The sequence below is a fragment of the Notolepis coatsorum genome (genome assembly GCF_963971535.1).
Source record: "Notolepis coatsorum genome assembly, chromosome: 2".
NCBI lineage: Eukaryota > Metazoa > Chordata > Actinopteri > Aulopiformes > Paralepididae > Notolepis > Notolepis coatsorum.
The window spans coordinates 194,885,069-195,029,247 of record NC_140166.1 but is presented as its reverse complement, the minus strand read 5'-3'; the positions used below and the strand labels follow the sequence as shown (position 1 = coordinate 195,029,247).

General features: G+C 43.8%; 3 protein-coding genes across 3 annotated transcripts in view; all 3 read right to left on the bottom strand.

Annotated features, from left to right (window-relative positions):
* Window positions 1–32,542: 32,542 nt before the first annotated feature.
* Window positions 32,543–104,417, bottom strand: sin3b (SIN3 transcription regulator family member B). Its single transcript, XM_084307800.1, has 19 exons — window positions 103,981–104,417; window positions 102,712–102,818; window positions 102,098–102,251; window positions 101,495–101,860; window positions 100,012–100,167; window positions 96,855–96,983; window positions 96,659–96,748; window positions 96,379–96,497; window positions 82,596–82,809; window positions 80,777–80,893; window positions 79,740–79,978; window positions 69,843–70,026; window positions 68,687–69,614; window positions 52,932–53,101; window positions 51,841–52,014; window positions 49,065–49,157; window positions 48,501–48,595; window positions 34,848–35,046; window positions 32,543–34,144 (listed from the first exon to the last, which is right to left on the bottom strand). The coding sequence occupies exons 1-19, from the start codon at window positions 104,092–104,094 to the stop codon at window positions 33,908–33,910; spliced, it is 3,885 nt and encodes a 1,294-aa protein (XP_084163926.1). The 5' UTR covers window positions 104,095–104,417; the 3' UTR covers window positions 32,543–33,907.
* A 4,129-nt stretch (window positions 104,418–108,546) lies between these two features.
* Window positions 108,547–132,170, bottom strand: haus5 (HAUS augmin-like complex, subunit 5). Its single transcript, XM_084307626.1, has 19 exons — window positions 131,852–132,170; window positions 131,320–131,382; window positions 130,738–130,770; window positions 130,258–130,282; window positions 129,910–130,042; window positions 128,463–128,622; window positions 121,266–121,356; window positions 120,822–120,913; window positions 120,665–120,719; window positions 120,425–120,552; window positions 119,040–119,118; window positions 117,926–118,071; window positions 116,320–116,482; window positions 114,944–115,024; window positions 114,567–114,712; window positions 114,246–114,342; window positions 111,811–111,949; window positions 111,505–111,637; window positions 108,547–108,896 (listed from the first exon to the last, which is right to left on the bottom strand). The coding sequence occupies exons 1-19, from the start codon at window positions 131,947–131,949 to the stop codon at window positions 108,791–108,793; spliced, it is 1,968 nt and encodes a 655-aa protein (XP_084163752.1). The 5' UTR covers window positions 131,950–132,170; the 3' UTR covers window positions 108,547–108,790.
* Window positions 132,171–136,709: 4,539 nt separating this feature from the next.
* Window positions 136,710–144,179, bottom strand: part of LOC311223141 (fizzy-related protein homolog) — an 11,457-nt gene continuing 3,987 nt past the window's right edge. Inside the window, exons 6-14 of the mRNA XM_084307890.1 lie at window positions 142,059–142,141; window positions 141,328–141,511; window positions 140,718–140,783; window positions 140,456–140,558; window positions 139,077–139,261; window positions 138,132–138,365; window positions 137,826–137,930; window positions 137,564–137,656; window positions 136,710–137,460 (exon numbers count right to left, since the gene is read on the bottom strand). Of these exons, the coding sequence (XP_084164016.1) occupies window positions 137,419–137,460; window positions 137,564–137,656; window positions 137,826–137,930; window positions 138,132–138,365; window positions 139,077–139,261; window positions 140,456–140,558; window positions 140,718–140,783; window positions 141,328–141,511; window positions 142,059–142,141 (1,095 nt within the window). The 3' untranslated portion in view covers window positions 136,710–137,418. The remainder of the gene's footprint in view (window positions 137,461–137,563; window positions 137,657–137,825; window positions 137,931–138,131; window positions 138,366–139,076; window positions 139,262–140,455; window positions 140,559–140,717; window positions 140,784–141,327; window positions 141,512–142,058; window positions 142,142–144,179) is intronic.

Sequence of the window (144,179 nt, the reverse complement as noted above, 5' to 3'; positions counted from 1 at the left end):
TGCCCACTTTGACAACCTAGGATGGCTTAGAGTAGACGACAGAGTACAGCAACTTGCAATGGGCCTGGTCTACAAGATACACTATACGACTAAGGTACCCATGTACATGTCAAAATACTTCCCAAAGGTCAGTGAATACCACAACCACTACACCAGAGGAAGCTCAACAAATCATGTTAAACCCAGATTCGGCTCAAACAAGGGACTAAACACGTTTCGTAATTATGCCACATCAATGTGGAACCGACGCCCTACCCAAAGCTGTAAAGGAATGGGAATCCCTAACCACATTCAAAACCGCTCTTAAAGAGCACCTACGGGAGGCTGCAATTCGAAACTGGCCACCGTAAATGCCCAAATCCCCCACCACCTCCTAATAGACAGTCTCCTCCCCACCGCATGTATATATTCCCTCCCCGCCGTATGTATATTTCTCTCCCACCCACCCCCTCCAAATGTACAGTCTCTCCACCCCATCATATGTATATACTCTGTCAGGATCTAGGGGTAACAGTACTGTATATTTGAATACCGTTTATGTCACACATGTATCAGTACTAAATACCTATATGTCCCTATACCATAAATGTCATGTATGTTGTGTATGTCATAAATGTCTATATGAATTGAAAATGGGGGACCCTGATGTAAACAAGACAAACGTCTTTCTCAGGTCTGCATCCCCTTAACAATTGTGTGTATTGAGCCGTACTGTATTGTACCCATTCTGCAATCTGTTAAATAAAGTTTTCATTCATTCATTCATTCATTCATTCATTCATTCATTCATTCATTCATTCATTCATTCATTCATTCATTCAAGGAGATGGGTCTTTCCTGGGACGAAGCGCAGGCCAAAGCACGAGACAGGATTCAGTGGCAGTGTATGATTGCGGCCTTATGCCCCAACCGGGACGAAGAGGATAAGTAAGTAAGTAATACATATGAGGGGGAGGAGACTACATTGGGAGGGGGCGGGGCGAAATATCAAATTTTTTCAAATCCCAATGTTGACAGCTATGGTAGTACTGTATTGTACCCATTCTGCAATCTGTTAATAACGTTTTCAATCAATCAATCAATCAATGCACTAGCCTAACCGTTAGCGTTAGCTAGCTTGCGTCACTTTTAGGTTGAGCTAACACTAGTCATTAAGTATGACAGATTAAAATCCTCCTGTCCTACTAACCTAGTGAACTAGTGGTGTAATGCTTAGCGACGTTAGCTACATTTAAAAATAAATGTCACCTAGTCACCTGTTAATTAAAGGCAACACCAGTTCGGAGAATACACACTAGGACAGTCACGTGGTTCTCAACCTGTGGTACGCATACCACTAGTGGTACTTGGTGGTACTGCTGGTGGTACTTGAAAAGATTTATGCAGTCAGGCCACTGACAATATAAGCCTTCAGAAACGTTTTTTGTTGTCCTTTTAATGAAGGACTCTCCAAATCAGATAACACGGACGATTGCTTCTACTGTGCGAGCTGCCTGCCATTGCTGTTTGAATGAAGATTTGCTAAGTTCTGTGTCGTCTAAGGCTGACCCCTATTAGTAGAATAGTCGACTAATCGATCGAAAGGAGCCGTAGTTGACTGCCAACCTCTTAGTCGAATGCAAAAAAAAATTTAAATTTTTTTTATCATTATTTCCAAAAGAAAAGAGGCCTAGAAGCGTGGCTAACACTAATGGCACGCATACCAGAGGCTAACTGCCTAAGAAAACAGGCACAGAGGCACTGAAAGAGGATTTCACCCATCTAATGAACACACTAGACTAGACAAATATCAAGATGTATTCATCAGTGGACCAATTGCATGCTTTTGCAGAGGACAAGAAGCCTTTCGTCGACTCCTTCAGACATTAAGCACCCCCACAGCCCAAATGGAATGATATATATATATATATTAAACTTTTTTTTTTCAACTTTTTTTTGTCAGTAATAGTCGACTATCGGCAAATTTCGGCCAATCAAAGTCGACTATCCAAATCCTTAGTAGGGACAGCCCTTGTCGTCAAATGTTGTGCTTAGTGAACAACGTGAAGCTGCCTGGAGATATAGCTCTAAGGTGGAAGAGCTGATCAGCAGAGGGAAGCAGTAATCTAACAACTGAGAATTTCAAACAGTAGGCTATCTTTCCTTCTTTCAGATTTTTTATAGGCCTACACTGTTTCTCCATCAAGAAAGCTTTTTTCATAATTTGGATGGCATTTTACTAACTTCAGTGTCAACCAAGAATGATATGCAATTCGAAATTGGCCCCTGTAAAAAAAAGAAATGGTGGAGCTGAAAAAAAAAGCTAGAATTAAAAAACAAAAACAACAAGTGACTTGCTGCAAAACATGCTGGTGATGTAGAGTAGGACCGTTTAATTGGGGGAGAGACAGAGAGAGTGACAGACAAACAGACAGACAGACAGACAGACAGACACAGAGACAGACACAGAGACAGAAAGACAGAGAGAGAGAGAGAGAGAGAGAGAGAGAGAGAGAGAGAGAGAGAGAGAGAGAGAGAGAGAGAGAGAGAGAGAGAGAGAGAGAGAGAGAGAGAGAGAGAGAGAGAGAGAGAGAGAGAGAGACACACAGAGAGAGAGAGACACAGCGAACAGGCTCTTGGAATGGGTGTCTGGGAGGAAGTGGGGGGTCTTTCGATGTTGATTAAACGGCAAGCAACTAATGTCATGAGTGCAAAATTAAAGGACAATAAATCGAATCTAACTGAAATTGTGTAGCACAGACCTTTCTATGGATCAAAACCTCAATATTATTATGGTGTAGTTAATTCATGTATCCTTAATCCCTAGGCTAAAAAAAAAGAAAACGTATGCCAATGACAGGAAGTAACAGTGTGTGTGTGTGTGTGTGTGTGTGTGTGTGTGTGTGTGTGTGTTAGGGTGACCAGGTGTCCCCCTTTTGGTTGTACTGTCCCACCATTTGACCAAATGTCCCGCGTCCCTCATATTGAGAGGATGTCCCTCTTTTCGAAGCCAAAAAAAAACATGCGTCTAAAAGCCCCTCCCTACAGACAGTAAACGTAGCAACCCGCCTCTTGTCCACACACATTGCTCTGATTGGTTATAGTACTTTAGCGTGCTGCTTGCCTGCTTGTGACGTGACTGAGACTGAGTCGTGACGCTACCTCATATCGCAAATCTGATTGGTCAAAAAAAACACAACAACATTACAAGCGAACTAGTTCAAGATGGAAAGCAATAAAAAGAAACGGACCTGCAGTTACAACCAAGACTGGCAAACGACACATGACTGGGTGAGGCAGATGGCAGGCAATCCGCAGCAGGCTTTCTGTGTTTTGTGTCATAGTTCGTTTTCAATTGCGCATGGAGGAGAATACAACTTGAAGCGCCACAGTGGACGTGAGTCTCACTTGAAAGTGGCTCACCAAAAAGAAACATCCAGATCTATGGATACGTTTCTTTTTAAACCAAACAATGATAGCCAGACGGACAAGGTCACTGCAGCTGAGATAACAAGTGTCTATCACACAGTACAACGCTCCCATTCATACAGGTCAGCCGACTGTGGTAACCTTTAACCTTTGATTTAAATCTATTCGGTGAAGACCATGGCAGTTATTCTAATATAGAAACACAATTTATTTGTATTATTATTTTTGTATTATACTACACTGTTTTCCCTTGTTCTGTGTTAACAGGGAATATCAAACGCAAGACATTCCTGTCAAGTGATGACGTTTGAATATTTAAAACAGATGTTAGGTGGTATTTAATTTGTATTTATTTTGATTTAACCTTTGATTTAAATCTATTCAGTGAAGACCATGGCAGTTATTCTAATAAACATTTTTACATTATCTATCTGTCCCACTTTGTCCCACCAAAATCGTACTGTTGTCCCACTTTGTCCCACCAAAATCTTACCGTTGTCCCACTTTTGGACTTTTTGCATCTGGTCACCCTAGTGTGTGTGTGTGTGTGTGTGTGTGTGTGTGTGTGTGTGTGTGTGTGTGTGTGTGTGTGTGTGTGTGTGTGTGTGTGTGTGTGTGTGTGTGTGTGTGTGTGTGTGTGTGTGTGTGTGTGTGTGTGTGTGTGTGTGTGTGTGTGTGTGTGTGTGTGTGTGTGTGTGTGTGTGTGTGTGTGTGTGTGTGTGTGTGTGTGTGTGTGTGTGTATTGATTGTGCAATAATACTAAATAATAAAATAGACATAATAAACAGGTAATAAGATAGACATGAAGTCCTGACAATGTTAGCTACGGATTAAGTCACTGGATCCTATGTACACTACTATACAATATGCAGTTTTTACTCTATATCCGTATGCTATACTTGCTATTTCTAAACTATACTATACAAGAACCACATACTTTGGGAAAGCCTGCCCTAGCTGCATCCCATTTTATCCACTAACCGAGCACTCATTAAGACACGTTATTTCATTTTCTTGCTATGTTTTCCCATGTGAAGGGCAGCCAATAGGGCACGTCCTCTAATTTTTGCCACTCAATAGGGCACTTTAGCTTGACGTTTTTCAACCGTGGGGGCACATGGTCAAGTTTAGACCATTGGAAAGGCACCAATGGGCACGTCCTATAATTGTATCCACTCAAAAGGGCACTTTTGCGTGACGTTATTTAACCGTGGGGGCACATGGTCAAGTTTAGACCATTGGAAAGGCACCAATAGGGCACATCCTCTCATTTCACCACTCAAAATGGCACTTTAGCGCAACGTTTTCAACTGTGGGGGCACATGGTCATGTTTAGACCATTGGAAGAGCACCAATAGGGCACGTCCTCTCATTTTCGATCCTCAAAAGGGCACTTTGGCATGACGTTTTTTAACCGTGGGGGGTACCAGGTTGCCACCCCTGCCCCCCCCTCCGAGTCTGCCAGTGAGCAATACCTTGTCTTATAGGGACTGCTACCTTATCATTTAATTGAACTGTGATTAACACAACACAAGGATTCAGTGTCCCCGATGACATTACTGGTTGCCTTATTCAAACTCATTTACTCTTAATAGCTGTCAAACTAAATTAATATTTGCAAAACTGTTTAGAGTTCTTGGATGTGTGTGAGATTATTTGTAAAATAAATTGCCACTGTTTTTTTGGTGAAGTGCCCCTTTAACCTAATCAGATGGCAGCATTCCAGCTAATTTTGCAATGTAAAATATCGGCATCATGTCATTGTGTCTTTACCACGAACCCATAGAACAGGTAAATAAAGTAAAATTACTGGGCATAATAATTGATAGCCAGCTGTCATGGGCAGAACACATTGATACCATAGTGAAGAAGATGGGGAGTGGTATCTCCATGGTGAGGACATTTCTTTCTTATGTCCCTACATATATTGTGGGACAGGTGGCGAAATCTTTAATTTTATGTCACCTAGATTATTGTGCACCAGTATGGTCCTCTGCATCCAAAGGTCAACTAAAGAAATTGCAAACTGCCCAGAACAGAGCTGCAAGGTTAGTTTTACATTGTTCCATGAGAACAAACACCATCACTATGCACCGGCAACTCTCATGGTTAACGGTAGAGAATAGGCTGGTTTTCAACACAGTTAAATTTTTCAGGAACACTGTCTTTTCGTCTCAACCTGTTTTCTTATACAAACAAATTGTCAGATGCAGTCAGGTTCATTCTTATTTTACTAGGTCAGCTGATGATGGACAGATTATGTTACCACGTCCAAAATCAAATGCTGGACTGTTGTTTATCGTGCCATCAATCATTGGAATAACTGCCCACTGAACATAAGTAAATTGAATAGTAAAGTGTCTTTCAAATACCACCTGAGAATGCACTATGTGAGCAAAATATTGTGATGTTGATAATGATGTCTACAATGTTTTACTGTTTTTAGATTATCATTGTTAATTGTGATTGTCATATGTATCTCATGTTGTTATGTTTTGTGTTTTCTGTTGTATTTCTATGTGGACCCCAGGAAGACTAGCTGATTGATTGATTGAAAACTTTATTAACAGATTGCAGAATGGGTACAGTACAGTACAGCTCAATACATACAATTGTTAAGGGGATGCAGACCAGAGAAAGACTTTCGTCTTGTTTACATCAGGGTCCCCCATTTTCAATTAATCGTAACATATATGACATACATGACATACAGATAGACAGTACTGCTATCTATACATTTATGACATACCAGATTTGCAAATACAGTACTGTTTGTGATACAAAAAGAGTCCAGAAAAAAAGAGTATATACATTTGACGTAGAAACTGTACATTGGAGGAGGTTGGGGGGACGGGGACTGTACATTGGAGGTGGTTGGGTGGGGGGGGGGGGGGTTGGGTAGGAGTGGGGGGGGGGGGTTGGGTAGGAGGGGTAGGGGGGGGACACTGTACAACTGTACAAACAAAACTGTACATTGGAATATTGACAAGACCATACTTGGTAATTTTCTGTACATTGGAGGGGGTTGTGTTAGGACATTTACAGGGGCCAGTTTAGAATTGCAGTCTCCCGTAGGTGTTTTTTGAGAGTGTTTTTGAAAGTGGGTAGTGATTCACATTCCTTTACAGCTTTGGGTAGGGCGTTCCACATTGATGTGGCATAATTGCTAAACGTGTATAGTCCCTTGTTCGAGCCGAATCTGGGTTTAACATGATTTGTGGAGCTCCCTCTGGTGTTGTGATTGTGGTATTCACTGACCTTTGGGAAGTATTTTGACATGTACATGGGTACCTTGTAGACCAGGCCCATTGCAAGTTGCTGTACTCTGTCGTCTACTCTAAGCCATCCTAGGTTGTCAAAGTGGGCAGGGGTGAGGTGGGTTCTAGGAGTAAGGTCAAGCAGTAGTCTGACCAGTTTGTTTTGAGATGTTTGTAATTTTGTTTTTAGCGCCTTTGAGGTGCTTTGGTACCATGAGGTGCAAGCATAGTCGTAGTACCCTTGAATGAGTGCTCCTGCCAGAGTCTTCAGGGTATTCTTGTTTACCAGTGAGGAGATCCGGTACAAGAATCGAGTTCGTTGGTTGACTTTTTTTATTACATTGGATGCCATTTTGTCACAGGAAAGATTTGCCTCTAGGATGGAACCCAGGTAGGATGCCACTTAGGTGACAGCTAATGGGGATCCTTTTAAACAATAAACAATAAACCACCACAGCACCAGGTGTACTGGGACAACAAAGGTGCCTGCAAATGAAGGCAAGCTAGAGTCTAATGATTGTACGGTGAATAGCACCATCTTGTGTGCATGATAATCTGCCACAAGTGTTACAATGGCCCGTCCCAAGATCTCTTGTCATTGTATTGACTATAGGGCTTAAGTATAGTTACAAAGTGAACCTACTGCATTGACAGTTTTGACACACCTCTGGGGACTTCCTCGTGGTTTTGGTGGTTGGATCGTAGTTCAGCATGTCGTACGGATCAATCCACTCGTCGTCTTGCTGCTGCCCCAGTATTGCAACTAGTGCCAGGCTGCATGTCAGAGCAATGAGATGGATCCTGGTAGGATAGGACAAAATTTTCCAATCCCAGCTACACAGTCAGCCGGGTATGGATAGCGTTGTAAAATAGCTTCTTAACGTTAACTGTTCGTCGACACGGTTGTTACACCGAGAGGAATTCTCCAAAATTTTCTTTCGACTTTCGACAGCTGATATTAGCTACGAACGTTTAGCGTAGCTTGTTTTTAGTCCAAACAGGAGAGAAAAGCCGTGTTCACTCTGACAAACCGTCACAGAGAGACCGTTACCTAGTGGAGCGGCGGCGGTAATGATGAACTCTTCACTTCGGTGTCAGGGCCTTACGCTTTCACACAGGGGCTGTTTGGTCCGGACTATCGGACCAGAAGTTTTTCGGGTTTGTGTGAATGCGCAGTCGAACTCGGTCCCCGGACCAAACACGCGAACTCGGTCCTCCAGAAAACATAGGTCTCGGTTCGCCTTCATCGGACCAAACGTAGTCAGTCACCTGATAAACTGCATATTGGGTAGAAGGAACACCGCAGCTTATTATTATTATTATTATTATTATTAATACCGCAGTGCGCAGCACACTGCATCTATCTATCAATCTATGTGTAGCAGGCTGGATTATCCCTGCTTCGTGGGAACGGGTGTACACAGTCACTGGGTAGCGAGACACAGTAGAACTCTGGCTAGCTGCACCTCCGTCTTTGGGTCTGGAGCGTCAACTGGAGGCTGGCAGTGGGAGTGGATGGGGCCCGGGATTTACGAACCTGGTCCGGTACTCTGGTCTTCCTTTCTCTTCCAGGGCAATCAGCAGTACTCCCCAACACGCTCTCACTTCCCCCAATTACTCCTCTAGCACCCTCCCACACCTAGTGACTGAATTGTAAATAAATAACTTGGTTCCCCTCGCAAGCAGTACCCTCCCTCGTTGACACTAGAAACCTTACAGTAGGAAAGGGAAGGTTGAATAGGAAAGGATTAATAATATGTATGTTACCCACACCAAAAGAGTTAATACGGCTCAGGAATGGACACACACACACAGAACTCCCATTCTAATTCTTTACTGTTGTTTGTTACCGTTTAGTTACAAGGATGAAAGTAACACAGACCATGTCTACGTATATTCTACACACACCTCTGTGTTAGTGCCAGGGCTAATATACGTCAATGTGTTGGAATCCTCACCCACGCCTGGGTCAGTACCCGGTATAATACCTCTTATCAGGCTTTAATTATATGGCAAACATAATACCTTCCTAAGGCTTTGCTTATGATGCGCCAGGTCTGTAACCTTCCAAAGGGAAAGGGCTAACTAAATGGGAAAATATTATTAAATAGCAAACATGTTATCACACTCAAAGAAAATGAAAAGAAACCAAAAGGGTGGGCCCACAAATACCAAATACAAGTCCTATCTTAATGCCGGCATATATTGTTTTGGGGTTCCCCTTATGAACTGTAGTAGCAACGTTAACTTCGCCCGCAGGCTGCACCACACTGTGTACGGTGTAATATCTCCGGAGCATAGGTGCTCATTTGTACTCATCCAAAATGGCGGCCTCGCCGCACCACCGTCGTTCTGAAGGCAAGATGGCGTTGAACGCTCTCGTCGGGGTTGGAGCAGAGGGCAGTGTTGGGCTGAGAGCGTGTGCTGGGTGGTAGCGACCTCTGTCGGTCTCTGAAGGCAGCCGGGTGCAGGTCTGGTTGTCGACAGCCGGAGCAGACGGGTTGTAGAGCTGGTGCTGGGTCGACACGCGGATCTAGCTTGCCCTCACTCACACTGCAGCTAAACTCTGGGTCCCAAACAGCCCTTCTGCTAAACGGGATATATGATAACGCAGGGTGTTTTCTAAAACACCGGTCCTCTTCATGCCACGCTGGCGGGACACCTCGCTGGAGGAAATAACTTTAACTTAAGCCCAACTCGGCTATACCGTTCTTGTTCTAGGATAACTCATGATATATCACTAGGGATATTCAAGGGAGAAACATGCAAGGCTCCACTACGAGTACATTCATAGGATAACCCGTAATATACTCAAGTTCAATACGGGGCTCTTCCAGACACGACCGAACCGATCCAAGTCCAATGTCGAAGAGGCTGCTTCCTCGCACATCCGCCCACTTCCTTCTCCGTCCCTCTCGTACGCTCTCTGCCTGCCACCGCCCCCTGCTGGCGCCGCCAACTAGTCACAAGGAAGAGGCTGATAGAGTAGAGTCCAGTAATCCTGTTCATAATCCATATTCCAGCGAGTAAACAAGGAGGGACGAGCATCATTGTTCGAGAGAATATTAGCGGATACTAATTAGAATGTCTTGGTGCATCAGGGGAGATAAAAAGGCAAGTCAGCACATCTGGACAATATGCATATTTTCCAGGTTGCTACATATGTATCTAACTGTGCATATTGGGTAGAAGGAATAAGAAAAAAACACGGCTTATTATTAATACCATGCGGCATTACAAGCACACTGTGTAAACATGTCTCGTGGACAGACTTGGGTGATCCGCTGATCTGGAGTCAGACATGGCTCGCAGTCCACACACACACACACGCGCGCGCGCGCACACACAGGCTTGCAGCCACACACACATTTCCACTCTCTGCCACGCCTCTGCTACTATCACGCCTGCTCACGGCTACGCAGTTTGTGTATTTCCACATTTCACTTTCTGAAGGGGAGGGATTTCCACTCTCCATTGTGTCCAATAGACGAGCGCCCTTTTCGACCGTGTGACATTGTTCAGAAAGTTTGGTGCGCTTGACAAATTGCTATGTGAATGCAGACGAACCAAATGAAGAATGCAACAATGTTGCAACTTCACCACCAGAACCGCACAGAGTCCACCAAAACTATATGTGAAAGTTAGTTAAGTGAGACCGTTGCTTGGCGCGTGTCTGTTGGGAACCCGGAAACCCAACTGCGTTGTAGAAAGCATAGACACGCCCCGCTCAGCGGCGCCACCCACCCAATGGCTGAATTGCCAATGGCTGAATTGGAGTATTGCACTGTGCAGGCACAGCTGTGAGATCCGCGCGAGGCCAGATATCTTGAATGAATGCGTTTATTTAAACTTTAATTAACAGATTGCAGAATGGGTAAAGTACAATACAGCTCAATACACACAATTGTTAAGGGGATGCAGACCAGAGAAAGACTTTCGTCTTGTTTACATCAGGGTCCCCCATTTTCAATTCATAATGATATTGTCGTGAATTTATCTAAATAAAACAACTAAAACTGAACAAAATACTTAGTGATTAAAACAAGGTTAAAGATTACTTTCCCAGACTGCATCCAAATCAAAATCTACAGCCAACTCCAGGACGGATCTGCCGTCAGGGCTAATCACAGATGGTGGTTCGCTGATAAGGCAAAGGACTGTTTATGACGTTAGGGTACATTCTACCGGTTCAGAATAGCACCTTATCAGATGAGGTTAGCAGCTGTGTTTAGGAATGGCCATCTCAAACAGATGGAGGAAGGAACTAATTATCTTAGAACAGGAACTTAAAATACAGTTGGGATCAAAGGTCTTATTGACACTAGTAAGCAATTTCAGGTTACGACATGGCAGCTGGTCAGGAAACCGAGTAAAACGGACTGTAAACAGAGCCTTTCAGCCTGAAGATAGATGACTCAGGATGCTCCCAAGAGAGACCAGGTGTTCAGTGCATCAAGATTTAGAAATTAAGCTCTGCCTAGCAGGGGCAGAGAAGGAATTTAATTAAGTAAAACAACAAGCTGAGATTAGCACCAAACTAACTCAGAACTGTGAAAGCTGTGTTCTGTTAAGAATTTGAGTAACTGGATATTAAAAACTGGTTCAAAACAACCAAGGATAACAGTAAAACAATAAGAAAACATAGGTAGTAAATTAAGGATTAAAGAAAAGGTTATTACTAAGAGAATAGACAACCATCAGTAAGATGGAAACAGTTAATAAGACAATTACATGAGTTACAATATGGGCATAACTTAAAACTATTAGGATAACGGTAGTCACAATAAGGAATAAAATCTCTTAATACTAAAAGATAAAACTATACAGTATTGGTCAATGGTTAATCAAGAAGCCAGTATATTATTTCTGCTGAGAAAGACGTATAGGCTATTATCTGTGCATCAAGAGCCAGTGTGTCTCCCAATCTAGACTGTGTAAACATTGTGTCACAAGAACAGTAGGACTGTCACTCATTAAAAGGAAATGTAATATAAATGGCTAACTACTAAACAGGGAGGCAGATTCTACTGTGGAAAACGTTGTGTCAGGATACCAGGCTGACGTGTCATGACGTGTCATCGAGCGAGGAGATCCTGTTGGCCAATGGAGAAGCCCGAGCCCTGAGACACTCGTCTTGGGGGAAGTTCCTTCTTCTTCCCTTCTTAAAGCAGGGCTGATGGAGATGGACAGAGAGCGAGACACACGGACCTGGAGATGGACTGAGACACAGACCTGGACAGAAGGGACCTGGAGACTGGAGCGCTGAACCTCCACCGACGGAGAGAGACTCGAGAGCCGAGCCGGAGACGCACAGAGCTATGGACCCAGACGATGATAGACGATCGCCTCGCAGCAGGGGATCCTGCCACGGAGAGAGACGAAATCAAGCGCTCTTTGCTTGAGCGCTGAGACTCACGACCCAAGGTTGCCTTGGCGACCACCACAAAAAGAAGCCGCGTGTTGTCATGGGAAACCCGAGAGACAACAACACCACCACCGGAGAAACGGCTCTGATCGGCCCTAGCTGATCAGATCATGGACAGAACGGCCACATCAAAGAGACAAGTAGATTACAGTAAAGATCTTGTACTGGTTTGATTGATAGCTGTGGGTTATTTAGACATGGAAATAAACACACCAGTTTGTTTTATTGAGACCACCTCGTCAGCGTCTTTCCTTTAATTGAACCGAACATCTGAAATACCAAACAATGCAGAGGAGAAGGGTAAAAGACTATACGATCACAGAACTTAGATATAGGTATAAATGAAGCGAGAGATACTTCAATTTGGTGCCGAGACCCGTGCTGCATTCGACCAAAGCCGGTTGAAGACGACAAAAAGCTACTTCTGGAAAATGGACCGAGAGATTCTCGCCCTCATCGAAGCCCTCTACGACTGAATAATTTTCACCACTTCAGCCGAGGACAGCGAGCGGGAAGGTAAGTAATGATGGTGCGTTTAAAATTGGTAGAAGTCGAGCTGTCTCAAATTGGGGTGTTGCTATAGGTAAAAATGGATGATGTAATGGACCAGGATAATGTTGGTGTCGGAAAAAGACCGGGGTCCAGGGTTCACAACCTGTCTCTGGTCTCAGCCGCACACCAGCGCTGCACTTAGAAAGGTTAGGGTATAGAGGATGTTCGGTTGGAATGCCTATGATTGGTACAATGCCAGGTGTGGTAAGATTAGTCTGGGTAGAATCGATGATAATGTAATGAAGAAAAGGGGCGCGATCCGAGTGAGCGGTACAGAAGTGGGGAAAAAGGGGAAGTGTTTATGAGCCACTATGGAGCTATAAATAAGGAATTGTTCAGGGAAACAATTGAAGGTCTGGGGATAAGTGACGTTTTTTGGTTGATGAACGGGTTAAATGAAGCGCTGTTCGGAGGAACAAGAGTACCATTGTGGATTTCAAGCCCTTCATCGAACAGTATTGTGACTACCAGTAAAGAGAGGATATAGAGGTCTGTATTTGGTTCAAATCGTGCCGACCAGGAGGGTATTTTCATGCCAGTCCGCTTAGCAAAGTTTCTCTTTTAGACTCGGTGCGCAAGGCAGACGAACGTTGGAAGACGTTCCACGCGAATCTGTCTAAGACGTGATCCGACATCATCTGCTTATGATTCACCTTTTGATTGAATCTAAGAAGGTATCGACTCGTGGAGGAGAGAGAATCGGAGAAGTGGGGTTTGTGGTCAGAACGGTGAGGATTGGCGAGGCAGACCACCACTTAATGCCGTCAAGTGGCCTGCAAAGACTCTCCACAGAGTGACGATATGAAGATGGAAAGAGAGGTGGGGTATAGCGGGGTGAAAATGTGTGTTCTTGGAAAATGTGAAGCACTTTGAAGGAAGGAACTGCGCTTGTGATTAGAGCATAGGAGAGAATTGTGTGAAATGGGCGAGGTAGGAAATGCGCTTAGGATGAATGTGGCCAGATGAATAGTATGCTTATGAATAGGACATTGTTTTGCTAAGTATATATGTTTGAATGGATGTATGTTAGAAGCTATGAGTGAATGCCAATGTATTTTTTGTGTTATTATAAAACGCTGGTGACCAAAACGGCAGCGGAGAAACCATAACACTGTCCGTTGAATGGAGACTAGGTTAGCGGGCGACGTTAGCCGCAGGACGACAGTAGTATCGTATGGACGCTGTGTTACGATATCGAGTGGGTTGAATGGATGGCGAGAGTGATGGAACCAAGATGATGTTAAGGTCTAAATTTAATGTAGAAGCGATCAAAATAAACTGAGTTTTTGGAGCTGATGACGTCACTGGGAGCGTCTAGGCTTTGGGAGCGTTGGATTTAAAATACTGTGTATTTCGACCGGGCGGGGCCAAACGGGCGAGCGTACTAGAATGAGGATAATGATATATGTTCTGTAAACTGGGGCTAAATAGGATTAAAGTTATGTTGCGAGGTATAACGGGGGTTGTGCAGACGTCGCGATGTGTTGTGCCGCTCGGATCAACAGGATAATGGGCAGTTTAGGAGAAGTTATGATGGATGCTAAGCTAAGCTAATTGAGCTAGCAGTACTGGGCTAACGAAGCTAAAATGCTAAGCTACCTGTGCTAACAATGTAGCATGTTGAATTCTCGGGGAATATCGCGTGTTGCTACTCTTGGTGGCTGGCACGAGACCTTGGAGAGGCGCGGACAGGAACTTCCGGTGTGGGGGTTCTGGTGATTGTGGTTTTATTATTTGACGTCAAGTGGTTGTGCTGCGTGGTGACGCACTTGCGAGGGAGGGTGAGGGCGCCTCCTGCAGGACGTTGTGAATACTGTAGTGCAATGGAGGTGATGAGCGAACATTCCAGCAGAGGGCGGCGTTGCCTCTTTGATTGTTACACCTCTCCTTCACATGTACACGGGGAGCAGTAGTGGACAGTTTGTGGTTATTATAGGTGTTGGTTTTTGAGTAGCAACCATCTTGGAATTTTGTGGTTCTTTTTATACTTATTTAGTTATCGATCTGTATTTGTTGTGGGCCAAGTATAATGGCACTAGTGGGATAGAAATGTGATGGATGTGTGAGTTTGTTTGTAACTTTGGATAGGGTAGTTTGTTCCAATGATAGGCAGCTGATGTGAATGACGGGTTGGGACATGTAGACGGTATGTGTCAGTCTGCGCAGGCGCGCCGCGGTCGGTCAGTACAAGGGGGATGGGCTATGGGCTTTTGTTAAGGCAGTAGACAGTGAAGGGCTATAGGGGGCGATGTTGGACAGGACTAGTTGAAGTGAAAACAGCGGCGTTGTGTGCTGTGACGGGTCGCGTGAACCCCCCCCCCTTCTCCTCCGTATCTCTTCCTCCCTCTCTCACTCTCCCCTCCCTCTCTCCCTCCCTCCCTCCCTGCCTCCCTCCCTCCCTCCTTCCCTCTCTCTCTCTAACGCTCTCTCTGCTCAATCCCTCTCTTTGATTTTGTTGAGATAATAGGTTCTCAAAGGGAGCTTTATTAAGGGTAGATTGACTTTATGGTAAGGCTGAAAGCATGGGTTATGTTAATGTAGTGTTTACTTTCTAAGTTAGGATTGCATAAGGGTAAATTAATGTTCATGGTCATTTTGGAGCCCTCCCCCCCTCCTCCCTGTCTCTCCTCCCTCCCACTCTCTCTCCCTCTATCTCTCTCCCCCTCCTTTGTCTCTAGCTCCCTGCTTGGTACTGTTGGGCTGCCAGGTTTGCATAGGTGGTTTAGTCAGGTTGTAGTGCCCCGGCGGTGAGATTTAAAGTATAGTGTTAGATATTAGGAGCTCCATGCAGACTCTTTTGGTCTGATTAAAGTAGGGTTTGATTTGAGTTAAAGTTGACAGCAGGTGCTGGGGTTAGTGTTTAGAGCCCTGTGGGTTAACTGGACCAGGCGATACGGTAAAGTCTGCTAATTAGGTGTAGACGGTTTTTGTTATAGTTAATGTTGAATTGAGAGCCCCCCCCCCTTCCTCCGTCTCTGTCTTCCCCCCTCAGTCCCTGCGTCCCTCTCCCCCTCCCTCCCTTTTCTCCCTGTGATTCTCCTTCCCTCCCTTCCTTTCTCCACGTGTGCCCCCCCTCAATGGCTTGCCTGAGGATGGTTTGTGGGTAGGCTGCAGGTCATTGCTGGGTTGGGTGGTGGACCCGTGTTGGGGTCCTTGGAAGCAGGGTTAGCTTTGCGGCATGTTGTGTGTTATTGGGTTGGGTGTTTATTTTAACTGCGTTGTTATTGTGTATATGGAGTGGGGACCGGATGGGCGCTGGCCTGTCTAGGTGCAGGTGATGGTAGGATGAGTTGTGATATTCTTTGAGAAAAGGAGCTTGGGGTGTTTCCGTTCAGGTTCGAAACTGAAGGGAAAACGCTTTGGGCTGTGAGTTGACGGTTCTTTGTGTATTCAAGGAACTGGGAGGATATTGCAGTGGTATAGTGCGGGTGTCCATGAGTTTAATAACATGAACAACTGAGCTATATGACGGTCAGGGTTTTAGTGATCTAAATTGCTGAAAATTTATTGTTTTCCCTGATTGGTAGTAGGAAGCAGTGACAACACTAAGGTATTTTTTTAGTGTTGTGAGGGGGAAGTGGTTGTGTGTAGGAATGTAAGTGTGTGTGTGAAGATGAATGAAATTGATGTTGTATGAAGCGTGTGAAGCGAAAGGTAATATTACATTTAGTCAAAACGCTAAGCGGTCATTTAAAGTATGAAATAAGATCAGAATGAACGGATTCATCAAAGCAAAATGAAATTGGAACAGATGGCTAACCAGGTTTACCAAGATTATTAGACAATTGATAAGCGGGGACTAATGATTATGTTTCCCAGAGAATCAGGTGAATCACACTGTTGGAGGAGCGGAAAATGACAAGATAAGCTGTATCGTTATATTCAAGCAGATCACACCGAATCTCTCTAAAAATATTAGTATAGTGTTGCCCGACATTTCCAATGCATAACAGGTAGTGGAAATAACAGGGAAATGCCACTGATGTTAAGTTTGGATGTTTTTGCTTTCTTTCTGCACAGGTGCTCGGCCGAACAGTTGGAGCTCTGACGATTTCGATAACCAACTGGGGAAACGGCTATATAAGCCTTGGTATAAGTATGAATGATAAGCCAGTTATCAATCCTTGTCTGCACAGTAAAAATTTGACAGTGTGAGTGTTTTAACTCAAGTAAGTAGAAGTAGTTTTAGAGACGGAGAAACTTGTTTTTTCAAACGGTTATTGCAGGAGTGTTTGAAAGTGGAGTGAATGACGGTTACACAGGAAGTTCACCTTAGTGGAACATTGATAGGAACAACTGAAGCGTTAGAAGCAATAACAATAGAATAACAAAAACGAGAGTAAACAATCAGTCTGTTTCAATAACCCGTAGTAAAAAAAAAAGTTAAAAAAAGTTAAAAAAAAATTGCCCTCAGTAGTCATGCCATTGGTGGGAGAAAGCCGAGAGCCTCTGCAGACATTTCCCAGATAGACTTTACCAGTGATGATAATCTGATTGACTGGAATAGGATGGACTTCTCTCATGTGACCAGTACGATAGAAGGACTTGAAATGTTGACTTTGGTTCCAATACAGGAGAGAGAACCAGTGACAACGGTATTGCTCCAACCAGAACCGATCCATGCTGGGGTGTCCATTGCAGGCGACTGCAGTTTAACCAAGGGACAGAGAAAGAGACTGAGAAGAGCGGCGTTGTTACAGCAGTCCCACGGAGTCCACTCTGGCCGTATGGCTGGAACTGAGACCGACAGCAGGTATGGAACTATACACGAACAGTTTCTACAGCCCACCCGTTTCCCATGTCCAGTCGTCCCTCGAGACCAAAGCGGGGATGAGAGGCGTGGGCTGGTGACGAGGGGCCAGCCAGCGAGGGCCAGGGTGGAGGAAGGGGAGAGGATGACGTGCCTCTCTCCAGAAAGACAGAGAGCGTTTGTAGAAGCGTTCGAACGACATGAAAAGGTTCATCGAGACTTGAGGAAGACAGAGCGGGCGTTTGGTCAAGCCGCACACGAGATGCAGAGGCTGGAGCAAGAACTGGCTGAAAAGAATGTACTGTTGAGTGGTACAGTTCGTGATGTCATGCTTCGGGCGTCAGACCTAGGCCGCCGTGATAAAGGAGTGCCCTGTGCTCCGTTGCCCGGACAGGGAACTGGGCTGCGACAGGGTGAACAGAGCCGCAGGAGGGGTGAGTTTCCAGGCCCCTCCCAACAAGAAAAGGCCCGAGGAGAAGCAGCAGAGAAGGACAGGTATGCCCCTCTCTCCTCCAGGCAACAGGACATGCAACCAGAGGACCGGAGAGGGGTGGTCCTGGCGGGAGCTGTGGGATGCAAGCCGAGAGACTGCTGGAGTCGTGGTAAACTGGGACCGCCTGGATGGCCGGCGTCGGCTGTGTGCTGGCATTGTGGGGAGATCGGCCATCTCGCTCGGTCATGTGACAAAGGGTGGCGGGCTCTGCAAGGGTCCAATAGACGGCGAGAGTCCAACGGACAGCATGAGTTCATCAGGAAATAGACCTGCTGGACTTGCAGAATGTTGGGTCATTCTCGAAAGGAGTGTAAAGGGGTTGTGTCTGCATAGGTCATAGGTGGAATAAGAGCGAAGCGGAAATGCACAAACAAAGCCTTTGAATGCTCGAGTAAATAGAGTTATTAATAAATTAAGATGGAAAATGTGACTGATTAGAATAAAAATAGAGACGAAGATACATAGATAAGGTTAGAAGGTTTGATTAGGTGTGCAAGTTACTAAAACGGTTTGGAAGTCTAACCAGGGAGAGTTGGGGCTATAGAGGGATGAAGTAACTGGAAATTGCATGGGCTAATCGTACTAACAAAAATGATGGTTTTAAACAGGAACATTGGAACATTTAATATTAGACAGAGTTAAAAACAAAGGACTATTTATAGTAGTGATTACATACTTGATCCAAGGGTGGTCAAGGAGACTTAAAAAAAAAACACAACATTATTATTTCATTACTTATTTTATTTCTTTTTGGATTTTTAATTTTGCTGTCTTAGTTTTTGCGGGAGTATTTATGCCTCTAGATGATAGTTTGATTCTGTTGGATGGGTGTGTAGCATGAAGGCACTCACGATTTTTTGTTTATTTGCAATTTTCTTTGTTTTTGGTTGAATGTACTGTTGAGTGGTACAGTTCGTGATGTCATGCTTCGGGCGTCAGACCTAGGCCGCCGTGATAAAGGAGTGCCCTGTGCTCCGTTGCTCGGACAGGGAACTGGGCTGCGACAGGGTGAACAGAGCCGCAGGAGGGGTGAGTTTCCAGGCCCCTCCCAACAAGAAAAGGCCCGAGGAGAAATTGCATGGGCTAATCGTACTAACAAAAATGATGGTTTTAAACAGGAACATTGGAACATTTAATATTAGACAGAGTTAAAAACAAAGGACTATTTATAGTAGTGATTACATACTTGATCCAAGGGTGGTCAAGGAGACTTAAAAAAAAACACAACATTATTATTTCATTACTTATTTTATTTCTTTTTGGATTTTTAATTTTGCTGTCTTAGTTTTTGCGGGAGTATTTATGCCTCTAGATGATAGTTTGATTCTGTTGGATGGGTGTGTAGCATGAAGGCACTCACGATTTTTTGTTTATTTGCAATTTTCTTTGTTTTTGGTTGAATGTACTGTTGAGTGGTACAGTTCGTGATGTCATGCTTCGGGCGTCAGACCTAGGCCGCCGTGATAAAGGAGTGCCCTGTGCTCCGTTGCCCGGACAGGGAACTGGGCTGCGACAGGGTGAACAGAGCCGCAGGAGGGGTGAGTTTCCAGGCCCCTCCCAACAAGAACAAGGGTCCAATAGACGGCGAGAGTCCAACGGACAGCATGAGTTCATCAGGAAATAGACCTGCTGGACTTGCAGAATGTTGGGTCATTCTCGAAAGGAGTGTAAACTAAAGGGGTTGTGTCTGCATAGGTCATAGGTGGAATAAGAGCGAAGCGGAAATGCACAAACAAAGCCTTTGAATGCTCGAGTAAATAGAGTTATTAATAAATTAAGATGGAAAATGCGACTGATTAGAATAAAAATAGAGACGAAGATACATAGATAAGGTTAGAAGGTTTGATTAGGTGTGCAAGTTACTAAAACGGTTTGGAAGTCTAACCAGGGAGAGTTGGGGCTATAGAGGGATGAAGTAACTGGAAATTGCATGGGCTAATCGTACTAACAAAAATGATGGTTTTAAACAGGAACATTGGAACATTTAATATTAGACAGAGTTAAAAACAAAGGACTATTTATAGTAGTGATTACATACTTGATCCAAGGGTGGTCAAGGAGACTTAAAAAAAAAACACAACATTATTATTTCATTACTTATTTTATTTCTTTTTGGATTTTTAATTTTGCTGTCTTAGTTTTTGCGGGAGTATTTATGCCTCTAGATGATAGTTTGATTCTGTTGGATGGGTGTGTAGCATGAAGGCACTCACGATTTTTTGTTTATTTGCAATTTTCTTTGTTTTTGGTTGACACTTTATTTTTTTTTAAGAACTGGCTGGCTGGGAGGGATCTCTCGCCGGTCAGGGATAGCAGGTGGTGGTGACACAGCGAGACTGGTAGGAAGTCTGATATAATGGGCTGGAAACTGGGAATGGACGGGAGCTGGTTCATGGTTTGTTTTCCGCTCGTTGTGAGTCCAGATGTAGAATCTGGGGGGTTGTGTCACGGTTTTGGGATGTGGTAAGTGTTGGGGAAACGTGTTTCTCTGTCTATAGGTAAGCTCTGTAGGTTTTTGGTCGCCATTGGCCAAATAGTGTTCATGTAGGGTGCAGACATGTGAATTTGATGATTGACTTATGGGAGACTCTGCACCGGCTTGTTGAAGGCTGGCGGAGTGTGTGGGATGTGTGTTTAAAGGGACTGTGGTTTGTTGCCATGCACATAGGTTCTGTTGGTGATTGGCCTCGTCTAGAGCTGACTGTCCGGACCGAGGAGGCTGTCTGGAAACGAGGTATTGATAGTGAAATAATGGTTATTCCACTTTCAAGGGTGGAAGTAGTAGTTGTGTTGAACTTGAGATATTTGATCTAGTAAAATAGTACAGCACAAAAAGAAATGAGACAAAGGTGATTTGATTGAATGCTAACTTAAGAAGCCGTGAAAAATATAGATAATTAATTTGGAGAAAAATGTATTGTCAAAAGGCAGAACAGTAAAGATGTATCTGTGAGAAAAATGAGACCTTCCAATCCATTGTGTGTTTGTAAATAACAATCCAAAATGCAAAAAGGACAGAGGGAAAATCGTTTCCTTCTGTGGAAAATCGGAGCAGTACCAAAAACTGCATACAACAAAGAAGAGGCTGTGGTTAGCACAAAATACAACAAGAAGAAAAAAACGGTCAAAACGAGTTAGCAGTAAAGACCTCAGGAGGTTGGAATAGGGATAACTGGCAGGGATGAAAGCGAAGAATAATTGAGGCCTCAGTGGTCTTTTCAAGGAGAAGAAATGATTTATGTTTGCTTGTTTGAATTTCCCTCGATGTTTAGAGTGTTAATCTTTTATTGGTATGATGTATTAATCTTTTCTTGCAGAGTCAATTACACAAAATAGACATATTTGGTTAATTACACGGATAAAGTATAGTCATAAACGAAATAAGCTGAGAATGGTACGATGTTCTTTTTGTATAAAGAAACGGACCTAGACTGGATGTCGTATTAATAACTGATAATGTGTATAACTGTGCAAGGAGGAAAAGGTAGGTGAAATGATGAATTTTGTAACTGTACAGATGGAAATGGGGTTGGTAGTTCGATTTGTGTAAATTTTAGAAAATATTAGCAAAAATGGTAATTATGGTTTTAACATGTTTAATTTAGAACATTGGTGCTATATAGTGGGTTATGAAACCCACTAAGGGTGGATTGTCGTGAATTTATCTAAATAAAACAACTAAAACTGAACAAAATACTTAGTGATTAAAACAAGGTTAAAGATTACTTTCCCAGACTGCATCCAAATCAAAATCTACAGCCAACTCCAGGACGGATCTGCCGTCAGGGCTAATCACAGATGGTGGTTCGCTGATAAGGCAAAGGACTGTTTATGACGTTAGGGTACATTCTACCGGTTCAGAATAGCACCTTATCAGATGAGGTTAGCAGCTGTGTTTAGGAATGGCCATCTCAAACAGATGGAGGAAGGAACTAATTATCTTAGAACAGGAACTTAAAATACAGTTGGGATCAAAGGTCTTATTGACACTAGTAAGCAATTTCAGGTTACGACATGGCAGCTGGTCAGGAAACCGAGTAAAACGGACTGTAAACAGAGCCTTTCAGCCTGAAGATAGATGACTCAGGATGCTCCCAAGAGAGACCAGGTGTTCAGTGCATCAAGATTTAGAAATTAAGCTCTGCCTAGCAGGGGCAGAGAAGGAATTTAATTAAGTAAAACAACAAGCTGAGATTAGCACCAAACTAACTCAGAACTGTGAAAGCTGTGTTCTGTTAAGAATTTGAGTAACTGGATATTAAAAACTGGTTCAAAACAACCAAGGATAACAGTAAAACAATAAGAAAACATAGGTAGTAAATTAAGGATTAAAGAAAAGGTTATTACTAAGAGAATAGACAACCATCAGTAAGATGGAAACAGTTAATAAGACAATTACATGAGTTACAATATGGGCATAACTTAAAACTATTAGGATAACGGTAGTCACAATAAGGAATAAAATCTCTTAATACTAAAAGATAAAACTATACAGTATTGGTCAATGGTTAATCAAGAAGCCAGTATATTATTTCTGCTGAGAAAGACGTATAGGCTATTATCTGTGCATCAAGAGCCAGTGTGTCTCCCAATCTAGACTGTGTAAACATTGTGTCACAAGAACAGTAGGACTGTCACTCATTAAAAGGAAATGTAATATAAATGGCTAACTGCTAAACAGGGAGGCAGATTCTACTGTGGAAAACGTTGTGTCAGGATACCAGGCTGACGTGTCATGACGTGTCATCGAGCGAGGAGATCCTGTTGGCCAATGGAGAAGCCCGAGCCCTGAGACACTCGTCTTGGGGGAAGTTCCTTCTTCTTCCCTTCTTAAAGCAGGGCTGATGGAGATGGACAGAGAGCGAGACACACGGACCTGGAGATGGACTGAGACACAGACCTGAACCTCCACCGACGGAGAGAGACTCGAGAGCCGAGCCGGAGAGGCACAGAGCTATGGACCCAGACGATGATAGACGATCGCCTCGCAGCAGGGGATCCTGCCACGGAGAGAGACGAAATCAAGCGCTCTTTGCTTGAGCGCTGAGACTCACGACCCAAGGTTGCCTTAGCGACCACCACAAAAAGAAGCTGCGTGTTGTCATGGGAAACCGCCTGGAGGAGGTAGTGTTCGGTGATGCGGGGGTTACGCTCTTGTGCGACGTCTCCATGGGTCAGCCGCGGCCGGTAGTCCCCGCCAACTGGAGACGCCCTGCCTTCGAGGCCATACACGGTTTGTCCCACCCTGGCAGGAAGCCGTTCTCGCGACTGGTGTCAGAGAAGACACGTGCACCGCCTGCCAGCGCGCCAAGGTGCATCGGCACATCAAGGCTAGGGATGGGTACCAAATTCGGTACTTTTGAGGTACCGAACCGAAACATGTCGGTACTACCGAGTATCGAATCAAGTGAGATACAAAAAAAAAAAAAAAAAAAAAAATGTTAACTTTTTTCTTTTCATGTCAACGTTCATACGCACAATATATGCTTACCTAGGATTTGACTTGATTCAACAACAAAGCAGTCGGAGCAATGGCAAGCCGAAAACTGTCGAAATTGTAGTTATTTGAAGTTTGGATTTTTTTTTTCACGACTGAGGTAGGTAAATTAAATTTCTTGAGACTAAAGTACAGAAATAAGGTACCGTTGTGTACCGGTATCGATTCACAGGTACCGGTACCGGTATCGGTTCAAATGTGAATGGTACCCATCCCTAATCAAGGCCCCCCTGGAACAGTTCTCCGTGCCCGAGCGGAGGTTCGACCATGTCAACGTGGACCTGGTAGGACCGCTGCCCCCCTCGCACGGATACAACTACCTTTTCACCATGGTGGACAGGACGACTCGCTGGCCGGAGGCGGTCCCGCTCTCCTCAACGACGGCCCCCGACCTGGCCCGGGCGTTCATCGCGGTGTGGGTCTCCCGCTACGGCACCCCGGCTGATCTCTCCTCTGACCGTGGCTCACAGTTCACTTCGGAACTGTGGGAGGTGGTGGCGGAGAGTCTGGGGGTCAAGCTCCACCGTACGACCGCCTACCATCCGCAGGCAAATGGGCTCTGCGAGCGTTTTCATCGCTCCATGAAGGCCGCCCTTCGAGCCAGCCTCACGGACGGCGACTGGCTGGACAAACTCCCGTGGGTCATGCTGGGGCTCAGGACGGTGCCAAAGGAGGATCTCCAGTCGTCGTCGGCCGAGCTGGTTTTTGGACAGCCGCTACGGGTCCCCGGTGACTTTATTCCCAGGTCGACAGAGCCCTGGTCTGCCGCTGCTCAGCGCGCCTCGCTGCTGGACAGCGCCAGGACTTTCGTCCCGGTCCCGACTACACAGCATGGGGTCCCTACGTCGAGGATGCCCCCGGAGCTGCACTCGGCGAGGTTCGTGTTCATCCGTCACGATGGCCACAGGACTCCACTACGCCCTCCTTACGACGGACCCTTCTGCGTCATCGAGGCCAGGGCCAAGAACTTTGTGGTCGACGTGGGGGGTAGGCCTGAGTGTGTGTCCGTGGATCGCCTCAAGCCGGCACACTTGGACCTTGAACTGCCCCTGGACTTGGCCCTGCCGCCGCGCAGAGGCCGGCCCCCGGTCCTACCTCCCCTGCCATGCCGGGGCCATTCCCCCCTGCGACCCCTCAGACCCCCTGCCGCTCGTGACCGTCTGGTCACTGACCCCCATCCTGCTCGGCAGGAGGATGTGACGGACGCTGTCACACCCCCTCCCGCACCTCCTGACTTTACCTACAGTCGTAGGGGCCGGGCCATACGCCCTCCTCACCGTGAGGATTTCGTATATTGAGATGAACACTGGGGGGGCTGGTGTACTATGTAGTGACTACAGTATTGGTTCGTGTTCTCCTCTGACTGTGTTGTGTAGTGGGAGGGAACGAATTATCTGGCGCCGCGGCCAGAGGGGACATCTATTGCGGTTGCACTCGCTGTTATTCATTCATTACTGTGTTAGCGATTCATGTGCTCTTGTGTTCTTGTTTACTGACGTGGCTTTGTACAATAAACAAGCATTACGTTACCTCCGTTTATTCCTCTTTCCTCCGGCACTACAATACTCAATATACAGATATACAAATCTAATCTAATCATCTAATCTTAACTAATCATGACATTTATGACATACATATATGCAGTACTGTTACATTTGTGACATACAACTATGCAAATATACAGTACTGTTAAACAGAGATCCTAACAGTAAATATACAAGGGGGAGGGAACTGTACATTTATGATGAATTGAAAATGGGGGACCCTGATGTAAACAAGACGGAAGTCTTTCTCTGGTCTGCATCCCCTTAACAATTGTGTGTATTGAGCTGTACTGCAGATTTTGACAACAAAATTAACAATATGATGCCGCAAGTTCTGTTATATTTCAATTGCCTTACTTATTTACATAAGTATTATAGGCCTACAGCAGTATTGTACAGCCAGTAACTATACTTTTGCTCACACAATATCTTGAATGAATGAGTTTATTTATTTCGAACATAAATTGAAAATAAATAATAATAAAAAAACAAGTAATAAACAGATAAAAAAAAAAAAGCAGTTCATGTATAATATTGTGAAATAGCTTAGACATAGCCTACTTGCATATTTATTTTTAGTTTAAAGTTAAAACCTCTCAAGATTCAGGTATATGCAATGTTATGACATCATCAAATTGCATTGCTTAAGTTTGAATAAAGGTAATATTATTCGTACTCCTGAAACAGTAAACATCGACATTCTTTATAATTAATTAATTATACATGTTTAATATGTGTACAGAGGAACATGGCTGTCCATAAAATGCAATCTCATGCAATCCAATTTGATGATGTCATAGAATTGTGTTTTCCTGAGATGCTTCCAGCTGCAGAACCACAGAACCACCACAGTAGCGGCGGGCTGAGGCACCGGCGGGCTGAGGCCCCTCGCTTCCATTGGCTGATTTGGGTCACGTGACCGTCCCACCCAATGGCTGAGGTCCGGCGGGCTGAGGGCCCTCGCTTCCATTGGCTGATTTGGGTCACGTGATTTGGGTCACGTGACCGTCCCACCCAATGGCTGAGGTCCGGCGGGCTGAGGACACTCGCTTCCATTGGCTGATTTGGGTCACGTGATTTGGGCTAACCAAAACACGGAAGTGAACACTAACAGATGTAAAGTTTGTAAACAAAATGGGGGCATCTTTGGACACCCCTGCGGCGTGTCCTTTGTGTAGCTATGCATATCGGGACCCGATCACGTTGAAGTGCAAGCATCGTTTCTGCAAGCGCTGTATTGGAGACTTGTGGAGTGACTCCATGACCGGGCCATATTATTGTCCCAAGTGGCGGTGCAACACCTCGTACAAGACGCTGCCCTTTGAGCGGAACGCAACACAGCCGTCCGCGTCTGGACCCCTCGCCCTCGCTGCACCGCAGGTATGTCAGAGCTTCAATTGGTCATTCAAAACTAAATTAAACATGTTTACCACATGCCTCCCCAACCTCCTCCAATGTACAGTTTCCCCATCCCACCTACCCAACCTCCTCCAATGTACAGTTTCTTCCCCCTCAAATGTATACTCTCTTTTTTAGACCCTTTTTGTATCACAAATAGTACTGTATTTGTAGATCTGGTATGTCATAAATGTATAGATGTAGCAGTACTGTCTATCTGTATGTCATGTATGTCATATGATGAATTGAAAATGGGGGACCCTGATGTAAACAAGATGAAAGTCTTTCTCTGGTCTGCATCCCCTTAACAATTGTATGTATTGTTGAGCTGTACTGTACTGTACCCATTCTGCAATCTGTTAATAAACTTTTCAATCAATCAATCAATGGGTACAGTACAGTACAGCTCAATACACAATTGTTAACATTTTCAATCAATCAATCAATCAGCTCTGAGTGCAGCTCTGTGTTCCGTCCACCAGGTGGTGCCAGTGGGCTCGAGCCAGAGGGCCGGGTTGTGGGAGGGGGACGTGGTGGTGGAGGTGAACGGACGCAACGTGGAGAGGGAGTTCTTCGAGGAGGTGGTGGCGATGATGAAGAGGAGCGCGTCGCCCCTCAGACTCCTGGTGGTGGAGGGGGGCGGCTATGACCCGCTGACGAAGAGCGGGCTTCCGGTCACCGCATGTCTCGTCCTCTACAGCAGCATGCAGGTCAGGGGTCAGGAATCAGAAATCAAGTTTTGTTTGATTTGTCACACATATATAAGGTACATACAGGGGTGCAGTCGTAATATGGGCGAAGGCCAAACGCCCGCGCAAGCGCGCTCCCGCGCACGCGCATACATGTTCCCTCTGTTGCGCAAAAAACAGATGATACACCTTGTCTCATCCTTCCAGTGAAGTCGGGAGATCAAGCAACCCCCCACCACACCTACAGGGCTTGTATTTGGTTGTCGGTATCCTATTATTATGCAAAGTCTAGGTGATAAGTGGCGCTCTATAACACTATTGCCCGTGGTCTGTCCCCTGAGGGTTTTCCCATTCTGTGTACTCTAGACGGTGATGTTCTGAACAGTGTCCCTAGGCAGTCTTAGCTGGTCTGACATAAACTCCCTTATGACTGTTTCACAGTCCTTGCTCTCCTTCTCTGCTATCCCTGTAAAAACCAGATAGTCTTGCATAGACCTACACTGTACATCCAGAAGAGATTCCTTCAACTTCCTGTTGTCTATCTCAATTATGTCTACTTTGTTTCCCATGTATTCCACCTTTCCTTTCAGCTCAGCATTATCCTTGACCAGCTCATCAATTTGTCTCTGACTGAACTCCAAGCTTTCTTTGAGGCTTTTAATTTCCTGCATCATCAAGTCCAACATATCCAGTTTATCAAGTCTCTTATTGATGGCCTGTAATGTTAGATTCATGTCAACCTCTCTTATTGTCAGTGCTTCCTCCAATGAAGCTTCCTCTGCATCTTCAATGTCAGAATGTGATCTTTTACTCAGTTTGGGCTTAATACAGTCTGTAATCTTCTGTGACTTTGTCTGAATGTTAAGTTTCACAGGCGAAATTTCAGGGGAGCTCCCACAGACCGTAGTACAATATATACATACATGAACAACACATATAACACTGTACATAACAGAATATTTTAAATAAAGTGCATGATGAGTGGTAACAGTGATTATCAAGTCCAGGTAAGTGCATGGTGCACGTGAGGGGACAGTCAATGAGAGTTTAACAGTCTGACTGCTTGGGGGAAAAAGCTGTTCTTAAATCTTGAACTCTTGGCATGTATGGACCGGTATCTCCTCCCTGGGGGAAGGAGCTGAAAGAGGTGATGTGCTGGGTGAGACTGGTCCTTGATGATACACTTGGAGCGGTGGAGGCAGCGGGAGGTGAAGACGGAGGTGATGTTTGGTAGAGGAGTCCCGACGATCCTGCCTGCCGCCTTCACCACCCTCTGTAGAGCCTCTTGCTCTGCCTTTGTGCAGCAGGAGAACCACACAGACACACCATAGGTCAGCACACACTCTCTATAGTTACTGTCTGTACAATACTGCTGTAGGCCTATAATACTTATGTAAATAAGTAAGGCAATTGAAATATATCTGCAGTACAGCTCAATACACACAATTGTTAAGGGGATGCAGACCAGAGAAAGACTTCCGTCTTGTTTACATCAGGGTCCCCCATTTTCAATTCATCATAAATGTACAGTTCCCTCCCCCTTGTATATATTTACTGTATGTCACAAATGTAACAGTACTGCATGGTCTGCATCCCCTTAACAATTGTGTGTATTGAGCTGTACTGCATTCTGCAATCTGTTAATAAAGTTTTCAATCAATCAATCAATCAATCAATCAATCAATCCGGGCCTGTGACGGTCACTGTATCACACCTATCACACCTCTCACACCTATCACACCTATCACACCGATCCCACCGATCCCACCTATCACACCTATCACACCTCTCACACCGATCCCACCTATCACACCTATCACACCTATCACACCTATCACACCTCTCACACCGATCCCACCGATCCCACCTATCACACCGATCCCACCTATCACACCGATCCCACCTATCACACCTATCACACATATCACACCTATCACACCTATCACACCTATCACACCGATCCCACCTATCACACCTATCACACCTATCACACCGATCCCACCTATCACACCGATCCCACCTATCACACCTATCACACCGATCCCACCTATCACACCGATCCCACCTATCACACCTATCACACCTCTCACACCTCTCACACCTATCACACCTCTCACACCGATCCCACCTATCACACCTATCACACAGATCCCAGCTATCACACCTATCACACTTATCACACCTCTCACACCTATCATACCTCTCACACCTATCACACCTATCACACCGATCCCACCTATCACACCTCTCACACCTATCACACTTATCACACCTATCACACCGATCCCACCTATCACACCGATCCCACCTATCACACCTATCACACCTCTCACACCTATCACACCTATCACACCTCTCACACCGATCCCACCTATCACACCTATCACACCTATCACACCTCTCACACCTATCACACCGATCCGACCTATCACACCGATCCCACCTATCACACCGATCCCACCTATCACACCTATCACACCTATCACACCTCTCACACCTATCACACCTCTCACACCTATCACACCTATCATACCTATCACACCTCTATACCCATTCTGCAATCTGTTAATAAAGTTTTCAATCAATCAATCAATCAATCCATCGGTCACTGTACCCATTCTACAATCTGTTAATAAAGTTTTCAATCAATCAATCAATCAATCAATCAATCGGTCACTGTACCCATTCTACAATCTGTTAATAAAGTTTTCAATCAATCAATCAATCAATCAATCAATCAATCAATCCGGGCCTGTGACGTCACTGTACCCATTCTGCAATCTGTTACTAAAGTTTTCAATCAATCAATCAATCAATCAATCAATCAATCGGTCACTGTACCCATTCTACAATCTGTTAATAAAGTTTTCAATCAATCAATCAGGGCCTGTGGCGGTCACGTGTACCCATTCTGCAATCTGTTAATAAAGTTTTCAATCAATCAATCAATCAATCCCGCAGTGCAACGTGACCCAAATCAGCCAATGCCCGCAGTGCAACACTCCAATTCAGCCATTGGGTGGGACGGTCACGTGACCCAAATCAGCCAATGGAAGCGAGGGGCCTCAGCCCGCCGGTGCCTCAGCCCGCCGCTACTGTGGATGAATGAATGAATGAATGAATGAATGAATGAATGAATGAATGAATGAAAACTTTATTTAACAGATTGCAGAATGGGTACAATACAGTACGGCTCAATACATACAATTGTTAAGGGGATGCAGACCTGAGAAAGACGTTTGTCTTGTTTCCATCAGGGTCCCCCATTTTCAATTCATATAGACATTTATGACATACACAACATACATGACATTTATGGCATAGGGACATATAGGTATTTAGTACTGATACATTTGTGACATAACGGTATTCAAATATACAGTACTGTTACCCCTAGATCCTGACAGAGTATATACATATGATGGGGAGGGGACTGTACATTAGGAGGGGGTGGCAGAATGGTTCTGCCATTCTGCAGCTGCATACTATTGGTTTTCCTTGAGACCTCAAACCTGAGGAAAATATCTACTTTTGCTTAACTTAAAAGTACATTTTGGTGAAATATCCTTGTGCACTTGTGTCAGTGGAGATGAAACCACTGAATGAATACAACAGGAACATTATTGAAGTCCTCTCTCAACCCTGCCTCTTTCTAGCGCCACAGCTGAGGTTTACATGTTCCCATGGAGACAGGGGGCAAACTGGTGCCCCTTGGGAAAAGGGTTGAGTTGAGCAGGACACAGGAACAGACTCCAGTCCAGAGAGTACAGACACCATGCTAAGATACCGTTGGAGAACATTTTGACTCCTATCTGATCCCAGATCTGATTGAGTTGCGGCCAACTCCTCTGGTCTCTCCAGTGGTGTAAATGGAGTTGATTGAATTACAAGCAGATCTTGGATCTTAAAATACTCATTAGAAGCATACTAATATGCTTTAATGAGTGATAATGGTAAGAAAAACGAAAAACCATAACTTGAAAACATGGTAAAAGACATACCTTATGTATAAACCCACTGACAATAAGAGGGTTACTTTGTACAGTTTATGACTGAAAAGATATGATTATAACGCAAGCCCTGACATCACATTTTCTCATGGGTGAAAAACCACACAATTTTTACTGCTTGCTGAAAACCCCATGATGTAAAAGTGCTTGATATCTCTCTTCTTCCTCTCTCTATCTCTCTCTTTCGATGTACCCTTTCTCTTATCTAGATGAACGTGATAGTGCCTGTAATTTGATAGATGGATGTAATACTTTGATAAGATACAAAAAAGGAAAAATAGATGAAATACATGTAGTTAAATGTGATTTTAAGAGACGTTAAGACTAAAAGAAAGGTAACATGTCTTACAATCTGACCCGACCGAGTCCCTTTGACAGAGTAGTTTGTAAATGTTTTGACTGTATGACGCTGTACTATGATGGTATTTGTATTTCTGTATACACTTTGGTGATCCTGTTATATCTGGGTTTTATAAACCACGCTTATTTTTAAAACTCTCGCTCCGCCTCTGGACTCGTTTCTCCCCCCCCCCCCCCCCCCTCTTCAGAACTCCTATGAAAATGTTACCTTACCAGCTCCATTAGGACTGGCATTGGATTTTTTTTTATACATTTTTCTCATTTATAAATGTTTTATTTCTCTCCAGTTCATATATACATGCATACATGTTGCCCTACACAGGCTAATTACATAAATAAATACAAATAAAATAATAATAAAAACAGGACAGCAGACAGCGGCATATACACACCGTACTATACACATACATAATATACGTACACACAGTACATGAATGAATCTTTATTTCGAACATGATTTAAAAAAACAGAATAAAAAAAGGCAAACAATGGAAAAATATACATATCACTGTTCGAAAAGGAGTAGGAAGAAGCCTAAGCTTATCATGCCCTACCCCTATCCGCCACTTCCAAGTGGGAACATTAATTAATACTTAAATTATATAATGGAGAATATCCACATTACCAATAATTCTTCATTATACATTATTCATATGTAGATTCTGATACACATTGTACACACACATATATACATAAGGACTGGCTATTAGCTCTGTAACCAAATAATTATGTTCAATATTAATGCCAAACTGTTCCGTTGCCGTGTCACCCTTTCCCTCCTGGTCCGACTAATCGCTAATACTGTGAGCATCTTTCACTTCTGGTTGTTTTCCTCCTTCCTGGATTAAAAGGGTTGCATGAGAGATACTGGTTGTATAGGGGCAGGGCATCGATAGGGTCTCTAACTTCAAGTGCTGTTGCTACTCGGCAATTGATTGTGCTGCCAGATGCATCTTTCTTAAGTTAGGCTTTTGTGCCCGAGGGTTGGAACTGTGGAACATTATGCAGCTTCACTGGTTCAGGGCACCAGAACATAACCGGCAACTCATTTAAAGCACTCTCCCATTTGCTCTCATGGCTCACTTCAATAGAGCTTGTCCAGTAAATGCTAATTCATGCCCTGGTTATGATCAACACTGTTATGTTATCCATGACCGATAGGGAGGTAGTCAGTCCAGCTGTCTGTAAATTCACCTCCTCCCACTGCAGTTGATTGGGATGAGAAAGGCTGCACCATTTGCTATCTCCTGTGAATATTATAATCCTCACCAATATGTTCTGCAAAACCCAGCTTCACATGTAAAACGTGCTCATGAATATTCTTCTGAAAATTTAGCCCTTCCTGAAATTCAACAAATGAAACATCACACAATATTTAAGAAGTTCACAACTAGGTTGTTTATTTCAGAACTGATACAGGATAAATGTTATACATTCTTTTTTAACACTGATATTTTGCTTTTATTTTCAATTTCAGTATGCAAAAAAGACCACAATCCAAATTAAAAGATTTGGTGAAATTATGAATATACATAATTCGGATTTCGGATGCTTCATAACATTGAACCAATCTCGATCAAAAGCAAGGACCCCTCATCACCATGGCGATAATTTGTTTAGATTAGCCACAAGACAAAAGAAAAGGATGAACGGAAACAAAAAGAAATGAAGACAGAGTTGGCTGACACTGTAAAGAACCGTCATTCAACATGATCATGTAAATGCATATATAAAACACACCGTTGTATATATGCACTTACAGTAATAATGCAATTTCTAGAATTGTACTGTGCACTGCATACAAAAAGACAAGGATGAAGAGAGCAGGACATACATACCACATGTTTACCACGTCTCTCAGTATAAACACAGAAACCAACCCACAATCAAAAGGCTCTCTGACTTCACAAGCTAAAAACTACAAATGGACTTAAAAAAAAAAAAAAATGAAAAGAATGACATTCACATTTCTGAAAGAAACTCCCACGATTTTTCATAATCTCCCATATGACCCCACTGTCTGTCCTTCAGTGTGATCCGCGTGCCGTGTGCCGATTACCACCAGAGAAGCGAGATGATGATGATGATGGTAGTGCTGAGGATGATGAAGAGCTCCTGTGTGCTGTGTCTGACCGCTCACGTGAGAGTCTCCTCCCAACAAGTCAAATAGGGCCAAGATCACTCCAGTGTCTCTTTCTACGTCGGTCCCATTCCCTACTGCTCTCCCGTCACTGTGCAACCATTCACCCACTCGCCACTTACTGGAATGGCATCAAGTGTGGACCAGCCCTCGCTAGCCCCTCCCCTTAGGAGTCCTCAGCATGTCAATTAGTTCTGTCCTCCTTGGATCCAAGAGAGGAAGTGAATGAGTGAACACGTTTCGGAGGTAGAGAACTGGGACTGCAGCCTTTGACTGTATATATGCGTGTGTGTAGTGTAAGGATGAATGTCCTGTATGTCCATGCATTTCTCTGTGTGTGTGGGCGTGTCCTCATGTCCAGGTCCTTCTCTCTCTCTCTGTCCTCTAAGGCGAGGCGGGGGCTTTGCTACTGCTGTAATGAACTTGGTATCTGTTGACCATTTGCCCTTTGATCTCAGTGGACAGACATGTGGTCTTGCAGGGGATCATGTCCTCCTCCTCCTCGCCCATCAGCCAATCCTGGACCGAGCGCTCTGCCTCTGCCGCCACGTGATCGGCCAGCCATCCCTGGTGCCACTTGTCAAAGCGCTCGTGCTGGCTCACTGCCACTCTGTGCTGGGACTGTGGGAGGGAGAGACGGAAGGGAGGAGGCTATTAGTGGCTAATCTATTAGACAAACGCACAGAGGGGATAACGGCTTGGACGACTGCTGGCCCACTGGCAGGATGCATACAAGCTGAGATTCTGAGGAGTTTGCTGCAAAGGTGTGGTGACAAAAGTGACACAATATGAAATGTTGAACAGATCTTGCCAGTGGTGATTTGAAGCAAGGGGGCTGAATACTTATGCAAGCTAGATTTCGGTTATCTTAACTTTATTTCGTACACACATACATTTCTAGCATTTGCTTTTCACTTAGATACAAAAATTTGCATAGAACACAGGCAAAAATCCTATACAGATGCATTTTGAAATTATATTGTAGTAAAACAAAACATGCAAAAAAGGGGGCAGAGTACTTTTGCAACCCACTGTATGTGATTTACTTTGATTCTGTGTGTAAAACATTATTTAGGACAAATAAATACCGTAAGTCCCATCCGATAATAAACCCTGAAAACGAATGCTGCCGTGTTCACCACAGCAGAGAATAATATGATCTTATCACTTCTTGAATGGACCCATCTCAAACTCCACCCCTTTCCTCTTGATTATCCAATCACAACTGTCACTTCCCTTGGACAAGCAACAGTCATGATGACTGGAGGATCAAGAGAAGAGGGCAGGGTTTGAGAGAGTGAATGTAACGGTGTCCCTTCCTCACCTTCCTAGCCTTCACCAGGGCCCCGCGGCGATACATGTAGTCCTCGGAGTTCATGACGAACACCATCTTGTGGGTGTTGAGTTTGAAGCGGCAGTCAAGGCTGCCGGCGTTCTCCACGCCCAGCTGCCGGTGCCACTCTCTCCTGCAGCGCATGGCCTCCACCTGCCGCACCTGCCAGCGGCGGAAGCGACGCAGGTTCCTGATGGGGAAAAAGACACAGAGGGATGAGAATGGTAATCACAGATGAGTATCAGCGCACTTTGAGTCTTTGATACCGAGGGTCCTAGGGTAGGATGAGACAGACATGGGATGAGACGGTATGAAATAAGTTTGTTTTAGTGTCTCTTTACAAAAGATTAGATTCACTTTGTCATTACACAGTACAAGACAGTGCAACGAGATTGTGTACGTCCAACCAGGATGTGACAATCAACAGTCAGTTGCAATATAAGACACATAAATAAAACTGTACAGTAAAGTGCAATGGTTAGCACAATGTGCAATGGTGAGAAGAAAAAATTATAATTAAAATAAAGTCTACATAAGCTATGGCTATATACACAGGTAGGTGCAGTGAGGTGCACCTACAGTGAGGTGCAGTGGGCTAAGTAGAGTTTTGATTCAGAAGTCTGACAGCTGAGGGGAAGAAACTTCGTGGTCCTGTTGGTTCTGCCTGAGGCTGCGGTAGTGCACCCCAGAGAGAGGGGGGGGGGGGGGGGGGGGAGTGGGGTCTTGGTGATGCGTTGGGCTATTTTCACTACCCTCTGCAGTGATTTCCAGTCCTTAACGGTGCAGTTGCCGTTCCAGACTTGAGATGCAGGTGGTGAGGATGCTCTCAATCGTACAGCAATACAAGTTTGCTAGCACGGGAGGGGGTAGGTGGAGTTTGGCCAACTTCCTCAGGAAAAAGAGGCGCTTGTGGGCCTTCTTGACCAGGGTCGAGGTGTTGGTGGTCCAGGACAGGTCCTCAGAGATGTGGACTCGCAGGAATTTGAAACTACAGACCCGCTCAACCTCCTCTCCATTGATGTGGATGGGCCTGTGCGTGCCCGTTTTATTTTTCCTTAAGTCCACCACTATCTTCTTAGTTTTTTTGGTGTTGAGGGCCAGGTTGTTATTAGCACACCACAGAGCTAGGTACTGGACCTCCTCTCTGTACGGCACGCCGACTCGTCATTGTTGCCGACTAGTCCCACCACGGTGGTGTCGTCTGCAAACTTGACAATGGTGTTTGAGCCATGGACCGGTTTGCAGTCGTGGGTGAAGAGGGAGTAGAGAAGAGGGCTCAGCACGCAGCCCTGCGGTACACCAGTGTTCAGGATGAGAGTGGAGGACTTGAGGTTGTCCAGTCTGACATGCTGACTTGCTGAGGTCTGTCGGTCAGGAAGTCCAGTATCTAGTTGTAGCGGGAGGGGTCGATGCCAAGGTCATGAGGATTGGTGATCAGCTTGGAGGGGATGATGGTGTTAAACGCCGAGCTGAAGTCAATGAACAGAAGTCGCACGTACATGTCCTTCTGGTCCAGATGGAGGAGAGCAGGGTGTAGTGCTGCGGAGATGGCGTCGTCCGTACACCTGTTCTGGAGGTAGGCAAACTGGTAGGGGTCAAGTGAGGGTGGTAGGCAGGATTTAAGGTGAGCCAGGAATAGCCTCTCGAAGCACTTCATGATGGAATGACACGCGGGCTCCATGAGAGAAATGTAGGTGGTTGAGAAAACTGGGAGTTGAGACTGTTCACACCTTACTGTCACGTGTGTTTAAAGTTTAGGGCTACACGATTTTGGGAAATAATCTAATTGCGATTTTTCTGACAGATATTGCGATTGCGATTAAATTTGCGATTATAAAAAAAAATTAAGCAGCCCCACAGAGGTTTATTGTAAAATGCGGCTTGCATCTGGCCTACGCGGTGGGTCTTTTTGGGACACCGAGCCTGAAAATGTTTCTTTTTACCTGGGAATCGATACCGGTACCGAACGGTACCTTTTTTTCTGTACTTTACTCTCCCTCTCTGAAGTCTAAACTTCACAACACACAATCTAAAACCCCTTACCTCCCTCTCCCAAACCGATCTTGTATCTCAATGGGACTTCCTGGTTAAATTTTTTTTTAAGCATAAAATATATATATATTTTTTATTTGCGATTATTTATTTATTTTGCGATTTGATAATTGCATCATTCCAAATCGCGATTTCGATTTAAAATAGATTAATCGTGCAGCCCTAGTTTAAACTAAAGTGATATTGCAGTTAAAATGTTTTCGTTTTTTTTAACCCTCTAAAGCCTACATAGACAAAAGGTTCGCCTGGACATAGCGTAGGGCTGGGCGATAAAACGATAACGATAACTATCGCGATAAATTATTTCCTCGAAATAAACATGAAACGTGGTCGCAAAGTTTCGATATATCGATTTTCCAAGCTTGGATATGAGCACACGCACTAACAACCAATCAGTGAAGGAGATGGCCGAGAGCGAAGGAGACCCGGAAGGAGACCCAGAGGTAGGACTCACTCAACAAGGCTTGCTAGGCTAATTAGCTTGCACGGCGCTGTTTTATATATTTACGTGCCGAGTATGTGTGTGGCGTGAATTCTGAGGCCACGTTTATAGTAGTGTGGGGTATACAGTGGACGTCGTTTCAATATATTGTGGCGGAAGAGAGTATTTTAGTGTCATATTTAGCACATTGTCATGGAATACACCGCTTAGAAACAACAGGCTGGCTAGGATAACTAGCTTGCACGGCGCTGTTTTATATATTTACGTGCCGAGTATGTGTGTGGCGTGAATTCTGAGGCCACGTTTATAGTAGTGTGGAGTATACAGTGGACGTCGTTTCAATATATTGTGGCGGAAGAGAGTATTTTAGTGTCATATTTATTACATTGTCATGAGATACTCCGCTTGTCGGCTAACTGCTAACGTGCGCGGACTGATGACGACATCAACTCGACTCGAGACATTCGCAGCAGCATAAGAAGTTAATTAAACTTGACAGACATTATATCGACGATAATTATCGATATCGAATTATATGAAAATAATTTTATAATTTTATCGCGATAATGTTTTTGGTCATATCGCCCAGCCCTAACATAGCGTTATATTTTTGCCAATTCTGAGCTTATTATTTGAGTCAGTATCAAGTGGTATACCTTTTATGATTCAGGGGAACCTACCCTATATTTCTGGTGCAGTGTAAAGTCACCATCATACATTACCTTTGTGTGAGCAATGAGCATACATTATTTTACATTAAAAAAGAAAACGGCCAGTGGGAAAAAACCTTGGACCTTAAAATAAGTCCATAGTTTACCAGGGAATTATTGTTTTTTCAACATGGTGTTTTGAACCTCCCCATGTGAAATTTGGTACAAATACACATTTTCCTCAGTGAGTGACAGCCATTTATTTGGATATTGTTCTGGATGTTTTTTAGCAGACAATGTGAAGATATACATTTTGGTGTTGCATTCATATTTGGATCAATATCTCCCTGCAATTTACACCCCCCTTCCACTCAGTCAAGCTGCACAATAAATTATATAGTAGTCAGAACAATTGATACAAAAGTAGGCTACTTCAAACCATAGCTTCAAACACATAAAATCCTTCACTATATGATTGTCATCCTCACTGTCCCAGCTATATGGCTCAGAATCATTTATATTATCTGGATCGACCTCAACAACCACAACAAGTTCCAATGCTTGTTGAAAAATATACCGCTTTTCATGTCTTTTTGCCATTTTATTATAAAACCAGGGACAAGCTCCTCTCTCTCTCATCTGTTATGCGTGAGCAGCGTGTGTGTGTGTGTGTGTCTGGCGGCTCGATGGAGTATAGGAATTTTCCATTGGTCATCCCAGCGCACGTGACCATTTCTAGTATTTCCACTGGCAATAGGCTAACAGCTCAGTGACATATATATATATATATAGATAGACCAATCTAGATATTTCGAGATTCTAGGTCATACTTCCAACTGTCAGTCTGTGGGCAACGGAGTGATACACCTTTTTGTAGGAGAGAAGAGAATCTCCCCGTTCAGATACAATTTAAAGTTAAATCTTTATCATAAATGGTTCCAAAGATATTTAATGTTTTGCAAAACATGTCTAGTGTCGCGTGGGCAGTTAATATGAGAGTTAATATGCATCGTATTTCCTTCTGGCAGACTAAATGCTACCACAACCACTGAAATCAACAGAGCCATATCTACTACTACTGTGTTAGGTTTAGGGCTGACCTTCAACGCTTTTTTTGGCAATCGAAGCTTCGGGGCCGAGCTTCGATTTTAATTCGAAGCTTTGATTAAAAAAATTTAAATTTTTTTTTTAATGTTGTGAGACTTGTACAGCACTTTGGTAAACGTTGTTGTTTTTAAATGTGCTATATAAATAAAGTGGATTGGATTAATTAATTAAGTAGCCCCTTTCGTGACTGTGACGCAGCCAACAAGGTTTCACTCGGCTGTGTGATTTAATTCAAGGTGGATCGCTGTTGTCATTTGAACAACTTCAGATTTCATGGGAACTACCAATCCCCCAAATCAAGAATGTTTAAGATGAATGAAGTAAGATTTTGATTATTTGAAATATGGCCTGTGTAGACTAAACTATGCACAGAATTATGTCAGTCTACAACAGGGGTGGGCAATTATTTTTCCCGGGGGGCCGAATGAGCAACTGAAAATATGTTGGAGGGCCGGGCCAAAATTCCAAACACAATTATGCATAATATACATTTTATTTCTATATAAAAAGCAGTAAATGGCATTGTTTTGACCCCTGGTAAGAGTGTATGTTATTATTTGGCAATTAAAAGGTGAGGTTAGCTTTCAAAAATATAATTTATTCAAATAGAATTTATTTCCAAAATGATAAACAAAATGTGAAACATTAATAACAAAGGGCATGTATGAAAAAGTGCCATACAAATAAAGTTATTATTTTGAGTTTCATATACTATTGAAACAATGATTTTCTTAGCTTTCTAAAGACATCACATCATCTTATAGCCAAAATAAACAAGACATGTCACTGAACTGTGTAAAGAAAAGTGTCCCAGTAGCCTTTTTTACTTTACATGCCTATATTAAACATTTAATGTTTTCAGAACTGTGCAAAAAGAAAAAAAAAATATCAAGTGTCCCATTTCACTTGTTATATTTCCACATTTTAGTGTTCAGCTTTTTTTTTTTTTCATTCAGTGTGATAAATCCAGTCTCTGTTGAGCTTTAACAAGTCCATCAAAGTCAGGTTGCATGTCTGAGGTGGAGATGCGAAGCACAGCTGCCAGATGTTCATCAGTGAGAGAGGATCTGTACCTGGACTTGGTAAACGTCATGACTGAGAATGTCTGTTCACATATAGGTGGATCCAAAGAGAACCAACATCTTCTGAGCATGTCTTCTCATGTTTGGAAAGTTCTCCTCCTTGAGAGCAGAGTAGAACTCTAGCAGTGATGCTGACTTAAAGTGCTCTTTCAGTAGTGAATCAGACTGCAGGTCAATGAGTTCAAGCTGAACATCAGTGGGTGCACTATCAACACTGCAGGTAAAGGGAGAGGAAACCAGCTGCATTTCATCCTCAACCTTTTTGAAATCTTGAAAACGCATTGAAAATTCATCATGCAGTGCTCCCAACATGGATGAGTACCTGTGCCGGTGATCAGCTGATGGTTTGACTTCTTTCAGGGTTTCAAGTCAAGTCAAGTCAAGTCAAGAGTTTTAATTGTCACGGCATACAGGTATACAATGAAATGCGGGTGGTCTTGCCCGCAACGATGTGCAATACAGTGGTACATATAATAGAATCAAAAGAAGGAAACAACATTGTGCAGTAACAGGTAGCAGGTAACATGGAGTGACATCTCGGTATCTGTACATAGTTATTTACAGAGCATATGGGACATGCTAGTTAGCTTTGGTAGTGCAATACACTGTTCCTGTTATTCTAATTTAAAGTGTCCTTTCCTTTGGCCATAAGTGTGCGTGTGTGCGACATGAGTGTGTGCCCGCTCATGTTAAAGTGTTAAGTGGCTGCTCGTGTGTGAGCGTGCACAGTGTGCGTGTCGTGTGTGTGTTCATGTGTGCTTGTGTGTGGACAGTTCAATGTTCTGAGCACTCAATGTTCATTGTTCATGGCTCTGATGGCCTGGGGGAAGAAGCTGAGCCTAAGCCGCTCTGTCCTAGTAGCTGGGGTTCGCAGGCGTCTGCCTGACCTCAGCAGCTGAAACAGGCTGTTATTGGGGTGGTGAGGGTCTTTCATTATCCTGCAGGCTCTGGATTTGCACCTCTTGTTGTATAGAACCTGCAGGGGGGGTAGTGCAATACCCGTGGTACGCTCGGCTGAGCGCACCACTCTCTGTAGGGCCTTCTTGTCCTGTGCCGTGCTGTTTCCATACCAGGCAGTGATGTTTCCGGTCAGGATGCTCTCTACAGCTCCTGAGTAGAAGGACTGGAGTATCTTTCCCGATACTCTGAACTTCCTTAACTGTCTCAGGTGGTAGAGACGCTGTTTCGCCTTCTTTACTACTGTGTCTATGTGTGTTGACCATGTCAGGTCCTCTGAGATGTTTTCATGTGTTTGAGATTGTTGCTGCCTAGTTGCCTTGAAATTTATTGCAACTTTGTCATGAAGGCTTTCACATGGCTATGCATTTCATGAGCAAAAAGGCCCTTGCCCTGCAGTTGTGTGTTCAGTAGGGATGGGTACTGTTCACATTTGAACCGATACGGTACCGGTACCTGTGAATCGATACCGGTACCCAACGGTACCCTTTTTCTGTACTTTAGTCTCCAAAATTGAATCTACCTACCTCAGTTGTGAAAAAAGAAATCCAAACTTCAAATAACCACACTTTCGACCGTTTTCGGCTTGCCCCGACTGCTTTGTTGTTGAATCAAGTCAAATCCTAGGTAAGCGTATATTGTGCGTGTGAACGTTGACATGAAAGAAAAAAAAAGTTTAAAAAAAAATATTAAAAAAAAATATTAAAAAAAAAAAAAATTTAATTTTTTTTTATTATCGTGTAATCTTTCGCGGGCCGGTCAGAAATCCGGCCCGCGGGCCGTACAATGCCCAGGTCTGGTCTACAAGGTCCGGATTCTACATGGTCCGGCAATGTAGACCTTGTAGACTCCACTAGAGACCAATTATCAGTGAATGTTCATGCATTTTTAAGAAGGGCTACTTCCACAAAAAAACAAAGAACTCACCAAAACATCTCAGTAGCACCTTATCAAGTTTTCAAGTTCTTTAATAGTTGTCATACAGAAGTACAGAATACTTTTATACAAAATGCTTCTTACTGTTACGCTCCAGAGACTGTGCTAGACAAGATACGTATGAAATAAAATAGTATAGCATGTAGAGCTGCCGCGATTACCGCATTACCGCGGTATCGCTGTTACATCACGGCCACCGCAGAGTAGGCTGAATACCGCGTCACCGCTGTTTTTTATAATAATAATAATAATTTACCCTCCTCTCGTTGGGCTTGCGGCTCTGCAGATATACCCTACTCGTCTATCGAGGTTCCAAGCGACCCTATTGGGTACCAGAAAAGTCACGTGAAACATTGCAGACCACTGATTGGTCAGAAGAGAGACGCGTCACACGTTTTTACGTCCTGAATGTCAGTTCATCACAACAGCTAATAACGTTAGCTTTAACTCTCCGCCGGAGTGGACTATCATCGCTCTTCAGGAGTACTAAACGAGACATAATGATTTTACTGTCTGCAACGAATGTTATAATAAAAGCCCTTCGTTCTATACACTTGTCTGATTGAAAACTTTATTAACAGACCGCAGAATGGGACAACTCAGCACGCTCTGAGCAAAGAAAGGAACTGAGATATGAATAGAGTATTGCTTGCTATGGTCCGGTAAATACGCTGATGTTATTGAACGCATAACTATATAATGTCAATGCCACAAAACGAATGCCTTTATTATAAAGTAGTAACTTTATAGTAATAATAATAAGAAAGGGTCGGGGGGGTGCCCGCGACACCGAGTGAACTGCGCATCCGTGTTTCACTTTCAATAACTAATGCGTGCTTGCCGAATCCCAAACAATATTCATGCTGCAAAGTCATCCTCTAAAGATAGACATTTAGACTAGAGGCAGGCTATATGCTATAAAGAGTAGACTACTACTAAAAAAAAAAAATGCATTCAAACTTTTTAAAAAAAAAATTGTGTGCGTGCGGTAAAAACCGCGGCGGTAGGAAATATTTTGCAAATTTGTGCGATAAGGAAATAATCAATACCGCGGCAGCTCTAATAGCATGTAAAATAGAAGTAAAAATAGAGGTCACAGTGTTCAGTATAGACATATGTACAATGTTCGATGCAGAATAGAAGTAACTGAGTTACCATACAATTTACAATATACTATGCAATGTACTAATATACAATACTATATAGTGCAAAGCAGAAATGGGACAAGGTACAATTTAGGTACAATTTACAGTAAGGTGTACGAGTTGTAGTGCAAATCCTTTACCAATAAATATAAAGTGTGTCTAGGTGATCTAAAGTGTGGAGAGTGGGTGCTGCCGTGTGTTGTTTGTTTAAAGTGAGTGTGTGCGTGTGGGTGTGTGTGCTGTGTGCATTTGATGGTTGTTGCATAGTGTTTATTGTTCGTTGAGCAGCCTGATGGCCTGGGGATAGAAGCTTCTTCTGAGTCTTTCTGTGCTCGCCTTAAGACTCCGGTATCGCTTGCCTGACCGCAGCAGTTCAAAGAGGCAGTTGTTCGGGTGGCTGGAGTCCTTGATGATTCTCTTAGCCTTACCCCTGCACCGCTTGTTGTAAATGTTCTGGAGGGTGGGAAGCCCCCCTCCAATTGTGCGTTCGGCTGAACGTGTCACTCTTTGTAGTCTGCTACGGTCTTGTGCAGTGCTATTCCCAAACCAGGAGGTGATGTTGCCAGTCAGGATGCTCTCTATTGTACATGAGTAGAAGTTCTTAAGGATCTTCTGACTGACTTGGAACTTCCTTAGGCGCCTGAGGAAGTAGATGCGTTGTCGTGCCTTCTTCACAACACTGTCAATGTGTGTGGTTTATGTCAAGTCCTCGGATATGTGGGCTCCGAGGTACTTGAAACTGTTCACTCTCTCAACCGGTGCCCCGTCGATGCTGAGGGGGCTGTAGTCCTTGACCCCCGACCTCCTGAAGTCCACAATCATCTCTTTTGTTTTGCTGACGTTCAGGGAGAGGCAGTTCTCCTGACACCACTGTGACAGATTCTCTACCTCTTCCAGGTAGGCCATCTCGTCGTTGGCAGAGATCAGGCCCACCACTACTGTGTCATCAGCAAATTTGATGATTGTGTTGTTGTTCCGCTGTGCCACGCAGTCATGTGTGTACAGGGAGTAGAGGAGGGGGCTCAGAACACAGCCCTGGGGGGCCCCTATGTTGAGCGTGATGGATGAGGAGGTGCAGTTGCCTGCTCTTACCACCTGGGGTCTGCCCATCAGGAAGTCCAAGACCCACTGGCAGAGGTCATAGTTCAAGCCCAGGTCCCTGAGCTTGGCTATGAGTTTGGAGGGGACTATGGTATTGAATGCTAAGCTGTAGTCGATGAACAGCATTCTCACATAGTTCCCCTGCCACTTGTCCAGGTGTGATGCTGCTGTGTGCAGCACATGGGCTATGGCGTCCTCCGTGGACCTGTTAGGGCGGTATGCAAATTGCAGGGGGTCCAGGTTGATGGGGAGGGAGGAACAGATGTAGCCCTTCACTAGCTTCTCAAAGCACTTCATGGCTATGGAGGTGAGAGCTACAGGGTGGTAGTCGTTGAGGCAAGCGGGCGTAGATTTTTTGGGTACAGGGATGATGGTGGACTTCTTCAGACAGGTGGGGATGACAGCCTGTTCTAAGGACAGGTTAAAGATGTCAGTGAATACCGGGGCCAGTTGGTCTGCACAGACTTTTAGGACGCGGCCGGGGATGCCGTCCGGTCCTGCTGCCTTCCTGATATTCACTTTTTTTAAAGGTCCGCCTCACCTCATGCTCTGTTACCCTGAACACTGAGTCTCCACCAGCAGACCCCCCCCCCCATTGCCGTGGCTTGTAGGCTGGTGTTGTTATTCACAGCCTCAAACCTCGCATAGAAGGTATTGAGATCATTTGCTAGGGAGATGTCACTGTTCAGTTTGAGGGAGGTGCCTTTGTAATCTGTCATTGTTCCGAGGCCCTGCCACATACCTCTAGAGTCAGCCTGTTCAAACTGAAGTTCAACTTTATCCCTATAACGCCGTTTTGCCTCTATTACTGCTCTCCTGACGTTGTATGTTGCCTGTCACAAGCCCGGTGTTATAGGCTGAGGTGCGCACTTTCAGAGCCTCACGGACGGATTTATCTACCCAGGGCTTTTGATTTGGGTAGATTCTAATTGTGGTAGAGGGGATTGTTTCTTCTACCAGAGTACAGACAAAGTCAAGCACCGTTTCAGTGTATTCGTTAATATTGGCTGTGTTATCACGGAATACATTCCAGTCTGTGCATTCAAGTGCAGCCTGGAGTGTCTCCTCTGACGTCACAGTCCAACGCTTAACCTCTCGCGATACTACCGGCGTTCGCTTGAGACTTTGTTTATATTTTGGCAAAAGAAAGATGGCGGCGTGATCGGACTTACCGAATGGACTAAGAGCCTGTGACTTGTACCCATTCTTAAATTGCGAGTATACATAGTCTAATATGTTCTCGCCTCTGGTGGGACAGGTCACATGCTGATAGAAATTCGGCAACACATTTTTAAGACGCGCGCTGTTGAAATCGCCCAGAACCAAAATGGCAGCGTCAACGTTAGCTATCTGTTGTTTGTTTACCTCGTCGTGTAGCTTTGAAAGTGCGGCCCCAGTGTTCGCTTGTGGTGGAATGTATACTCCGATCATGATGATGGACGTTAACTCCCTCGGGAGAAAGAAGGGTTGGCATTTGATGGTGATATACTCCAGGTCTGGGGAGCAGTGGTTAGACAATTCCTTTGCGTTGCCTATATCGCACCACTCCTTGTTTACCATGAAAGCAATGCCGCCTCCTCTCGTCTTTAGTGATTCTTCTGCCTTTCGGTCCTTACAGAGAACGAAGAAGTGATCTGCCGGTTCTATTGCATGGTTTGGGACATCTGGAGACAGCCAAGTCTCTGTGAAACAGAGGACGTTGCAGTCCCGAATGTCCCTCTGGAATTGGATCCATGCTCTGATGTCGTCCAGTTTGTTTCCTATTGATTGCACATTGGCCAACAATATGCTGGGCAATGTGGTTCTGTGTCTCGCTTGGATCTCAATCTGTTTCGGACGCCGGCTCTTCTACCTCGCCGTCGCGCCTTTTCCTTGCTTCGGCCGCAACAAAGGATATCCGCTGGCCACTGTTGTTGTTCAGCAATCCGATCCAGAGAGCAATCCAGTCGGTAAGTTTTCCTTAATCCAATGTCAATGAGTGACTGACGGTCATACACATATAATGCACCAACAGTTGGTGCAAATAAAACTCTTAAAACTATAAAAATTAACAAAAGTAAGCACAGTCTCGACGGAGCGCACAGACAGGCAGCCGGTCGTTGCGGCGCCATCTCAATCTAAATGTTCTATTTCATATATGGAGATTCATATTTATTTATGTATTGCATGCATGTCTAAATTTTATTTCCTATTTTGTTTATTCATCCCAGTATCTTTCTTTCTTATGTGTGGAATTCTACAAGGCATGTAGGTGTATATGTGTTTGAGGATGATATCCTTCAAACAGGCAATAGTGATGATATAATTTGGGCAGTGCTGAGCTGGGTTACTTTCCTCCAGTGTATTTGTCCCCCGGCCCCACCCAATGGCCCCATGCACACACACACACAAATCTAAGTAAAGAATAAAAAAAAAAAATCGAAAAGCGAGACTAAACCTAACGCTCTTGTTGTTGTTAGCTTACATGCTAACGTGAATGGGATTGACCATAGCATTGCGGCTAGGCTAGCTACCATAGCAGTACAGGAGCTAGTTGAATGGATAAACGTTATTTAACATTGCAGAATGGGTAAAATACAATACGGCTCAATACAAACAGTTGTTAAGGGGGGTGCAGAGTCATCAACACAATGTACCACCAAGAGCGGAGAGTTTATGTCTCTCAAAAAGCGAGAGACTAAACCTAACGCTCTTGTTGTTGTTAGCTTATATGCTAATGTGAATTGGATCAACCATAGCATTGTGGCTAGGCTAGCTACCATAGCAGTACAGCAGCTAGTTGAATGGATAAACGTTATTTCGATGGCACAAGCTTCGAACATCAAAAAGAATCGAAGTAAAAAAAAAAATTTAAACTTCGATTTTTTTTTTTACTGTTCGAAGATTGTGCCATCGAACGAAGCTTCGAAGCTTCGAAGTATTTAAGACAGCCCTAGTTAAGTTCCATGTATTTATTTTTGTAGAGTTGTCTTTTTATATATAACGTGATTTGTACCCATTTACAATTATGGATAAAGACAGATTAGACAGATCTAAAAGAACTTGTGATTGTTGCATAGTATAGTTAGTAACAGCAAGTATAACATAGGGACATAGAAGGAAAACTGCACATTGTATAGGAGTGTACATAGGATCCAGTGCCTTGAAGCGATTTATTAACACTTTCTCCGCCAAGGACGCCTAAACTCGTCATTGCTCGCCATGCTCATTCTGCCAATGACGCCGTAACACGTCATTGAGATCAATATTTCAAAAATCTGTGATCGCAATCATATTTCTCCCCCGGAGACTTGAGATCTACTGTTGATCCCCTCTCAACTCTCCAACGATTCAAGAGCGCCATCTGGTGGCCGATCGGTGGATCGCCCAAACCGGAAACTGAAACTGATGCTCATCCAAATTCGGTCCGATCACTCGCTATAGGTCCCGGGACTCGAGCGCGACACAATGGATAGTGATCCGTTACCAATAACTCGATAAACAACATGATTTGGACGTATATACTATTATACAACCTGGAGATGGATCGCATATTTCAACATGCCATAATAGGAATATTTTTGCTCCACGCTCATCGCCCAACGCTACGAGGAAGCTGCGGTGAGCTAGATGAATCATCTAACGTTGGCCACGGAATTATAAACGACCCCCCCCCCCCATCCGGTCAACATCAGATGATAAGTAGTAACTTCTAGAAGCACGTCCATTTGAAATTGTTTATCTCGCGCCAATCGCTATCAAACTGTAGTTGATCATCAATATAATGCATTTAGGGCTATAAATCACGTTCTGCAGAATGCTGCAGAAAACGATAAAAACATATTTATACTTTAGACCGTATTTTAGTATGAATATGTGAATGAAAAAGTATAACGTTCCCACATCCTGAACGATACTAGTTATCTTTTTATTATTATTACTATTACTATTGTTTTATCGCACAATCGTAGCGGGCATGGCCAACCGCATTTCACTGTATGCCCTGGTATGTATGTGATGAATAAACTCTTGAATCTTGAATGTTGAATTAGGGAAGAAAACCCATAACAGTGTTGAACAAACACATCAGGGAGCAGCTAATATCGGAGATTGTCTACCATTAAGTTACCCACATGAGTGCTTTTAAATTCATTAGTTGTACTTCAGTGCAGCATCACTTTTCTCTCCATTACCTGGGCAGGAAAACGGGTTTGAAGAAGTAGCCGTCTGCCTGAGAACACAGACTGGACTCTGTTCCTACAAACTGCTCCATGTAGCTAGACAGGCACTGGGGGAGAAAGAGGAGAGATCATCATCATCATCATCATCATCAGTAACAACACACATATTGGAATCCACAATTGATCCCAAACTCTGCCCACTCCAATCACAACTGTTAATAATAATACATCGGATGCTCAGACACTTTAACAAAACAAACAATACAATACAGTTTTAGTAGAGAGAAATAAAAAAGGTGAGAGAGGAAGGAGTCCATGGGTTGATTGAAAGAAAAAGGGTAAAAAGGTGGGTTTTAAGTGTCTGCATGACGGATATGGTTGGGAAGGGCGTTCCAGAGGGTGGGAGCAGCTGCAGCGAAGGCCCTGTCACCCCAGAGCTTAGTTCTGAGATGAGTTCATGAAGTTGAATAGAGGTCAAGTGGGGGACTCTGTGCAGGTGTCTAGTCATACATGCGCGCGTGTGTGTGTGTGTGTGTGTGTGTGTGTGTGTGTGTGTGTGCGTGCGTGTGTGTTTACCTGCACATCTAGTGGGTCATCAGCCTGGGCCTCCTCAGTATCCAATAGCTCAATCGTTAGCGTCACCTGACCCGTGTTCTGGATAAACATCACCTGAGAAAAACAAGCAACACAATAACAGTCAAACCACCACAACCGACTACATGTTTATTTTTAGCCGTTTAGCAGACTCTCTCATAGAACCTGCTCTTATAAACGTATAGTACGTGTAACATTAGGATGAGCTTATTTGCGTATCACCAAAACAGCAATTACTGGAGATGAAGAGTACAGTGGGTAAATTAACTGTGCCCAGCAAGTAACTTGAGAATAAGTAGCTGAAAGTAAAAGGAGCTTAATTACAACTGAATTAGTACTAAGAAGAAGAACAAGGTTTGACAGTCATAACCTGCTGTAATGTGGGAACTTATCCATAGAGAAGGTAACAATTATAATATCTATTAGGGGTGTAACGGTACACAGAAGCCACGGCTCGGTACGTACCTCGGTATTGGGGTCACGGTTCGGTACAACAGGAAAAAAATATTTATAATTATTATTATATATTTATAATTATTATTACCGTAAATAGAATAATTTTCTATAGGCTTGCCGTGGTAGTCAGTGATACTGGTGTCATTCTGTGTTCAGGCATCCACTGAGTAAATTAATTGCCTACTGCCCCCTTAACTCTTTCTGCGCCAAAAACGAGTATTCTCGTGTTTCAAATCCAACCGTTCAGCGCCAAAAATTTGTTTTCTCGTTTTTAGAATATTTAATATTTTTCCTTTGATCCCCATTCTAAACACTTGCACGTACCTTCCTGCGTCTCCCTGGCACCGCTGCCTACTTTAAAATTGCAATGACGATCGAATCCCGCAAGGTGGCAGTACCGCCTACCTTTTGAACTGGGTCTCTGGGTCTTTCTCTCTCTGTGCAAAAAAGAGCAGGAACCCCTCCACCTCAAAGTGAATCCGGACACAGCAATCTGTCGGAGATTTGATCGCCTCAAACCTATTGTTTCCCGTATGATAGCCATGCCCAATGCACACGAGTAATTGCGATCGCGATGGGACTGGGATTATTCATTTTAGAGTACCTTCTGACTAAGGTAGGTCTATTTTAGGTCTATTTGACCAAACCTAAAAACATGCTTTTGTATCGATCAGTGTCGTATTTTACCGAACCTAAAACATGCTTTTGGTAACAATTGCAGCTTCGAGGTAAAACGACCCCCCCCCCCCCCCCCCTTGATGATTTTGTGAAGAAACATATATATATGGTATATACCTTTGATTTGGAAATATTTGGAGTTTCAGGCGAGCAACACGAACGATTTGGGCATATGCATATAACACGTCATATCTCGCGATCTAGAAAAAAATACTGGATTATTTTGGAAAGGGGCAATGTTTAGCGTGGAATAGCGCACAAACTAAAGTATGTAGAAATTAAGTGGTTTGTCAGTGTTGGACTATAAACAATGCCTGTCAAATGAGCCATACTATTGTCTCCATAGCTATAATACAGAACACACGATGGGTCCGCAAACATCGTGGAAATGGTCAATAACGCTGGCACCATTGAGTAGAGATGGGAAGACAGCGTGGCGGTCAATGAGTTTCAGTTTAATTTGTAGAGAGGATTTAAATTCACGTGAAGCCGAGACTGAAGACTAGAGAACAGATGACATGTTACACAACAATGGCAGAGGATTTATCAATATTTTGGATTTAAACACCGTAGCAGCTCAACTGGAGAGGAGCTCAGATGATCAGTCCGGAAAAGTATGTAGTGCTTCTTTTTTCAGCTGTGAGAGAAAGTCCGCGGGAGAAAGTTGGCGTGCGTGTGTGTGTCTTTCCATTGTTTAACATTATTGGGCGAACAGGAAAACTAAAGAAAACTGTAAAATTGTAATGACCCTGCTGTTACAAACATATAATTCATTCATGGTTATGTTTTAGTGCCACCTGTAGTAAACGGGAGGGGAGGGGGGGGAGAAACAGCCCAGTGCAGAGTGTCAGTGCATGTTGTTAATTTGTTCTGTCCGCTTATCATCGTGCCTTTACAAGCTTCATCATCTAAATTTGGCAATACAAGCTTAATATTCAACGTTAAAGATCAATGTAAGCCAGTGTAAAGTAAAGATATTGAGCATAGATTTGTAAAATGTGCAACCCTAGTTTCACCTAGTGGTATGAGACGTATTCCTTGTATGGCTGCACGTACCGCACCGTGATGCCCGTACCGTTACACCCCTAATATCTATGCATGCTTCTTCTTTGTATTATAATTACTATGATGCTTGGCTAGGAACTTAAAAGTGCCTCTGTGGGAGAGTCTTGTCAACTGGCAGTCAGCTATTGGCAGTCAGCTAGTTGGTGAGACAAGCGACTCCCGATGCCAAGTAATAAGGAGGCATTGCCACACCTGGGGCACCTCCACAAAGAGGCTGTGTCCCAGGTGTGCTCCGTTGGCTCAAGGTTTTTATTCAAATGGGTTTGGTTTTTGTAATGGTTGAGGAAAGACCTGTGCTTGAGTTCACTTTTGAGAGTATCTCTGGTCAATAAAAGGACATGTTTGATAATTTTAAGCTTTTTCTGCCTTTCTTGATCCTGTCAGTCTCCGTTTTTCCAAAAGACATGTTAAGTACTGTATGCTCCGAGTGCAACTTCTAACATGTTCTAACAACGTTCAGCTGAGATCTTTTGAGTCAAACGCCATTTCATTATATTCTACACCAAAACATAACCAAAATGATGTCCAAGTCAACTCTAAATGTCTTTTGACCTCTGACCTTGAAGCAGTTCTCCTCAGCCATGACCCTCTCTGCCTTCCACTGGTAGCTGGTCTCCCAGGCCGCCCGGACACACTGGGAAGACAGGTTCCCCCCGGCCGCCCCCCTCTTCCTCTCTGCCAGGTACAGGTCAGCCACCTGCAGACACACCTCGTCGCTCACCAGGTGCTGCAGCTGGAGATGTCAAGGGAGGGAGATTGGAGATAAAGAAATGGAAAAGCGGACCGATAAATATGCGGAGAGAGAAAATGGAATGCCGTAAAACTTCAATTAATAGCCCAGGCTTTTATTTGCTTCAATCACTGAACTCAACTGGCCTATATTTGGGACAGGCATTGAATTCCTTTTGCACAAAACTCTATCAAATTGTTTATTTAAACCAGTCTGCATATTACTAAAAACGAGGCTATCAAATATCACATATGAGACATCCAAGTGAATGTGATGTTTAGAGACATTCAGTTGCCTCTGGCTGTCCAGTTCAGCACCACAGACAGTGGCCAGCCGCCCACACACACACACAAACACAGCAGCTCGCTTGCTGTGCAGAGAGACTGCTGGCACAGGCACACTGTGAGAGGTGAGCAGGCTCTGATACCATGTGGCCAGTTTACATTTTACATTTAGTAATTTAGCTGACAGTTTTATCCAAAGCGACTTACAAGTTCTGTACGACAAGTCATCAGGAAGGGCACAACTCTATCAGCTGAGTAACAATGTTCATCCAAGTGTTGAGTGCTACAGTGTAGGTTAGTATATTAGGACAAGTGCATGACAGTAAGGTTAGTTAGGGTTAGTTTGTTGACTGTGCCGATCAGCAAATGTGACATTTTAATGAAAGTATATATAAAAAAATAATTGTCAATGGCAACCAGATAAACCATCCATGTAGACACAGCTTCTAATTGAGACCGGCCTCTATTTGTCGGAACACCCGACCAGTAAAAGGGACAGGGCGTCAATATGGAACTCTGCTTATAATTGAAGTTTTACGGTAGGTAGTCGTTAGAAGATGTGCAAATTATACAGAGATTAAATAGATCATCAAGCGACCCTCTTGAGTGCAAGGTGTGAAATAAAATGGTTCTTACCTGTCGGATGATGTTGTGGATGAGCTTGTCGATGGTGAAGCCGATGTAGGCGTGGATGGTGAACATCTCTCTCAGTGTGTCTTCATACTGTGTGGACTCCAGGTTGCCATCCAGCAGGCTGCGCACCATGTCTAAGAAGGCTGGGTAGTATTCTTCCAGCTCCACCTCACCTGGGGAGAGAGGGGTTAAAAACAAACAAACACACCCATTATAACCATAGTGTTTCACATACTGGTGGTGTGGAGGATTAATACACCGTCTCTCCATCAAGTGAGGTCTTCACCCTTCCGCCCCCAAATGTTTACCCCCTCCCCTTCCCCAAATCTACAGCTCCCCCCCCCTCCATCTCCTAACTATAAAGGAGCCCTCCCCCCTTCTATTCTTCCTCTTCTCCCTGGTATCCTAGCTAGTAACCTGGAGAGAGCCTTCTAGCCATTCTCTCCACTATCCTGTATGTATTTGATCAGAGTTAATATTATCGTATTAACCGGATCCATTTGACTGAGTAAGTTATTAATATCCTCTACAGTGGCACAATACAATGTCGGACAGACCCACCACAAATAGATTTCCCAAACTGTTGACAATGACAAAATAATAGGGCTTCAAAGGGTCAGTATTAATTATCAGTGGAATATCTACCCTAGCGGTCAGCGATGACAGTGATGTGCCTAACACTACATTATTCCTGCATACTGAAAGCAGATGGGAGCAAGTAGGTTAAGGAAAGGAAGGAAACTCTTTATTTGCTAAAGTAGATTTGACATAATATAACAGGAATATAATCCTCTGCATTTAACCATCCTAAGCGTTTAGGAGCAGTGAGAAGCCACAGTCAAGTGCCTTGGTCAAGGGCAGGAGTTATCCAGCATGCGTGCCTTCTATGGTGTGGGAGGAAACCAGAATACCCACAGGAAACCAACGCAAACCACCCGTTTTTCAAAAAACAACATGGCTTTTGAGGTGATGAAATCACTGGGCCCAGGCAGCAGTGGTTCGTCAAAAGTATATATCTGCTTAGAAAACGAAAATGTCTAATTTTTTTCCCTCCACGTGTTAAACACACTGGTCACGACATGTTTACAGGAAAGTTTTGGAGTTGTATTTGGAGTATTTCGTGACTAACTAGACTAAGCCTGGCACATCTACTTCCAGTGAATGACGCTAAGCTAGGCTAATGGTGGCTAAAGCCTAATGCATGCACAGAGAAGAAAAGGGTATGTATCTGGTTCTTGTCTAACTCTGATTGCACATTGGAAACTTGTGAGATGATGATGATAACAAAGGTAGTGGAATAACACTGAAAATGTTCTCCATCAGTGGTGGACACACAGCAGAGGTGAAAAGAAAGGACGGCTTCTTAACCAATCCAATATTACCAGCCGAAGGTGTGGTCCAGTACTGAGAACAACTATGCATCAACATGACTACACATGTGCTGAAAGGAAGACAGGACTAGGCCGGGACACAGTGCCTACCTGAGCAGTGTGTGTGAACAGGTTATAGCAGCCACACAGCCCATGTGAACAGGTTAGAGCAGCCACACAGCCCATGTGAACAGGTTAGAGCAGCCACACAGCCCATGTGAACAGGTTAGAGCAGCCACACAGCCCATGTTAACAGGTTAGAGCAGCTACACAGTGACCATGTTAACAGGTTAGAGCAGCCACACAGCCCATGTTAACAGGTTAGAGCAGCCACACAGCCCATGTGAACAGGTTAGAGCAGCCACACAGTGACCATGTTAACAGGTTAGAGCAGCTGCTACACAGTGACCATGTTAACAGGTTAGAGCAGCCACACAGTGACCATGTTAACAGGTTAGAGCAGACACACAGTGACCATGTTAACAGGTTAGAGCAGCTACACAGCCCATGTTAACAGGTTAGAGCAGCTACACAGTGACCATTGAGAGAAAATGGTGGTTTTTTCAATGTATATTTGGTTTATAAACTGATATAAAAAGACGCTTTAAGAGGGTAATATCATTATCATCACGGGATGATATTGACGGTGGTGAACCAGTGGTTTCACAGGCACAGGCCGCGTTAGGAGGGTGTTTGTTTTGAATTCCGATCTAAAACATAACAAAGATAACGGAGCAGCGCAGGGCACAGAGGCAGAGCACGATGGAGGTTTTGACAGAGAGAAACGTTTTGAAATGTGTGAAAGGTTATTAGCAGTTGTCATGACAGCGTCACATGACGACCAGAAGAGGGGCAGGGGCTATCATTGCTATGACGAAGATCTATAAGTCGAACAGTGTTTCCGGGTGTGAGGCAGACCAAAGAAACAAATCCCACAGGAGGGAAGAGACCAAGAGACTCTCTCCTCTCATAGAGGGGGGGGGGGGGGGGGGGGGGGGAAGGATGCCACATCATCATTAGCTTCGGCTAACGCGAGGAGGGTTAGGCTACAGACCAGGCCTGACCACCAGTGGACTGAATAGCAAAAGGACAATATAGACTGAACACACCGAAAGATCTTCAGAATTGACATTTCAAGGACAATACAATCTGTTAACATCTGAGCTGAGGTTTCTGTTTATAGAAATAAACAACGCTTTTCCTTGTAAGGTATTTCACGTTGTCAAAGTGTCGAATTCTTACGAAGGTGGAGAATTATTATGGTTTGCGGATCGTACTAACGGGGAGAGATAAGGATTATATTCAGCCAGTATCTGAGACGTCAGGACCATTAAAATTACACAACGCAGAGGAATTGGATGGAGAGAGGATAACACAAGAAGACGTGATACTGGCCAGATTGATCAGAATCTAACACCATGTTAACAGGTTAGAGCAGCTACACAGTGACCATGTTAACAGGTTAGAGCAGCTACACAGGTTAGAGAAGCCACACAGTCCATGTTAACAGGTTAGAGCAGCTACACAGTGACCATGTTAACAGGTTAGAGCAGCTACACAGTGACCATGTTAACAGGTTAGAGCAGCTACACAGTGACCATGTCAACAGGTTAGAGCAGCCACACAGTGACCATGTTAACAGGTTAGAGCAGCTACACAGTGACCATGTTAACAGGTTAGAGCAGCCACACAGCCCATGTTAACAGGTTAGAGCAGCTACACAGGGCATGTTAACAGGTTAGAGCAGCCACACAGTGACCATGTAAACAGGTTAGAGCAGCTACACAGTGACCATGTTAACAGGTTAGAGCAGCTACACAGCTCATGTTAACAGGTTAGAGCAGCCACACAGGGCATGTTAACAGGTTAGAGCAGCCACACAGTGACCATGTAAACAGGTTAGAGCAGCCACACAGCCCATGTGAACAGGTTAGAGCAGCCACACAGTGACCATGTTAACAGGTTAGAGCAGCTACACAGTGACCATGTTAACAGGTTAGAGCAGCTACACAGCTCATGTTAACAGGTTAGAGCAGCCACACAGCCCATGTTAACAGGTTAGAGCAGCTACACAGTGACCATGTTAACAGGTTAGAGCAGCTACACAGTGACCATGTTAACAGGTTAGAGCAGCCACACAGTGACCATGTCAACAGGTTAGAGCAGCTACACAGCCCATGTTAACAGGTTAGAGCAGCCACACAGCCCGTGTTAACAGGTTAGAGCAGCCACACAGCCCGTGTTAACAGGTTAGAGCAGCTACACAGTGACCATGTTAACAGGTTAGAGCAGCTACACAGTGACCATGTTAACAGGTTAGAGCAGCTACACAGTGACCATGTCAACAGGTTAGAGCAGCTACACAGTGACCATGTCAACAGGTTAGAGCAGCCACACAGTGACCATGTCAACAGGTTAGAGCAGCCACACAGCCCATGTTAACAGGTTAGAGCAGCTACACAGGGCATGTTAACAGGTTAGAGCAGCTACACAGTGACCATGTCAACAGGTTAGAGCAGCTACACAGTGACCATGTTAACAGGTTAGAGCAGCTACACAGTGACCATGTCAACAGGTTAGAGCAGCCACACAGCCCATGTTAACAGGTTAGAGCAGCCACACAGTGACCATGTAAACAGGTTAGAGCAGCCACACAGCCCATGTGAACAGGTTAGAGCAGCTACACAGCCCATGTTAACAGGTTAGAGCAGCTACACAGCTCATGTTAACAGGTTAGAGCAGCCACACAGCCCATGTTAACAGGTTAGAGCAGCTACACAGGGCATGTTAACAGGTTAGAGCAGCCACACAGGGCATGTTAACAGGTTAGAGCAGCTACACAGGGCATGTTAACAGGTTAGAGCAGCCACACAGTGACCATGTGAACAGGTTAGAGCAGCCACACAGCCCATGTGAACAGGTTAGAGCAGCCACACAGCCCATGTGAACAGGTTAGAGCAGCCACACAGGCCGTGTTACAGCTCTACATTTTCATCCTAGAGATTGAAAATGCTCTAAAATTGCTCTGTTGATCACGCTGTCAGTCACTACAATTCAGTGAGGCAGCCGTCATGCTGGATGTGTGGACACAGCATCACACACTACTCTTCTTCCAACTCCCAGGCGATGGTAAACTACACCGGTGGTTCTCAAACCTTTTCATGTCAAGGTGGACCCACATGGAATAGGCCATGGACCCCATTTTGATACGATTTAGCCCCGGGGGACCCCCATCAGAGAAGATATTTGTGATTTAATTAAGAATTCCACAACTGTCCATAACAGAGGAAAGAGCAGAATAGTCATTCTCTCTCACTGTACACCCCCCTGGTATCCCCTCACGGACCCTTGAAAAAAAATAGCCTACCTGCGTGTGCCGTTTTGGCCATACATATTTGCCTAGTACATAATATAATAGTACAATAACATAAAACATATATGACTATTTGTTATGTTGTGGCTGTGTTTGTTTGCGCTGAGAGACAGCGGTTTATTCTCTCCGTGTTGCGATGGGAGAGAGGGAGAGGGAGAGAGGGGAGGGGGGGTGAGAGAGAGACAGAGGAGAAATGTGGGCGATAGCATCGGCTATTGGCTCTCACAGGCTGACGGTAGGATGATCTGAATATGGAGCACATTGCCCATATTTTAACTTTTTTTATTGTGACCTGCAACAGGGCAGCTTTAAAACCAGAGACAGTGGACAGACTTGTCTTTCTTGCCTGCAAGTTAAAGTAATGGCTTTGCTTGTCCAAATGACAATTGTTCTGAAGGATCAGATTAAACCGAATATATATATTTATTATATATATATATTTAATTGTATTTGTATATCCCCTGATATCCCTTGTATATTCCTTGTACAATATGCATTGAATATCCCTTCTAGTCTACTGAACATCCCATAATAGTCTCCATTTTACCATTGGACGAGACCTTGGTGCCAGGTCGCCATACCCCTCAGACCAGGTTCAATCGTACCGCTCAACATGTATGGACAAGTCCTAGTTCCGCGTAGGAATATGTCTACCGCACCACTAATGGTACTATTTGTTCATAGTGCGTATATATACTGCGCTATTAAAGTAGAGCTTTCCTTTTAGTCCAGTTCCTTACCCTCCAACAGAGTGACAGACGCAAAAGCCTCCCCGCGAACCACGTGTGGGCAGTAAGGCCAATTCGGCCCAGTATCGGCATTGAGACATCGTGTATATTAATATTTGAATAGTCATATTTGGCACTATATCGTTGAGTTGGACGTATTCTATTAAGCTAATAATAGTCTATTCATATGTAGTGCCTCGTGCGGTAAGAGTTCTATAGTAATCAGCACCCCCATCGTTTCGGGCATCAGCTGGACGCTTATCCAGGGTGGTTGACCCCACGTGAAGCTGCACCCGAGGAGCTCCAGGCCAAAGAGCGAGTGGACCTGTATATTGGATTATTCTACCGACGACGGCTAGCCTTCCCCGGCTTGGATTATGCTTTGAGTACTTTGATTATTCTATGGATAAAGGCCAACACTGCGGTGTGTTGGAAATACCCCCCCCGGAGAGGACGACAGGTGAGAAGACGCTCTACACGACGAGGTCGCCTCACGTCTCTCCATCGTGGACCGGAGGACGCCGGCCACAGAGAGTCCAACTGCTTTCATCTGTGGATCGAGGATCGCTGGGCACCGGGTCGCACGACTGTGGGCTCTCCCAGGATACCCTCGGCCAGACGGGATACAGCCAGACTCTACCCCCCCCCCCCCTCCAGCTGTCCTACAAGCAGTCGGAACCTTCCCCTAGTGTATCCAGCTATATAATCATTCAAGTATCATTGCTATTGTTCCCTAAATATTCCAGGTTGTATATTTGCTTCCTGCGCAATCAGAGATTGGACATTCGATATTGATCTACCTACGAATACTCATTTGCCATAAAAGTGCATACTATTTCAAATCATAAATGTAATTAAGTGATCGTTGTACATACCTTTTGCTATGTATTATTAATAAACGCAGACTTTCGACTTGGTACATTTGTGTTGGATCCGTTTCATCAGGTGGGAGTGTTTATCATAATTATTTATACCTAGTACTGGGTGGCCAGAGTCTAAAGTACAAGAGGTAGTGGTAGTAAGTATCATATCTAACAATACAGTCAGGGAATTGTACCCCTCAGTTACAATTGGTCCTTCGAGCCGGATGGTAATCAGTGTAATATTAATATAGTGTTATTAATATTAAAATGGCCTATGATGAACACTCCACGAAACGATCCTCCTAACCAACAACGCCCGCGGCGCAAACGACAGCTCCCTCAGTACCTAGAGGCTTACGCTGTCAGTCAACAACCTAGTCTTCTACCAACAGTAAACGCGGTAAAACTAGAAAGTTTTGTTATGTCTAACCCTAACAACCAGGCTACCCCGACCATAGAGGCCCCTATGGGTTCTAACGTAACTGACCCAGCTCACGGTGGGGACCAGGGGGAACCAGACATGACTTTACACCCCGCCAATACCAAAGAAGTAGTCCCCGACGAGTCCCGGGAGGAAGACAACACTACCGAGAGAGAACTCGGCACGGAAGAAGATGAGGAGAGCACCGTGGAGATATAGCTCCAAGACTCCGCACGGAGTACCCCAAGGGACGGCTCCCCTATACAACAGTCTTCTCCCAGCGAGGCAGAGAGGACACTACAGCAGGCATTCCTCGTCAGCCTGAAAGCCTCTACTGAACGCGATAGACTCCAGGGTGAACGCGATCGATTGCAGATACAGCAACGGAGCGAAGAAGAGCACATACGCCTGGAAATAAGACTCATTCAGATGGAAGAGAATATGGCAAGAGACGGGGCCGACGCCCAGCGCGCCGCCACCGGTGCCCAGAGAGAATCGGATCTCACCAAGCGCGAAGCCGAGCGCGACAGAGCACAAGCGCAACTAATAGAACAGCTGATCAGAAGGACAACACCCCCTCCCTCCACCAGAGGCTCCAGGAACTCGTCTAGACATCACTCCAGGGCGGCATCCCCTAGCCGAGTAAGCGACCCTGAACTTGACCAACAGACGAGGTTTATACCCCCCGCAGACCCCCTTCCCCAACCGGTCCAAGCGAGACCCAGCCACCGGGAAGGAGCAGCATACACTGCGGAGAGGCTAAATCAGAGACTACAAGCCCTGGATGACCTAACGGAAGACGAAGAGGAAGAGGAGGAGAACCACGCCCGACGACAGCACAGTACTCTACCGGACCAGGAGGTCCAGTACAGCCCAGGCTATACCCCCGCGGAGCTGCGCTACAGACCCCCGACGCTATTCACGGGTGAGCACGACGCACGACCCGCACCGAGGAACAGCACCTGGACCAGCGGGCCATGGTACACAGCCGGTACCAGCCCACGCCAAGGAGCAGGAGGAGACTCGCCTAGGAGGCCTCTCCCCCAACGCTCGCCGATGTATCAACAATCCGCGTCATACATTGGCACACATATGGTACCAGACTTCACCCAGGAGAACCGGGCCCAGTATACGGAGCTCCGCATGTGTCTGGAGACAATGTTGGTGGATGTCATTGATGAACGCCATAAATACGCGATACTACTGAAGCATTTAAAGGTACCCCGCGCGCACAACATAGCGCTCGCCTACGCCACTTCCACGACCCCATACACCGCAGCGCTGGTAGCGTTGGACCAGAGATATGGACGTATATGGGATTACGTGATCCAGGAGATCAGGCACATCGACCGCCTACCCCCAGCAACAGACAATCGAGCACTGGACGACCTGTCCATCAGAGTGCAGTCCCTGGTAGGGATGCTGGGAGCGCAGAGGGAAAAGGGTAGGCATGAACTATACGCCAACTCAAATGTAGAGAGGATCTTGGAGAAGCTACCGCCCGCCCGACAGGAGCGCTTTAGGCGGCAGAGAGACCACCGAGACCCTAATGGCCCCGAACCGAACCTCCTCGAGCTAGCCGACTTCCTGGCGAGAGAAGTCAGCAGCCTACGGCTAGATACATTCGGACGGAGCACCCCTGGCTCCAGAGAAGGAACCAGGAGACTAAATGATGGAAGAAGATCGGTGACTGTCATGCACCAATCGGAGTCAGTGCCAAGCAGTAGGAGCCACAGTACCCCCTCAAGAAAGGAGAAGTGGAAGATAGTGTGCCCCTACTGTGAGAAAGAACACTGGCTGTCACAATGTGACTCATTCCCCAAGATGAATGCGGAGGAAGCGAGTCAATGGATAAAGTCCAACAGACGCTGTTTTCGCTGTGCGCGATCACACATGGCAGCCGAATGCCGCTTAAAGAAAAGGTGCAGTCGGTGCGATGGAGCCCATCTGGACATACTCCACGACAGTAACAGACGGCGGCCTCCACCCGCACCATCAAGCAACAAAGCAAGCGTCATGTACATCGACCCCGCCAGCAGCAGCGGAGCCAGAGTGCTCTTAAAGGTAGTCCGTGTGACATTGAGCTACCAGAATAAAGTCATGGACACTTACGCCGTCCTTGATGACAGGTCAGAGAAGACCCTTCTGCTCGCGTCCGCTGCGGCCCAGCTAGGGCTGCGGGGGAGCGAAAACCAAATGACAATTCGGACAATAAGAAGAGATTTGAAAACGATAAAGGGCGAGAATGTCTCATTCTCTATCGCAGCAAGCGGCCAGCCCGAGCGACGGTACAGGATTACAGACGCTTTCACCAGCCAAGAAATAGGACTCTCGCGGTACACATACCCCGTAGCCAAGCTGATGGAGAAATATGTACATCTACGCAAGCTACCGATCCCACTCATAGACGGTGCTACCCCGACACTGTTGATAGGCTCCGACCATGCAGACCTCATTGTCCCGATAGACCGGGTTCATACCGGACCCAGAGGCTGTCCTGCAGCAGTCGAGACCCGCCTAGGATGGACTCTCCAAGGCCCACTGGCCAAATCTCTCAACCGAACCACAGCCACTAGCTGTCTCCACTCCCGAGTCACAGAGGGAGACACCGCACTCCTGCAGCATGTAGAGAGGCTATGGACCTTAGAACAAATGCCCTTTAAGAACGAAAAGAAAGACATTCGCTCTAAAGACGACATCTACGCCATTAACCTCCTCGAGACGGGAACAAAGAGAGTCCCAGTCAGCGGCGTGTTGAGATACGCCACGCCACTCCTGCGGCGGGAAGGGATGCCTACCTTTCACGCAAAGAAAGACGCCACAGAGCGGTACCTACTAAACACAGAGCGGCGCTTAGCCAAGGACCCCGCCCAAGAAAGTGTATACCGCGCTGAGATTGAGAAGCTCATCACAGCGGGACACGTCACAAAGATTGACATTAAAGAGGCCGACCAGACGACTGAATCGTGGTACGTGCCCCACCACAAGGTTCATCACAACGGCAAAGACCGCATCGTGTTTAACTGCAGCTACCAGATCGGATCCCACAATCTGAATAAAGAGCTATTGCCCGGTCCTACACTCGGCCCCTCCCTACTAGGCGTACTACTCCGCTTCCGCCAGGACAAGGTGGCTATCAGCGGGGATATCAAAGGGATGTTCCTGCAGGTGAGATTAGTAGAGGAGGACAAGCCCCTGTTGCGGTTCCTATGGAGAGAGAGGCCAGGAGATGAGCACCCAGCCATCTACCAATGGGAAGTCCTCCCTTTCGGAACTACATGCAGCCCATGCTGTGCTACATTTGCACTACAGAGACATGTCGCAGAGGACCCAGCAGCGGACGAAGAGGTCCGACACAGTGTGAAGAACAGCTTCTACGTAGATAACTGTCTACAAAGCGTTTCGACCCAGGAAGAAGCCGAGGCTCTCCTACTTAAACTCCGCGCCTCTCTGATCAAAGGCGGCTTTGATCTCAGGCAGTGGGCCAGCAGCGATCCGCACGTACTGCGCAGCCTCTCCTCCGAGGACAAGGCAGCGGGCAGCGAGACCTGGATGGCCACAATCCCAGGAGAAGCCCAAGAGATGACACTAGGACTAGTGTGGCGCTTCAAAACAGATTCGCTCCACTATAGACACAAACCCCTGACCACGGAGCAGGGAAGGTCGACGGCAATACCGACCACCAGACGGAGTGTGTACAGAACACTCGCCCGACAATATGACCCGTTAGGATGTATACTACCGTACACCACCAGGGCAAAGATGATTGTACGAGCATTGTGGGACAAGGACCAGGGCTGGGACGACCCCATTCCCGCACACACCTTGCATCCACCTGGAGAGAGTGGGAGATGGAACTCCACTCACTCCCAGGCGTTAATATACGCCGAAGCTACTTCCCACCCACGGTGAGGCCAGAGACATGTAAAATGGATCTACACGTCTTCAGTGACGCCTCCGAGGTCGCCTACGGATCAGTAGCCTACTTGCGGGCCCAAGAAGAGGGGGGAGAGATCTACACAGCATTCATCCTCGCCCGCTCGAGAATAGCCCCACGCAAGCAACAGTCTATCCCACGTCTAGAGCTCTGCGCAGCCCTCGCAGGAGCGCATCTAGCCACGCTCATCCAACGTGAGCTCACCATTCCGGTGCATAGAACAATCCTGTGGTCAGATTCCACGACAGTACTCGCCTGGATCAAATCGGATTCATGCAAATACAAAGTCTTCGTGGGAGTCAGAGTCACTGAGATTCAAGAGTTAACCGGAGAAGCAAACTGGCGCTATGTTGATACAAACACAACCCAGCTGACGTCATCACCCGGGGAATGTCCCTAGATGACTTAACCCGTCATAACATCTACAGTGACGGACCAGCATTCCTCAAGCTCCCGGAAGGAGATTGGCCCACGCCCACCCCGAGGGAAGCAAGTGACGAGGAGGCTGAGAATAAGAAACCCATGTTCTGTGGATTGAGCACTGTTGTCTCCGCAGACCCCAACATAGACGATTGCATTACCATAGAGAGTGCGCAGCAACGGACATTCCTGCGGCACCACCCAGAGATTAAGTCCCCCGCTGATATGTCAGCAGCTGACTACGAGGAAGCAGAACTGCTTCTACTGCAACGAGCCCAGAGAGACTCATCAGACAGCAGATTGATTCATCTGGCCCCCGAGAGTGACACACATACCCTCATCAGAGTGGGTGGTCGCCTGCGGAGAGCCCCCAATTTACCGGATGATATTAAGTACCCGATCGTATTGAACAGCCGACACAAGGTCACAGAGCTGATTATAAAGAAATACGACGAGGATGTACACCACGCAGGAGCAGAGAGAGTCTTCGCGGAAATCAGACGTCGTTACTGGATACTTCAAGGAAGAGAGGCGGTGCGACGCTTCCAGCGAACCTGTCTAGACTGCCGAAAGTGGCGCGCGCAGCCCAGCATACCACGGATGGCTGACCTACCTCCATGTCGCCTCCGACTCGGCGACAAGCCATTCCACTCAACAGGCATGGACTGTTTCGGCCCGCTGCACATAAAGAAAGGAAGAGGCACCGAGAAGCGGTGGGGTATTGTATTCAAATGCATGACCACCAGAGCGATACATATCGAGCTCCTTCCGACCATGAGCGCAGACTCATTCCTTATGGCCTTCCGAAGATTCACATCACGGAAAGGAAAACCGTCTACATTATTGTCCGATCACGGGACAAACTTCAAAGGCGGAGAAAGAGAGCTGAGGGAGAGCTTCCAAGCTATGGGCCCAGAACTTAAGACCCACCTCGCTCCAGCCCAGATTGACTTCCAATTCAACCCCCCAAACGCACCCCACTTCGGTGGAACTTGGGAACGAGAAGTACGTTCTATAAAGACAGCCCTGTACGCAGTACTTGGGGCCCAGACTGTGGCGGAAGAAGTCCTAATGACAGTCCTCACGGAGATTGAGGGAGTATTGAACTCAAAGCCCCTCGGTTACGTCTCCAGTGATGTAGCAGATGTCGACCCAGTCACCCCCAACACCCTCCTGATGGGGCGGCTAGATCCCGCGTTACCCCAGACAATGTACCGGCCTGAAGAAGCGAACGGCCGACGAATGTGGAGGTACAGCCAAGTATTAGCCGACAAGTTTTGGAGCAGTTTCCTACTGCACTACCTACCGTCTCTACAGACCCGCCAGAAGTGGGTAAAAGAGAGAGACAATTTGACGGAAGGAACAGTCGTCATGATTATTGACCAGTCACTACCCAGAGCTATGTGGCCGGCTGGCCGCGTAAGCAAAGTGATCACCGGTGCCGATGGCAAGGTCCGAGCAGCTGAAGTACTCGTCCAGGGGCGCATTTACACCCGTCCTGTGGCGAGGCTCATAGAACTGCCCCGACTCCCAGACACAATCGATGATGACCATGACCCTATGACTTTGTGAGTTGACTGACCCTTACAGCGAACCCTTGAGTGGTAGACAGTGCGGTTAATCTGTCTCTGCTTAACTAATTGGGTTGGGACCAATTAGGGGGCGGCTGTTCTGAAGGATCAGATTAAACCGAATATATATATTTATTATATATATATATTTAATTGTATTTGTATATCCCCTGATATCCCTTGTATATTCCTTGTACAATATGCATTGAATATCCCTTCTAGTCTACTGAACATCCCATAATAGTCTCCATTTTACCATTGGACGAGACCTTGGTGCCAGGTCGCCATACCCCTCAGACCAGGTTCAATCGTACCGCTCAACATGTATGGACAAGTCCTAGTTCCGCGTAGGAATATGTCTACCGCACCACTAATGGTACTATTTGTTCATAGTGCGTATATATACTGCGCTATTAAAGTAGAGCTTTCCTTTTAGTCCAGTTCCTTACCCTCCAACAGAGTGACAGACGCAAAAGCCTCCCCGCGAACCACGTGTGGGCAGTAAGGCCAATTCGGCCCAGTATCGGCATTGAGACATCGTGTATATTAATATTTGAATAGTCATATTTGGCACTATATCGTCGAGTTGGACGTATTCTATTAAGCTAATAATAGTCTATTCATATGTAGTGCCTCGTGCGGTAAGAGTTCTATAGTAATCAGCACCCCCATCATTTCGGGCATCAGCTGGACGCTTATCCAGGGTGGTTGACCCCACGTGAAGCTGCACCCGAGGAGCTCCAGGCCAAAGAGCGAGTGGACCTGTATATTGGATTATTCTACCGACGACGGCTAGCCTTCCCCGGCTTGGATTATGCTTTGAGTACTTTGATTATTCTATGGATAAAGGCCAACACTGCGGTGTGTTGGAAATACCCCCCCCGGAGAGGACGACAGGTGAGAAGACGCTCTACACGACGAGGTCGCCTCACGTCTCTCCATCGTGGACCGGAGGACGCCGGCCACAGAGAGTCCAACTGCTTTCATCTGTGGATCGAGGATCGCTGGGCACCGGGTCGCACGACTGTGGGCTCTCCCAGGATACCCTCGGCCAGACGGGATACAGCCAGACTCTACCCCCCCCCCCTCCAGCTGTCCTACAAGCAGTCGGAACCTTCCCCTAGTGTATCCAGCTATATAATCATTCAAGTATCATTGCTATTGTTCCCTAAATATTCCAGGTTGTATATTTGCTTCCTGCGCAATCAGAGATTGGACATTCGATATTGATCTACCTACGAATACTCATTTGCCATAAAAGTGCATACTATTTCAAATCATAAATGTAATTAAGTGATCGTTGTACATACCTTTTGCTATGTATTATTAATAAACGCAGACTTTCGACTTGGTACATTTGTGTTGGATCCGTTTCATCAGGTGGGAGTGTTTATCATAATTATGTATACCTAGTACTGGGTGGCCAGAGTCTAAAGTACAAGAGGTAGTGGTAGTAAGTATCATATCTAACAATACAGTCAGGGAATTGTACCCCTCAGTTACAACAATACTGACCAAATTGAGATTTATTTTTCTCGTCAATTTATTTTGTTTGCTTTCTAATTTAAAATACAGTTTGAAACCGTCTGTACACAGTAGACTATGTGTGCTAGCAGAGCTAGTCTCCAGTCGCGAGTCACAGTGCATGTGTGCGGTGGTTTGTCCACCAAAAAAGCGCCAAAAGATAGAAAAGAAACTAGCGGAGCCAGAACTGTTCAACTCCCCTGGAGCCACAGCCACTTCTTTTGGTACTTTCGCTTTCAAACCAGCTGCAGCCTGAGAACTGGAGTGTGAGGGGCTGTAACACTAAAGATGGCGGCAATGACAAAGAATTGCTGCAAAATAAACATACATTTGTTTAAATAATAAGTGAAAAAAACATTTACATTTTTTATACTAATAAAAAAGATCGATAATTATCGACATCGAACAATATGAAAAATGTTATCGTGATATATCGTGATAACATTTTCAGCCATATCGCCCAGCCCTATGTCCAACGAGCCATTTCCATCAACTTTCATAACTAGAATGTTTCCAACAGGCATTTCCCCTTTCAGCAGAAAAAGTGTCAGACAAATTTTTAAAGAAAATACTTGGCCACTCCGGTTAACACATTGTGCGCCATAAACGGCGCAAGTCGTTATTGCCCGCCATGCGTTGAACACCAACAACGGCATAAATCGTTTTTGGGATCAATATTTAATTTTTTCACCATGGCATTCATAATTCATCCAGCCTCCCTCCGGACTGCAGCGGCACCCTGTCTGAGATTGCAACGCCTCAATACCGCCGCCTGGTGGATGGTCGGGCGAGTTACACTCACGCCAAAACCGGAAGTGGCCATCGGTGCATCAAGGAAATCCCTCCGGCAGTCATATCTTGTTACGTGGATCCAGACAAACACTTGAGTGCATTTGGATCGCTTTTGAAACGCAATAATCGATATGATTTCGGCGTTTATTGCGCCATACAAACCGGAAATGGCTGTAGGAGATCGACGTCAAATAATTGGGATATTTTTCCTCCAGTCTCATCGGCGAATGGTAAGAGGAATACAACGTTATTTTCAGCCCGATTGTTTATTAATTTCACTGCAAACCATCTGCTCAACATATCAACCCATACTAAATAAAGTCGTTACTGACGATCAAGGAATTATAAACGACCCCCCCTTTCCTTCACGCATGATGAAGCATAATGTATACCGATCATATACATTTGAATTTTTTAATATAGCGTGTATAGGAAAGAAACGCCAATCGATTATCATATGCGTCAGGGCCTATAACTAGCGTTTTTGGAATTACAGCAGAAAAGCTTAGAAACATACTTATATTCTAGACGGAATGAAAAAATATAACGTTCCCACATCCGGAACGATAGATAATCGATGTTGAATGGGCCATAGTAATGCAGATATAGCTATAATATTTAAAAAGTTATAGCCCTGCAAAGAAGGTAAACATCTCCATAGGGTTACAGTGCTGGCAGACTGGGTATAATGATGGGCACAATGCCCGGCGCCCAATGTGTTAAGGTGAAGAAAGATGTTTGAGCTGCAGTTAAACTTACTAGGCTGTTTGAGGCGCAGCTCCATGGCCAGATCGCAGGCCTTGTCCCTCCGTCCCTCGGCCATGAGCAGCCTCTCTCTGCTCTCTTCGGCCCGGTGCTCCAGCAGCTGTCTCTCTGCCTGCCGGTACACCCGCAGCAGCCGTAAGCACAGTGTCTGGTGCAGCCGCAGGAAGAAATACCAGTTGTTGTTGACGAAGAACAGGTTATAGACGCCGTCCAGCTCCTTCTGGTGCTCAGCCTCCGGGTCGCGCAGGTCCACCTTCTCCCCGGCCGACACCGAGCCCGTCTCCATTGCGGTGGAACTGGGGGCTGGTCCGGTAACCCCGCCAGGCTGGCTTGTGCTGGTGGAGGAGGTGTCTGGGTCTGCAGGCTGGGACGGGCTGCAGCGTCTCCGCCTGGATTCTCCGTTCAGCTGCTGCTGGGGCTGGGGTGGTTGGGGTTGAGACTGACTGCCTGTGGCTGATACTCCTGTTGCGTTACTAACATTACTGCTCCCTCCTCCTCTATCTCCCCGCTCTCCTTTATCTCCCCGCTCTCCTTTATCTCCCCGCTCTCCTTTATCTCCCCGCTCTCCCCTCTCTCCCCGCTCTCCTTTATCTCCCCTCTCTCCCCGCTCTGCTCCCTCCTCTGGCTCCACCTCCTCATCCGTCCAGTCTTCAGTATCACTGAGTTCGCCGCGGCGGGAGAAGAACAGGTCGGGGACAAAGTGCTGGATGATGCGCTTGATGTGGTCCTTGTCATCTTTGTGGATGGCGGGCTGACGTTTGACGTGGTAGATGATTAGCGAGGCGGCGTCCTCCAGGATCTGCTTGTCCTCGTAGGTGAACACCATGTGGGGCTCGCTGGCCGAGGCGGAACCCGGGCCGGTACCAGAACCATCACGGCCCTGCAGGCCCACACCGCCCTCCTCTGTGCTCTGCTCCTGGCGCTGCGATGGACAGCAAAACAAACAGGTTAATATACTCACACTAGAAGTATATATGCTGGTTAGGCACATGATCAAAAACAGAAAGAAAATGACAATATGCACTGTGCAGCATCAATAGAGAATAGAGAAAATACTTAATAAATAGACTAAAAGGCAGATTTTTACATGGATCATGTTATTTTATAGAATAAAGTCTGCTGATAAGGAGTAGAGTCCCACTGTATCTACCTCATCGTATACACTCTCAATCTCATTGAGAAGGCTCTTGGAGCGCAGGGCCTTCATGTCGTTCTGTTTGAAGTTGACGCCTTGGTGGTCCAGTGACTTGAGGTACGCCTTCTCATACTGCTCCCTCCAGATCTTATTAAAGCCCTGCTGGGCTTCTCTCCACTCCTCCTCCTTGGCTTTCAATCTGAACAGTGAACAGACATCTGGGATGAAGATGCTTCAGAACAAAACAAACCCACCTGTTAAATGTGTGTGGGCTGCACCTGCTTGTGCATATGCCGCTTTATTACTATAGACAAAGTGCTAGTGTATGTTGGTATGTGTCAGAGCAGGTGAGCATCTGCCTCTCTTTGTATCTAACGTGTATGTGTCAAAATACTGTTTTCAACTCGATTATCCCTGGCTTGATGCGCTCTGGTTACACAAGAAGCCCATCTGACTCGTCACTATGGGAGATCCAATAGAACCACTTGTCTTGTCAACTGGCAGTCAGAGACAAGTGGCTCCCAATGCCAAGTGGATAACGAGGCATTGGGCCCACCTGGGGCACCACGTCAAAGAGGAGTGCTCTATTGGCTGCGTTTTTGAATTCCTTCTTTTTCTGCCTCTAAATCGATCCAGTCAGTCGCATATTGTGGAGTTGTGTCTATCCATCCAGAAAACATTTATACTGATGTTTTGGTACTGGACATAGAAATGGTTCATATTGGAAGTTATAAGGGGTCCAAATTCCAAAGTCTGTATATATAGTTACCTATGTTGTACCTATATTATAGAGCTGTTTGGAAAGTGCCATCTGTGGTTTTGTGTCATATCCCTTTGATTTATACTAGTAGAGTGCTTTTTCAAAACAGTTACAAAGTGCATCACAAAATAAATAAAAACAGAACACACTACACAAGACCATGCATGCTTTAAAAACAGCAATAATTTAAATAATCATTTATATATATAAAAGAAAATCCATTAGGTAAAAGCAAATAATTTCTTTCCCCAATATATCAAAAACTACTGGTGCAAGTGGTTTTTGGATAGACTTATTAGGCCCAGACTACATGTATGAATGAATGAATGAATGACTTTATTTGACAATATAAAAAATAAACATGTGACAGAAGAGCACAGTCGGGATATACTGCCAAGGATGAACACAAAAAAGCTCAGAGCTTATTTCCATTGTGGTCCTTGTAGGGGGGTGGGGGAGTGTGATGCTTAAAACATGCATCATACAAAACGTGACATCACAACACATCACATATACCATTTAACATTTATATACATACAGACTCATACAACATGCAAGGGTGCCTTAAGCTAAGTGTCTAGGTCAAGTAGTCCCTTTTGAGCCATGTCTTCAGGCTGGACTTGAATCTAACGGCATTGTCTATGATTTTCAGTTCACTGGGCAGACTATTCCAATAGACAGCTGCTGAATACAGAAAGGACTCCTTCCCCATACAGCTCCTGAATCTGACTGGCACAAAGTCAGTTGAGCTGCGCCTAGTTTGGTATGCGTGGGTGTCTCTGATTCGGTTGAAGTAGTTGTTAAAGTACACTGGCACTACCCCATGCACTATTCTGTGAACTAGGCACATCCCTATCTGGTCTTCCACCTTAAGCCATCTCATGATCTCAAAGTGAGATGGGTCAAGGTGGGTTCGGGCAGGTAGCCTTAGTATTACCCTGATTAGCTTGTTTTGTGATGTCTGTAGTTTTATTTATGGATTTTTATCAAAACGGATAGTTTCACACTCCCGTTAAAAAAAGAAAAAATACGTGTCCATGCGGCAGGTTTTTTTTTTAAAAGACCTCCGTCCAGATGTAAATGCAGAAATGCATATAAATTGCTCCAACAAGCATGTCAGGCCAGTAGTAAGCGATATCTCAAATACCATAGAACAACAGTCTGAGCATGCGTAGTGAGCTGATTTTCATTGGCGGCAGCAACTGAAAAGTAAAATAATGTAGTGACAGAAAATCTGAATAAGAGACAATGGACCCAGTACTTTGTTGGCTGTCTCTCTCAAAATTTAAAAGTGTATCTCTCCATTGCATAAAGGCTGGCTGGCAGTGCGCATAGAACAAGGCATATATTATTGAAATTAGTTTTCTCTAACAAACACATCTACAGTATTTCTATATTTCATATAGTTTCTCGATGGCATTGAAGCAAAAACTGACAATAATCAAGACAGGCTCGATTACCTTGAGCAGTTTACAACTGGACAGCCAAAACAACTGGTTCGCAGCTTTTTAAATATGGATTGTGCAAAAGGCTATAAACAGGCCAAGGAACAACTGGAATGGAACTTTGGTAATGAGACGAAGGTTACCACAGCACACATGTGAATAAAGCACTGAAGTGGAATCCCATAAGAACAGAGGATGGGGAAGCATTGCAAGCCTATGCACTATTTTTAAGAGGCTGCTGCAACACAATGCAAGACATCCAGCATTTGGATGAGCTGGATAATGCATCCAACCTCAGAATCATTGTCTCTAAATTGCCATTCAAGCTCTGTGACAAATGGAGGTCAACTGTGTGCGATCATCAGGAAAGGCAAAAACAAAAGTGAAGTTTAAGAACTTGGTGGAGTTTGTGGAGAAGCAGGCTAGGATTGCATTGGAACCCATCTTTGGTGACATCATTGACCTATCCACAAACAGTAGAGGTGGCTCCAGAACAAAGCCTGCAGACACAAAACAAAAGCCCAATCCGGCCAGCAGAGGGAGCAGTTTCGCCACCACAGTGACTTCCATGCCTAAAGATTATGTGATCACTGCTACCCCACACGCTATTCAAGGCCAAAGACAGGACTCTAGCACATCAACTGCTTTTCAAAGACAGGACTCAAGCACATCAACTGCTTTTCAAAGGCCTTGTATGTACTGCAAAGGAGACCATACGATGGAGTCATGCAACAAGATGAAACGCATACCTAACAAGGAGAAATTAGAATTTCTCAAAGTTGGACATTTGTGCTTTGGATGTTTGTCAAAAGGACACATGAGTAGGGACTGCCGCAAGCGTATGACCTGTGCAGTGTCAACAAAGGCATCCAGGCATTTTGCACATTGAAATGGAAAATAAGAAGAGTGCCTAAACAGAGGGGTCTCCAAATAGAACATATACAGTCATCTGTGAGCAGTGCTTTGGTTTCTCTAGAATCACGTCAACCTATTGTGGCCGGTAGCAAAGAGTGCACGCTTGCTGTTGTTCCTGTTCAGGTGAAGCTTTCTAGAGGAAGCCAGATTGTGCAGACATATGCTTGTTTAGATCCAGGCAGCTCTGCTACATTCTGCACTGAAGAATTGATGACACAGTAAGGAAAGAAGATAGAGATACTACTCAAAACCTTGGGACAGGAAAAGCCTGTCACCAGCTATAGAATCACTGGGCTGGAAGTGGCCGGTATCAACAGCAGCACATTCCTGGACCTACCAGATGTGTACACCCAACAAAACATCCCTGTGACAAAAGACAACATCGCAGAGGAGAATGACATCAGGAAATGGCCATATCTGAAGGATGGTGAACTGGCTAAGATCAATGCAGGCGTTGGACTCCTGATTGGTGTTAATGCACCAAAAGCTCTTGAACCATGGAGAATCATAAACCGTAAAGGTAATGGACCTTATGCTGTTCAGACTCTCCTCGGCTGGGTGGTCAACGGTCCACTCGGTAACAGCACCACCAGCACAGATGGATATGGCCGTCCGTATGTGGGTGCAAATAGAATCTCTATTGCAAACTTGGAAGAGATTTTGGTCAAGCAGTACAACCAGGATTTTGCAGAGCAGCATTATGATGAAAAGAATGAGATGTCGGTGGAGGATAAACAATTCCTGAACATCGCATCCACCTCTGCAATGAATGTCATGTTCTGTCAAGAATACAAAGGCTTTATGAGCGATGTCATTTCAAAAGGATATGCTGAAGTAGGGCTGGGCGATATGGCCAAAAATGATATCGTGATAACGATATCGATAACAATATCATATCACTCGATATTATCTATATTGTTATAAGTATAATTTTTTTTTTTTTTTTTTTTAAACAACATATGTATGTTTATTTTGCAGAAATTCTTTGTCGTTACCGCCATCTTTAGTGTTACATCCCCTCACACTCCAGTTCTCAGGCTGCAGCTGGTTTGAAAGCGAAAGTAAACCGGCTTCTCTGCTGGCTGTGGCTCCAGGGGAGTTGAACAGTTCTGGCTCTGCTAGTTTCTTTTCTATCTTTTGGCGCTTTTTTGGTGGACAAACCACAGCACATGTGCACCGTGACTGGAGTCTAGCTCTGCTAGCACACATAGCCTACTGTGTACAGACGGTTTCAAACTGTATTTTAAATTAGAAAGCAAACAAAATAAATGGACAAGAGAAAAATAAATCTCAATTTGGTCAGTATTGTCATTTGGACAAGCAAAGCCATTACTTTAAGTTACAGGCAAGAAAGAGAAGTCTGTCCACTGTCTCTGGTTTTAAAACTGCCCTGTTGCAGGTCACATATATTTTTCCGATATCGATTATTAAAATATATCGCGATAATTATCGTTATCGTTATCGTTATATCGCCCAGCCCTACGCTGAAGTGGTACCCAACGAGCAGCTGGAGTGCGACAAGGGAAAAGTGTGGTATATACCACATCATGGTGTTTATCACCCAAGAAAGAAAACCATTCGAGTTGTGTTCGACTGTGCTGCAACCTTCGGTGGTACATCTTTAAACCAGGAGCTTCTTCAAGGGCCCAACTTGAACAACACACTGATTGGTGTTCTTCTTAGTTTTCGCCAGGGTCCGAACGCTCTAATGGCTGATATCCAAGGAATGTTTCACCAAGTGAAAGTAGCAAGAGAGGCGGTTGACTTTCTGCGCTTCCTCTGGTGGCCCAATGGTGACCTTAGCCAAAAGCTCACTGCGCACCGTATGGTCGTTCATCTCTTTGGTGCCGTGTCCTCACCCAGCTGCGCCACATTTGCCCTGCTTAAAAACAGCAGACGACAATCAGAATGACTACCCACAAGTGACAGACACAATAAGAAGCCATTTTTATGTGGAAGGCTGTGGAGACAGAGGAGCAAGCTGTGTCTCTGTACAGAAGCCTTACAGAGGTGTGCGCCAAAGGCGGATTCAAGCTAACTAAATGGGTTAGTAATCATCGCACTGTCCTCTCCTCAATACCAGAAGAGGGAAAGGCAACAGAAGTCAAAATACTGGATTTGGATCGGGAACATCTTCCTATGGAGCAGGCTCTTGTGGAATGTGGAGCAAGACACCTTCACATTCAGTATTGTGGTCAAGCAGCAGCCAACAACCAGACGGGGCATACTCTCAATCGTCAACTCTGTATATGACCCGCTGGGGTTCCTTGCACCAGTCATACTTACCGGAAAGTGGATTCTGCAAGACCTGTGCAAGATCAAGCTTGGATGGGATGAGATGGTCCCAGAGATGATCACTCAACAGTGGCAGAAGTGGGTGGCTGAGTTGCAGCAGCTGGATGACTTTCGTGTGGACCGATGTCTTACGCCAAGTGACTTTGGTGGGATAAAGACAGCGCAACTGCACCATTTCTGCGACACCAGCGAAGTTGGATATGGAACGGTGTCTTATCTTCGACTGACCAGCAACAGCAACAACACCCACTCTACTTTTGTAATGGGAAAAGCCAGAGTGGCACCTTTGAAGCAGACAACCATCCCAATACTGGAGCTTGCTGCCGCAGTCCTGGCAGTTAAATGGACAGGATGCAGAAGACCGAGCTACAGTTTAAGTGGGATGATTCAGTGTTCTGGTCGGACAGCACGACTGTCTTGAAGTACATTGCAAACACCACCTCAAGATTTCAGACCTTTGTGGCAAACCGAGTTTCCACTATTCGGGACATAAGTATCGCAGTGGAGACACATCAGCTTAGGCCTCAATCCTGCCGGCTGCCGATGATGCATCACGCGGCCTAGGAGCAGGCGCTCTACTGCAGTCCAAAAGGTGGATATCCGGCCCAGACTTCCTCTCACAGCCAGAGTCACAGTGGCCAAATTCCGTTGAAGAGCTGGAAAAGGTTGCTGATGATGACCCCGAAGTGAGAAACCACACCACTGCTTACTCTGAAAAGAGAAACCGCATCAGTGTTTACAGCATAGTGGTGGAGAGAGAGAAGAATCCCACAAGCAAGTTTATCGAACACTTCTCCAAGTGGACTAGCCTCAAGAGAGCTGTGGCATGGATTTTGAAGTTTAAAAAACTGCTTCAATGCTTGTGCTAGAAAAAAACAAGAGCACAAAAGGCACTTTGTGCACAAAATCTCAGTGGATGACATTGCCCAATCAGAGGAAGCCGTTGTGTGCTTTGAACAGGAGCACAGTTTCCACAAGGAAATTACTGCTTTAAGAAAGGGTTCCACAGTAAAGAAGAGCAGCTGTATTTACAGACTCGACCCTGTCCTGGTGAATGGAGTCGTGAAGATGGGAGGCAGGCTGAGCAGATCAGCATTGCCAGAAGAGGTGAAACATCCGGCAATCCTACCCAAAAGTGGACATGTGCCTAAGCTGATACTCAATGACATCCATGAGTTGACCGGCCATGGCGGTAGGAACCACATGCTCTCCAGGCTTCGGCGGCATTACTGGATACTGCAAGCCAACTCCTCAGCAAGGACAGTCATAAGGCAATGTCATGTCTGCCGACGTCAGCGTGGGAAAGTAGGAGAGCAGATGATGGCTGACCATCCCACCGATCAGATCACACCAGATCTACCTCCTTTTACGCATGTCGGGATGGACTACTTTGGCCCCATCGAGGTAAAAAGAGGACGTGGTACTGTGAAAAGATACAGAGTCATTTTCACATGTCTGGCCTGCAGAGCCATCCACCTATAATAATAATAATAATAATAATAATACATTTTATTTATAAAGCGCTTTTCAGGAACCCAAAGACGCTGACAATAAGCAAAACAAATGAACAAAGAAACAAAGAACCACAGGGAATAAACAACAGTATGAAAACGCAGGACATACAACCACGGGTAACAAGTAACAGATACAGAGTCCATTAGGGGAACAGTCAGGGAAGTAAGGAAACCGAGGGGAGGGGGGGCAGGAGAGGCAGAGAAAGTAGGGAAGGGGAAAGGGAAAGGGAGGTGGTAGGTTGGAGGAGGTGGTTATGGGTAGGGAAGGTTGTATGCTTGGGAGAACAGGTAGGTTTTGAGTCAGGATTTAAAGGTAGAGAGTGAGGGAGTGTCCCGGACAGTCTGAGGGAGGGTGTTCCACAGTCTGGGTGCAGCTTGTGAAAAGGCCCGGTCGCGTCTATGCCAAATACAACGCAGTTCGGTTTCCAGGTTCCTCTGATTGGCCACGACGCCTACGTGACCCCGCGCTAGCACGCCCCCTTATCCACGCCTGCCGCTACGCCGCGCCAAGCTCCTCTGTGTGTTGCAGCGCACGGCAGAGCAGCAGAGGTCCCTGTGTGTTCTCAACTTCCTCAATTTATACGCATGGAAGTATTGACTACGCCGTAACGAATCATTAAAGAAATATACCGTTAACTGGAATATGTTGTTTCTTTACACATATGTTGGATTATGTAATTGGTTTGTCATGACAAACCAATAAAATCGCTACTTTACATCAGGGTGAACGCTGTTGGTAACACCACCCACTTCAATGACAGAGCTCTCGACTCAGAGTGGCGTTGCGCGTGATGCGCGACAATATTATAAAATACAATATTATAAAGCACTTAGCAGCACTTAACACTTTAAACTTATCAGAACTTTAGCACGCGGAGGCGGAAACAGGCTTCGACAGCGACTTTAGAAGCGGCTGATTAAACAAGACGAAAGCAAAATACGAAAGTGAAAGTCAAGTCGTCGCCACTCATAGCAAATATGAGAGCTCTGTAGCGATTTTATTGGTTTGTCATGACAAACCAATTACATAATCCAACATATGTGTAAAGAAACAACATATTACAGTTAACGGTATATTTTTTTAATGATTCGTTACGGCGTAGTCAATACTTCCATGCGTATAAATTGAGGAAGTTGAGAACACACAGGGACCTCTGCCGCTCTGCCGCGCGCTGCAACACACAGAGGAGCTTGGCGCGGCGTAGCGGCAGGCGTGGATAAGGGGGCGTGCTAGCGCGGGGTCACGTGGGCGTCGTGGCCAATCAGAGGAACCCGGAAACCGAACTGCGTTGTATTTGGCATAGACGCGGCCCGGTCACCAAAACTTTTAAGTTTGGATGACGGGACAGTGAGGGAAACAGTGGAAGAGGACCGGAGGGAATGGGTGGGGCGGTAGGGGAGAAGGAGGTCAGTCAGGTAGGGGTAGAAGTAGCCCACACCCTGGACACCAACTCCTGCATTCACGCCCGTCGACGATTCATTTGCCGGAGAGGACAAGTTAAGGAGATCAGGTCAGACAATGGCACTAACTTTGTAGGCTCTGCTCGTGAGCTGAAAGAAGCTCTGAACCAGCTTAATGGAGGCAAGATCGAGAAAGCGTTAATGCAGGATGGCATATCATGGAGATTCAACCCTCCCCACGGTGCCTTAACACATTCAGCGCCAGAGATCGTTGTGGGCCGTATGGCCGTGTGTGCCAGCGCTTTAATGAATGGGGATACATGCCGGTGTTTGCAGTGCTAAAACTATATTAAATATTATAGCTATGGATATAAAACTATTGCCCATTTGACATCGAGTATCTATCGTTCAATTTGTGAATTTTTTTTTTATTCATCTATACATTCCCGTTTTATACCGTGGTGAATATGAGTATAGTTTTAGAGTAATTCTGTGTAATCCCAGGAAATCCCTGGATCAACAATCAATCTGAAATCAACGCTACATTATCGGTATTATGTTTCATCATGCATGCATGAAAAGGTGTGGGGGGGTTTCTATGCATCGATCGTCACCAATGGAATACGTTACACAGTACATATACACACACACGCTCCGATCGCGGGGAAGGAATGATTGGATCAACGCAAGATTGATACCATATAGCCCTTACCGTGATTTAGGATGTACTGCAAAAAGAATATTCCAATTATCTGATCGCCATTCCAAGTATTGATGATGATCGTGTTGCCAACATAATCCACCAAAGAACATGAACCGGCGGTGCTCGATTCTCCCCAATCCATGGGTTCTAAACATTACTCCTGGCCGACAAGGAAAACCTGGACCGGACTTTTTAGATCGACGGACAGACCAAGCTAGAGAGTTTCCAAGGATGTGCAATACCGGCTGCAAGGCGTTAGGCGGCGGTATTGGACGTTTGCGATCTCAGACCCATTCAGGACAGCCTGCCTCGATGGATTATGAATGGAAATAGCGAATAAAAGAAATAACGACCCAGAAACGAGAATCTTTCTCGTTGGGCCACAGAAACGAGAATTCTCGTGAACAGCACGGGATGTGTTAAAATGGTTTGGAATATCACTTTAATGGGATACACACCAAGCAATGTCTGCTGCCATACAATAATCAAAAACAATCGTAATGCCATCTACAAATCAATATTTTTGTGAAAGCATAATAACAATATAAAAAATTCCTGCTCGTAGTGTTAATTAATATAAAATACGCATTATTACCAAAGGGAAACAAGAAATCTTTTTGACACCGTATTTGGATTTACTAGTAAAACTAATGAAAGTGTTTGACTGAGCAAAATATATTCATCATAACTATGTGAAAAATATTAGAATTCTAGAATTACAATATCAAATCGGCAGTTGACCCCTTTCAAACCCCACCCTCTTTTCTTGATCCTCCAATCACAACTGTTGCTTCCCTCAGCAACAGTTGTGATTGGAGGATGAAGAAGAGAGGGTGAGGTTTGAGAGAGGTCAAAGTGCCTGACAGACTGTGTCCTCACCTCTTGAGCACCACAGGCACGGCGCTGGCAGGGCTCTTCTTCAGCCCTTCGATGATCTCCGGGGCCTTGTCGCCATAGATACGATAGACGGCTCTGCGCTGAATAACCTCAGAGGTTCCACCCAGGCAGTCATCCAATCGGAATCGTTCCTGGTCCTCTGGCGAAAGGCGGGCCAACTTCTTCTGGACGCTCTCTAGAACCCGGATGGTGGCCAGGTTGGTCTCCAGAACCACATCCAGCTGGGGGGTGGAAAGTGTTAGGGAAGCTTTAGAACACAGACATGACTTGGATAAGAAGCCATCTGTTAAGATCTAACTCCCTGAAACGGAGACTGGAAGAGGGGGCAGAATAGGCGCTAGAGCAAATACACCATGCACACTTTTTTTTATGCATTCTGAGGATGATGCAAGTTAATGTTCTGTGGAGTCTGCATGCAGAGAAAATAGCCTCAACACAGATTTTTATTCCTACTCCCCCCGCAACGGGTGCTGTTAAAAGTGGGTGTTCCAGGTCTGCTCCGCTTCCAGTGTGTTTCAGCTGTAAGTAACTGACCTATCTCAAAACTCACCCTCTTTTCTTGATCCTCCAATCACAACCGGTGCTTCCCTCAAACTCAGAGGAAAGCAACCGTTGTGATTGGAGGATAAAGAAAAGAGGGGCGTGGCTTGAGATAGGTCAACACCTAGGGATGCATCCATACCATATCAGAATCCTGAAGTATTGGCTGATAATGAGTCAAGGATCCATCACAGTATAGATTTAGACCATTTCTTGTAGTCACTGGACAACAATTATTGACATACAACAAACAATTTTCTCCATTAGAGAGATCTAACTTACTTGTGAGTTTAAAATGAACAAATGTTGTATGCTCCAGTATAACTTTGCTATCTGTGTTTCCATACCATTACCTCTGCTTCATCACCAGTAAGACAGTATTCAAAACTACAAAAAGGGGAGAAATGTATTTTGCAGGCTGTAAGAACGAGTTGTTCTTCCTATGAGGTTTGTACTGTTCTGCTGTGCCTGCTGCCTACCTCAAACCTTTCATCCTCGCAGCGGTGCAACTGCTCCTCATACGGAGTCTTTTTGGAGCTGACGAAAGTAGAGTCCTCTGACCAGGAAGGAAACGAGACCCACGTGTCATTCAGCACCTGCACACGAACACACACATAGTTCAGTTTTAAAATCATCAATGGGAATAATCTAACCCCAATCTAATCTATAAACCTCTTGATTCTTGAATCTTTAGGGCACACAAACATGCCACCAATGTTCAAACCCAGAAAATAAGAAATACAGTTAGGTCCATAAATGGACATTTACACAAGTTTAGCTCTATACACCACCACAATGGACTTGGAATTAAACAATTAACTCATTGGACGCCACTCACGAATAAAGTCGGGTTAACTCGCTGACGCTTGAGTGCCAAACCTGAGAAAAGTCGGGTTTTTTATCGTTATATATTTTATTTGATATTCCCATTCATAATCCATCGAGGGAGCCTGTGTTATCATTGGGAATGAGTCTGAGATTGCAAACGTCCAATACCGCCGCCTGCCGCCTTGCGGCTGGTATTGCACATCCTTTGAAACTCTCTCCCGGTTTTCCTTGTCGGGCAGGACAAGCGTTTAAAACGCATGGATTGAGGAGAATCAAGCACTCCCGGTTCATGTTCTTTGGTGGATTATGTTGGTAACACGATCGACATTAATACTTGGAATGGCGATCAGATCATTGGAATATTCTTTTTGGAGTACATCCTAGTCAAGGTAAGGGCTATATGGTATCAATCTTGCGTTGATCCAAGAATCCCTTCACTGCGATCCGAGCATATGTGTGTAATGTGTGTGTAACGTATTCCGCTGGTGACGATCAAAGCATAGAAAACCCTCCCCCTACCCCCCCCCCCCTCATGCATTCATGATGAAACATAATACTGATAATATAGCGTTGATTTCAGATTGATTGTTGATACAGGCGAGAAACGGCATGGTTTTTAGTGAAATGCACGTAGTTTTCTGGGATTAGACAGGATTACTCTAAAACTATACTCATATTCACCACGGTATAAAACGGGAATGTATGGATGAACAAAATTATTTCTTTTTCACAAATTGAACGATAGATACTCTATGTCAAATGGGCAATAGTATAATATCCATAGCTATGATATATAATATAGTTTGAGGCCTGCAAACACCGCCATGTATTTACTTTAAAGCGGTGGCCTTCTTACCACACGGTACACAGCGCCCTCTGGCACCGATTGAGTTAAGATGTGCAGCTTTAATTTGAGGGTATTTACATCCAAATCATGTGAACAGTGTAGGAATTACGACAGTTTCTATATGTGTATCCCCCTTTTTAAATGTGTATCCCCCTTTTTAAAAGGGACCAAAAGTACCGTAATTGGATAAATCAAATTGTCATTTTTAATACGTGGTTGAAAATCCTTTGCAGTCAATGACAGCCTGAAGTGTGGAACCCATAGACATAAACACTGGGTTTTGTCCCTGGTGATGCTCTGCAAGGCCTCTACTGCAACTGTCTTCAGTTTTGTTATCAGCAAGTGAAATGTATGCTCAATAGGACCCAGTGTCTGGTTATGTATATGAGTTCCAGACTTCAGGCTGTCATTGACTGCAAAGGATTTGCAACCCAGTATTAAAAAGTACTATTTGATTTGTGATTGTTAGTTTGTCCAATTACCTTTGGTCCCTTAAAAAGGGGGGCGCATTTTTGTAATTCCTACACCGTTCACCTGATTTGGATGTAAATACTTGCACTTAAAGCACACCTTGATTGTTTCATTTAAAGTTAAAATCCATAAGGAAATGCAAGTAGGTGTACCTCTTTGCAGATGGCAGTGCGGCCGCTGCATTTAGGCTGCTGGTAGGTCTTAGGCAGTGCTCTGTAGCTGGACCCCAGGCGCTTGCAAGAGGCGTAGTCCACCTCCCGGCCACCTCCCCCCTCCATGTAGCGGTCCGACAGCCCTGGCGTGGCATGAGAGAGCTCTTTGTCCCCCAGAAACGACTTGAACTGAGTGTACAGTTCCGGAAACTTCCTGTACGGAGAGAGAGAGAAGAAATGGTGAAGATGAATGACAGATATATATGGAGGAACACAACAGGAGACGGGGGCCCAAGCTTTCCCTTTTTACAACCATGTTACCCGTCATAGTATACCTTCAACGGTATGTCTTCAAGTGACATATTTTGACCAAATAACTCATCCTATTATGTATAACCTAGTCAAATATATGGGTGGGACAAAAAAATATATACTGCAATATATCGTCGTACTTCCTCTTGCGACACGTTATAGATACACTGGCACCAAGTATAGATTATTATTTTTAATTTTTTTTGCTTGACAATCCCATTTTACTGCAATGAAAATTATTGGAATGAGGTGAACAGACTGAAAATATCATCTTATTCACGTTAGCATGTAAGCTAACAAAATCGGCTCAGATGAGACTAAACTCCGCTTTTGGTGTTCAATTGTGTTGATGTTAGTTTTGTTTAATCAACAAATGAGAGGCAGAACACAGTGAATGTATCCGTTTTGTTTATTGCACGTTCTTTGCTGAAAAATAAGTGCTACAGTGGCTAAATAGCTCAAGGAGGCATTTAAAGATGGCGGCTTGTATATTTTTTTTGCTGGAAGTGTATTGGCACATTCAAGTTCTGATTGGTTGAAAATTGCCTTCATGTTCGCCACCTACTGCCACCTACTGCTTTGGCATTGTACTACATCACTGTGCTCAGGAGGCAAAACGAAGTGCTCAGGTTGCAAAACGAATGTCTAACTCGGCTGCCACTACATGGCGACCGGGAAAGCGAAACGAAAAACACCCTAGGTGTAACCTCAGCCTAAGAGAAAAATGGTTGGACTTCCGTTGTCAACGGCTGGTGTGAGCTGGGTAATGTAGTTTTATGAAATGTAGACGTCCATCGAAAGCCCTGGGTCTTAAGACTACAACGAGTGCTTCTCCTTCTCTCGTCTAAATCGTCCGTTTTCCAGTGCAATGCACAGAGATTTTTATAAGCTTGTATTTTGTTAATAACACTTAAAATCATTGGTAGTGCTGAAAACGTAGTGCTGAAAATATACACGTTGACTGCTGTTTTGATAGGGTTAGGGTTTACTCTTGGCTACATTTGAAAAAGAAACGCAACATCACTTAATACGGACTGTATTGATCTATTTGTGACGTGATCGGGCTTAAGAGGTTAATAATATTTGCATGCTTAACAGTGGCTGCTCTTCCCTGCAGTAATATCAGTGTGCATCTGTTACAAGGCCCAAGTGTCTGTGCCTTCTGTGTCCTGCCTAGAGATACTACAGTTCAGTCCACATTGTTGCTGTTGTTTTGGCTCTACTCCCACACATTGGTTTGAAATGGAACAATTACTAAGTTTACATGGACTAGGGGTGTGCAAAGATATCTGGTTATTTGGTTAACCAGTCATTTTAAATTAAACAGATTTTCACATTCTCATGTGTTAAATTTATTTAAAATGTTTACACATTCAACCCATCAAATGAATCCATAAGTAATAAGTGAATGAGGAATGCCTCGATCATTTCCTGCTTGCTGCCAGTGCCAAGAATCAGAAATCAAAATGGAAAAGAACGAGAAGCACGATTAATTAAATCTCACTCCGAGAGACAGTGAATTCTCACTCTAGTGCCAACCTCACACACAGAGAGAGATGATGAAGAGAGAGGAGTCAGAAGGAATGGAGCGATGTTCTTGTTCTCAGAAGGTTTTACAAGTGTCGCTACTAACAGTGAGTAAATTAGTTATCATGTACTGTAGGTAGTGTTGGGGGAAAATATCGATACGTAGTAGTATCGCGATACTTTGCGTGGCGATACTGTATCGATACAAGGACGCCAAGTATCGATATTTTATTATTTAAAAAAAACTTTATTTTCTGTATAAGGAAGTTGCATTGTTCATTTTAATACCTGTAATAGTACAGTAGTCCACACACACACACATCCAATAAATGCGTCTTTAACATGCTTTATATCCTCGCCATTACTACGGTATATGCCCATCGCGGTTAAAAACCGTTTAAACTAACGTTAGCGTTAAGCTAGCTAACAGCGCTTCCATTCCTTTCACCCGTCTCTCGTAAGCTACGTCATCCCCCGCTAAGAGTCACAGGAGATGTAGTAAATACAACAGTTCTTCCATGTAGGCTAGAACGCCGTGAATTATGACAGTAGCCACTACAGTAACATCATTAAGTCTGCTATAAGCTATTCTCCCTCTCGTGTGTGTGTCTTTATGCAGATCTTTATGCCGTTTTAAAGCACCGTGGCTTTGTTCTGAATGCACTTTGTTGTACCGGTAGTTATCCTACAGAGAAAAGAAAATGCACTTGACTTTAATGCACATTTTGTTGTATGCAAAGAGAAAATGTTTAAATTGTACAATCTTTCAGCAGTCAGTCTGGAATTAATGTATGCATTCAAAAGTGCTGAATAAATGTTTTATGGGCCCATAATAGTGATTATTAATATTATTTAAGTTAAGTTTTGCCATAATCATGTCTTTTGCCATAATCAGGTAGCTGGAAAAAAAAGAATACATTATATATATATTTATATTAATCATTTTCAGCCTTTCGGCATTCGGTTTTCGGCCAACTGTTTCCTATTTTCGGTATCGGTTTCGGCCAAGAATTTCCCATTCGGTGCTTCCCACAAAACATGTTGACAGTTTTACTTTGCAGTTGAAAAAAGTTAATAAATTGCAATATGAATATCGCAATACTCAGCATATCGCAATATATTTTGAATCGCAATACTATCGTATCGTGACTTAAGTATCGTGATAATATCGTATCGTGAGGCCTCTGGTGATTCCCACCCCTAACTGTAGGTGCACTGTATTTTTTGTTAGCCAACATTATGCACACTAGCAAGCATTGTTGTGATGAGGAGCAGTGTTAACCGCTGAACATTATGGTAACTGTTAACGTTGCATAAAAAACAGTTAATGACAGTGGACAGTTGGCCCTCCAAATAATAGTTATACACATCCCTAACATGTACTGCAATAATGGGACTATTGGTTTTAAATAAAACAATATTTCAATTAAGCAATTTACATGAGTTGCTTCATAGAATTATTCATATTTCATTCATATTCCTGTTTACATGCTAAAGATCATAGCCTGATTAATGACTGAAGAAGCCCCCTCCACATTACCTCCTAGTGCAACAACCTATGTTCGAGTTTCCCTCCAGTATTAAACCTCAAACTCTTTGTCATTTGGCTATTTTCTTGCAAATTGTGCAAAACATTTTCCCCTGTAAACAAGTTAGCAATTTCAATTTTTTTTTTTTTCTGCTGCCCTCTGTGCCTATGCAAATGCCCCCGCGTGCCTAGGGTTGCCTACCCCTGCCCTAGACTATAACCATCCTAGGCGGTACAATAGGGACGTGCATTGTGTCAATGCAGCCTGTAATTTGAGGGATGTGGCGTGTGTCTTGCAAAGTGCGCAAATACGTGTGCCTTGTGTGCGCGTACTTTGATGTAATATTTAGCCACCGCTCTGTTCGTGGAAGGCATGGCATGCCTATTTACGTATAATAATCTTTGAATAATGAGTCGGGCCTGTGAGAATAATAATATATATTTTTTTATACCTTTCTTTATTGGACGTTTTCAAAAAATAAAAAGTACAGATAATTATACAAATTATACATATTCCACAGGGAAGGGGGGGGGGGGTGGAGGCTCAGTCAGGCAGGGTAGTCAAGGATTCTATGTGCTTTAAAAGGGGTCTCCAGGTTTTCTCAAAGATGTTAAGGGAACCATTAGGGCCTTTGAGTGAGAATCTGAGTTTTTCAAGGTTTATGGATAATAGTAATTATTTAACCCACCTATTGTGAGATGAGGTTGGTTGTGTTTCCATTTGAAGAGAATAAGTCGCCTGGCCAATAAAGTGTAGAATGCGAGAACAGGATGTGATATTTTAGAGGGAAGAGGCTGCAGAGGAACACCGAACAAGGCCACGAGAGGATCAGGGGTAATAGTAAGGTTGTAGGCTGTGCCGATAGTTTCGAAAATTTCAGACCAGAATGTGGCAAGGCTAGGACAGGACCAGAACATGTGGGTGTGATCGGCAGGGGATTGTTTGCATTTATTACATGCGTCAGAGACGTTGGGGTAGATTCGAGAGAGTCTCGAGTTTGTATAGTGGACTTTGTGTATAATCTTGCACTGTGTGAGGCCGTGTCTCGCACAAATGGAAGATGAGTGGACAGAGTCCAAAGCCCAACCCCAATACTAATCAGACAGTTCTATTCCCAGCTCCCGCTCCCAAGAGTTCTTAGGGCCGGTTACTGGGGTATCCGTAGCAGAGTTAATCAGATTGTAGATGTTGGAGATTAGCAGTTTTTTTTCCCGGGTTGAGAACCATTAGTGAGTCTATAAGGGTTTCAGGGGGCCGACTAGGGAATTTGGGGTTCTGGTTCTGTGTGAAGTGCCTAATTTGGAAGAAACTAAACAGGTGGGATTTGGGAAGGTCGAATTTCTTTACGAGGTCTGGAAAGGACATGAAAGTCCCTTGGTCGTAGAGATCGTTAAAAGTAGTTATCCCTTTGTCAAACCAGACTTTAAAGGAAGAATCAGTGCAAGAGGGCAGGAATAAATTGGGGGAGAGGTCAGAGACCCTATGGAGGCTGAGGCTTTTCCTGATTTGAATCCAAATTTTTGTGGAGTCGACCACCATTGGGTTTGCAGAAAGTCCAGTAACCGAGATAGGGAGTTGAGAGCACAGCAGAGAGCGAAGAGAGTATCTAGAGGAAGAGAGTTCCATGTCGACCCACACCGGGCATAAGTTGTGTCGTGCCCCTCATCCAATATAAAAGTTTGTGAATGTTACACGACCAGTAGTAGTGCTGGAAATTAGGCAGTGCCAGTCCCCCTAGCTCTTTGGGGAGCTGTAGTATTGATCTCCTCATCCGTGGGATCTTATTGCCCCAGAGGAATGATTTTTTTTTTTTTTTATCTTTTTCCCCCTCCTTTTTCTCCCATCCCAATGTTAGTCGTTATGCCAATTCCCAATCCCCTTCCTGGTCGCTGCGCACTTACCCCCCACAGTCGGTCTGGGAGAGTGGAGGCTATCACGTGCTTCCTCCGACACACGTCTAGCCAATCAACCGCTTCTTTTCACCTGGCAGCACGGACTCTCACTGAGAGGGTGTAACGTGTGGAAGGATCACACTACCCCCCTTAGATCCTATCCGCGCTGAGCAGGCGCCCCGACCGAACTGTAGGAGTCGCTGTTTACAACGACCCGGACCCACCCCTCCAGCTTTCCCACCCTCTAATACTGCCAATTGTATTAGTGTGAACGGCCAGCCAAGCTGGTGACAACGCCGGGAGCTGGATTCGAACAGGCGAATCCAGCGTTGGTGACGAACGCAATCTCCGCTATGCCACCTGACCGCCCTAGGAAGGAGCTTCTTAGGATTGGGATATGGGTGAAAAGATATAAAAACTTTGGTAGCACTACCATTTTGATTAAATTGACTCTGCCCACTAGTGACAGTGGAAGACATGTCCACCTGTTGAAGTCAAGTTTGCACTTTTCAAAAAGAGGCGAGACGTTTTTCGAGAACATTGCTTGGATTGAGTTGGTGATGTTAACCCCTAGATATCTAAATCCATTGTTGTATACTTAAAAGGGGAAGAAAGTCCAGGGTATTTTTTTGGCTGAAGTGTTGATTGGAAAGAGTTCGCTTTTATAAAGGTTTAACTTATAGCCCGAGTAGGACCAGAACTTGTCCAGTATATTAAGAATTATAGGGAGAGAGGCGGTCGGGTTAGACATAATACAGAAGGAGGTCATCGGCTTATAGGGACAATAAGTGAGAATACAATTTGAAAGCAGTCGGCTGGTTCACATAATCACTGAAGCGCCTGTCTGTACAAGCTGACCGAGGCTCACTGAACAGTGCACACAAAGTACATTTCAGTGAGCCTCAGTCAACTTGTACAGACAGAGCTTGACTCCATTCACTTTGCATTGGCTTGTGGCTAACTATCTATAGCTATTATGACAAACTGCATGGATTGCAATGTTTCCGATATAATTCAGCCATTTGTAGCAGTAGCTGAAGGGGGGGGCGGGTGCTCAAGCGAAGAAATACTTAATTAAATAAATAATAGGCCTACCAGATATAAAATTTAAACTGAAATACATATTTAATAACAACAGGGTTCCTGCAGGTTTCAACAAGTTGGCAAACAAGTATGAAAGAATTACTATGAAAGGAGAAATAAGTCCCAGAATTACTTCCCCATAAAGATACTTTTTACCTCGGGCTCTGAGTGATGCTAGCTCAAGTTTGGTTGCTAGGCACAGGGTGCAGTTGCTAGCTAGATGTACTCTGTTAACTCACAGGGTGCTGCTAAGTTAGTGGTTCTATGTTGATTTATTTCCATACAACTTGTTGGGGGGTAACTCCCCTAAACACATTTAGACTTGATACAAGTTATTGATAATAAGATTTTAAAACCTATCAAAATCATATTGAATACCTTTTTAAGAAATATTAAGGCCCAAAATTATTACATTTAAGACTTTTTAAGACCCAGCAGGAACTCTAAACAAGCTGAGTACTATTTTCTGGAGGAAACTTGCATTTCTTTAGTTTGTTTGTTGTGTCCATTGATTTTTGTGTGTTTATCACTCAAGAAGTGTGGGCATCAGTGTAGGCAGGATTCATCTTTATTGCATGGCTTGATAAATATTGCCTACTCTCAATGTTAGTTTCCTGACTTAAAATGGCCAAATATTGACATCATTAATATACCATCACTATTGCCACCCTTATTGTAATATTACCATAACCACTGTCACCAATATTGCTTACTCTCAATGTTAAGTTTCCTTGACTTAAAATGGCCAAATATTGACATAATGTCAAGCCTGATCGGCCCGGTACCAATCTATTTATTTAACGTTGCACAAATAGATCAAGTGATGTTGATTCTTTTTCAAATGTAGCCAAGAGTAAAGACCCTAACCCTATCAAAACAGCAGTCAAATTGTATATTTTCAGCACTACGTTAGTTTAGTAATGATTTTAAGTGTTATTAGCTAAATATGAGTTCATAAAAAATCTCTGCACATTGCACTGGAAAACGGATGATTTAGACGCGAGAACAGGAAGCACTCGTGAAATCGCTGTAGTCCAGAGAAAGCGGAGACCCGGTGTTACGAAGGATCAGATTAAACCGAATATATATATTTATTTATGGATATATATTGAATAGTATTTGTATATCGTTTGATATCCCTTGTATATTCCTTGTACATATACACGGAATATCCCTTTAGCTTACTATAGCCCATAATAGTTCATTCTCTTATTGGACAAAAGGACCAGGCGCCAGGGACCAGCCCCTGGCGTCAAGTTCAAAGGTACCGACGAGACATGTCCGTACTAGCCCCGGCTCCGCTCAGGGATACGGCTACCGAAAGGAGAGTGGCACTATTTGTTCACCGTGCATATAAATATGGCGCAAGTAAATGTAGAAGTCCTCTTATCCCTTAGTCCTTTACCCTTCTACCCAACTAAGTAACAGAACGTGAAGCCTCACCCACGATACCGCGTGCGGTGTAGTATGGCCTGTTTGGCCTTAGAATAGCATCGAGACCTCGTGCGAATTAATAGCTGAATTGTCAGAGTTTGGCACTGTACCGTCGAGTGCGACGTATTTCTATTAAGTAATAATAGTCTATCGTGTATGGTGCATCGTGCGGTTAGAGTTCTAAAGTGACCAGCATCTCCAACGCTTCCTTGTGTTATCTAGAGTCTTAACCAGGCTGGGCCGACCACATGGCGCCTGCATCCGAGGAGATCTAGACGAGGACCGAGGGACATGTACACTGGATTACCTACCCGACGACTGCTGAGCCCTATGCGGCTGGAATATATTTGCTTTGGTACTGTGATTTGTGGAGCGGATAATCGCCGACGCCTGTGAGTGTTGGATTTACCCCGAGAGGAGTCAAGTTGAGTCGGCGCTCAGAGAGACTGAGGTCGCCTAGCTTCTTCTTCATTGTGGAGCTACAGCCTACAAGAGAACCAAGGTGTATTCATCTGCGGATCAAGAGTCTACTGCACTGTCTTCTGTACTTGAAGTCTCCCTAGATATCGTTGACCAGACGGTCTACTACCGACGGCTCTCCTACCCCCCCTGCCGGCTTACAACCGGGAGGACCCCTTCCAGAATATCCTGCTATATCATTAAGAGTACCATAGATCTAATTCCCTAAGAGCCAGGTTGTATACTTGCTTCCTGCGTAACCAGAGATTGGACATTCAGTGTTGATTTGCCTACGAGTACTCATTTGCCTTACAAGTGCATTCAAATCATAAATGTAATAGTAACTATCATATGTACCTTTTGCTATATTAAATATTTGATTATTACCTTTGTGTGGAACCGATTTCATTGTGGGAAAGTGTTCATCATATTTAGATATCGTGTACTGTATGGCCAGTAGTTAAAGTACATAAAGCGGTAGTGGTTTAATGATACCATACTTATCAATACAGTCAGGGAATTGTACCCCTCAGTTACACCCGGGGCTTTCAATGGACGTCTAAATTTCATAAAACATGAAGAAAAAAAAACACTACACAGCTCACAACAGCCGCCAACAAAGGACGGAAAAACATTTTGAGCATTTTCTGGAATGTCTGCATTATCCGGAAGTAGCTGGACTTTTCACAGTAGATTTCATTCTCAGTATTTGCTGCCCTCTACTGGGCGCCTGGTGGTACTACATCCTTATTCAACTATGCCATAAAATAGACGAGGTCCGTGGCAATTTATAGGCCTGGCATTTTATATTCTATATTCATATTGCATGTGTCTGGATGGAAACATTCTGTACTGTATCTAGTAACCCCTGTAAATGATCTGTCCTTTGTTCATTCGCTTAGCTTTTTACTATACTTGTTCTCAAGAAGTAGCTGAATGATCTCAGTGGCATCTTTTTGCTTTTGATTGTTAGCATGGTGTTATTCACAGTCAAAGATGGAGAAAAAATACGGAATAATAATAATTTATATTCTCCTTTGGTTCATTACAATTTACTCAAGCATAGTAACCGATAGGGATGCACCGATCCGACTTTTTCAGTCCCGATACCGATACCTGGGCTTTGGCCGATACCGAGTACCGATCCGATACCCATTGTTTAATTAATAAACTGTATGCCTCACTGTGTGGAAGAGACTGGGATCATTATTTTGTGCAAGGCAACATCAAGCACGACTTAAAACACTACTTCTCTCACGGTACCACTGCTGCTCTGACTAAACCCTACACAGCACAGTACCACTGCTGCTCTGACTAAACCCTACACAGCACTGGCAGTACCATTGCTGCTCTGACTAAACCCTACACAGCACTGGCAGTACCACTGCTGCTCTGACTAAACCCTACACAGCACTGACTGTACAATTGCTGCTCTGACTAAACCCTACACAGCACTGACAGTACCATTGCTGCTCTGACTAAACCCTACACTGCACTGACGGAACATTTTAAATCACAGTTTTTCACATTAGGATCTAACATCCCAACAGGCCACCTTGTTTATGGTTTGATTCAGTTTTAAATAGACAATAATAAAAATAGTAAGATAAAATAGACAGAGTAAAATAGTGCAATAGTGCAGTGCAATAAAATTGTAGAATAGAGATATATATATATTTTCTAAGTTTTACAGTGAAATAAAATAGTTCTGGATTACTGTTCAACAGTTCAAAGCCGTCTTTACCTCTGTTTGGTATCCACAGTTTAAAACTTGACAGTCTTCCCTCCTGTTTTATACCGACTTTGACCCTTCGAACCTCCCACCCAGGGCAAACCTCCCTCTCAGGGCGCAGTTCTAGGCCTGGGTCCTACACAGTTTTAAAGCCTGACAGTCTCTTGTTTGATACCCACACAGTTTAATACCTGACAGTTTTGAACCTGTAATAAAAAGCAATAGACAGAGTAAAAGAATACAGTGCAATAAAATAGTACAATAGAATAGATAGTAAAATTATGCAATAGAATGGCCAGAGTAAAATAGTGCTACAGTACAATCAACAGCGGAGTGTATTAGAAGGCTATGGTGAAGAGGTACGTTTTTAGCTTATTTTTTTTAAATATTAAGAGATCTAGCTTCCCTAATGTCCATAGGTAGTGTGTTCCATAACTTTGGTGCATAGTTTGCAAAGGCTGCATCCCCGATTTTAGACTGTGGCTTGGAACCTTCAATAGACCAGTAGTAGATGATCGCAATGTTCTAGGAGGCACATAGTTGACTAGAGAATTTGCAATGTAGCTTGGTCCTGTTCCATTTAGTGCTTTGTATATAAGGAGGAGGACCGTGAAATCAATTCTAAATGTTACCGGAAGCCAGTGTAGGTTAGCTAATACTGGACTGATGTGGTCTCTCCTCTTAGTCTAGTTAGTAGCCTAGCTGCCGAGTTTTGAATGAGTTGGAGTCGTTCTGTGTTTTTTTTTGGGAGGCGAGTGAGGAGTGCATTACACTGATTACATTAGTCAAGTCGGCTTGAGATAAAGGCATAGATCAGTTTTTCAGCATATTTTTTATTTATAACGGCCGTACCTTAGCTATGTTTCTAAGGTGGGAAAATTATGTTTTTGTCACCTTGTTGATGTGTGATTTAAAGCTTATGTCTGAGTCTATTATAACACCAAGACTTGTAACTTCGGGTTTGATCCAAGGAGTAAGTTGCCCCATATTGCTCTGTAACATTTCTCTTTTTGTTATAGGGCCGACTAGTAGCAAATTGTGCATGGCAACCCTGGACCTTAAAAACCTCTGATTGAGGCTAATACAATTTAAACATGATAATGCAGTATTGTTATTCAATGTGCATTAGGCCTATATAATTTCTTTAACATGCACCTATATTAAAACTAGTTTTTCCATGCTTAAAGCAAATTATGTAGCTAGACCTATGAAGCAACAGGACTGCATATCCCTTCTGCATTATCATCCCTCTCTATTAGCCTAACATATTAGCAATGTTAGTATTATCAAGCTAACTCCAACCCATTGTGGTTCTCCACCACTCTCATTAATGCCAAATAACTGTTTTGCCAGTTACCCACTGACAGCCTAACTTCCATGCGCTGTGTGGGACGCGTGAATATTAAAGGCAACCAACTTGTGTTCAGCTTTTCGTTCAGCGTTTCTCTGATTGGCCACACGGCCAATTAATCAATCCACTAGCACACGCCCTTGCGGCGCGGCAGAAGCGCTGGTCGAACCAGCGGTGTTCTGTTGTGTGACTGTTACAGCGGTGTTCTGTTGTGTGACTGTACTAAACTCTTCCACCACATGACCGACATTTGACATACAGTACACCTCCTATCTATGTTGGGATTATGTTTGGTCATGACAAAACAATAAAAATCGCTACTGTTAGTAATGCTGCCACCACCCACTTCAATGACAGAGCTCTCATATTTGCGAATGCATAAACTATATCTAGCCATAATTTAAGATATAGTTTATGCATTCGCAAAATATGAGAGCGCGCCGCTGTCATTGAAGGGCTTCCTACAACAGAGCACCGCCGCTGCTGCTGAAGCTGTATCAAGCCGGCGGCGGCGCACGAAAGCCGGGGATAAACCACCGCGTCGCCCCGCTGGCGCTTCAGGCTCAGCAGCCTCCACGGGCGAAATAACATATAACGTTACAGTTCCACACTGATGTACAGTGAGTGTCTAATATGGCTGTCGCGAAGTCATGCCTCTCCCTCTGACAATATCATAATGATGTGTTTTCTATATTATATCCACAATCATTCATCTAAAAAATTTTATGGGCTTTGATTAAACATGTAACCTACACCTACTGTAACTTACTGTACCTCTGCTTCCTACAGCACAGCAGGTAATGGCGTTAATCAATGGAACGCGAAACATAATAACGTTACGCTTTCTAGTTCAGCGCATTTCATAGCGCTCCACTGCTACCGCAGCCCAACACAAGTGCGTTGGAACAGCAGCCACAAGTTGTTTGCTCGCGCTGCCGCTCGCGCGCGCTCCTTGGATTTCATTTGGGACGTGGGACGACTGCGCTTGCCTGCGCGGGGGGGAGCGGCCAATCAGAGAAAAGCCGAACACAAGTTGGTTGCCTTTAATATTCACGCGTGTGGGACCCTTGTAGTTGTAGCGCAAGATGGTTACCATGGAAAATGCTCCAGCAATTCTCCGCTCTGGCTATGCTTTACACAGAACCAACACTGGGTCAGCTTTGTCTTTTCTCCAAGGTAGACCCGGCTCAGTTTAATCCACCTTTCTCCAGCTCCAGTCTTTACATAAAAATCTGACCTGGTTCTGCTCCACCCCCCCCCAGTCTGATGCTCTGTGTAAAGACGGCTTAAGTGTAGAGATAGGTGCAATTTCAGAAACCTTTTCCTGTCTAATTTTACTATGGGAAATCAATGGAGATATCAAAAAGGAAAAGGTTACTTGCCGTGTCTGAAAACCCCAGCAGTATTCTTTTCAGTATTATTAACTTTATGATGGTTAAGTAGCAGTACGATCTCTTCAGTAGAGGTTTAGTATTATTAACTTTATGATGGTTGAGTAGCAGTACGATCTCTTCAGTAGAGGTTTAGTATTATTAACTTTAGGACAGTTGAGTAGGCATTTTTGGGTACCCCTTCGGTAATCTTAAAATCGCCAGATGTCTACCGTCTTCTGGGTTTTATTGAGTATGCTTAGCATTAGGGGTGTAGCCATTTTTATTTTTTACTTAACTTTTTTAAATGATGACGAAAAATAAGAATTGTGATCTCAATTCTTAGAGAGAAAAATCGTGATTCACATTTGAGCAAGAATCATGCAACCCTAGTAGCAATGCATCGATCCTAAGGTCGAATCAAATAGAAGTCAAGAGATTTCATGGTGCATTGAATCGTTATCGAATCGAAGTGGGGTCAAATATTTACACCCGCATGGTTACTTTCAGGAAGTGGATTTATACTTTGCTCCTAAAACAATAATCATGGAAGCGGCTAATTTAAACCCTGGTGCGGACAATGCGCCCTTTCGTGTGTGGGTTTATTCAGAACAGTTTCATCATGGATGAACAAAACATTCAATGCGAATGGTTGATTTTAATTTCAAGGACGTTTTAAGCACACCTTGTTAAAAAATGCGCTGTTTTCAAGGAATTCCAGGCCTTGACTTTTTTGGTAAAAAATCTAGCACTTTAAGCACTTCAAGGACCTTGTGCGACCCCTGATCTCTATATATATTTGATCCTTCCTTCACACTCATCTTTCCAGGCATGGTGAACTGGTGGTTAGACAGGTTACAGGTTTGATTCCTACAACAGCCAATGTGTCCATCCCTGGTCCAAGTGTCCTTGAGCAAGGCACTGACCCTGCCCCCCACACCTGCTCCAGGGCAGCAGTGAATGGCTGACCCTGTGCTCTGACCTCTCTGGTAAAATGTCTACATGTATGCGCCTCAGGGGGAGATGCAACAAGACAGTTTCCCTCGGGAGATTAATAAAGTGCTACAAATAAATGCATAAATCCATCTACTCACCCCAGGAAGGGAGTGACCAGCTGAAGCAGCTCGGCTCCTGAAACTACTTCCTGGTTAAACAAGGCGATGCAGCGCAGGAAGTTCTCGTACACTTCCTGGCTTTTGAACAAGCGGCGAACCTGAAGGAGGGGGAAAAGGAATGTGGCCAGTTTGACTGACATTACACACCTCTCAAGAAAATACCAAAAAGGACGTAAGACATAAAGAGTGTTAAGGTGGAAGAGGGAAGGCAACACGATGAAAGGGAAAGGTTGGAACATTTTGGAAACTTGAGCCTCACCTTATCGAAGAACGTGAACTCTCTTAAGACTCCATGCTTCCCAACTCCAGCAAAGGATGGGTCTTTGGTACAAGAAAACTTCATTTTTTTCTAAATGGGTAAAAAAAATTAAATAAGATTTAATTATCAGTCATTTTCAACACAGAAGTTGTTTGGGGTATAGGATGAATGAATGCCATAATGGCAGTAACGTTACCTTGAGCAGCGGAGTCATGTGAGGCAATAGCATGGGTCTGGGTCTCTTCTTGTTCTGTTTGCTCATCATGTCCTCGTCCTCTGGCCTCTTCAGATGGTCCTTCCCTCCTGTCAGAGAGCTACCTGTGAACTGCAAGAGGACAACATCACCGTTAGAAAAGGACAGCGTGGCCTTTTAAGATTGTTCTGGAATCAACTGAAATATTAACGGTAGACTCGAGGTAAGAGGACTTGTAAGAGAGGGAAAAGTGTTCTCCCCTCCTGTGAGAACTACCACCATGTAGCACACCTTGTTGCCCATATGTGCATGTTCACTAGTTCATTATATTGTACAGGTGCAGCTCGATAAATTAGAATATCGTGGAAACGTTTTTTTATTTCAGTAATTCAATTAAAAAAGTGAAACTCTCGTAGATTATAGATTCATTACACCAGGGTTAGAAATTTAAAAATTTTTCCTGGGCTTTTTTGCCCCCCTTAATTGATTTTCGGGGGCTTTTTTTTATTTATTTCGGGGGCACAGAATTTTTATGATGAAAATTAACATAAAGATTATAAAACATTGTTTTTTACAGTCTTCGTCCCTATGTTTGATAACGTAATGTTAATGTCTCCATATATAGGGCTCTACGCTAACCTTTTTCCCAAGGAGCACATGTGCTCCTAAATAAAATGTTAATAAATAAAATCTAAATAAAAATGTAGGAGCACAGTGAAAATTGTTCAAGTAACAGAGTTTATTAACTATTTATCACATGCATATTATACTGTGCGTGTGCACACTATGAATTGAAAATGGGGGACCCTGATGTAAACAAGACGAAAGTCTTTCTCTGGTCTGCATCCCCTTAACAATTGTGTGTATTGAGCCGTACTGTACCCATTCTGCAATCTGTTAATAAAGTTTTCATTAATTCATTCATTCAAGGGCAAAACATCTGTGCAAATAGCACACACCACCAAAATCACAAATTGGCCCATGCCTACTAGACGCAAAGGATATCGGTTGTCAAGCTGCTTTTGTATGTTGTAGTGTTGTTATGATACCAACATTTTGACTTTGATATAGGAAAGGTAATGGAATATATTATTAGATGACAGAACATTGAAAATTCTTTATACAATTATTTAATTCATTATGAAATTGAAATTCCGTTTTTGGGTGGAACGTTTGTTGCAAGGAGGGAGGGAGGCGGGGACCACTGCGTGTTACACACAACACGGAGAAATGTCCAAGCGTCTAGCTGCTTCGGTGCGTCGTTAACGTTAACGTCGGAAGAAATTCCCCACTAAGCCCTAAATTCAGAGCAGAGCAGTATCCTAATGACTTTTATGCTTCAGTCGATAAGGTGTTTTGCAAATTCAGTCAACATACCGTGGGGACTGGACCCGCAAAAACACGTGCGAATATCACTTCAAAAGCCATGTCAGCCGGATTCCTCTTTCTCCTCATCTCTCTTTTGCTCAAAATAAAAATGAATGGGCTTCATGGCTGGCTGAATTTTTTGTGTCGTCTGATTCTGAATGTATAACTTGCCTATGCCGGTACCGTGACTTTGTTTTCCAGCGCTACTGTGATTGGACGTTTATGCGCCTTGTGTAATGTGGGACTATTAACAGCGGAGCTGTTTTGTAATCTTCACTCTTCTTTTTCCGGTTCGCGCACACACACATATTATTAGGGGCAAATACGAGGGAAATGCTCGCACTGTAGATCATATATATAATTATATATATAATTAGTAAACTGTCAGGGGCTTTTCTTGCCCCCCTTAACTGATTTTCGAGGGCATTTGGTCAATTTTCGAGGGCATTTTGCCCCAAGCCTGCGTTAATTTCGAACCCTGCATTACACACAAAGTGAATTATTTCAAGCCTTTGTTTTAATTTTGATGATTATGTCTTACAGCTCATGAAAGCCCAAAAGTCTGTATCACCAATAAAAAATTAAAAATAGATGTATTTTTCTTTTGTATATAGAAATGTCGGCCTTCTGAAAAGTATGTTCATGTATGTTCACTCAGTACTTGGTTGGGCTCCTTTTGCACAAATGACTGCATCAATACAGCTAAATATGTTGACTTTTCCACGATATTCTAATTTATTGAGCTGCACCTGTATATTGTTTACACTGCCTTTTTATTCTATTTTTATTTTTACTTCTCCACTGTACTATAATTCTGTGACCTGTACGTCTTCTACTACCTGTACCTCCGTTCCCCCATCCACCATGCTGCTATGATACCTGAATTTCCCCAAGGGGATCAATAAAGGAATATCTTATGGCGCCTTTGAGGAAGTCACTTAAGCCCAACTGGAGCTTCCGAGTGGCAAGCAGCTGTAGTACTAGTTTTACTGGGCATCTGTAGTGCTGCTTTTACTGGGCAGCTGTAGTACTGGTTTTAGAGGGCAGCTGTAGTACTGGTTTTACAGGGCAGCTGTAGTACTGGTTTTAGAGGGCAGCTGTAGTACTGGTTTTAGAGGGCAGCTGTACATACTATGTCTATACTACTATGCACTCAAGACTGTAACACTCTTGTTGTTCACATTGTTCTACACTGTTTGACGAACAATGTTACTGACCCTTAGCTGCCAGAGTTATACCCTTCCTGCTGATTTGTTGTACACAACTTGCAAATTACTATAGCTGCTTTTACTGGGCAGCTGTAGTGCTGCTTTTACTGGGCAGCTGTAGTGCTGCTTTTACTGGGCAGCTGTAGTGCTGCTTTTACTGGGCAGCTGTAGTGCTGCTTTTACTGGGCAACTGTAGTGCTGCTTTTACTGGGCAGCTCCCAGGTGGAAGTTAATGTGTGTAACCCTCCTCCAGGTCATTGCTGTGAATATGAATATGCCATTAGAATAGAATAGAAATACTTGAATCATCCCGAGGGAAATTTGGCACAATTAGTCAACCCAATTGGTTCAAGAAAAAAGAAACATAAGAAGGCTATATCAAAACAACTTTGACAAAAGTGTCTGGATATTTTCATGCAATGGCTTGACTAAAAAAAACAGCTAATTAAAATAGCAAATGGTTGATCTGATGTCACTACAAAACAACAATCCCTTATGTGCCAAGATCTATATTATTGTGGTGTTTTTGAAATCGCAGTATGAATTATGTCTAGGTCTATTGATTAGATAGCTGTCATACGGACCAGTGATCTCTTGGCATCGGGTAGGAACTGTCCAAACTCAGCCAGCAGGTCCTCCTGTCCCTTGAAAAGACTGGCAACCTTAGAGAACACTTCATCCTCCGTCATCCCACTGCTCCCTCGGCCGCTCCGACTTTCCTTCACCTCCAACTGCTCCTTCTGAGGGAAAGCGAGAGAAAATAATCATTTTCTTATTGTGCTGCAGAATAACCTACACTGAGCTGAAATGCTCCAGCCTGGTGACACACAACCACTGACCTTCCAGGCAAAGAGATAGAAACACTATCAGTGTCCTCTAAGGGGCAGATTGCTCTGAGGTTTTGAAACATATTAGGGGACAGTCAATCCACTCTGTTCTATGTATGAACTTGCTTATTTTTCGCAGCAGAAATGTCATGTGTAGTAAGATTAAAAAAAAAATTAAAGATCCAGTACAATGATGTTTTAATTCAGTCATAAATAGCTTATTATGCAATGTTAATATCGTGAATATAATTGTTCAGCTTCAGGTGTATCATTTGATTTGTTATAATTATTTTTGTGCACCCTCCGAGCACAGCCAACTCTGTGTGCCGAGGGGGCCTCGCCCTCTGTTCATTGACAGATGTCAAGTTAGTATCATACATAATAATACATGAAGCTTTCAAATGCAAACAAATTCATGAGTCCAGTATGATTTACTTCAGTTACTTCAGGAGATAAATTAATAAAATGTTCAATCAATCACCGTGCAGATTGATTGAAAGTTTTATTAACAGATTGCAGAATGGGTACAATACAGTACGGCTCCATACACACAATTGTTAAGGGGATGCAGACCAGAGAAAGACTTTCGTCTTGTTTACATCAGGGTCCCCCATTTTCAATTCATAATGAATTGTAAGTAAGGGTGCAACTTGCTCCGTGCAATCCATTATTTGTGGATCTAGGCCTTAAAGCACACAGTGCTCATATACTTCCTTTTTATTATAAGGCCCAATGACTGACATTTTAACACAGCAAGTATCTTCATTAGAGCACCAGGTGTCCTTTAGGGAGGCTGAAGCATGTGAAACCTCCCCTGGTATCACCTTGAAAGAACTGTTTCTAATGTTAATACTACCCGTTTCAAATGTGCCTGATATAACAAAAACCCTTGAAGAACTCCAATTCTTTGAGATGGCTCATTGAGTGGTCAAGGACAGTAAACAATTCAGGCCGGGTGACAAGTAAAAGCCACCACCAGTAAGTGCATAGCTAACCTCTTCTTCTGTTATGGGTATAGAAAATCACCAGAAATTCAGCAGAATCCCTTCGTATCACAATGTTTTCAACAGCATACTGTGCAACACCAACTAGCCAATTATATTTTACTTGCAGTACACACATTGGATATATTATTATAATCAGAAATTCTAATCAAAAAGTTAAATAAATGTACAAATAGTTGCCTTGATGAAGTTTGATTTACATGCCATTAATATATCTTAAAATATATTCACAGTACCTGGTAGGTATGCAGAATCTCCAGGAAGGCTCTATAGATCTCTGGGTGGTCTAGGAAACGGTTCTTGATTTTGTTGACATAGCTGATGGCACTGTCAAACTCTACAGGGCTGGGCTCTGAGGCAGGAGGGGACACTGAGGAGGTGGGTGCCTGATTATGGGTCTCTCTGCTGGCTAGGGGAAGAGACAGTCTGCTGGGAGGCTCTGGAGGTCCAGTGGTGGTTGAGGAAGGAAGACTCTCTGACAGGGCAACCGTGGCTTCACTGCTCTGGACTGGTCCAGCCTCTGTATGACTACTAGAAGTACTACCAGAAGTCACAGTTACTGCAGAGCTGGCTAGGCTCTTCCCCTGCTGGCCTGGTGATACCTGGGAACCAGATAGAGATGGATGCTCATTAGTGCACAAGTGTCTAAGAAGAAAAACAATTAAGTTAATCGTATCTGAAAATAAATAAATGTACTCAAAATTACTTATTCATATGCAACATCATTGTCATGACAGTGGTGACTATCTTTGCAACTATGTGTTGCTATACAGATATTAAACCCATTGTGGTTCTGAAAGCTTTTCCAATGTACAGAACGGCTGAATGTAGTGTCTCACCTGGGTGGAGAAAGGAGACTGGAGGAAAACCATCCCGTTCTTGGGGATCTCTATCCGATACCCAGGTGGTAGGAAGGAATTGAAGCCCAAGACCAGGTCTGGGTGTCCGTGGAAGAGCTGTGACACACGGTTTATAACTCCTGGTGTGTCAATGCTATGGAGGAGAGGCAGTCTGTGTTAGTGGTGGAACGTGTGGACAGAAGAGTTCCCCTCCTGCAGTTTGAAGAACACAAGCTCATGCTCCGATTGTTAAACCAAAGTCCCACAGTTTAGTACCAGCTGACACTACACACTATTAACTCCAAGTTGCTAGGCCAGCACAACCTCAAGATATGATAGGTACCGTTTGATAAATGCAATAGAAGACTTCAGTGCAATATCTTATAGACCATGACAAAAAGTCGTTTGAAGTGCAATTATGAGAATGCAGCACATCGTGGATGGACCTCTGCAAAGAAGTAGTATTCCACACATGTGCTGTTAACTCTGTAACTTGGAGAACAATACATATTTCTGGGAAATCTGGCATTTTAAGAATCCTCTCATTAAGCAAATAAAACCACAATCAATAGTCAGAGGGAGCAGGGAAGTCGGCTGTAAATGGTGATAGGTACCTCTGTGATTTGAACTCTTTCATGATGTCGAGAAACTTGTTGTATATTCCCGGGTCATTCCCAAATCGTATCTTGACTTGGTCCAGGTATGACAAGGCATCTTCAACCTGAACAGAGACAAAAAAAATCAATGCAACAAAGCAACGGCACAAGCTTGAGTTTACCACTAAATAATGAATAACTTGATCTGTGCTGGACATAAAACAAAGCACATTTTAACGGATATCTTCTTTCACTGTGTACCAATAATATAGCAAATAACGTTACAAAGGGATGTCAGTCCTGACAATGGCCATGCTGACTACTACTGAGTCGGTTGTCTCTCTTTTTGGCAAATTAACACAGGGGATAACGTTACTTATCAAGAGCACCATTTAGGCAAGAAAATATCGCACAGTACATTTCTTTCGCAGCATTATTATTTTCTTTCGTAGATGCCATTTGTGCACGTGACTGTATATTGACATGGCAAGTGACATAGCTAAATACAGTAGCGGTAGCAATTGCCATTATAAATAAATTAATTAAATAAATAAAACCTCATCCAACACACACACAAGAGCGGTTACACCAAAGTGCTTTTGTTCACTAGATCGAGACGTCAGTCTTCGTGGCAAAGAGATCCACTGGTCAGTTAGCTAATAGTAGTAACGTTGGCCGAAAGAAATGACTATTTGTTCACACAAAGCAGACAACAAATAAGGGCAGTAGGGCAGCTAACGTTATACAATGAGAAGACGTGTAACGTTAATGACTGAAATACGCTGAGAGCCATATAGCTGGGAAACAGTTCCACGTCAGTTGGTGTGAAAAATCATTGCGATAACAAATAATGTTTCAACTGTCCTCTCTCGACTTTGTTCAGGGTGGCTGAGGAGGAAAACACGAACAAGGAGGAACTTCGCACCGAGGTCGGAGTTAGCTCACGTTATAGCTGTTAGCCATTTTATTGACATCCTCGGGTTGTGACTGTGTGACTCACGACAATCAATGGAGCAACTCGGTAACGTTAGTGGAATCCGAGTAAAACCCCAACATTGTTCTGTCCAGCTGACAGTAGTAACGTTACAGCTAGGGGTTACTTTCAACACAGGCCAGTGAAGCTACCTAACTAATACTAGCTGGCCGTTCCTGTGAGTATATAACACGCTATAGCTGCTGCTGTGGGAGAGAAAGCCGAGAAATACCATGTAACGTAACGTTACTGATCTGACCAACAAAATGGTTCTGATGAATCAGAGGACTTTTCCCCCGTTCCCCTCTTCTTACCTTCAGTTTCTGAAAGTGCTGTTGTTGCACTTGCTTTTGCGTTACAACGTAAGGCTTGTCCTGCATTTGGTTTATTTGCTGCTTCGTGTTGCTGTGCGCCTGAATCTTCGCCATTATCCCGGCGGCGACAACAGGAGGCTTGATGAAGCCACCACCACAAGTTGACGAGGAAGCTGCTTCGGTGTGTGATCTGGTTGTTGGCGAGCCGACAGACCGTCCTCTCCGGGTCGGGATCGGGAGCCACAGCCTGCAAGAAGCAACGTGAACTGCTCCCTGCAGCCGAGCTGCTCACTGTGCTGCCTTTACAACGAGAACAGAGGGGAAACCCACCCGGAGTGGAGGGGGGTCACAATTATAAAGCTGTGTTACTCGATGTTCCACTAGCTAAACGTCATTCTCGATTTAGAATATAACTGGATAGCAAAGCTACGACGAGACGGAAGACTGGGAAAACAAATGTGAGACAATGGTTGCTGATTATGTTATTTTAAATAAGTACCCCTGTCTCTTTAAATTCGGCGGCAGCAGTCTCTCTCGGCGTCCGGAAGCCCGAGTGAGAGTCTAGTGCGCAGCCGCATAAAGAGGCGGAGCTGCTGACTTCACATGAGATTTCCGATTGTTCCACACCCCCCTTCTCACTGCTACAAAGAAACAACAATGTTCTTCCGTGTAAAAGCAATGGCTAGAACGTAATATAACTCGACTACCAAGACATAGTTTATCCAAAACTGCGCGATGTGATCAAACATAATGACAAGTGAATCAACACTCACTATGAATTGAAAATGGGGGACCCTGATGTAAACAAGACAAACGTCTTTCTCTGGTCTGCATCCCCTTACTGCAATCTGTTAAATAAAGTTTTCATTCATTCAACACCATGTCCAACGGATGAAATTATCTCGCTCTCTCCCATACATATACACAGTCACCCTCAGTAATAAAGTAAAGCACTAACAACACAGCATTAACAGCTTAAAAAACAAATTGGATGAAATCAAACAATTATTCATAAATGGTAAGGCAAACATACTGTGCTTCTCAGAAACTAAGCTTGACGATTCTGTAAAAGAGATAGAGATTGAGAACTACTCAATAATCAGGAATGATAGGAACAAACATGGAGGTGGTGTCTGTGTGTACATACACAAGGACACCAAATTCATCAACAGAAATGACCTGAATCATAAATCAATTGAAACTGTATGGGTGGAAATCCTATTCGAAAGGGCGAAATCCCTACTGGTTGGCACAGTCTACAGGCCGCCAGATCATAGTGGCTTTTATGATACACTGGATGGGTGTTTAGCTGGAGTTGAGGATGTAGACAAAATTATTATTGGAGACTGGAACACGGATATGCAACGAAAAGATGCACCCGTCTTCAAGTCATTCAGTAGGTTTTGTGATCTGCACAGCCTCAGCCAGCTAATCACCCAACCCACACGTGTATGTGAATCAACTCAGACTACCATTGACCTCATTCTGACCTCCGACAAGTCCAAGATCTCCAATAAAGGGGTTATAGCATGCGGGTTAAGTGATCATTATATGATATTCTGTACCCGCAAAAAACTAAAACAAAAGGCTGGCTGCCACAAAACAGTCACATCTAGAGACCTCAAAACCTACTCTAGCGAGGCCTTCAACCTTGAACTGGAGAGTCTGGACTGGTCAGATGAACTCAATGGTACACTGGTTGAAGAAACATGGCTTGGTTTCAAAACCAAATTCTCAACAATACTAAACGACATGGCCCCCCTAAGAACCACCAGGGTAAAAAATCGCGCTGAGCCGTGGATGCACTCCGAAATACTGGCCGCTATGAAAACCAGAGACAAAAAATGCTCTGAGTTTCGTAAAAGTCAGTCAAAGCTTACTAAAAGCACGAGCAGTGAACTCCAAGCCCACGTGACTGAACTCAAACTAGAAAGAAACAGACTAAGAAACGACGTAAACTCCATGATCAAAACTGCAAAAAAGAATTTCATCAATGACAAAACTGAGGAAAACAAAAACAAACCACGTGAACTTTGGAAATTACTCAATAATCAACTAGGATGCAGTAAAAAACTTAAAACCAGATTCTCAAACATAAACATAAAAACGGACAACACGCTCATCACAGACAAGCTGGATGTAGCCAATTACTTAAACATTTTCTTCACAAACATAGCCACAACACTGGTAAACAAACTACCCTCCCACTCAGGGCTTTATGGGGTAGAACACATAGTAGCTTACTACAAAAACCTAGGGGTCCGCAAGGACGACTTCAAGCTGGAAATGGTAACAGATGAGGTACTCAATAAACTGAGCGCCCTTCAACCTAACAAGGCCACTGGCCATGACAACATCCCCTCCAAATTCCTCAGAGACTCAGCAGCCGCCATCACCCCAATCATCACACACATAATAAACCTCTCCATAAAACAGGGACACGTCCCCAAGGACTTCAAAATTGCGAGGGTGACCCCTCTGCACAAAAAGGGCAGCAAATTAGACCCAGGCAACTACCGCCCTGTTTCTATTCTCACCTCCATCTCGAAAGTCATGGAAAAAATAGTCTACGAACAGGTCGAAAAGTACCTAGCGGAAAAAAATCTAATCTACGAATTCCAATCTGGCTTCAGAACATCCCACTCCACTGACACATGCCTTCTCTATTTGAATGACCACATCAAACAAGAGGTGGACGCAGGCAAATACTGCGGCATGGTCATGCTGGACCTACAAAAGGCCTTTGACACGGTCAATCACTCCATTCTGATTGACAAGCTAAAAGCAATTGGTTTTGATAGTCTATCAGTGAGCTGGATGCAATCCTACCTTGAGGGGAGGGAACAGATGGTGGAGGTAAACGGTACCCTATCCCCCCTCCTCACAGTGAGCTGTGGTGTTCCACAAGGAAGCATACTAGGACCGCTACTGTTCCTAATTTATGCAAATGACATGTCGTCAGCTTGTGACTGCAACTTGTTCCTGTTTGCGGACGACTCAGCCCTGCTGGTCTCTGACAAGAACAAGTTACAGGTTGAAAAAACCCTCAGCTCGGAACTAGGCAGAATCTGCATATGGCTCGCTGATAACAAACTATCATTACACATGGGCAAAACAGAGTCCATTCTCTTCGGTTCAAATAACAAACTCAGCAAGACCGACGGCTTCTCAGTTACAGTGGGTGACAATATTGTCACAAGGAAAGATGAAATTACCTACCTGGGTTCCATCCTAGAGGCTAATCTCTCCTGTGACAAAATGGCATCCAATGTAATAAAAAAAGTCAACCAACGAACTCGATTCTTGTACCGGATCTCCTCTCTGGTAAACAAGAATACCCTGAAGACTCTGGCAGGAGCACTCATTCAGGGGTACTACGACTATGCTTGCACCTCATGGTACCAAAGCACCTCAAAGGCGCTAAAAACAAAATTACAAACATCTCAAAACAAACTGGTCAGACTACTGCTTGACCTTACTCCTAGAACCCACCTCACCCCTGCCCACTTTGACAACCTAGGATGGCTTAGAGTAGACGACAGAGTACAGCAACTTGCAATGGGCCTGGTCTACAAGATACACTACACGACCAAGGTACCCATGTACATGTCAAAATACTTCCCAAAGGTCAGTGAATACCACGATCACAACACCAGAGGGAGCTCCACAAATCATGTTAAACCCAGATTCGGCTCAAATAAGGGACTAAACACGTTTTTCGCAATTATGCCACATCAATGTGGAACGCCCTACCCAAAGCTGTAAAGGAATGTGGATCACTACCCACTTTCAAAACCTCTCTCAAGGGACACCTACGGGAGACTGCAATTCAACACTGGCCCCTGTAAATATCCTAACCCAACCCCCTCCAATGTACAGTCATTTACCTAGTATGGTTTTGTCAATAGTCCAATGTACAATTTTGTTTGTTTGTACAGTGTCTCCCCCCCCCCCCTCAATGTACAGTTTTGCCAATGTACAGTCATTTACCTAGTATGGTTGTCAATAGTCCAATGTACAATTTTGTTTGTTTGTACAGTGTCTCCCCCCCCCCCCCTCAATGTACAGTTTTGCTTGTTTATACAGTGTGCCCCCCCCAACCACCTCCAATGTAGATTACCCAGTATGGTTGTCAATATCCCAGTGTACCCAACCCCCCCCCACCCAACCTCCTCCAATGTACAGTTTCTACGTCAAATGTATATACTCCCTTTTCCTGACTCCTTCTGTATCACAAACAGTACTGTATTTGCAAATCTGGTATGTCATAAATGTATAGATGTAGCAGTACTGACTATCTGTATGTCATGTATGTCATATATGTCCTGATGAATTGAAAATGGGGGACCCTGATGTAAACAAGACGAAAGTCTTTCTCTGGTCTGCATCCCCTTAACAATTGTGTGTATTGAGCTGTACTGTATTGTACCCATTCTGCAATCTGTTAATAAAGTTTTCAATCAATCAATCAATCACTGACATTCAAGAAGAACAGGATTTCTTCCACTACATTGTTCAGTGTATTTGAATGAAGGAATGACAGATAACATATTGAATATTTTATTGTTTTAAATCCTTATTTGAAGGCATAAAATCAGCAATCATGAATAGTTGTTAATTAACAAGGACAGAAAAAACAACATTGTGAGTTCACTTGTCTGCTCTGGATTATTTCCCTCCTATGGTATATTTGTGCACTTCTTGCATATTGGTCTTTCTTCCTCTGACGGATGAAGAATGATCTCCCTCATGGTGGGTAGCTTGACAACGTAAAGGAGACCTTGTCTTTTAGTCCCTTTGTATATAGAGTTCACTTGGAAGCCTTAGCAGCTACTTTCCACCTCTGCAGCCACTGTTGAAAGGTCATCCCCCCTTTACTGATCTCAGGTAGGACAAGCTGAGCTGGTTGGTCCCACCTACACACACACACATGTACACATAAAAGAGGTAGAGGCAGGGTTAGAAGAACATTATAGTCTCACTACTGTATAAAGTTACATCAGTGCAGAAGATGGTGAAAACCGCCCAATGTGTCACCGGTACATCACTCCCTGCAATTGAGACGGTCCAACACAAACAGTGTCTGAGGAAGGCTTGCAGCATTGTCAAGGACACCTCTCACCCCAATCAAAACGGTTTGCCCTCCTTCCCTCTGGGAGGCACTCTGTTCCAAGTCAAGCAGGCTCAGGAACAGCTCTTTCCTTCAGCTGCCGTCTCACTGAACTCTGTACCACGGTGACAGCCTCCCCCCCCACTCTCATACTCACCACACCATATAAACTCTGAACCCTACTGCCTGTACTCTAGGCTCATAATGCCTTTACCATACAACCTCTTAACTCTGTTGACTCTGCTCAAGTTATACCTAATCTACTGCTTTCACTGTCTACAATTGCACTGAAATCATAACTATCTACCTCATCCTATAGTCTACCCATATATTACTGTTTACATACCTGTATGATAGCCATGTAGAATAATTCTATTAAACTGCATATATATATTTATCTACAACTGTGATATATGGTACTCGGGTTCGATTAAGAGCAGTGTGTTGAAGAGTGTTGTGATCGACTAATGATGTCTGTGGTGCATTCCTGACTGACGCTCACTAAACCTGTTGCTGTGGCTACCAACTGAGCTTGTGTGTGTTGTCCAGTTATTGCTATACGGAACCCAGCCAAAACTACAACATGGTGTCAGAAGCGGCTGAATTTTCACTCTACGCGCGCCGATCTCACGGATTATAAAACCCAGCGGATTTGCGGAGTGAGTGATGAACTTTTGTTGTGCTAGTTGTTGCTAACGCTAGCAATAGCGTCTGGACGTGGCAGCAGAGCACAGAACAGAGGAGATGGAGCAGCTCAAACCACCACTCTGCGGGATGAGCCGCCTGCCCAGAACCAGCCCTCCCAGTCCAGCACGGGCAACTCCCCTACATGCCGCACCAGATCTGGGAGAGCTGTCGTGCCGCCTGTGAGATACAGCGACAGCGATTATGACACGAGCCAACGCTGAAGGTTGAGCTCCACCGGTGGGCTATGTTCTGGAACCTCTGGCCCCAAGCAACTGATACTGACGATATGAATTTATTATTTTGTTACATTATTCCTGTTGGTAAGCTATTGGGAAAAGTGATTGAAGTATTTAGCTAATTCTGGTCTGCAGTAAGAGAGTAATAACTTTTGCTAAAAGTAATAACTTTTCCTTAAGAAAGGGGGATGTGATCTATGGTACTCGGGTTCGATTAAGAGCAGTGTGTTGAAGAGTGTTGTGATCGACTAATGATGTCTGTGGTGCATTCCTGACTGACGCTCACTAAACCTGTTGCTGTGGCTACCAACTGAGCTTGTGTGTGTTGTCAAGTTATTGCTATACGGAACCCAGCCAAAACTACAAGTTTGATATATCTGCATATATCCCTGTTCACATACCTGTATACATTATATATATATATATATATCTCATACCTACTCTTAATAGTTATACCACTGGCCAGTATGGCTTACTACCATGGTATATTTATTCCCGTTTCACCTGTATATCATAATTATACTGTACATACATCAGTTTAGCACATAATTACCAGTAGCTTGTTATACATCACAATTAATCACTTGTACATTGTATATTCATAATGCACTTTACGGTTACATTTTCACTCTGGTTAGATGGCAACTTCTTTTCATTGTACTGTACTCATGCAATGACAATCCATTTGAATCTAATGGGGCACAATGATTTATTTTGCACATAATGTCACACATATCGTCACACATATCCAAAGGCTCTAAAGTCTAAACTGTTTGATACATTCAGTTTAGTTTGGAAGTTAATGAGTTTGAATATGGCCACCAGTGATGCAATCAGAGGACACTGAATCCGTGTGTTGTTTTAATTACAGCTCAATGAAATGACGCAGATAAGATCAAATAAGAGATAATAATTGCAATTTTTCCATCTACATCATTTCATTGAGCTGTAATTAACACAACACCAGGATGCAGTGTCCTCTGTTGACATCATGGGAGGAGATATTCAAACTCATTAACTCTCAATAACTGTCAAATTAAATGAATGTGTGCAAAACTCTCAACTCAACTCATTTTATTTATTCATACATGGAATTGTTACAGTCCGACAGTATAGTTCACTTAATATGCTCCAGTTATTTATTTACAGTTTATACAGTTTATTTAAAAATTTGTTCCTCTATATTTCCGAATTAAGAGTAGTCAACAAAGCCAATCAGGCATGAAACTAACTTCCTAAAAGTGGAAAGTTGATTAAAATTGACAGCCAAATTAATTTCTTGATTGCCCTTTGGCACAGGATAGAGTAATTTAAAACAAGCTGGCTACCTTGCTAGAGGAATTGAAAGCCTTACCATATATAGCCAAATTGTGTACCAACATTTAGCCGGTGGCCAGTATTAACGTATATTGCAGTTGATGTTTATGCTAGAGTGTAATTAACCATATACAAATGAAAACAGACTACAATCTTACAAGGGATTTGACTCACCAGTGACATATGGCAGTTTTGACTTGGTTGCAATTCGAAAGGCCCTGTGTACAATGCTGGGTGAGTTTTCTGACCCTTGGTAGCAGAGTCCTAAAAAGTTCCTGTTCCTCATCCCTGACTCTGGACAGCAAGACTAATAAGCAGACAAAGAGAGGAGAGAGATGGCAGTGGTGTTAGATGATTTATCACCATTATAAATATTAGTTATTTTTTGTACCGGAAATAAAAATGTTGTATTATGCACATGCAATACAACACTTGTTGCTTTGAGAAGAAGTGTCCTTCTAAGGTTCTTCCTTGCTTTACCTTGCTGATCAGGTGCAGGCAGTAGCTCTTGGCGTTTCTGTACTTTGTGCAGAGAGGTGGTGTGTAGCTGTAACAACTGACGGAGGAAGCGTAACTCTTGGATCAGGGAACAAGCCTGAGAGCACAACTCCTCTGGAGCCTGAGAGGAGAGGAAGGGGTTAATAGAAGACTTTCAAACAGGGAGAAATGATAGCAAATCCATTTTAAGTGGATAATTAAGATAAATAATTTAGGTATATACAGTGGGAAAGTGTATACATTTAGAAGATGAACAGGTTTATAAAAAAAAAGTACAGTCCAGAAAAAGTTTATTCCTAGTCCAGTATTTCCTGTACCAGGGTTTCCTTTTTCCTTTGGCCAGGTCTTACCGGTTTAATAGACTGGTAAAAATTCTTCAAATCCGTTAAATAAAGATCTTGCCAGCCAGTGGGGACGGTAGAAAATCCAACCAAATGCCGCACTACGATGGCCATTTCATAATTTTTTTATCCACTTTTTCTATTTTTCTCCCATCCCAATTACCCGCTGTACCAATTCTCCCCTCCCCCACCTTGAACGTTGCTCGCATATACCCCCCACTGGCCGGTGGCAGGGAGGATAGAAGCCTTGCATCACGTGTCCCCTCCGGTACACGAGGAGGCAGCCTGTCACATCTTTTCACCTGCCAGTGCGGTGTAATGTGTGGGAGGCTCACACTACCCCCGCCATTTCCTGTCTCTGCTGTGCAGGCGGCGTGAATACTTTCGGCAACCAACATGCCCTTCCGCGTTGTCTAAGTATTATTATTCTAAGTATTGCTATTATTATTATCTACCGCCGCTGCGGCAAAACCTATTAAAACCTGCCGCTGCTGCGGCAAAACCTATTAAAACCTGCCACCGCTGCGGCAAAACCTATTAAAACCTGCTATTAAAACCTGCACAGCTTGCGGCTGTGTGGCGAAAACCTGCTTGGCGTGTGAGTGCCGTCAAAAAGAAAATGCGCATGCACGCGTTACCGGCGTAGGGGGAAAACGAGCGTAGAGGGCTGGCCGATCGCTGGCCAATCAGAGCAACGCGGAAGGGCATGTTGGTTGCCGAAAGTATTCACGCGTGCAGGCGTCCCCAACCGACCTGTAGGAGTCGCTGTCCACAACGTCCAGATTACCACCCAATCGACTTCCACCCGCTAACTCTGCCAATTGAGTTAGTATGACGACTGGCCCAAGCCGGAGGCAACGCCGACAGCCGGAGTCGAACCCGGTGTCTCTTGCGTTGGTGACAAGCGCAATGTCCGCTGCGCCACCCAGCCACCTACGATGGCCATTTCATGTATGCACAAGGAGATATAATAATGATAATCTAGCGTTGATTTCAGGATGATTAGATAATCAGCCGAAAAATTACAACGTGATGACTGGATTACACTAAAATGCCTTTTTCTCGTCTTTTCCTGGAATTACTCAGAATAACCCAAACCATACTCGTATTCAAAACGGTATAAAACGGAAATGTACGGATGAAAAAACGATTTGTTTTGTGCATGTTGACTGGAAGCAACTGGCCTTTAATGCATCCACATAGTCCTTTCCACTACTCAGCTATGCATCTTCCCTGTCCCCCAGACTCAAACACAGAAATGGCTCAGCCCCTGAAAAAGTCCAATGAATGGGCCCTTCCGCCCTCCCCAAATCTGCTTAACTCATACATCAACACATGCACGTGCTATCGCTCCCTTATCTACATAGATCAGGGTTTACCCTGGGTTTTTGGAGGGCTGAGGTGCTGTGTTGCTGGTGAATGGGGGTACATTCTTCAAACTTGCTGTTATTAATTAATTGTGTCTGTACCACATGCCATCATTAGGCTTTATTATTACACTATTGTGTAATAATTATACAGTTGATTATCATACTATTGAGAAACAAAGACAAAACAGGACTTCAAGGTTTTTCCTCTTCATTGGCATTTAATTGGCTACAAAATGTGCGATAATCAAATTAAATCAATTACAGCCGTAGTCTATAAAGAATGCTCATAGGTCTAATGAAAAGGAAATAGCCTGTGCAGCCTGTCAATAAATAAAATACTCTCCAAAAGCAGATGGGTCACAGAAACAAACCATGTACAGCTTTCCAGATGCGTGAACATTTACACGTAACGTTAACGTTATTAGGAGTAATGAAACAGACACTGTCACAAGCTATCTCCCACCTAGGAGGCTGCACATCCGCAGACTGACGAGCAAAATGTTTTCATTCGGTTGATTTTTCTTTAGCTTGAGCGGTGGAAAAATGTAGAAAATACAAGTTGATGAGCAAGGATTTAGTTTGTTTGTGTTTCCATTTTAAAAAGAAAATTAATACTATTGCCAACAAGAACAGCTGTGAAAAGGGAACAGCTTTTTCTAGGTTTTATAAGCTATTGATTCATGTATAATAATATGCTGGCACTCACCCTGTACAGTGGGAATGCCAGACTCTGACACAGACTGTGGAAGGAGGAGGCCTGCAAGCGATGGATGGACAACCGGGATGCTGGGATTCTTTGCAGTCTGAAACAATAACTATAGCTGGACTTTGTTGCTCAAACTAAAATGGAAATAATCAACCAATAAATATCAGATAAGGATTTGAAATGCCATTTGTGGTTAATAAGCTCACCAGATTATTATTTATTGTTACAAAACGCAGCACAAACAGTGTCCGTCATACACAACACAAAATAACCAAATTTAGTTATCAGCTCAGCAACCAGAAGCAGAAAAAGGTCTCTTACCCCTCAATAGTCCTGCGGTCCAGGCCAACCAGTGAGATGGTTCCAAACTGTTTAACCTCCTGGGAAACAGAATTACGTAGTCCGTTGGCTGCTGTGTTGACCTCACCAAACTGCGGCACAAGCTCACCCTGCAGAAACTGCCCTAACTGAATACAGAGCGATGGACACAGAGAGGGAGAGAGACAGATATTCACCAAATGTAGAAGGGTGTGTTCAGAGGTTTGCTTTGTATTCAACTTCAATTATAGCATGTCAACAATGAGCGCAAGCAAGAATAAAAGTTGCCCTATTTAAAATTCCAGGACCAACTGCCTGTTTCGAGATCAGCGCTTAGGAACAATTCTATTGCAATATAATAGACAACGAATATAAAGTACCTCTCTGTGTAGACGGGTCAGCTCAGTCTTGGCTGTAGAGTTTACCTTGATTAAACCCCTGATTTGCTCCCGTCTGGCATCCTGGACAGAAATAACAAAAAAAGAAAAAACAACACGTTACTGATATTGCATCTATGCTGACAACTCCGTCTCTAGCTGAAGGGAGAAGTTTCTCTCACTCAGTTCCAACCAAGGTAACTGTAGGCCCACCTGGTGCTCTCAGAGTAGGTCCATTTTGATTCAGGACAAACTTCAGAGGCTTGGTCCAAAGTAGAACACTGAAGACTAATGTACCAACGCATGGTGCGTCGTTTGGCACAGAAACGTAAAAGGTACCGTACTTTTCGGACTATAAGCCGCGGCTTTTTTCCCCATTTTTCGACCCTGCGGCTTATATAACGGTGCGGCTTATATGTGGACGAAACCCGAAACTCGAAATATTGCTTTTTTTACTGCATTGAAATGTTATTTATCTGTTCCCTTATTTGCTAAACTTAATACAACTTGTAAATGAGTTAATGTTATTTGTCCGACAGTATTGTGTCCCAATGGGAGTCATTCTCTGTAGAGGTGGGAACTTAAAGCTCAAGATAAGAACGGCCATGCACCACCACTCACAGAATCGAGAAAGAGCAATCAATCTGTCAATCCTTTCCGTGTCCGGGCCGGGTGAGGTTTCCCGTGTTGAGTTAAATGAAGCCGCAGGCTCCACTCCTTACATATGGTAATTAAACATTAAAAACACATGCGGCTTATAGTCCAGTGTGGCTTATATATGTACACATCATTCAATTTAGCTGCTGCGGCTTATAGTCAGGTGCGGCTTATAGTGCGAAAAGTACGGTAAGTCTTTAATAAAAGTGTATTCTCTTATATCTGTGTGCTCCAGTGTTCTACTTTGGACCAAGTCTCTGAAGTCTGTCCTCAATTAAAGAAATTCTCAGTTCACAAACTGTAATAGGATTTTGTTGACTAAGCGATTGGTTGATTTAAAATCAACAAATGTGTAAAATTGCAAACAAATGCAGTTATGCAAAATAACTCTTTAGATTTAGAGCTAATTGAAGACCAAAGCATATTGATGAATATTATTGTAATGCCAGAATAATTTACCCATCTCAAGCCCTGCCTTCTTTCCTTGATCCTCCGATCACAACTGTTGTTTCTCTCGGACAAACTTTGTTTGTTTGTTTGTTTGTTTGTTTGTTTGTTTGTTTGTCCAAGCAACAGCTGTGTTTGGAGGATAAAGAAAAGAGGACGCGGCTTGAGATATATCAATTCTATTCAACGTAATAACGTTTAAAAATACTTAACCCAGGGAGGATGTTAGTAAAAAAGGATGTGAGAGTTTCCATAATTTGCCTATCCTGTCTCACCACAAGCTGTCTGAAGTCCAGGACACTTTGCCATTGGCTGCAGAGTGTCCGGAGTGCCTCCCGTTGGTCTCTGGCTTGCTGGTCAAGATGAAGACACTGCTCTCTGACTAGGTCCCTGGCTGCTGCCTGCATCACACACTGCAGTTCCAGCTCAAACACTGACCTGAGAGGAATATAGATAGAATAAGGGACAAACAGGACATGCACAGGAAATTCATTAGAAGAGATTACATCAGACAGGACTTCATATGTTTCTCACAGTCTAACGGGACCTGAACCAATATCTTTGTTACTGCAGACAGGGAGACTTAGACCCGTCAAGCTGAGACAATAGGGAATTGAAGGGTTGAACATAATTAAGAATGATGAACTATACAATTGAGAAAACAGATTGAGTAATACAAAATATCTAAAAATGATCACAAAACTTTTAAATATATATATATTAATTTATTATGAATGGAACGGTTTGTGTAAAACATCTTTGACCACCATGGTTTTGCTACCATTCTGTTAACTGGCCTTTGACTATTTCCATTTACGGTCATAAAACACTAAGAATAAGGAATACCAAGTTCAGTTAACATTAGTAATTCATGCCCAAATCCAAAACAGAACCGGACCTTTAGTTTGTCCAAACGAGGTAGTGAGTGCAGCTGTGTCAGTCAGTTTGTCTCGGAAATTGCTATTAGGCTACTGGTAATGTTGGACAAGACGAGCTATATCAAATAATATTCTCCAGCATACCGGTAGTTTAAATCTGCTGTTTGGGCGCATTACAAATTTAGTTTTGACTACGATAGAGATGGATTAAACAGCGACGGACTGAGTGTGAAAAGGTGTATGCGTTATGGGCCAGTTTGCATCGCCTCGGTCTGTTACCAGCACAAGGACCGATCCAACATATTTACATAAAACAACCTCTGTATTTAGATTCCAACAGGGCAAAATCCATAATCAAATCCGTAATGTTGTTATTTATAGCAAACTATACAGTCACATTTGTTATTTCAGTGCATAACGTTGAGCCACAACATTTCCCCTCATAGTCACTTCAACAACAGGTAATTTCCAAACTTGGAACAGACACAACGCAGAATTGTCAAAGAATTATCCAACACGTCCACTATAGGCTATACAGAAGGATGGACCCCCAGAGCAAAGAGCCACAATTCTGATTACACCAGAATGAGACATGTTCCTTCAGACATGCCCCCTCATGAAAGCCACCTATAATGAATTGATAATAGACATGCATGTGTTAGCAAAGGAATTTATCTCCCCACTGAACCGCACTGAACTGAAAACCGCAATATGAACCGAACTGTGATTTTTGTTAACCGTTGATATATATATATATATCAACAATGTCCGGACAAAACATTTATGAAAACTAATAATCACCATCAAATGTAATGCGAGCTGAAAAATGTTATGCGTTTAAGATATTTCATTTTATAATAATTTATGCATCTTTTCTCCCCATCTTTAGTACACCTTCTAAAAATCCCTAATACTCCAGAAATGTCACAACTTGTTCTAAAGCTTGTGACTTGCCAATAAACCATGCCGTTTTGATCAAGGCCAGGAAACAGAGTAGACTTACAGTGCCAGGGCGTCAGTATGAAACTCCTCTCCCAGGCCAGACAACTCCAGCTCAGCCTCTTTCTTGCGGCCCAGCAGCAGATTCTGGAGCTGCTGGATCCTGGAGCGGGTGTGGGCCAACTCCATCAGACTCTGCTCCAGCCCAGACTGGAACAACACACATACAAAGGAAATCCAAAGATCATATGGAGATAATGAGGAATGTATGCAAAACATGTATCAACAATCATATGGAGATAATGAGGAACGTATGTAAAACATGTATTAATTATATGGAGATAATGAGGAACGTATTTAAAACATGTATCAATCATATGGAGATAACGAGGAACATTATGGAAAACTTGTATCAATCATATGGAGATAATGAGAAACATATGGAAAACTTGTATCTATCATGTGGAGATATTGAGGAAAGTATGTAAAACATGTATCAATCATATGTAGATAATGAGGAACGTATGTAAAACATGCATCAATCATATGGAGATAATGAGGAAAGTATGTAACTGTTAAGACATGTTTTCTAGCTCACATGACAAGGTACTGAGTGAACTTCTGGAATGTTTGCTGTTGGTGCCAGAATTTTACTTTAGATAGAGCATGAGAACGAGAGGTTGTGCTTGAAGTAAATATACTGCATTTATATGGTAAATGGACTGCATTTATAATAGACTGTATATAGTGCTTTTATCCAAAGTGCTCTTAGAATTTATGCCTCACATTCACCAATTCACTCACACACCGATGGCGGAGGCAACAATGCAAGGTGCCAACCTGCTCATCGGGAGGTAAAGTGTCTTGCTCAAGATAACTGATATTTAAAAATGTGTAATTGGTATATAAATAGGACGGTAGTGATTCAGTCGGCAATAACTAAATATACAACACAAGTAACATTTTACACCAAGTTATGAGTTCAAAGCATTGTGTTTATTAAGAAATTAAAGACACATTTAACCCCTTAAGCCCAATCGACCCAAGATTAATTTCACGTCATAAATAGATCAATACAGTCCTTATTAATTAAAGTTGCATTTCTTTTTAATATCTAGTATTGCAACATACTATTTCTCCCAGCCCTAGTGTTACATGTACAAGCATTAATGTAGCACCTGTAAAAGGTTCTTGACAGGCGCCAACGCCTCCTCCTCTTCAGAGAGTTCAAGCAGATGATTGCCCTCGTAGCGGAACCTGAAACATGCAAGATGAACACGAGAAAAAGTCTGATACGTTTATATATCTGGATCTGATGAATTGGCCTATCTCAAGCCCCGAACGAGGGAAGCAACAGTTGTGATTGGAGGATCGAGAAAAGAGGGCCGGGTTTGAGATAGCTCAATTTGGATCGATGAGATGTGATCCCCATAAAAAAAGAATAAGAAGCTTTAACCTCTTAAGCCTGAGCAATATTTTCCGAAAATTCGCCTAAAAGTACATACCCAAGTAAATGGAAGATTGCTCCACTTCTACAAGGTCAATTTGCATGTTCTTGCATGTAAGAATTTGCATGTATCTAGGGACATCTATGGACCTCAGGGAATGTATTCCCAGTGTCAGAAATATTGTGTCTGTTACTAGGCTTGAGTGAATTGTAATGAACCAAAGGAGAATATCAATTTCTTATTTATCTTTGACAGTGAATAACACCATGCTAACATTGACCAGACATGACAAATTCAGCACCTTCTTGAGATCAAGTGTACAAAAATCTAAGCAAATGAATAAAGGGCAGATGATTTACAGGTTTTTTTGTAGATACAGTACTGAATTTTGCAATCCGGACACATGCAATTGGAAATATGAATATAGAATATCAGGCCTATAAATGACCTTATTATGGCCAAGTCATACATCTATCAATCAGGCCAAACTCCTCTTTCAAATGGCAGAGTTCAATCCGGATTTAGTACCACCAGGCGCCCCTGACAGGGCAGCAAAAAACGTGAATGAAATCTACTGCAAGTACAGTTACTTTTTTATAATGTAAATATTTCCGCCATTTTTCATCAGATTGCAACACATTTTTTTTCTTTTTCTAGACGTTCACAGAAAGGTAAAGAAACGACGTACGACAGCTTGCTCTACTTCCGCCTAAATCTTCCGCTTTCCGATGCAATGCGCAGAGAATTCTTTAAACTCATATTTCGCTAAAGTTAACAGTTAAAATCATTGGTAAACAAACGTAGTGCTGAAAATATACAATTTGACTGCTGGTTTTGATAGGGTTAGGGTCTCTACTCTTGGCTACATTTTAAAGAGAAATGCAACATTAATTAATACGGACTGTATTGATCGATTTATGACATGATATTAACTCATTGAAACCGGGAAACACATTTGTGTGTATATACAGGATATATAATGCATTATTAGCAGGCGTTTTAGGTCTAAATGGGTTAATCTCGGCCCAGTACCGGGCCCGGAATTAATATCACGTCATAAATAGATGACGTTTGGGAGAGCCTTCATTTTAATTAACAATAATAATAATGCATACCGTAGAGCAGTCATATCCCTCGTCACATCCAGAGAGATCAACTTCTCCTCCAGTTCCCTCTGTTGTCTAGATGCTAAATACTGCAATGCTGAGAGGACTTGGTTTGGAGGATAGCCATGCAGTAGTTCCTGAGAGCATGACAGACAAGTACATGGAAATAGGCTGTAAAAAGCAGCCTATGAAAACAGTTGGAAAAATATTTGACAAGCTCTGGTAAAATGGTATTAAATGTTACCCTACCTCCACAGAACATAACCAATGCTGAAGCACTGCAGCCCTCTGTTCACGGGTCATGCTGTGAAGTGGTGGTTTATGAAGAGAAAGATGATCTTTAGTACATGCAGGAAAATGTAGTTTGATACATTCAAGTTAAAATCTGAACACCATGTGTTCTTACTGTGTAGCAGCAGAGGGTGCTGTCTTCAGTTCACTTTCTTGTAAAGTTTGGAAGAAGAGGACCCTCTCATCGCATAGCTCCCTCACATCGTGCTGAAAGGGAACAACACAAGAAATAGGATAATTGATAACTCAACTCAACCCCCCCCCCCCCCTCTTTTCTTGATCCTCCAATCACAACTGTAGCTTCTCTCGGACAACAGTTGTGATTGGAGGATCAAGAAAAGAGGGAGGAGAGATAGGTCAATTAGCTGCTGCTTGAGTAAGACCTCTGAGCATGTAGAGAAAAAAGGGAGGAGAGCAGGTAACAAACTTGTACGCAGTTAATACAATATCTCTTGGGTCACATTAAAACACACTTCCCAGACCCCTCCCGTCGGCTACATCATCAAGAAGATGTTTTCCCTTGTTAAAAAAAGGATGCCAAGAGACAAGTGGCACTTACCAAGACCTGTGGCTCTGCTGTGGAGCTGTGGTGAGTTCCATCACTGCTGCTGGACGCCTCGTTCCCAAGCAACACCTCAACGTCTGCCTTCCTGAAAAACACACTGTTTAGAATAGGGATGTCATGATATGACATCCCTATCCCCTACAATTATAGTCTGAGGAAATATCACGGTTTCATGATTATTATCAGGTAATTTATTAACTCATTCAGCGCCAGGGGTCGCTGTCTACCTTCTGGCTAGAACGCCATCGCTTTAATCAATGGGGAGACTGCGAAATTTGCGAGTACTTAAAATATATCTTATATTATAGCTATGGGTCTAATAACACCATCGATTGTCAGTGAGTTGCTTCTGGTCAAAATGCAAAAAACGGATTGTTTTTTCATCCGTACATTTCCGTTTTATACCGTTTTGAATATGAGTATAGTTTGTGATTCTTAGTAATCCCAGGAAAAGAGTCGATAATAGCGTTTTAGTGGAATCCACTTATCACGTTGTCATTTTTCACCTGATTATCGAATCTTCATGAAATCAATTATCATTATTATGTCTCCTCGTGCATACATGAAATGGGGCTTGTAGCGGGGCAGATCGGCCCAGAAAAGAAACTACATCATTTCTAATGGAGTGCAACACCGGCTGGAAGGCGTAGGCGGCGGTATTTGCCCTTTTGCGAGCTCAGACCCATTCCCAATGATAACATCAGGCTGGATGGATGAAAAATGTATGGATATAGCTAATAAAAGAAATAACGATTAAAACCCGACTTTTCTCGTGATTGGCGCTGAACGGTTGGCGAGTTAACCCAACTTTTTCCGTAATTGGCGCAGAATGAGTTAAAGGGGACATGCATTGCTATTCCTAGCACTATTTGGGCAACTTTACACAATTCCTGTGAGTCTATTGAACACATCTGTAAGCTTTTATTCAAAAAAATTCATTGTTTTATATTTCTAATCAAGTACTCAAAAGCCACATTTTTCTCACTTTGGATTTCAGGCTGTGTTGGCCTGGCTCCGCCCATAAGCACTGTGTAAATGAGTATGTGCTACTGCTGCTTCCCCGCGAGGTCCAGGTTGTGTGTGAGTATGTGCTACAGCTTGTGTGTATGAGTATGTGCTACTGCTGCTTCCCCGCGCGAGGTCAAGCCGAGGTTGTGTGTATATGAGTATGTGCTACTGCTGCTTCCCCGCGCGAGGTCCAGCCCAGGTTGTGTGTATATGAGTATGTGCTGCTGCTGCTGCTGCTGCTGCTGCTGCTGCTGCTGCTGCTGCTGCTGCTGCTGCTGGGCTAACCTATACACACAACCTGGGCTGGACCTCGCGCGGGGAAGCAGCAGTAGCACATACTCATATACACAACCTGGACCTACACACCATGATGTCCCCTTTAACACATCCTGCGCCAATACCGGTGTACGACGTGTTTCAAGTTCATGCTAATTCTGCCAATCCACAGCGTACGACGTTATTGAGATCATATTTAATTTTTTCGCCATGTTATTCATATTTCCCTCACGGAGCCTGGTCTGATGCAGTGGGACTCGGCACAACTCTGCAACGCTTCAATACTGCCCCCTGGTGGATGATCAGCGAGTTGCCAAACCGGAAATGGCCGAGTCGACCTCGGTGCGTCTCCGAAATGCGTCCGGCACTCGCATATTGTTGCAGGACTCTAGCCACACACCGTGGATATGGATCGCTGCCATAACTCAATAATCAACATGATTTGGGCGTGTATTATTATTATACAAACGGAAAATGGATCGACTCGATCGCTGTCAAATAAGTGGGATCTTTTTGCTCCAGTCTCATCGCCCAACGCTGACGTTACTTTCAGCCTGTTTGTTTATTATTATCCATGCAAACTGCTTTGATCAATATATCACCCATACTACATAAAGCATTTAACGACGATCACGGAATTATAAACGACCCCCCCCCCCTCCGTTCATCCGCGCATGATCAGTCATAACGTTTAGGATCATGTACAGTTGAAATTTTTTAAATAGCGTGGATCGGCAACAAACGGCATTTGATAATCTATATATGCGTTTATGCCTATATCTCACGTTCTAGGAATTACTGCAGAAAACGATAAAAACATATTTATATTCTAGACGGTATTTTCGTATGAATGTATGAATGAAAAAGTAAAACGTTCCTACATCCTGAACAATATATAATCGATGTTGAATGGGCCATAGTGTCAATTTAGCAATACAATTTAAAAAGTTATAGCCCTGCAAAGAAGGTGAACATCTCCATAGGCAAACAGTGCTGGCAGATAATGGTATAAGATGCTCAAATTGTGACCCAGCCAGGGTTCGAAATTAACAGGGGCTTGGGGCATAATGCTCTTGAAAATGGACAAAATGCCCTCGAAAATCAGTTAAGGGGGGCACTTAATGCCCCCGACAGTTTACTAATTATATATATTTATCCGGTAATGGAGCGTCTGTGTATCGTACGGTTCAGATGACGCGCAAATAAAAAGATTAATTTGGCGGAGCCGGTGTTCTGCACTGGCTGCAGGCAGCAGCAGCACTGCAGCCCAATAGGGTCCAGCTGCAGCCAGGTGCTAGTCAGTTTGTGTAAAAATGGCACGCACAATATAAATCAATCTTCATTACGACTTTAAAAACATAGCCATTAACATTACATAGGCATACACACATCTTGCCATAGCGTTAGCAGTTTGTACAAAACAATGCACGTTTTAACTATGGTAGCCCGACGCAGCCCGCAAGCTAATACTGTACAGTCAATGAAATGTCACCGTAGCTACTACTAGCTACTGTAGCAGAGGAGGAAATGGGAGTCTGAGAGGCGGGGTGTTTAAAGACAATGATAGGCGTTTATTCAACATCCAAGAAGGCTAACATACAACTGTGTTTTACTAACTCCAACCGGGACTATTACCGCTGTCCCACTGCATGTTGATGTTATGAACTCCTCCTAACGTTACCGGAGCTGAAGGTGCCACACGCTAAAATGTCCGTGGGGACCCGCGCCAACCCATAGATAGTTCCAACTCACCGAATTACGTAATCCACCACAGTTGCACTCAATATTTAAATAATGTTAGTCTAAATAAATGTAGACAGAAACATAATAATTTCAAGCAGAAAACGAATCTTTCCATTAAGAACTGACAATCAGGGAATTTAAACATGGTTGACATTGTTTTTGTGTGTTTATATTAAAGAAAGGAAAGTCTAGTGCTGGCTGAGCATATTGTTTGTTTGCACTAAGTTAATACTTTGACAAATGTAGCCTATATTTTTCAGTCAGTTCGGTCTTTGTGTGCCAAACATTATTTAAGGCTGTAAACACTGTAAACCTTTTATTTTATTTTTAATAAATGAGAAGCATGTTTAGATTTGAGTGTTACATTTTTTTTTTATAAAAATGTACGTATATCGAACTGAAAACCGTGACCCCAAAATCGTGATACGAACCAAACCGTCCATTTTGTGAACCGTCCCACCCCTACCGTTTATCATAAAAATTCAGTGCCCCCGAAATACAAAAAAAAGCCCCCGAAAATCAATTAAGGGGGGCAAAAAAAGCCCTTGAAAAAAAAAGTTAATTTCTAACCCTGGACCCAGCAATGATCAAATCTCTTAACTCTGAATATACCTGTACACCCCTCTGTATTACTGCTGAACGATGTTTTTGAGCATGCAGTACCTATACAGCTAAAGAGATTGGTTTTATCTGGTATCACGGTGGCTAAAAAGCTGATAGCATCACGATGGTTTCAACCGGAAAAAATTTGCCGGAAGGTCTGGATTCTTACATATCTCGATGTGATTTATCTAGAAAGATCTACAGCAAGAATTTTGGGTCTCAATGAATCCAAAATGACAATGTGGTTAGAAGTGGTGGAGAGAATAAAAGCTAGCATATAATGGTAATGCCTGGTTAGGAGCGAATGATAATGGATGGATTATCCAATGGGGGGTCCGGGGGGGGGGGGGGGTAGCGAGCAGGAGCATATGTATGTAGGGTATTAGATAGCAGGTGTTAGGTGTATATCTTGTATAAGACATTTATCTAAATGGTGATTTAATTGATGTGCACTGTTAATTAATGCTTGTATATCTAATTTTATGTTGTCATGTTTGTATATGTGTTTGTTTAAAAAATAATAAAAAAATTAAATACTAAGATGCTCAAATTGCGTGGCAGGGAATGTGTTAAGAGACACTATGGATGGGGAAAAAACAAGCACTTTATAAACGTTTAAATGTATTTATTTTTAACACTTTCCGTGCCAGCAGGGGGTGCCAGAAATAGGCGCTTGAGTGCCAACGCTGTAGTCAATGGAGGGCGATCATATTTGCGAACGCATAAACTATATCTTAAATTATGGCTATGTGTCTAATACGCCCGTCGCTTATCAATGACTTGTTTGCAGTCAACATTGTCGAAACGGATTGTTTTTTTTTATCGGTTCATTTCCGTTTGATACCATTTTGAAAAACGCTCGTTTTTTTTAACTTTCAGAAAAAGAATATTCTGCAGGAATCGCGCTTTACTGTAATACACAAAACACGTTGTCATTTTTCGGCCTATTTATGAATCGTTTTCAAATAAATGCTAGATTATGCATGCTATAGAAGCGGGCTGAAAAATCGATTATCCTATTTCCTGATCAGCACACACACATACATATGGGACACGTTGATATATAGGTAAAAACAGCTCTGATTATCCCAAGACTGGTCAAATAGATTCCTTACCTCAGATCAGATGTTCTCCAAAAAGATTATTCCAATTCCTGATCGCCATTCCAAATATCGATCGCGTTTATTGATCCAACACTGGGTGGTCGAAAGACATATTCCACACTGTTCTGATGGTGGGCAATGAATGGGATTGGCTCGGATTACATGCCTGACAAGTAAAATGTGGAATCCGGACTCTTTTTCCCCCACCCATTTCATTCAGTCCAATGGTGGTATTTTCCCTGTTTGAGCTCAGACAGATCCCCACTGGTAACGTGAGGCTAGATTGATGAAATATTTATGGTAATCGATAATAAATAAAAAAACACGATTAAAAACGAGATTTCTCGTCGGTTGGCACTCAACGCATAGCATGAACTAACGAGATTTCTCGTAGCTGGCACTCAAAGTGTTAATGTATAGCAGATTTAATGATTTTAGAATATTTCTAATAAAGCTAATGAATCAAAATAATATTATCATCAACTATCCAGTTAATGTTATAGTGTAATGTTTAGTGACTTAAATGGAATATACAGAACATAACACACGGTTCAGAGTCTTGTCGTCCCTCTCCTCGGATTAGTCACTCTTTTACGTAATGCCATATCCCCACAAGATCGAGTTGAATGAAAATGAAAGTAAACTCAGACAGGTCTGTTCTGCTGTGAACTGCTCCGGGGTGAGTTTAACAGTTTTTGGTGGGTTCAAACGTAGCTAATGTAGTTTAGATGTTTACCTTGACTTGGTCTTTCAGGGATGGACGGTGATCCCTTAAGATGCTGAAGCATGTTAAGACGTGTTGGACCCATTCGCAGGCACTTCATTTCATCGGCATGTTTTGCAAATTGGATATTGGACTTATTCAACACCCCCCTGGTCTTCTTTTTTTTAGATATCAAAAATTCTCCCACACCGACACTGCTGATTTAAAGTGTTTTTAGTTTTTTTGCTACATATAAAGCTGGGAAGTGACCTCCCCTCCAACGTTAACTGACGTTTGTGTGTAGCTTCACATGCCTTCAAGCAATACCGTACTTATTGTATGCCTATTCTTATGTCTGAACGTTCTACGTTGTAATACTTTTATTGTCTTTTATACCTATTCTTGCATTGTTTTTAATTCTGTCAACTGTATGCTAATTTTATGCCTATGTTCATTTTGTGCCATTTGCTGTGGGGCACTTTGGGCTGCGGTCCATGTGTGAAATCAATTATCTTGGGTTCGAGTCATAAACTGTCATCGATACCAAAAATGAGTTTGAACGTGTCTGAGGAACCCATAGAACAGGTAAATAAAGTAAAATTACTGGGCATAATAATTGGTAGCCAGCTGCCATGGGCAGAACACATTATACCATAGTGAAGAAGATGGGGAGTGGCATCTCCATGGTGAGGAAATGTCTTTCTTATGTCCCTACATACATTGTGGGACAGGTGGCGAAATCTTTAATTTTATGTCACCTGGATTATTGAGCACCAGTATGGTCCTCTGCATCCAAAGGTCAACTAAAGAAATTGCAAATTGCCCAGAACAGAGCCGCAAGGTTAGTCTTACATTGTTCCATGAGAACAAACACTATCACTATGCACCAGCAACTCTCATGGTTAACGGTAGAGAATAGGCTGGTTTTCAACACAGTTAAATTTGTCAGGAACACTGTCTTTTCGTCTCAACCTGTTTTCTTATACAAACAAATTGTCAGATGCAGTCAGGTTCATTCTTATTTTACTAGGTCAGCCGATGATGGACAGATTATGTTACCACGTCCAAAATCAAATGGTTTAAAGAGGACTGTTGTTTATCGTGCCATCAATCATTGGAATAACTGCCCACTGAATATAAGTAAATTGAATAGAAAAGTGTCTTTCAAATACCACCTGAGAATGCACTACTTAAATATGTGAGCAAAATATTCTGATGTTGATAATGTCTACAATGTTTTACTGTTTTTAGGTTATCATTGTGATTGTCATATGTATCTCATGTTGTTATGTTTTGTGTTTTCTGTTGTCTTTCTGTGTGGACCCCAGGAAGACTAGCTCGCCACTTAGGTGGCAGCTAATGGGGATCCTTTTAAACAATAAAGGTGCTATATAGAGTTATTATTATATTGTAAAAAATGTATGCATTGAAAAATGTCTTTAAGTCTCGACAACATTGAAAATTAGGGCGACCTCAATTGTCCTTTGAGAATAAATAAAGGTTTGAATGAATAAATGAATGACTTGCGAGAGGATTTTTCACAGGGCAATTTCCAATACAAGTCTCAATATCTAGTTAGATATCGTAGCTTCTAAAATTCTTGCGGTTTTGAAACTGTGACATATTTAAAGTGCCGTCATAGTGAGAGCGGTTAATCCCGACATCCCTAGTTTTAAAGTACATCTCACTTGTCATTTAGAGACCATCTCTGCTCTGTGATGTGTATGTTTGCATCGTCCACCCCTGTGCCTTTACCTGGCCAGTTGTTCCAGAGCCTGGCACTGCCTGCTGATCTTGTGTGTGTCTTCAGAGAGAGCCTGGCGTCCCCTGGTGCAGCGCAGCCTGAAGGCCTGTAGCATTAGGTCTCTGCGCTGGCCCTCCTCCACCAGGTCCCATGTATGGCTGATGGACTGCTCTGCTCAACAACAAAAAGGAGATAACCCAAATATGGTAGATAATAGGGGTGTCAATAACCGATGCATTGTGATGAATCAATATGTATGTGGAAATCTGAAAAACACCTGGATCTGTTAAACTGATGACTAATAATCCAAATTAACATGTTATAGTTAGTTATCTAATTAAATGATGAATCATAACTTTTATTATTTACTCCTTTTCGGACATGTAATATTTATTTATTATGTGTATGGAGAATTTGCTTTATATCTTTACTGTTAATTGTATTGGTTATTCTTTTTGTGTGTGTTTGTTTTCTTATTATTGGTTACGTGTTAAAAATAAAACATTTTCTATTCTATGTAAAAATAGGTTGGCAATGTGATTAATAATGGATAAAAATACTGGCATCTTCCTTTAACTAATTCCCCAGCTATGGCATGTGGGTGAGGTGGCAGAGTGAACAGGGAAGGTGGCAGAGTGAACAGGGAAGGTGGCAGAGTGAACAGGGAAGGTGGCAGAGTGAACAGGGAAGGGAACTGACTGCAAAATGTCTCGTGTTAAAACCAAACAATTGGTCAACAGATGCAACACATTCCTTTATATGCTGTAAAAGAAATCACTGAAATGTTTTATTAAAAAAAGGTGTCTGGTCTGGTGAATACCATGACTGGGCTAACCTGTGTCTGGTGAATAGTATGACTGGGCTAACCTTCTGTGTCTGGTGAATACCATGACTGGGCTAACCTGCGTCTGGTGAATAGTATGACTGGGCTAACCTTCTGTGTCTGGTGAATAGTATGACTGGGCTAACCTGTGTCTGGTGAATACTATGACTGGGCTAACCTGTGTCTGGTGAATAGTATGACTGGGCTAACCTGTGTCTGGTGAATAGTATGACTGGGCTAACCTGTGTCTGGTGAATAGTATGACTGGGCTAACCTGTGTCTGGTGAATAGTATGACTGGGCTAACCTTCTGTGTCTGGTGAATACTATGACTGGGCTAACCTGTGTCTGGTGAATAGTATGACTGGGCTAACCTTCTGTGTCTGGTGAATACTATGACTAGGCTAACCTGTGTCTGGTGAATACTATGACTGGGCTAACCTGTGTCTGGTGAATACCATGACTGGGCTAACCTTCTGTGTCTGGTGAATACTATGACTGGGCTAACCTGTGTCTGGTGAATACTATGACTGGGCTAACCTGTGTCTGGTGAATACCATGACTGGGCTAACCTGTGTCTGGTGAATACTATGACTGGGCTAACCTGTGTCTGGTGAATACTATGACTGGGCTAACCTTCTGTGGCTAGCGGGGCTTCCATCCCATTGATCTGACAGTCCAAGTGATTGATCTCAGATTTCAGCTTCTCTATCTGCTCCAGAAGCTGTCTCCGCTTCGCAGCCTCACTTTGGCCCTCAGCCTGCTGAACCTGAAGCATATCAATAGACAGATTCCACATTGTACAGCACTGTTGTGATCAATCAAATCTATTCGTCATTCATTATAGATCAATTCTGGTCATTCTGCAGTAGAACATTGAGTAGGTTTATTCTGTGTCAATTAATTTGCAAGGCCTATGACCCTCAGCTATTTCAAATGGAAAGCTAAAATCATAACCACTCTTGTAGGATAAATTAGTTTTACCTCTTTATCCTGCAAGACTTTGTTCCTGTAAGATCACAATGTCAAGGAAGATCTAGAGATGCCAAAACATTATGTATGATAGTGTTTGGAGCTAGAGAGAGATACACCAAGTAGAAATACAGCTTGAATGACATTCAATATGAATCAGACATAATCATGTTCCCAAGACAAGTGGAAAAGAAATAAAGAGTACAACAACAAGTGTGGTACACCCAAATAAAGTTTTAAATTGTGGTTCAGACATTCTAGCAATGCTAGAATATAAACATAATTTGGGTGTAAGAGCTCACACAAACATCGCATGGCCTTATAAAAGTCAAAGCCCCATTCATGGCCTATGGAGCTGCCCCAGATCTTACACCCCAGTTACATCACTGATTGGAGGGTTCGCTCTGTGATTTCTAACGTTAGGAGAGAGTGGTGCATGTTCACAAATACTGTGCCAACCAAACAATGCCACCATGAAGCCAGAAAGGATACCACTGGAGGTTGCCACGCATTATCCTGACATTCCTGGAACAGAGATACAATCAATTTAATGTTATCAGGGGTAAATAGTTTTGTCTGACCAAGCTACTGTAGGACGACCAAGCATGTGATGCCGGGGTTGTTGCGATGTATCTATGCATACGGTAGTTAGGGTCGTTTTTCTGCCAAGCAATCAGATTGGTCAAACATGAATTCCCAGATAGATCTGCTTTATGAAAAATGTATATTAGTTGCTAAGCATACTACAGGTATGATCTATTGTTTCTGCACTTTACACTAAACTGGTACTGGTGGGAGGTTATTTTTTTAACAAGATATTGTAGTGTCTGTTTTGAATTGTTATGGTGTTGTTTTTTTAAATTGATGTGATTGTGTGGACTGCTTGCTAGTGCTTGGCTTATCAAGGCTACAAAACTACTTTCCCCCAGTGTGACAATAAAGTTGAACTTGAACAGGTGATAACCACTGTATAATGAAACATTGTTACAGATCAGCGGAGGTAGCTAGATAATAAGAGTTACTGCATTACAGAAATATTTACAGGTAGCCACTTTGTTATGATACGAGACTCACCTCTGATGAAAAACATTGTGGGTGACATGTTTCCATATGGAGGCACCTGGTCCAACACACAGCCTGTAAACAAACCGCACCGTTGCAGAATCAAATGCAAATATTTCTGATTGATTGATTGAAAAGTTTATTAACAGATTGCAGAATGGGTACAGTACAGCTCAATACATACAATTGTTAAGGGGATGCAGACCAGAGAAAGACTTTCGTCTTGTTTACATCAGGGTCCCTGATGTGTACTTTATGATGAATTGAAAATGGGGGACCCTGATGTAAACAAGACGAAAGTCTTTCTCTGGTCTGCATCCCCTTAACAATTGTATGTACTGAGCTGTACTGTACTGTACCCATTCTGCAATCTGTTAATAAACTTTTCAATCAATCAATCAATCAATCAATCCCCCATTTTCAATTCATCATAACATATTATATGACACACACGACATACTGTACAGATACAGTACTGCTATCTGTATGACGACGAGTATGTGATAAGATGGATAAGTACAATAAAGATAAACCAAATACCCACGTTTTTAAATAGCTGTCATGTGGGAGACTTTGGGGAGTTAGATTGAACTCCTCGGTCGCCCATCGCTTCAGTCCTCGCACCAGGCTCCTGTCTCCCATGTTCTAAACAAAGCTCACAACGGCTGTAGCGAACGAACATGCACTTACTAATCACTCACTGATTTCATTGAACTGTTGAATTTACGCTAGCTTATTCGGTTCGCGGATTTAGGGACATATATTCACACGTTTAGCTCCATATAACTTGTTTAACTAATGTAAAAGGCGCAGTTAATAGTTTTTCAACTTCCCGCTCTTCGTGGAGGTTAATTTCTTCATAATATCCTTCTTCTTCTTCTTTTTACTTTCCGGCAGTCTAGACGCCCGTCGGCGTATTGCTTCTTCTTCTTCTTCTTCTTCTTCTATTTGGTGTTTTACGGCGGACGGGCACCAAAATTTGGGCCATTTACCGCCACCTACCGACCCGGAAATCGAGCTTTATGCCAAGCAAGCGGTGCAAAAACTTACCGTAGTGGCATGCAGTAATGCGCCTTTCATTTTCCGCCGCCCAGCGCCCAGGTCGCGCGGAAATAGGCTGTCTATTGCCATTCTCTTTGACAAACTCTAACCTTAACCAGCTCCTTAACAACGCCTAAACTTAACCGTTCTAACCTTAACCAACTCCGAAACAATGCCTAACCTTAACCATAGAAATTATATTGCCATTCTCTTTGACAAACTCTAACCTTAACCAGCTCCTTAACAGCGCCTAAACTTAACCGTTCTAACCTTAACCAACTCCGAAACAATGCCTAACCTTAACCGGCGAAAGAATACACGTTAAAAAAAAATCACGTTAAAAAATATTTTCGATGGGATTCGAACTCGCCAGCAAACAAGCCATAGGATCCACAGCCATGTGTCCTTGCCAATTGAGCTAGTGCCAGATTGTGAATAAGAGGCGGTGACTTATATATATTGAGCTCCAACCAAGGCGGGATCTCATGCGCATGCGCGGGCACCTCGCGCGAGCACGCCGGCGCACGCACGCACCTGAGCGAGCACGCCGCCGCCGGTGCACGCACGGTAGCATTTGTCTGAAAAGAAGGGCGCTTTACCGCACTAGCGTGCGGTGACGAATGCGGAAGCATTTTTGCACTGCTTGCTTGGCATTAACGTACAGGCGGCCAGCCTTCCATTCTCCCATATATATCTATGATTCTCCCCTCTTCTTTTCTTCTTCAATGGTTCAATGTCAGATCGCGACCACAAAAGGCGCACACCGCCACCCACTGCACAATCCACTCAACCCCCTAACACACAAAACAAAACCGGCGTATTGCTGCCTCACACCGATTGTTTTAAGGTACTGCACAATTATGGGGCCTTACACCTTATTAAGATGTAGGCCTGTGTCCACAAGAAATTCCATGACAGCTTTCACCACTGCCCTTTGCTGCTCCTCAGGTCCTAATATACTTCTCAGAGAGAGACACAAGGCATCCCTGCATCCAGTACTGCAGTGAACAGCACAGTCCTCTTCGGTGTGTATTTGGCACATTCCATAAACACATGTTGCACCGTTTCTTCTGCCCCATATTCACACAGTCCATTTCCATGCTTCCCAATGCAGGCCAGTCCCCAGTGTCCAAACCTCAACCTTGTCATTATCACCTGCTCTCTTCTGCTGTTCCCCAGAGTGACGTTCCCTCCCTTAAGCGACAGTGGCTCGGGAGGTAGAGCAGTCGTCTGGCAATCCGGAGGTTCCCGGTTCGATTCCCGCTCCTCCCGGGCAGCGTGTCAATGTGTCCTTGAGCAAGACACTTAACCCCTAATTGCTCCCCATGAGCAGGTTGGCACCTTGAATTGCCTCCACAGTCGGTGAGTGAATGGGTAAAAATCTGAGTAACAAATTGTAAAGCGCTTTGGATAAAAGCGCTACATTATGTTAATAAAACCTTCCTCTCTTTTCTCCCTCCCATTCCCTCAGCTCTGAACTAGGCAAAATCTGCACCTGGCTCACTGATAACAAACTATCATTACACCTGGGTAAAACAGAGTCCATTCTCTTCGGTTCAAATAACAAACTCAGCAAGACCGACGGCTTCTCAGTTACAGTGGGTGACAATATTGTCACAAGGAAAGATGAAATTACATACCTAGGTTCCATCCTAGAGGCAAATCTTTCCTGTGACAAAATGGCATCCAATGTAATAAAAAAAGTCAACCAACGAACTAGATTCTTGTACCGGATCTCCTCTCTGGTAAACAAGAATACCCTGAAGACTCTGGAAGGAGCACTCATTCAAGGGTACTACAACTATGCTTGCACCTCACCAAAGCACCTCAAAGGCGCTAAATTTTTTTTTACAAACATCACAAAACAAACTGGTCAGACTACTGCTTGACCTTACTCCTAGTACCCACACGCACACACTCACTCAAACAAACAACACACTGCAGCACCCACTCTCCACACTTTAGATCACACAAACACACTTACACTTTATATTTATTGATAAAGGATTTGCACTACAACTCGTACACCTACTGTGAATTGTACCTAAACTGCACCTCGTCCATTTATGCCTTGCACTATATAGTATTGTATATTAGTACACTGCACAGTATTGTATATTGTATGGTAACTACGTCTACGAACATTGTACATATGTCTAAACTGAACACTGTGACCTCTTTTTTTACTTCTAATCTTTACTATGTTTTTATTTCATACTTATCTTGTCATGCACAGTCTCTGGAGCGCAACAGTAAGAAGCATTTTGTACAAAAGTATTCTGTACCTCTGTATGACAACTATTAAAGAAACTTGAAGAAACTTAAATACCCATCTACGCTCACCTGCCTACCTCTCGTTCTTTCTACACTCACCTCACCCCTGCCCATTTTGACAACCTAGGATGGCTTAGAGTAGACGACAGAGTACAGCAACTTGCAATGGGCCTGGTCTACAAGATACACTACATGACTATGGTACCCATGTACATGTACATGTCAAAATACTTCCCAAAGGTCAGTGAATACCACGACCACAACACCAGAGGGAGCTCCACAAATCATGTTAAACCCAGATTCGGCTCAAACAAGGGACTAAACACGTTTCGCAATTATGCCACATCAATGTGGAACGCCCTACCCACAGCTGTAAAGGAATATGAATCACTACCCACTTTCAAAACCACTCTCAAGGAACACCTACGGGAGACTGCAATTCGAAACTGGCCCCTGTAAATGTCCTAACCCAACCCCCTCCAATGTACAGTAAATGTCCTAACCCAATAATACACGAGACCCTCTTCTTGGGACCAAGTAAGGTTTTGTCGATAATCCAATGTAGTTACCCCCCCCCCCCCCCCCCCCAACCACCTCCAATGTACAGTTCCCCCCCTCCTCCCCACCTACCCAACCTCCTCCAATGTAGTTTCTTCGTCAAATGTATATACTCTCTTTTTTAGACTCTTTTTGTATCACAAACAGTACTGTATTTGTAAATCTGGTATGTCATAAATGTATGTATGTAGCAGTACTGTCTATCTGTATGTCATGTATGTCATATGTTATGATGAATTGAAAATGGGGGACCCTGATGTAAACAAGACGAAAGTCTTTCTCTGGTCTGCATCCCCTTAACAATTGTGTGTATTGAGCTGTACTGTATTGTACCCATTCTGCAATCTGTTAATACAATTTGCAATCAATCCTTCTGCCACCTCCTGGTAATCTCCGCCTTTATTTTACTGCGATATGCCCCAAGGCTAAGCCCACATCCACCTCCTCCCTCCTCAGGGCCTCTTTGGCTGCCAAATCCGCAGCCTCGTTGCCCTTCACCCCCACATGGGCTGGAACCCATATGAACCTCACTTCGATTCCTGCCCGTTCTGCTCTATACAATGCAGTCAGCAGTTCGCAGATGAGATCCGGCCTGACCCGTGACCTCCCACCCTGCAGAGCCATCAGCGCAGCCATCGAGTCCGAGCAGATAACCACCTGCTGCGGCCTCACTTCTTCCACCCAATTTACTGCCCATACCTCTGATGTAAAGACTGACACCCCATTTGACAGCCGTCTGTTCTGGATGACCCACAGGGGCGGGAATGTGGATTGCGAACCCCACCCTTTTACTGTTTGGATCCATGTACCCATCTGTGTATATTTGTAAGTGACATGCCCTGTTCTCCTGCATCCTCTCCCTCACCAAATCCTCTGGGTCTCCTCTACCCTCCTCCCTCATTCTCTCAGATATAATAAAGTCCACCTCCACTTTTGGTAGCAGCCATGGTGGAACAGCAGGCCATACCACCGCAGTGCCCCCCCTCACCCCCAGCTCCTCCTCCTCCACTCTTATCCTGAAAACTCCCACTTTTCCCACCCCCTCCTCCCCACTCCCAGCACTCCTCCAACTTCATAATATCCAGGTACGTAACAAGAAAATATAAACGTAACACTGGCAGGAGAGACAAACTGAACAAAAATATGGTAGGTAGGGAGATAAGAGTGAAAACTAAGATCAGAATTGACATTCTTAAAGGGGCACTTCACCAAAAAAAAGTGCTGATTTGTTTGTGTTGTTAATTACAGCACCCTGAAATGATTGTAGAAAAAAATAACAATAAATTGTTTCATAGGGACCTTATCATTTCATTGACCTGTATACAATGATTTCAATGTCCCAGATGACATCACTGATGGCCATATTCAATCTAATTTACTCTCAATAACGGTCAAACTAAATGAATGTGTGCAAAACTGAGTTTTTGGATGTGTGTGAGATTATGTGCAAAATAAGTCACCATTGTTTTGTGCCTTTAAACAGATTAGTGAAATTAACTTTTCCCCATTTTGCACACCTTGGTTCCAACACATTTTTATTATTTCTCACAACTCGGCACCAACCATGTAAAAGATGTCTGGATGCACAGCATTAGACTCTAATCCTACACTCAGTGTAGGTCTTTGATGGTTACAATACGTATGCATGCAGCACACAGGAACCTTAGTAAGTTATGCTACTTAAATCATGGAATGGCATTCCTTTAATATAACTTGCAGCCATCAAGTCCAGGATCATCGACAATTGTATTCATTCTCTTCTTGTTTCTATTGTAAATAACTTAGACCTGAGTATAATAAAAACTAAAATGCTGGCTCCACCACATATCTTGAACACCACAATAATGCCATGATATAAGGTATGCAAGTATAGAATGTATCATATATTGTAAGTAAGGCTTGAGATTCATACTGAATAGAAAAATATAAAACACAACATAACAATCAACCTATACATTTGAAAATAAATGTAGAAAACAATATATTAAAAAAAAAAAAATACATTCATTATATGAGGGTACACTCACTGAAAAAGATTTTTTTTAATCCATTTCAGTTGTTAGCGAGATAAATTAAACATGCTGAGTTGTTGTCACTGCCTCCTGCTCAGAGTGAAAAATGTCAAGAAGAGGCGTCTTGAGATTGTGTTTATTTAGCACCATTTAAATGGTCCAGTGATGAAGCTAGGATCCACTCCTAACTCAGTCTGTCCATCACCTGAGTATTTCGTTTTCTCAGTTACCGTATCCTGGTAAAGAGATTTAAAACTGACACGGATTCCTGAAACAAAAAAAAATGTAGAGACAAGAGAGGGACATTTAATTTATTGCTTTTGCAAAAAAAAAAAATGGTGTTTCTAAGTGCAACAGCTACTGTTTGTCACCTTTGTTGACCGCGTTTTACTGAAGACGTTCCAGAAGCGAAGGGTCTCGTCTCCAGCCCCTGTGACTATTGCTTCACCATCGGGGGACATGGCCTGAATAACACACCGACAGCACTATGATGAGTTTGCAAATTCTTATAGAACAGATGTATTCCTCAGAATTAAGACAAGTGCAAAAACAAATTGGCAACACGGCACGGAGCACCTGCCCAAAGTATAAGCAGATGAGACATGCTTTTTACAATGACACACAGGTACTGACCAGATAGAGGACTCTGTAGGAGTGTCCTGTGAGCTTGGCCACCTGAGTCAAGGCTGGATATTTCCACACCAAGATCTGGTTCTGAGAGTAGCCGTGCGTGCTCACCTGGAAGGAGGGTCTTGGTGTTATCATTAAGACTAAAGTATGCATCATAACCTACACTACTGCCACTATAACAGTTTATAGACTAGAGCCCACACATTAACTGTCCCCTATTCAACATAGACACACTGGATCCAGGCACAAATGTGAACATAAAAGTAGGGTGTATAAAGAATACACTACGTAGTGCACTTAGTATCTCACCAGCTCGTTGGCATGTTTGGACCAGGCCAGGTTGCAGACCTGGGAGCCCGTGTCTGTACATTGCAGCGGCTGTGAGGTAAGCGTGTTCCAGAAGCGGATACAGCGGTCGGCGGTGCCGCCCCCGGAGGCCAGCAGGCCATGCTGGTGGGGGGACCAGGCGATGGCCTTCACTGCTGCCAGGTGGTCCACGTACGTTTGCACCGGGCTCAGCGACGAGTGGTTCCAAACCAGTAGCTGAGATGGGGAAATAACAAGGGGAGTCAAAAGCCAGACATGACACAGAAATAACATAGATGGGCTCGCTGTGTAGCTAAAATGCTTTTTGTATCTAAAATGATGAGCAACGTGTCATTTCACTACACGCTGAGGGTAACTGGACATATCTCAACACCCAAAGTCTACACACTGACAGTGTGGCGTGTTTCGTAACAGAATTGCTTTCCTCAGGGCGGCTGAGTGGCGCAGTGGGCAAGGCGCTCGCTACTAACGCAGGATATGCTGGTATCGAGCCCAGCTCTCTGCGTTGCTACCGGCTTAGCCGGCCGTCATACTAACACAATTGGCAGTGTTAGAGGGTGGGAAAGCCGGTGGGTGGGGATTGGACGTTGTGGACAGCGACTCCTACAGGTCGGTTGGGTGACGCCTGTACAGCAGAAACAGGAAGTATCGGGGGCAGCGTGAGCCTCCCACGCGTTACTCCTTGCCACAGAGTTCGAGCTGTCTGGTGAAAAGATGCGACAGGCTGCCTCCTCGTGTACCGGAGGGGACACGTGATGCAAGGCTTCTATCCTCACTACAGCCGACCAGTGGGAGGCATAGTCTAGCAACGTTCAAGACAGGGGAGGGAAGAATTGGAATCACGAAATTTGGATGGGAGAAAAATAGAAAAATAAGGAGAAAGAGTGGATAAAAAAAAATTGCTTTCCTCGTCACAGGTGGCTCTACCTTGTTGTCGTTGCCTCCTGAGGCAAGCAGCTGGTGGTCGGTGCTCCACTTCAGGCCGCAGACCTCCTGTTTGTGTCCTTGCAGCCGTCTCTCTGACTGGAGGGGAGGGGTCCTTATGTCTCTCTGGAGGATCATGCGATCACGGCTACCGGAAGACAACTGGTCTGCGTTCCATGCCAAGGCTCCTAGAACAGACACAAAGTGATGCTGGTCTACTATTGTTTTTTGGTCGTTTTTTTGTGTGTGCTTTTTATTTTATTTTTTAAATGTATTATTTATTTATTCATACATTTTCAGATGTAAGTATTGACTTTAATAAACCCAGCACAGCAATATTCTCAAAGTAAAGTAAAAAACGTGGTGTGGAAATTCCTTAAGGCACTATCATTGGTTTAAAATATAAGTGTAGTCTTCATTTATGGCAAACATCTTCTTTTTGCCAGGAGGCAGTGAACATATCCTAATTTGGACACACACACATACAGGCTATCTGTTGCAGGACATTCTCAGATAGTCAAGTCAAGTCAAGATATTTTTCACAGGATCTAACTGGGTTGACAGTTTCAACAGATTGACCTGACATTAGAGCAAGATAAGAAATGGAGGAATAACTTATGTTCTCATTAACAGAAGTACAGAAAAAAAATTTAGAGCAGGGGTTCTCAAAGTTTTGATGACTGAGGGCCAATTTAGGGAGCGCTTAAATATGGAGGTGCTGTCCAAAAGAAAACATGCTGCTGGGCCATCGGTTCCTCCCAGCTCCTCCACATCGCTTCCACAACCAGAACCAGAACTAAGCTCCTCCCAGCTCCTCCATCTCGCTTCCACAACCAGAACTAGAACTAAGCTCCTCCATCTCGCTTCCACAACCAGAACTAAGTGCCTCCCAGCTCCTCCATATCGCTTCCACAACCAGAACCAGAACTAAGCTCAACATAACATAATGTAACACACACCAACAACGATGTGTCCTGTTATTTTGACCAGTTAAAATTACACACACTTATTTACAGCAATAGTTCAGAGGAGTAGTTACAGAAGCAGGGAGGGTTAGACAGACAGACAGACAGACAGACAGACAGACAGACAGACAGACAGACAGACAGACAGACAGACAGACAGACAGACAGACAGACAGACAGACAGACAGACAGACTCACTCACTCACCCCACTCACTCACACAGTCTTTATACTGCTGGCCACTAAGCAGCTCCACTGGATTAGTTGAGGGTGCAAATGCAATGCAATGCTCAAGAGCACACCGACAATAGTTGTGGAGAGTGCTTGTCATTTAGCTTCACTGGCTGGAATTTTCCCAGCCTGTCGGGTACATCTGAAATGACAAGCTTCTCATCAGGAGCTTTCTTCTCATACTCACCAACTCTGGCTGTGTGTCCTTCCAAGACAAAGAGCTTCTTCCCGGCTCCAGCGTCCCAGATCTGTACGTAGCCTTTGTGAGTCCCCATGGCCACCAAGTTACCCTGAAGTCAAACACAATCCCCTGACTCAGGATAGGCGAAAACTGTCTCAAACCGAATTACATCCACAAGAAGACGTGTTTAACAGGGATGCTGACGCTAAAAGAATTGTTGAGAAACGGCTGATGATGACAGAGAATCTACTGTGTTTACTGTACTCACTCTTTCTGACCAACCAACCGACGTGACCGAGTCTCCCTCCACTGACAAGTCACACAGTCTTGTTACCTGAGGAAAAAGTCAGCATTGGGTCACAGCAAAGTACTGAATGCCTCCGATAAAATAATTCCTACAAGCATATACATTCTCTATCCCTCTGCATCATAGGCGTAGTTTTATAGAGGGACGCTAGGTCCCTACCAAAGTCACAGAAACACAAATGATCCCTAAGAATTGCAGAGTGAAAACTGTAGTTTAGTATTCACAACATCGTGGTCTTGCAAAACAGAACCTTTTTATCTGTTGTACAGTTGCATCAAGAACCTATGGGCAAGCTATCCTATTATCCAAATATCCAATCAACAACCTAGACTTTCCTCCCTCCCCCTTCTCTGTCCCAGTTAGTGCCTCACAAGGTTTGTCACAGCCGCCCATTCGTCCACGCCGTGCGTCAGTTCAGGGGGTGATGCTCTTTGGAGCAAATTCTTTTTTAAATTTACGCTCAAATTAGTGCAATTTTTTTTTCTGCTCATGCACTTCGTACGCTCAAATATAAGTGTCCCTACCAAAGCTCAAATCAAACCTACGCCACACACACACACACACACAGTACCTGGCTGGTGCAGGCACTCCAGAGGTAGACGCAGGTGCCCAGGCCAACACTGAGCACATTGAGGGAGGACCAGTCCACCAAGTTGAGGTAGAAGTCATCCTGCAGCTCTGGCGCATCCAGGACCTTGAAGGGGATCTTGGAGATCTTGCGTGTGGGCTTTCTGGGTGAGCGCAGCAACTTCTGACTACAATAGATGAGGCCAGGTAGAAATAAGAAAAGCCTTTCCTGCTTCCGAGTGTCAAAATGTACATTCATCACACGATTATTTAGAAATGGTCCCAGTTCAGTTATAATGGCTTGACACACTGATTACAGTCAGCAGAACTTTACCTACCAGCCGAGGCTATCTCAGAATATGCCCTTTTTTCTTGATCCCCCAATCACAACTTTTTGCTTTTATGAAAGACTGGAGTATCAAGAAATGAGGGTGGCATTTGGGATAGGTCCATTCCATTACTGACCAGTATAGCCAACTGATTAGACCCATTCTTTTAGGGTCATTGGACAAAATGTATACCACTAGAGAGATCTAACATGTTTACATGTACAGTACACAGTATATGCCAAAATGTTGACATTTGTGACAAATGTCTGACATGTGACACATGGCCCTTGGTATTGGATTGTATTATTGGGGAGATTATCTGATACTAACATGCCCTGTCTTAGCAGAGTACTGGCCCACTATAAAATACTAACATTGGTATCAGTGCATCCAAATGTGCTTTTACCTTTTGCTGCTGACTGGTGATAAAGAGTAGGGAGAGATGCTGTTTCCATTATCTGGTGAGGACCTTTTGGCACTGGGAGAGTACTGCAAAGAGCAAATAGGTAGAGAGCAATGATGAAGCTTGAAGACATTTCAAACCATCTCCATTGAAATAGCACTTATTTAGCCATAAAGAAGGTTCTCCACAGAAGCTGATCAAAGGGTATAGTTAGTTAGTTAGTTAGTTAGTTAGTTAGTTAGTTAGTTAGTTAGTTAAAGACATAATGAGTAGAATTATCCCCCCCAAAAACAACTCATACAAACATAATCCCTCTGATTGATTAATACCCACTACAGTGTGTGTTGGTGTGTTTATCGGAGACCCCTCCCTCTGCCTGTATTGTCTTTCTTTATATTTAGCTGTGCTTGGGAAGTTTCTGGGTTTCAAACTTTGGGCAGCAAGTGCACGTTATTGTGTGATGGTGGCTCGTTCGCTTGTCAACTTTCTCTTTTTCTACCCAAAGTTGAACCTAAAATATGTTTTGGACAAATGTTTAGCGGAAAGATTGACATGATATTGCTAGATCTTGAGTCATATTTGATCTGCAATGCCTAGTTTGAAAGTTTTTATAATGTTCAAATAATAAAATGTCAGCCTATAAAACACACACTGCTGCTATAATTGATGATTTCGGTAAACTATCAGGCTTAAAGATTTATTGGCCCAAATCAGCTTGTTTGCCTCTTAATGAGTTGGCCAAAGCGGTGCAACTACCGGCTGACATCCCCATAGTTGAACACTTTAAATACTTAGGCATAGAGATTTTCCCCACACTAAATCAGACAAATAAATATAATTTCACGGGCACATATAATAAAATACACCAAGATCTAAATAGATGGTTGAGCCTTCCTAACTCGTTGCAGGCCTGTGCATCCATAATCAAAATGAACGTACTGCCCAGGATACATTTTGTTAGCTCCATGCTCCCCTTACCTCCTACAATAGACCACTGGTGCAAGATAATAATATCAACCATTTATTTGGAATAACAAACGCCCAAGAGTCAAAAGAACTACCACTCAACGTAGGAAACAGGATGGGGGCTTGGCAATTCCCGATTTTAAGTTGTACTTCTGGTCCTTCTCGCCGAGACCCCTGATAAGCTGGTTTGACCCTGAAATTGCTGTATCGTGGCGTTCCTTAGAGGCAGCAGCGGTCTCACCGCAAAGATTACAAGATGAAGTATACTCGAGTACCCCTATATCAAAATGCCAATTACGATATGGACCGATCATATCCCACGTGATTCAAACATGGCGTAATGTACAGAAATCTTGTGCTGTCAAATGCCCATGGCACCACTACTCTCCAATTTTTCATAACCAACAACTACTTGTTCGGCACAAACATGTTAATATTCCTCAATGGGAGAGGAGGGGAGTTCATAATCTGGGGGATATATAAGATAAAAACAACCTTTGAGCGTTTCAGGACCTAATAGATTTGTATGATCTCCCCGGCGTATCATTCTTCCTCTACTTGCAACCAGGGAGCGAAATTAAAGCCCGCCAAGCGCCATTGGCGGGCAGATTTTACGTTTGGCGGGTGGGACTGAGAGGTCTGTCCGCCATGTGGCGGGCAACGAAACAGTCATGTGAAAACCGATCGAATAACATGATCCAATTCTTAGCGGAGTTCTCACTCGCTGTCAAGCACACAGACATGCAACGCGCTGCTCCTCCCTCCTCCAGCCCCTCCCAACCCCATGTAAACAGAGAGGCTAGAGTCTAACGTTAGCTACCGTTACAAAATGACCCAGTCAACTATTCACCTTTAGTTTAATACTGAGGCATTGTCCGTTATCTAGCCGGCTAGCTACTGATAGCTCCCGATATCAACAAATGCTCCAGCAAGTCTAGTAGTGCATAATACCTCCGTTGGATAGGTAGCTACCTACCTAGTACACGTTAGCTCCAGTAGGGTCCAGCTGCAGCGCTGGAGAATCCTTGCTGGAGCTGGAGGCTACAGTATAGGGTCCAGCTGCAGCGCCGGAGAATCCTTGCTGGAGCTGGAGGCTACTTGAGTATACACACAGACAGTGGAGCTGTTTGCAGATAGCGAGAATTTTGACTTGTTGCG

Bases quoted from the DNA above. Each gene is read 5' to 3' on its own strand.
- haus5 (XM_084307626.1), bottom strand. From the start codon at position 131,949: ATGGGAGACAGGAGCCTGGTGCGAGGACTGAAGCGATGGGCGACCGAG. The intron at 121,357-128,462 runs GTAAAGGCACAG...TGTGTTTTTCAG, and splicing joins GCTCTGGAACAACTGGCCAG to GAAGGCAGACGTTGAGGTGT. The intron at 111,950-114,245 runs GTGAGTGCCAGC...CTCTCCTCTCAG, and splicing joins TGGCATTCCCACTGTACAGG to GCTCCAGAGGAGTTGTGCTC.
- sin3b (XM_084307800.1), bottom strand. From the start codon at position 104,094: ATGGCGAAGATTCAGGCGCACAGCAACACGAAGCAGCAAATAAACCAA. The intron at 80,894-82,595 runs GTACACCTACTT...GTTCGTGTGCAG, and splicing joins GCACTGCCATCTGCAAAGAG to GTGCTGAATGACACGTGGGT. The intron at 53,102-68,686 runs GTAAGTTTAACT...CTCTCTCCCCAG, and splicing joins GCTGCGCCTCAAACAGCCTA to GTGAGGTGGAGCTGGAAGAA.